Source organism: Cololabis saira, chromosome 22 (genome assembly GCF_033807715.1).
Source record: "Cololabis saira isolate AMF1-May2022 chromosome 22, fColSai1.1, whole genome shotgun sequence".
Classification (NCBI taxonomy): domain Eukaryota; kingdom Metazoa; phylum Chordata; class Actinopteri; order Beloniformes; family Belonidae; genus Cololabis; species Cololabis saira.
Genome location: NC_084608.1, coordinates 13,351,305 through 13,473,200, shown reverse-complemented (window position 1 = coordinate 13,473,200; position 121,896 = coordinate 13,351,305). Strand labels below are relative to the sequence as shown.

At 42.2% G+C, this 121,896-nt stretch overlaps 3 protein-coding genes across 5 annotated transcripts; 2 read left to right on the top strand and 1 right to left on the bottom strand.

Moving 5' to 3' along the window:
• Window positions 1-315: 315 nt before the first annotated feature.
• Window positions 316-7,664, top strand: LOC133423308 (endogenous retrovirus group 3 member 1 Env polyprotein-like). The gene is made up of 2 exons (XM_061713495.1): window positions 316-394; window positions 5,938-7,664. Exon 2 carries the CDS (start codon window positions 6,138-6,140, stop codon window positions 7,662-7,664), a length of 1,527 nt encoding a protein of 508 aa, XP_061569479.1. The 5' UTR covers window positions 316-394; window positions 5,938-6,137.
• Window positions 7,665-10,627: 2,963 nt separating this feature from the next.
• pex2 (peroxisomal biogenesis factor 2) lies at window positions 10,628-19,506 on the top strand. Its single transcript, XM_061713162.1, has 2 exons — window positions 10,628-10,694; window positions 16,686-19,506. Exons 1-2 carry the CDS (start codon window positions 10,691-10,693, stop codon window positions 17,672-17,674), a joined length of 993 nt encoding a protein of 330 aa, XP_061569146.1. The 5' UTR covers window positions 10,628-10,690; the 3' UTR covers window positions 17,675-19,506.
• A 15,240-nt stretch (window positions 19,507-34,746) lies between these two features.
• zfhx4 (zinc finger homeobox 4) lies at window positions 34,747-119,720 on the bottom strand. 3 transcript variants are annotated; one of them, XM_061713653.1, is made up of 13 exons: window positions 119,601-119,720; window positions 92,463-94,995; window positions 91,752-91,964; window positions 91,015-91,309; window positions 88,800-89,341; window positions 72,239-72,473; window positions 53,224-53,310; window positions 52,863-52,961; window positions 46,811-46,944; window positions 45,580-45,780; window positions 45,144-45,264; window positions 39,651-45,035; window positions 34,747-39,123 (listed from the first exon to the last, which is right to left on the bottom strand). In XM_061713653.1, the coding sequence occupies exons 2-13, from the start codon at window positions 94,947-94,949 to the stop codon at window positions 37,532-37,534; spliced, it is 11,391 nt and encodes a 3,796-aa protein (XP_061569637.1). In that variant the 5' UTR covers window positions 94,950-94,995; window positions 119,601-119,720; the 3' UTR covers window positions 34,747-37,531. The 3 variants fall into 3 exon arrangements, with proteins under 3 accessions (XP_061569637.1, XP_061569636.1, XP_061569638.1); XM_061713652.1 differs by lacking the exon at window positions 119,601-119,720 and adding an exon at window positions 115,618-116,001; XM_061713654.1 differs by lacking the exons at window positions 53,224-53,310; window positions 119,601-119,720 and adding an exon at window positions 115,618-116,001.
• Window positions 119,721-121,896: the final 2,176 nt, after the last annotated feature.

Sequence of the window (121,896 nt, the reverse complement as noted above, 5' to 3'; positions counted from 1 at the left end):
AATTACTTTTTGTCTCTTTCCTGATTGGTGTATTCTTGCTTTAACTTCTTGTATAAGAAGCTTGTTCCAATTTCACTCGGTGTCAGCCACCGAACCAGACACTGTCTGTATCTGTCAGCTGAACGCCGGCTAGAATAAAATCTCTCAATACCACAGCGGACTCTTGAACTGGACTTTGTAATATTCTTCAACAATTTGGCGCTGTGACCCGGATGACAATAGACCTTCGATGGAAACTCCTGTTCCAGAACAACGGCGCAATCAGCGACTCTATCTAAAATTTTAGAGGTTAGGGGATCCACTTACAAAATCCCAAATTATTGTTGCTGAGTTGTTGTCGAAAGTCTGTGAATTGGAGTGCCGGAGAATGGTTGACGTCATCCTGAGATTTTAGGTAAGTCCGCTGTGTGGTTGTGAAGGTTATATTTTTTGTTATTATTTTGTGTTATTGGGAAGGTTATTGTAGAGATGTTTTTAGGAACGCTGACAATTTCATAACACTTGAATCTGATTGTGTTGTGAGAATGTTCTGCTTCTCCTGCCTTAGAATTGACTAGCTCTTCTAAAAGGTTTAATATCTCGGGTAACATTAAAAAGAAAGAAATGGCCAGAACGAAACGGTTGGTCTGAGTACCAAAACTAAGTCCAGTGGGACTTGCATATGCAGGACGTGAGGTCCATAAAAGTGTTGGAACACTGAGTTATTTGTGGAAAACGGATATATATGTAGAAGAACTGGTTTTATTTTATAAATGGGGATGACTAGCTCTCCCAAATACTTGAGATATATTTCATTTCAGTAAGAATCGACTTGCTCTCCTTACATTAAGCCGAATGATTTGTAGGCTCAAGTAGACTGATGGTTGGAAGAATCAGAAAGTGATTTGTGGGTAAAAGTAAGTGTAATTGAAGTTTTTTTTCTCTGGGAGGGATCTTACAGAAGGAAAAATGGGAAGTTTTCTCAGTAAAGAGTCAGAGGAAGAGTTGACTGGTCCTTCTAAATACATGTACGATAACTACGGTACCAATAGCACTAAGTTTGTTAAAACATGGGTTAAGATAACTAAAGACGACGGTCTCTTAAAATTTCCCCCAAGTGGGACCTTTGACCGGACTAGATTAGAAAATTTAAAGGAAAAATTAAATTCTCAAACAAATGGACAAAAGCACTTCAACTCCTTCAGATTTTGGAGGGATGAAAGCAGACGCCGTAATGCAGAATCCCAAATAGCTTAGCTTACGGATCAGAACAAAAAGCTGATGGCTCAATTAGAAGAGTGTAAAAACGCAACGCAGACAAAGAAGGAATTAGACCCATTAACCGGGTCCTCCACAAACATTAAAATAAACAAAAACAATCATGCCACAACTATGTACCCTGTGAAAGAATTGGAAGAACTTAAAAACACAACGCAGACAAAAATGAAAGTGGAAAACCATTTAAATGATCAAATCAAAAACCTTTATCCGGTAAAACAGATTAAAGAATCAAGTGACGATGACACTTCTGATGATGACTGGATTTTACAACATCCCAAGTCTGAAGACAATAGCCAAAACAGTGAAGAGGAGTGGGTTGTGAAAAGAGGCAGAAAACCAAAGAAAACACAATCAGTAAAATTAGCTCCACTGATCACAATGGGAAAAGATGTTATCTACAAACCTTGGAGCCGAAGAGAACTAAAAGCGATAGTAGGAGATTTTCCCAAGGATGTCAGAAAAAATAAACAAAAATGGCTAGATGAATGGGAATCAGTATGCACAATATACACACCTCACATGCCTGACATAATGCAACTGTTAAAGCTAACTTTGCCACCTGATTTGAAAAGCAGAGTACTTGATGCATGTAGAATTTCCTCTGATCCTACAGCTGTTGCCAAAATCACACCAGAAGAAGCTCAGACCCTTTACAGCTTCATCACTTTAGCAGTTCAAAAGGAAGTAGTACAAAAAGTGGATTATACTCCTCTCACAAAACTTAAACAAGGAAAAGATGAGAATCCCAGGGAACTCTATGCTACAATGATGTTGACAGCAAAAGAAAATTGTGGTTTGTCACAAGATCAGATTAATGGACTTCCTCCAGGTTACTTGCAAGATATATTTGTTAGCTGCCTTCAACCAAAGGTTAAGGCTAAAGTAGTACTGACAGTTGGGTGGGCGGGGAAAGCAATGACTGAACTAGTGGAAATAGCTCAACACCACTGGGACAACACAGAACAAAAGGAATCTAAAATGTATGAAACGCTAATGCTTGCCCAAGTGTCTCACTACACAGGCGGAGTACCGAGAGGAGGACGCAGCGGCAGAGGGATCAACCAAAGATGTGGACCAATGAATCACTCACACCACAACAAAGGTCACACGTCGCACTTCCCAAACAAAAACAATAGGAACTGCTTCTGTTGTGGTGAACCAGATCATTGGATAAAAGATTGCCCCTATAGAACATCCCAACCTAATTTTACCCTGCCTATGGTAACTCCATCAAGTGATCACATGGAGGTCCAACAAACCCCACAGCACAATCCATAGAGCTGTCAGGACAGTGCCCAAATTGAAACAGAAATAACTTTAACAGTAGCTCCACTGATAAAACTAGCAAAAACAAATGAAGAGCCTAACTTAACAATAGATGTAAATGGAAAATCTACATCATTTCTGGTAGATACAGGAGCTTCTCTTTCAACTTTAAGACCAATCACTTCTACAAATTTGAAATCATCTAAAGAAACTGTCAGAGCTGTGGGGGTTGGAGGGATTCCCATGTGTTTACCTGTCTCTGAGCCTACTACAGTATCTATAGGCCCGTTTACTGAAAGCATGTCAAACTTCACAACTTCTCACTCCTTTCTGCTGTCAGATACCACACCTGTAAATCTATTAGGGAGAGACTTGTTGTGCAAACTAAATTGTACCATTTACTGCACACCAGACGGTATCTTTTTAGAGACTAACCAAGATAACACAACCGCTGTACTAGCAGCTCTGATAGATCAGAACCAGCTGATGGATGCGGAAAAAGGGAAAACACAGGATAGAATAGTGTCCAGCGTGCCCCCATCAGTATGGTCTTCTTCTTCTAATGACATTGGTTTGATCAAATCTACTGAACCAGTACAGATATTGCTGAAACAGAATGTCTCTTTGCCAAAGATTTCACAGTATCCTCTTTCTCAGGAAAAGAGAGAGGGCATCCGCCCTATAGTTCAATCTCTGTTAAGCCAGGGAATAATAGTGCCGTGTGATAGTCCATGCAACACGCCTATACTTCCTGTTAAAAAACCAGGTAAACCAGAATATAGATTTGTACAGGACCTACGAGCTATAAATGAAGTGGTACTCCCACGTTTCCCTTTAGTTCCAAATCCTACTACAGTTTTGTCGTCAATACCTGCCAATTCCACCCACTATACTGTGTTGGACCTTTGCAGTGCATTCTTTTCTGTCCCTCTACATAAGGATAGCCAATATTTATTTGCATTTACATATGATGGACAACAATACACATTCACCAGATTACCCCAAGGGTATACTGAGTCACCTACAATTTTTTCTCGTGCTCTAAATAATGACCTCAAAGACGTGTCATTTCCTGGAGGCTCCACTCTGATTCAATATGTTGACGATTTACTTTTAGCCAGTCCCTCTGCCCCTGCATGCGAAATGGACACAGTTACCCTTCTCAACGCTTTAGCTGTCAAAGGCCACAAAACCTCACTTAAGAAAGCTCAACTGTGTCAGAATGAAGTCCAGTATTTGGGACATACACTATCTGGCTCCACAAGGGTCCTTACTCCCTCCAGAATAAAATCTATAATAGAAATGCCCAAACCCACAACTATGTCACAGATGAAGACATTTTTAGGTATGACGGGCTATTGCAGACAATGGATAATGGATTATGCATCACTTGCAATGCCACTCCAAGACATATGCAAACCCTCAGACTGCACTCAGCCCTTAACCTGGTCACAACAAGCTGACGATGCTTTTAACAAGTTAAAACAGGCATTACTATCTGCCCCTGCGCTCGGCCTTCCCGACTACAATCAACCATTCACTCTTTTTGTACATGAAAAATGTGGATTTGCCCAATCTGTTCTCACTCAACGTCATAACTCTGCTTACAGACCTGTGGCGTACTTTTCCTCTAAACTGGATCCCGTCGAGAGAGGGCTTCCACCTTGTCTCAAAGCCGTAGCCGCAGCAGCACTTGCTATCAACAAATCTGCTGATATTGTTTTAGGGTCACCACTAACAGTCATGGTCCCACACGATGCACTCACCCTGATTACCAGAGAGGCACATAGACATGTGACAGGGACAAGAGAAGCAAAATACGTACTAACTCTCACTGCTCCACACATTACACTAAAAAGATGTTCTATCCTTAACCCTGCTACATTACTTCCAACCGAAGATGATGGTGAACCCCATAATTGTATGGATGTCACCTCATGTTCATCTAAACCTCGTCCCGACCTTTCTGAAACTCCACTCTCTAACTCTGATCTTGTTTTCTTCACTGACGGCTCTGCTTATAGAGAAAATGGAATACCATATGCAGGTTATGCAATTTGTGATAATTTCTCAACTGTTGAAAGTGCCGCCCTGCCCTCCTCCAACTCCGCCCAAGTAGCTGAACTATATGCACTGATGAGAGCCTGTCAACTAGCAAAAGGTAAAACTGTTACGATCTATACAGATTCCAGATATGCTTTTGGTTGTGTACATGATTTTGGTATATTGTGGGCGAACCGAGGATTTATCACATCTTCGGGGACACCCGTTAAACATGGTCAATTGATTGGTGAACTGTTAGAAGCGTGTCAACTACCTTCATCTATTGCTGTTGTTAAATGTGAAGCCCACACCAAATTCAAGGACCCTGTTTCACTAGGCAATGCTTCGGCTGACCATGCAGCAAAAGAAGCCGCCAAATTTGGCTTACCTGTCCATGTAAAGCTCTGCCCTTCTATACCCGCTAACGATCTGGCTTCTCCTAATGATGTAGCCCTCTTACAAGAGACTGCTGATGCGAAGGAGCACAGATTGTGGCTTTCCCATGGTTGTAAAAATGTAAATAATTTGTGGGTCAGCAACGACGGCCGCGTTGTTGCACCCACATCTTTGTACCCGTGGCTAGCACGCATGTCACATAGTTTGTCACATGTAAGCAAAGGGGGAATGTGTCAGATAGTGTTGAAAGACTGGTATGCTCCAGGATTCACATCCTATGCAAGAAAATATTGTGAACAATGCCTAATCTGTCAACAACATAACCCAGGGAAAACAGTACAAACAACATTGTCAACACACCCCCCCCCACGGGGACCCTTTGAAGCTCTGCAAATAGACTTTATTCATATGCCAAAATGTGAGGGATATGAAAATGTTCTTGTATGCGTGGATATGTTTTCAAACTGGCCTGAAGCCTGGGCTTGCAGGAAGGCGGACTCTACTGCTGTAGTGAAATGCCTATTAAAAGACATTGTTCCACGGTTCGGCATTCCACACAGCATCAACTCAGACCGAGGTACTCATTTCACTGGACAAATAATGACTGAACTCTGTAAATCACTGGGTATTAAACAGAGACTGCATTGCCCATACCACCCGCAGTCTGCAGGGCTAGTTGAAAGACAAAATGGCATCTTGAAAAACAAACTAGCCAAACTGTGTGCTGAAACTGGGCTAAAATGGACAATGTTGTTGCCTTTGGCCCTAATGTCGATGAGGTCAACACCCGTTAGGAAGCATAAACTCACACCTCATGAAATTATTACGGGTAGACCTATGACTATACCAAGTAATTCAGTTCTATGTATGAAAAAGATGGACCTCCATGCCATGGATGAATCCATGATATCATTCTGTTCTGCTCTAACATTTGCTGTCCAGTCAATCCACAGACAAGTAAAAGCTGTCCAGTCTCCTCCTAGTGACAAACCGTGCCATAACCTCCAACCCGGCGACTGGGTCTGTGTCAGGGAGTTCCGACGGAAAAACGCCCTGAAACCTCGCTGGTCTAAACCTCAACACGTCCTGCTCACCACCAACACCGCCGTCAAGTGTGAGGGGCGTCTAATCTGGATCCACGCATCCCACTGCAAGAAAACAACTCCTCCGCCATGCACCGGAAACCAGCTGGTACCATCTTCTTCCTGGGGGTCTTCGTCCTCACCACCGTCGGAGCCAGTGAAAGAAACCACGCAGGCTCGGACAGCCCAGAAGTAGATGAACTTCAACACCCCAGACTTCGACGACTGGCAGAGGAGCAGGGGAGCAGCGCAGGCCACAGAGGCCCAGAAGCAGATGCATTATACACGCCAAAACACTCACATCTGTCGCAGGAACAAAACAGACACCCTTGCAAACACCACAAACGAGACCTAACCGTTTACCAGGAGAAAATAACTCCTAAAATATATGAAACACAACCCTCAACAAACACATACCTCCAACTGGCAAAAATGGTTGCTGAAAATAGCCCACACCCTGATAACTGTTATGTGTGTGGGTTCATTCCACACAGCACAAAAGAAGGACTCCCATTAATGACTCTGCCCATTACTTCATGTGACACCTGTTACATTTTGAACCTCAATTCCTCTTATGGGCATTGCAAATGTCACAAACCCCCCCAAATGAGACAAATGTATTGTGATAAAATTCACACTAGCTGTTATTCCTGCAGCACACCGATTCCTCTCACCCTCACCATGATCCCAAAGACATTAAAGTGGTGTGTTGAAGGCAAAGGAACTATCCACCTAGGAATATCAAACTGTGACTCCACATACTCTCCTTCTGAAGAACCGCTTGTTAAGCCTAAAACAAGCCAAAATCCACTGCCCGATTCCATTAAAGATTATAACTACCTTGCTACAATGGTTAATCGCTGTTCCATACCTCTACCAAAAGGTGTTTACTGGATTTGTGGCATGAAGGCTTACGAATATCTTCCAAACGATTGGTCTGGTATATGTGGTCTGGGCCATGTGGTACCAGCCATGAGAATCGTCGCTGTACCACCGAAAGTTCGCATTGTTAAAAGAGAATTGTACACTCACACCCAAACACCATGGACAAGATTTTTTGGTGCCCTCGTTCCAAATTACGGAGTCATGGCAGCTTTGGATCAGATAAGGGACCTATCTCATGCAGTTGAAGACTTAGCAAATACCACAGCAAAGGGCATGTCTATGCTTTCACAAGAGATGACTGCTGTAAGGATGATGGCCTTGCAAAATCGTGCTGCATTGGACTACTTATTAGCTTCTCAAGGGGGAACTTGTGCTGTGATTAAAACTGAATGCTGTACCTTTATACCTAACCACAATGCCACCATCCAAGAAATAACAGATCACTTGAAAAACATTGCTAACACATTACATACACCTGTCACGACTAGTTTGTTTGGTTGGTTTAGAGAACAGTTAGGACACGTTGGTTACTTGATATTTGAATTTGCTTTATTGGGGTTTGTACTCCTAATTGTTATTTGGCTTCTGATTACATGTCTAAGGTTCACTTGCAAAATATGTATGGCTCAAACTACTACTACAATCATGTACTCCACTGTAATTCCACCTCTACCGTCAGTGGAGGAGGAAAATTCAGACTTTCTGTTCAAAATTGGGATTGACTGTACTTAAGTGAAAAAAAAAAAAAAAAAAAAAAAAAAAAAAAAAAAAAATTGTGAATTGTCGAGCCACATTGTCATGGGAAGCTCCAGCCCCTACCCCCTACAGGGCTTTGAACTGGACTCAAGAACTTTTGTTGAGACTCCAATTTCCTACCCCATGTGAAGGTCCCGACACCTCGGAAGTTGGCTCAAACAGACAACTGGACTCAACAACTTTTGTTGAGACTCCAATTTCCTACCCCATGTGAAGGTCCCGACACCTCAGAAGTTGGTTCAAACAGATTTGAATCAACGAGAGCACCCTATGGGGTGATTTGGAGGTCTGTGACAGTCATGACAAATGTCTGATAATGACATTTGGCCCGAGTCACATCCGACTGTAAATTACTTTTTGTCTCTTTCCTGATTGGTGTATTCTTGCTTTAACTTCTTGTATAAGAAGCTTGTTCCAATTTCACTCGGTGTCAGCCACCGAACCAGACACTGTCTGTATCTGTCAGCTGAACGCCGGCTAGAATAAAATCTCTCAATACCACAGCGGACTCTTGAACTGGACTTTGTAATATTCTTCAACACTGTGGAGGCCGTTCGAGTCCAGTGTTATGTTCAAGAAACCAGTCTGAGATGATTCACGCTTTATGACATGGTGCATTATCCTGCTGGAAGTAGCATCAGAAGATGGTACACTGTGGTCATAAAGGGATGGACATGGTCAGCAACAATACTCAGGTCGGCTGTGGCGTTGACACGATGCTCTATTGGTACTAATGGGCCCAAAGTGTGCCAGGAAAATGTCCCCCACACCATTACACCACCACCACCAGCCTGAACTGTTGATACAAGGCAGGATGGATCCATGCTTTCATGTTGTTGATGCCAAATTCTGACCCTGCCATCCGAATGTCGCAGCAGAAATCGAGACTCAGAAGACCAGCGAACGTTTTTCCTTCTTCTGTTGTCCAGTTTTGCTGAGCCTGGGCGAACTATAGCCTCAGTTTCCTGTTCTTAGCTGACGGGAGTAGCACTTGGTTGGTGTGGTTTTCTGCTGCTGTAGCCCATCCGCCTCAAGGTTCAACGTGTTGTGCGTTCAGAGATGCTCTTCTGCAAACCTCGGTTGTAACGAGTGGTTATTTGAGTTACTGTTGCCTTTCTATCAGCTCGGACCAGTCTGGCCATTCTCCTCTGACATCAACAAGACATTTGCGCCCACAGATATTTTCTCTTTTTTTGGACCCCAGAGATGGTTGTGGGTGAAAATCCCAGTAGATCAGCAGTTTCTAAAGTACTCAGACATGCCTAAATGCACTGAGCTGCTGCCATATGATTGGCTGATTAGAAATTAGCCTTAACGAGCAGTTGGACAGGTGTACCTAATAAAGTGGCTGGTGAGTGTATATAGGGTTGGGAGGGTTACTTTAAAAATGTAACCGGGTACAATGACAAGTTACCTGTTAACATTTTTTAATTTAAAGCAACTGACAATAGAAATGACAAGTTAAAGGTAAATATGTGCATAGATGTCAAATAAAAGAGAAATCAAATTTTCCGATACTTCAGAAGTACCGGTATGTTTTTTTGACTATGTTCCAAATCGAGTGCTTGTAGCCTTAGTCTTTATACTGTATTTTGATGACATAAGCACATGCACACTGATGGACTTCTTGTTGCTCAGTACACTACAAGTACACAAATGAAGGACTCTTAGTGGTCAGAAAATTGAGTACAAAACAACAGACACTTTGTTTTATAGTCGCCATCTTGTCCACACAAATGATGACATCCACATTTGCGATGATTTTGGTCAAAGAAATAACAGCGGTCCAAATTTCAACCTGAAAATAGCAAAACTTTAATCTCTCATTAAAAGGGGAGGGATTAAAAACATAACATATTAAAAACAACAAGTAAAAGTCTGCCTATTGTTCAATAGATATCTGATGAGTGCTTGTTTTATTGATGATTCTGTAAAGTTTTTTTTTCCTTTTCTAAAAAAAACATCTTTCTTGACTTCATCTTAAGAGAAATTGTTATTCATTTCAGTTTGATTCAGTCTTGTTAATTTGTTGTTATTTTATACAAGCGTGCTCTTTAAAAAATAAACATCTAAATAATAAACTTTGTAATATCTTTTGTTCTTAAAGAAAAAAGAAAGGAATATCTTACCTATTGTAATCCAGAAGGACTGACTCAATATTGTTTGCTATAAATTATGAAAATACACTGATACGGCTAGGAGTTTAATCAATTTGGAATAATGGTTGTCTTCTGCTTTTCTACAGTTTTAAGAATTGTATAATGGCAGTGCTTTGAACCTGCGCCTCCAGAGAAACTGGAGCCTAAACTCTCCACCTCACCTGAGAGATATCAAATAAATCCATGAAACATATTCACCTGCCTGGGTTCTTATATCGTTGTCGGCGTAAACATCCAGAGGTCTCAGCCTTTGCTCTTCATCTTTTGAACTGATATTTTTGATGCTGGTAAACTCAGTACCAGGACTTCATGTGGTTGTTTTCAGTTCTTTTGCTCTTGACTTATTAAAACAGGTGCATCACCATCCTTTCTGATATCTTCGAAATTTCTCTCAAACTTTGGTGTAAGAACTACCCTCTGAAAAAGGCAATTCTCAAAGTAATGAATTATCAATGTGATCAAAGTTTTTAACAACTTGATATTCTATCTTTTAGCCCCATACAGTTAAAAAGGAATAGCAAATAGACTCCCTAATGCAGTAAATATGCTATTCTGTGTGAAGCATTGCTGTGTTTGCACCAATGTTGTCCTTAGGAGCGGTTGCTACAACGGATTTGTGAAAGTATTGTTATTTCCAGACATACAGACGCTTCCTTCCTCTCACGCGTTACCGCTGCCTCTGCGCTGCTTGATGTGATAGGCTAATCGTGGTCACGTGGTTCAGTTCCTGTACGCCATTGGCTGGTTTTCTTTAAGAGGCGGGATAAACATGGTGAACCCGGAAAAAACAGATTGCCTTCACATCGACGGAGAGGAGGTTCACGTTGATTCCGCCGAATAAAAATGGGTAAATGTTCATTTATTGTGTAGTTTAGAAAACAAAGCCTGGCTTACTGCTCACACCATGCAGTGTCTACAGGGAACCAGGGGTCGACACGTGTTTGTGTTGTTCAACACAGGTCTACCATGTCACATTTTGTTGTGTTGCATGTCTTTTTCTCCCATTTGTTGCATGTTTGGATCGATTCTTAACGCCCGTGGGTGTATTTAATGCATACTGCTTTCTGTTCAAGCATTCACGTCTACTGAATTATTAGTTTTAATTTTGAGTTGGTGTAGACTGACTGAAAGTTAGTTTAGTAACCTTGTGAGAGTGTGTGCTCCTTCAAGAATCCCCCGCACTTAATTCCATTATTCCCAGAAATAATCAGTGGTAGAGATCAAAACCTTCCGTATTGATATTCAAGGCATAGTTGATCTTATTGATTTTTTTTTTTTTTCAGGAGAGTTCTCACTTCATTTCTCTCATCCCAATCATCACTCTCCCACTCTTATCTGTCTCCAGCTTATATCTCTCTTTTATAATAGTTTTGACTGTACTGCTCTCTCACACACACGCTGCCAAAATCAAATCCCCACTGTGATTATCACCTAATGCTCCTGCCTTATTATCAAAATGGAACAGATTTGGGTTTTGTTGTTGTTAAAGACTGATTGGCACAAGCTAATAAAATATCTAGAAAAATAAGTAGGTTGTGCCATCAGAAGGAAAATGTGGTGCACCTGATTGTATGACATTGAGGTTGCTTCTGGACTGCAACACTTTGCTTGATGAGTGTGTTTATTTTAAAGGAGGTAAACTAGGCTGTGCTCTCATTCTGGGGTCATGGGGTTATTTTATAGTGTTTAGATGAAGGGAAGTATTTAACCAACATTTTACTCATAAATTAACTATCAGTTTATAATGAACATACATTTTCATTTTAGTAAGTTTCTGCACTCCAAGATTGCGAGATATATTTAGACAAAGGAGACATAAAAGACATAACAGGCATACACCTAGTGCTTATTTTACATAGGCCATGCTGGATATTTTGCCCGTTGTACTGCATATTAAATTAAATGTGTATTAGTTATATCAGATTGAGATGTGTACTTTGTGCAAGAACGTATGGTATTTTTTAAAGGAAAGAATGCCATTAAACATCCAGTTGGAGATAAATGAATAACTATAAAATGTATCAGTCTTCATAATATCTGCCTTGGAGTTTGAATGACAAGGTCTCCCATCTCTTATCTTCCTATAGCCTTCATATTTTCTATAATTTTGCAGAGAAAAACAAGAAGTAGTTACCTTTTAGTTTAAAACTTTGTATCCCACACACATTTAGTCTTTGAAAAAGATTTGAACAAGAAAAAGCAGACACAATGCATGGAAAATGCTTTTCCATGCTTGGAGAGAGGGAAAGAAATGTTTTGATCAAATATTCCATGTAATAACACATTTTATTTGCCTGAGTTGCTCTCTCATTGACTCCTAAGAAAGAAACTAATTCAGTTCTCATTTATTAGCTGTTCTGCCTTTTCCTTCGCATTCATTGTGCCTTCTTGCCCTCTAAATGATTCATGACTTTTTAAGTTGTTTTTCGCAAACCCTTGTACTTATTACTCATACAGCCTTAGCATACTCAACCTTCATACTCATGAAATCAATTAATTCTTTTAAATAATTCACCTTCCGAGCAAACCAGATTAAGCAGAGCACATTTTTGTGTGTCAGATGTGTTCTTCTAAATGATGCGTGTGGTTTTTTTTTTTTTGGTTCTTTTTTTTGTGCTCAGGCATTAACTTGGCTCTCACCCCACAGCTCGGAGGAGTCTTGGATGATTAGAGAAAGAGGGGAGCCTTGATAAAGCATTAGCGTGTGATGCACATGCACACACGGCCTGAAGACCCTCTGTGCATCTGCACACATTCATTTTTCATGGAACAGACTCATAACAATTAGTCTCCTTACTGCCTGGGTAATCTTAGTGTCCCCGTAATGCCCGTGCTTTGCCATATGACATCACTCTCTTAAAAGTTTTAAATCTGACATTGTCATCCGTTTTTATATTGAGGACATTAGCAAGCCTTGGCTAATAGACCTGCACTCGTTTGTGGCAAAAGAAGAGCAATAATGGGAGGTGCCGGGAAGAAAAAAAATACAAGACTGGACTGCTTAAGTGTTATCTACCAAAGCTTTTACACAAATTAATTTACATGAATGAGAGAAGAAATGTAAAGTTGCGATCCAGCATCCTTTGCCAAGGAAAGCCTGTTTCTCCCTCCAATAATCGTAGAAAGTCAAGAGAACATTTGTGCATTATTTCAGCGGATACATTATGTTAACGGGTTTAGCTAAGTGCCTAGGAATTTGGGCGCTATAAACACAAGGATCCAAATTGGGATTTTTTTTTTTGACCACGCAGTTTGTAACTGGTGTGGGGTGATAGCCTTTCAAGTGGCCACGTGGTATTTCCGCTGCAGAAAAGGCAAAGCGCATTTCCCCAGAGACCCTCCATCTTCCCAGTATCTCCCAAGCTTCAGTCCCCTGCCCTAAACACTCCCTCTTTCCCCCCAGACACCAAAGCCAAGGTCATGAAAAATAAAAAAAAAGAGCCGTCTCCGTCTGTCTATGGGCTATTCCCTGGTCGCCCGCACTGGAATATGGCTTGGCCCTGCATGCTTTAGGAATGTTCCCTCCTCCTTTGTTGTGACTGTCATTGTCAAGGTCAGCTCCCACAGAAAGGTTTGAGCTTATCTGTTTTTCCCTCTCCCTTATTTTTTTTCACCTTAGTTATCTTTTCACTCAATTTTTTTTTTATTTGCCTCACTATCAGTGGACTGTAGCTCACAGCTCCCGGCCAGTGGTTTCATGACGTGTTGTCTGACTTGTCTGTCTGTCCATGGTAGCTGTCATTACAGTCTGTTGTCAAGCTTTCAGAGGTCCCATTGCACCTGCAGGGCTTCGGGGTAATGCACTGTATGCTTTTGTTGCCTCATTTTCCCTTCCTCGCGCTGATCACGGTCCCTTTTTTTTTCTTTCTTTCTTTTTTTGCCTGGAAGCGGTGTCGGAGTGTGTTCCCTGTTAGATTGGTTATTGCTGTTGTCTGTTAGCTGTGGAAGTCGGTCTTGAGTCAGTGCGCTGTATTTATCTGAACAAGACACACAAGTTAAGGAAACAAGAAAAGCATGAATTATTACCCAACCTGAATCAAAATTCCTAAGAATATATTTCAGAAGTATTTTAACAGCTGTGAAGAACAGCGAGACACTCATGAGTTACTCATGATTTTTCAGTGAAGTCTCCTGACCTGCTTTGTCTCCAAATCTGTTGCTTTACTAACCAACAAGTCACCAGGAGAGTCTCTATGTTTGCAAATACTTCAAAATAGTATTTTATTTACTTGGATTTCTGTCTATTTTTTTGTGTGCAAATGCCACACAATTTGCACACAAATTGCTAATACACACTCTGTTCTTATAGCATAAAAAAAAGAGTCACTCTTACTGTGACTTCTGATTATTACATAAGGAACATGGATTTCCAGCTGTCCGCGATAAAAGCTGTGTAAATTCAAATGCTTAATTTTTATAGGCAGCGCAGCATTGACTCGAGTGTCTGCTTGTTATATATTTGGCAAGTGCTGCAAGTCTGAAGGGAAACTGTCAATAGTAATCCCGACTATTGATATGGCAGTGGGCAGAAGATGTTACTTGGCCCTCGACTGCAGCATCCCTCTGATCCTTCTACATCATAATTACATTAATATTGACAGACTCTTGACAATAGTCACATTACTATTGATAGGTGGTTGTCAATACCGTGTTTCCCCAAATAAAACATATTCATTCATAACTTGTAAACTGCTCAATAAAAGGCTTTGAAAAGACCGTTGGACCTGGCCGGGTTTACTCTCCTGAGAGGGCTACTGCTGTGACGGGGATTTCCACCACCTGGCTGTGTGTGTGTGTGTGTTTGTGTGCACACGTTTGTGTGTGTGCGCTTGTCAGTATGTTCGTGTAAAGCTATGGGCTGATAGATTAACTTAGCGCTGCATTAGCGCTCTGCATAGATCAAGGCTATCCTTGACATACATACATAGTCATTCAGACACACATACACACAGGCAGCACATAATCTCCATATTTTCTCCCATCAAGGGGAAAAAAAAAAACTTTCAGATTAAGCTAAACAAACAGAGCCCGTTTATTTGTTAGCAATGCACATTCAGACTACCTCTCGTTATGTTTTTTTTTAAATCCAAACCCCACTCACGTCACAGGCGAGGTTCTAGCCACGAAACATGACAGCATTTCAAATGCAGCTCAATGAATTTGTCATACCTGCTTACTTCAGCGTGAATTCACTCTTTTTCATTCATTTGCTAATGCGAACTTATTTGGAGGGTGTATCCTGGCTCCATTTAAACATCTTGAATACAGAGATGATCCTGTGCACCACAATAAAACCCAAGCATTGCCACTTCGTGTTAGATGTTTTTTAACCTTCTCGAGAAACGTCTGAAGTGACCATCATCTCTCTCTCTCTCCCTTTCTGTCACAACTGCCATATTTACCCAACTGAAATCTCTTTTAAAGGCTTGTGACAAATCCCGTTTGGTGAGACACAAAAGCGACTGTCAAAAAAAGGGCCTCTCTGTCTCTCTCGCTCTATCTGTGGCCTTCTTGGTCTGTCTCTCCTTGTGTTAGTTAGTCTCCCACTTAAGCATTTCAGTCAAGGAAAGAGCAGATAAAACCAGAGAAGTGTGTGCAGTCTGGGGACCTATGTGCCACAAAATAGCCCAGGCGTCACAATGGTGAGATCCCACATGGAGGGGAATCTAAGGGAGAAGAAAATTGTTCCACATCTTGCAGATGTTTATGGTGTACCAGAGACTGTGCCTTTAGCCTAATCCCGAGTGATGTGATTTGTACACACACCCCTATCTCCAGAGGGAGCAGGCACTGAGAGACCCCGGGCTTTGCTTCCTAAGTTAAGGATGTGTGTGTGGCTGTGTGGGAGTGTGTGTGTTTATACAGTGGAGAAAGCAGTCTAAGACCCCCTGCTCCTCTGCATGGCACATCTCAAAGCTTGCATTAAGGACGGGTTTTACATGTGAAAAATGATTTCCGTTTCTATGTAGAAAGAAAAATACCATTCCTAACGGGATGGGCTCACCTTCGGGGCCTCATTTCTTCCAATGACAGAGCTGTCCTTTAATAGCTTCTGTGGATATTTTATTCCTGGCTTTAATAGATTACATTTCCTGTTGTCCTTTTAAGTTATTTAACAATCATTAGTTACAGAGAACTCCTGTTCTTAATTATAGCCATTTTTCGTCAATCACTGGAGCAGGAACTCCAGTTTTTTTTTTTTTTTTTTTTTTTTTCTTGTAAACTTTGTCATAATGAGTTTCATTGCACTTTATGTTTTGCTTCATAAAGTTTGTCAGCAGTAATTTGCTTAATCCACTATTGAGGAAAATTACATATGGTGAAGTGAAAAAAAGTATACCATCTGCTTTAAAACAGGGTTTCCGCGGGGTTTTAAAAAGTGATAAATGAAAATTGCCAAATTTAAGGCCATTAAAAGTGTTAAATTCACTGTCAGAGGTATTTTTTTTTTAAATTGGTATTATTTTTTACCTTTTACATTTTAAGCAGTCAATTTTTTTGTTATTCACAAAGTGAAATAAATGTGAAACATCTGGTCAACATCAATGAGTCTATAAATCTGTTCTGTATAGTGTTCTATAGTTCAAAATCGGTATTAATGTTAAAAGGTTCGTGATTAACACTTAAAGTTGTGACAGTTTTTAAAAAAAATCTGAAGGTAGTGAAAAAGGTATTTAATTGGTATTAAATTTAACATAAGGATTGCTGTATAAACCCTGTAAAAGCAGCTCAGTCACTCTCTGTGTTTGTGATGTACATGCTGCACGCTTCAAAATGCTTGAAAAACACTATAAATACAGCTGTTGTTTTTGTTTGTTTCTTTGTTTTTTTCTTTCAGTGGGTTTGGGACATGAGAGCAACCAGAAGAAAACATCTGGGACTGGTGGTTCAGGTCATGGCGTTGACCCTCACACCGCCGTGTTGCGCATCAGTCAGCTGGATGCCCTTGAGCTGGACTCGGCCCTGGAGCAGCTGCTGTGGACCCAGTTTTCTCAATGCTTCCAGAACTGCTACCCGGGAATTCTCACTCCCCTGGAGCCCGAACTGAGGGCTTTGCTGCATCTCCTCGTGTGGAGGTTCACGCTGTATTCCAGCAGCGCTACTGTAGGCCAGTCCTTGCTGAGCCTGCGCTACCACAGCAAGTCTTCCTTGTCCTCCAGGTACAGGCCTCTCTCCCCCAGGCAGAAGTTGGCTCTGGCCTTGCTCACTGCAGGTCCTGGCTGGCTCCAGGAGCGTTCGCACCGCCTGCTGCCTTACTTGGGCTTGGGTCCAAGAGGACCCGAGTCTGATAGAGACTCTGGCTTCCTCCAGCAAAGTCTCCGAAATGCACTGATGCTTTTTTCTGCCATTGCAAAGTTTGCAACCCTGATTAATTTTCTCATTTTTCTGAGGAACGGCCGGCATCCCGTCCTAGCGGAAAGAATCACGGGAGCTCAAGCCGTCTTCAGCAAACCCAATGCAGTCAGGGACATAACTTACCAGAACGTGAATCGGGAAATGCTGTGGCACGGCTTTGCCGATTTCCTCATCTTCCTGATACCGCTGATCAACACGAGGAGACTGAAAGCAAACTTGTCTTCACTTTTGTTTGGGGGAGAAAGTTCTGAAGGAGAAGGAGTCGGAGAAGCACAAGAAGTGTGGAAAGAGTGTGGACTCTGTGGAGAGTGGCCGACCATGCCTCACACGGTGGGATGCCAGCACATTTTCTGCTACTATTGCATTAAAAGCCACAGCATCGCCGACCCTGACTTCACCTGTCCCAAATGTGGTGCTGATGCACGGCAGCCCGAGCTAGTCAAGACGGAGATAAAGGTGGTTGGAAGGTGATGGTCCAAGCCTACCAACTCTGAAATTGCTAAATGGATATAAAGAAACGTATCAATATGTTTGTGGGTCAAAGACGTATAAGGCCTTTGAGTAGCCCATTTTTAAAATACTTAAAATAAAGATATTTTTGGCCATTTCCCAAACATTTGAAATGTAGTGTACACATACATGTATGTGAAAACTTCAAACAAAGGTATTTTAGTGTTTTTAAACCTTTAAACCGTCATTTGGGGCGACCATTTATCTCAAAATTAATAATTTCCATAAAAAAAATAATATTTTAATAAGTATCAGTAATTAAATTAACTGTTCAAGAAAGATAGACACATTTTTCCTTTCATTTTTTGAAAACAATTTTTAAATACATTCTATCCATAATGGCAGTGTCACCCTCTTACTTACTCTAAAATTCATAAAACTGATTTAAAATGTGTACAAGGTGTATCCACTTATGCATGCTATACCAATAATTTATATTTGAACCAAAACTGATAGACATTCAATTTTGAATTTGATACAGAATTGCCATTTGTTGGTTACCCCACATGATGCTTTCAAGTTTAATCAAATATAACAGGCTACCAGTTAGCTATATGATCTAAGCTAGCTACTTCTCACCACATATCACTAACAAATTTACCTTCAAAATATAGATTTTCAAATAAAACGAATTATTTACAGTTTTAGGGTGGTCACCCCACATGATATCAAAATGTGACGTATACACTGCAGCAGTTAGAAAGAGGATTTATTTGTAAAGGAGAGAGAGACTACTGACCTGCAGGTTGTCTCTCTGGGACCCTCATGGAGTAACTGGCTGATGCAACATCCTCTTTGAGATGATTGTCAATATAAAAGTCCCTCAATTGTATTTTTTTCATGGTCACCCCAGATGATAATTCAGACAATGAACATATTCGGACAAGATTCGTTTGTGTATTATGATTGAAATGTGTGTACAAATGTTCCATAACTTTGTCAATAAATCTAAAACAAGTTTGAAAGTATGCCCAATAGGGCAAGCATTATTTTTAAATTGTTTTAATGTGATTTAAAACCAGTTGTCCAAACAGAAGTCAAGGCCGGACGGTCACCCCACATGATGTTTTCACACTTCAGATGGCAGAAAATGACCAATAACCAACACGTTTAAATAAAATAAGAGTGGGCACATGTAGAAGGAACGTATTAGACATACATGTTATATTTTTTATTCATTTTTATGTTTATTATTAGGTAAAAAGTTCCATCGGACAGAAAAAGTAAGCGTCACGTCTTTGACCCTTGTATGTATATCAAAGATGTAGTTCCAGTAAAACTTCAAGAAGTGTGTTCAACATCCCCTTTAGCTGCCTTTTTTCTTTCTTCTCTTTTTTTTTTTCCAAAACATTTACCCAAATATGAAAATATGACTGGACTTTTCTTTATTTTGTCCTCTCTGAGCAAACACCGCTCTGCTATGTTTAATGTGTGTGCATGTATTGATGGTCCTCTGTGCCCTCCGTTTCTCCGGCCAGACTTTTGGGTCGAGCTATTTGTCTTTGGTGCACTGGACAGATTAGAGAGAAACACACAAAGCATATATTTGATGAGCGAGTGTTTTGATTTATGCTCCAAATTGGCTCCGTGATTGTGTGTGCGTGCGTGTGTGTGTGTTTGTTGAAATGGGAATATTTGTTCTGATGAAAAATGCAGAAAGTCAGCTGAATAAATAATGGGAGGAATTTCTGATGCCTCTCATCATGGCCAAATTAGCATTTGTTGTGTATTTTGTGCCTAAATTGTATTTCAACATCATTAAAATTGATAGAGTGTTACCTCTTGGGTGTTTATTTAGTTAAGTGGAGGAGAGAGAAATGAGTGAAAGTTATAACAATCAGCACACTTCTCTCTAGACAGGCTCGGTCGTTCTAACTCCCATTATCCGTTTTCACAGCACCCCAACATGCTAAAGATCAAGGGGGCAGCCGGGGGCTTGGATTGACTCGCAACACACTTGACAGCCATCCGCTCTTTTCCCTTGGCCTTTCTCTCTTTTGCTGCCTTTCCATCTCTCTCCCTCTGTAATCTCAAGGGCCCTCGCCCCTATAAGACTGTAGTAAACTGTACCAAAACCCTGGCAGTCGTCTCCTTCCTCGCAGGCGAATTACTCTCTAATCCCTGTAATGAGTCCAAAGATGCTTATTTATGCTGGAGTTAACCTCCACCAGTGAGCCCAGCCTGGGGCCAAACTCACCCCAGCTGAGTGAAGCCTTTCCTGGGCTGACGAGAGGAGTGGGATACGAGGAGAGGAGGGTGGGGGCTTCCCACCCCCCCCCCTTCTCCACTCCTCTGTTCTGATCACGATTACTTAATTGCTGATTGCCAAGACAATCAATCGGAACTGCGGTTTTGTTCGAGAGCCAACTGCTGGGGAGCTGTTCTCAGATCCGTTGACAGAGACCATTGTACGCACATTTGCACTCAGGTTAATGTTTTTGTTGGGTAGGAGAGGATAATGCATGAAGTTTTTTTGTTCTTGTGAGTGCCCTGAAGAAGACTGTGTGTTGAACAGGCAGAGCTGATCTTAAATTATTTATGTTACTGACCATTTATCCTAGAACTTCAGTAGATCTCAATAGTTTATGCCCTTAGTGCTAGTGCAAGGCTAAAAATAATCAATTGTATGGTTTAAAGCACCTATAGAAGTACTGAAGAAGCTCCTCAATGGATTAAAAGAAAACATACACCTTGAGGTGGGGGCCATAATATTGGATGTTGACATTGAAAAAAAAAATGGAGCTCATCACGTGGAAACTTGGAGGGCTTCTTTCACATCAAGGACACTCGGACTAATGAATCCAACACTAATGCATAAAGCCAACGACAGGAAAGACTGGTTGTCAATATTTTATGCACTACATTACATTAATGTGAGGCAAGCCCCATAAAGTGAGATTAAGGAGATGTTTGAGATTAAGGATGCATATATGATCAACCTTAATGCCGCTGGGACATGTCATTGTCTTTACATTCAGACAGAGTTACAATCCAGGCCTTTTTGCAGATATTACTCTGCAACTCTAATTGAAGTCCCCAATCCCCAGGAAAGAGAAGAGATAAAGAAGAAACAGTGCATTAAAGTCTATTAATTGAGTTAGGCCATGGATTGAATTAGTTGGGAGTTGGAACGGGGCTCTGGACTTAAGGAAGGTAGCTAGGGCTCAGTTAAGCCTATCTGTCTTTGGATCTTTTCTAATTCACAGACTCCGTGTGGAGAAGAAAAAGAGGAAGAAGCGTACATTCCCAGCGGCTATGCAAAGCAATCTGCACATTCACACGCAGCCATTTAGGGAGCAAATTGGCCCTGTGCCCCCTCTGACGATGGTTTTAAGAGAAAGGGAATTAGGGCGTTGAATCCCTAACTAGATCTCCTTCTTTGATGAGCTCTTTATCCGCCTGTCCCTCATCTCCATTTCTTTGATGTGAGGCGTTGATTTTCCTGATTAAATAGTTTTTAAAGTAAAAAGCTCTTCTCTGGGCTGCCTAATACCGGGTACTTTACTGTACCTATTGTAGGTTCGTTTGTGTGCATGCTTGTTGAAAGGTCCATCTGTGGTAATCTTTAATTGGAACAGAGCCCTTGGCTTGCAGATAATAGTAAGGATAGTACATGCATATTTTTCTCTGAGAAAGAATGTTATCATTAAACCTGGTGCCTGGCTTTTACCTCTTCATTTGAAATGGCTAGAAGGACACAGAGCGCCCCGCGATTCACTAATGAAATTAGGGAGGAAAAAAAAAACACCTGCGCCTTTCCACTTCAACAAAATTCCTTCTCTGATCCTCCCGCTGATGGTCGGAGCTTTTACCCACCGTTCAACAGGTAAGGGAAGTACGATCCTTTTGTATTGCAGAGATATTTCCAACAACTGACATCGCTTTCAAAAAGAGAATGACATTTTTCTCATGCCAAGGAAAGATGAAACAAAAAATGCTCCATCTATTTGCTGACACCTGTGCATGTGTTGTGTGTGTGTGTATATATATATATATATATATATATATATATATATATATATATATATATATATATATATATATACATATATTTTTTTTTTCTTTGTGGCATGTCCAGTACGTCAATAAGAGTTACAAGTATCTCATATTTCATCTATTCAATAAAAGGCATGCCAACATTCCTCCAAGCTAGTGAAATCCTAGGTGTGCTGAAGTTCAGGGCTGAACCCGCTGCAGGTACCTGTAATATGAGACTTGTTTCAACACCTGCCGGGCTTTCGATACCACCGGGCCCAATTACCTTAGTCTGCCTCTTCTTCTTAACCACCAGTTCAGTCTAACAGGTCAGGGGGACAATCAATCACACCTAAAATAAGGAAGTAATTTCCTGAGCTTTTATCATGGTGTTGAGGTTTTGTCTAGTTGCATTTCACACAAAGATGGAGCCTCACTCGTTGGGGAATACGTGACGTTTGGCCTTTTTCTTTTTTGTTTTTAAGACCAAGGATAATTTGGGATTTTGATATTATCTGTATGTTCACCTCAATATGTGTAGCCCCGCATGAGCAAATACGTACGAGACCATGAAAATGCGCTGAAGAGTGTTGTATCTTATGATATGGTTCAATAAACGTTGATCTTCTCCATAAGTTTAAAAAGCTGAATCCTCCCCCACCACAGCAGAAAGCAACACTGCTGCTGACAGCACCTATGTGTGCAGCCAGAACTGTGATGAGTGGATTCTTATAAACTCTCTATTATATACAATGATATATTGCATATCATTTTACTTATATTGATACTAAGTTATAGTTATGAGCTGCTATTAACAATATAAACCAAATTTTGAAATGTTCCACATGTTGATTGTCTTCTGTGGCTTAAATATCCTATTATATAGAAATATTGACTGAACATTAAATGCAATTTTTCTTATACAAATGGAAAACATATTTAACACCCTCTAACTCAGGGCTGGAGAGATGGAAGCACATCGTACCTGACCCGTCCTCTGACTGGATGAGCTAGGACGGAGGGGATAGGCCAAACACCCAGAGGGCATCATGGGGGATTACAGACAGGTGTGTTGTGTACGCCTGTGGTAACCTCTGCCAGAGCGGAGCCTGTGCATGTGTGTGTGTGCCAGGGCATCCTCCGGTCTGTGCGTGTGATTAGCCATCTCAGTCTTCTTCCTACTGATGTCTCGAACAGAGTAAATGAGCAATAATCTGCACACATCCCTCCAGATGGCCCAGTGAATTTCCTGTGGCTTAAGGCGCCAGCTGAGCTCTTTGAAAGTTTTGATAACTTCTGCAAATGTGATTGAAGCTCTGCTTGTTCAGGAATGTGGTGCAGGACACAATGTGCTTATTTCTATTTCCGCTAAAAGAGATGAAAAAGGGAGCATGCACTTTGCTCCAGCACAAGGGCAACTACTGGCCCTGCAAGAGTTATGTCCCTCTTTAAGAAAGAAGAAGAAGAAGAAGAAAGTTGCCCCAGTCCATTGTTTGTTGACTGCGATACTTCACTTTATAAAAAAAAAAAATCATTTTTACTGCATGTTAGCTTTTGGTTTATCTTGACTCGTACAACAAATAGACGTGGTTTTAGAGGGCAAGAAGCATCCAGATTATTGTGCAATCAAGCAAGAGTTGTCAGAAAATCCAGAGGAAGAGAATGGAAAACAGCAGAGCTTTGTTCCCCATCATCTGTCAGCCGGTGCGGTTCCCAGGCTCTTAATACACACAAGCAACAAAATACAAATAAGAATCCACGTAAAGTGTCATGAATATTTAATAGAGTCCTGCCAATCTGATCAGCATTACTTCAGTTCATTGACAAACTCCAGTATTTCACATCTCAGAGTCAGGATGAAACAGAAAACATGTAGAGAAACACAGTAGTGAACATGATGGGAGGAATTTCAGGAGGCAAGCTTCATGTGTGCGAAGAGAGATAGCGTGTAGATAATGTGGAGTTTCTATCTGGGAAAGATAACATGGGGAATTTCTAAATTACATGTGTAGCCAACACTGAACAATGAGATCAGCAAACAGAAAACCTAACCTAACCTTATTAAGTATGAGGCATCCAGGTAATGACAGTATATTTGTGCATTTCCTGGAATCTCTATCTTTTTTTTTTTGTTGCTTTTTTTTGTTGGTTACCATGGATACTTGTATGCTGCAAATCACGACTCCTCCAGGAGATCACTGAACCACGTTTGTCATCCAGCATTAACCTCCTCAGTCCAACAAATGCACAGAGACACACACATACACACAAACGAGAGAAAATGATAAACACATTAGAAAAATTCACATTTCTTTTTCCCTCCCAGCATAAAGTACAGAACAAACGGAGACGCACCCTCCAAACACACAAACGCACAGATGTGTGCAGAGCTGCACGTTGTCAGGGCTGATAGACTCTTGAATGAACGCAGAGCAGTAACCTGAAGAAAAACAGCTATAATGTTGTAGTGGCGCACTGCATGAGGCGTAAATCTACGCTGAAGACTCGGTGCTTTTGTGTTTATGTGCTGTTATGTGACGTTTGGGATAATTATTATCTATCATGTCTTAATTTAATGCAGTTCACGTGCGTTGCTTTAGTTAACACGCAGTGCATTAAATGTGATTGAGATGATTGTTCCAATTGGGACCATATGGGCTAAATAATGCATTTAAACGATCTCATTCCTTTAACGCCCTTCAGAATTTTAGACACAAAGAGGAAGTACAGGAGCGTGGCTCTGATACACCTGCAGCACACGGACCCTTAATTAATATTATAAACATCTGTATGGGAGCATCTCCTTTAAAAGACTTAAATACTAAATACTAACTTTTACTTGTCCTGAACATATTATCTTAAGATGACAGGTTTTTTAGTTGATGGTGATTAATAGAAAGTGGTCAATCATTGAGAAAAGTTGAGAATAATATTGGATGATGTAAACAATACAACCAGTTTTACCATTTGATCTGTGCTTCATTAAGTGTCCTTTATTTATTTATTTTTATCTTTTCAGCAAAATGAGACATTTTTCTTTAAATTTTAAACTGCTTCGTCAACACTTTTCAGTCTGACGTGATGGCAGTTCCCTCCTGTGTTCAGTAATGCCACACTACGTAATAGCCTGACCCAATTAAAAGGATATTTCTTTTTTCCCCGTTTCAGCTGAGGTTGTGTGAAGTACTTTGGAGTTGCTAGTGTCTTTACTGCGGTAGACAGAAGAACCAGAGGGGGATTCCTACAGGAACCCAGGCTAAAACCTACACAGAAAGGCTTTAGAGGAAACAATCTTCACCAGCTAGTTCAAATTTCACAAAATGAATACCGGTTAGATTACATGTTGTGTCAGATATGTGAACACTACCTCATTTTTGCACCAGACAGATTGCTTTGCCAACACATTGTCGTTACGGCTAAATGTCTAATTTTCAACACAAGTGATGCTGTAAGCGCTGTGCTGCAAAACTGTCTGTGTTGTGCAGACGCATGCGCATGTCACTATCTGGTGAAAAAGTGGCGCATGAACATTTCTAAACCAATATCTTTTATAATGTTTGAGATGTTTTGGATCGCTGCTCTACAGCCCTCTCAGCCTCGCTCCCCACCAGAATTCCTCTCTAAACTGAGAGCGACGTGACCATTGTCTGCTGCAGGTAAGATGCCAACTTCTCATAACTACTTCATAAAATAACACTTCCAAAAACAAAGAAGAAACAAAGAAAAGAAATATTCCACTAAGAATAAGAGGCATGAATAGATATTGAATATTACCTGAAACTCCAACTAAGACGTAGCTCTCGTGCATTTTCCTAGTCTCTGTTTTCATCATTCACAAACACGGCAGAATTTTCTCTGCAGGGCCCCTAACTGACACTCTGGGCTCGTTGTCAAGTATTATGTTCTCAAGTGTTTGTGCTTGTCTTCTGAGCCAAGCTGCTGGAGTCCTCTCTGCCCTATCCGCAAAGACTTACACAACATTCAGCAGTCATATCTCTGCTTGTCTATCTAGGAGCCCGGCGTGTTTTCCCTTAAAGTCAAATTAAAAAGGTATGCCAGAAAAGAGAGCGTATCTGCAATTCAGAACACATTTTTCTATCAGACAGGAGATATATTGCCGACTAAGTATTGTCAGATGTTGGCAAATTCCACATATTTTTCATATCCGGCCCCTGAAACTCGGGGCCGCTTCAAGACTCAAGGCACATCATCGACAAAGACTCTGTTTGACCTCAGGAGCGCAGGCAGAAATGAACCAAATATTCATTCTGTTTAGTACAAAAACATTTTCTTTGCTCTAAATGTAATATCAGCGGCCATAAATCATTTAACAATTCATTTGGAAATCATTTGAAAAACACATTTATTTGTCGTGGGTGCTCCTCAATAAAAATGGCTCTTGTGGAAAGTTTTGTTTATATATTCATGCATTCAGGAGATTCAGTTATTCATGTATTCACTCATTCACAAGGCCCAGTCAGTGGCAATGCATCTGGCCCTTTGTGTGTGTGTGTGTGTGTGTGTGTGTGTGTGTGTGTGTGTGTGTGTGTGTGTGTGTGTGTGTGTGTGTGTGTGTGTGTGTGTGTGTGTGTGTGTGTGTGTGTGTGTGTGTGTGTGTGTGTGTGTGTGTGTGTGTGTGTGTGACCCGCGGCGTAGCCCTGCTATGCTGCGGGCTAGTGCTGTTCCCCAGGGGGCTCTCATCTTTTACTGAGCCCTGACAGAGGATGGAGGCTGGGAGAGGGGGTCCGCTGCATTAAAAAGCCTTTACCTAGCTCTGATTTATCACCCCTGCCTTACACGCACACACACACACACACACACACACACACACACACACACACCGCTTACCAACCAACACCATCTCACCGCTCCTAGATGTAGCTCAACTCTACACTTTATCAAGCACATGGACATGTGGATGCATGCACACGCGCAATCACATGCACGCCGACGCCACATTCACACACCATCAAACACATGCTCATTCCATCATAAGATGGCTGCCTTGGAGAAAAAGTGAGGGTGCAAGGCGCCGCACTGCACCGCAGTGGCGATTTTGCATTTTAATGGAGCCCCGCCTCTCCCAGTCCTCGCTCAGTTGGTAATTCTGGTGAGTTGCAGGCTGGTAGGCAGTGAGCCATCAGCTACCTCACCGCAGGAAGACGGAGTGATGCAATTACAGGACAGCATTTCCTGGGTACATCACCTGCACACGCCTGCATTTGCATGTGACTGCCAATGAGGAGGCAAAGACAGGGAATGGGGAGAGATGGGAATGTGTTGTCATTACGCCACAAAAAAAATCGGCATGGACCCCAAGAGGAGGGACTTGGGTAACGTGTACATACACATAGGTAACGCTGCACATGGAGACACAAACACAGGAATGTTTTTGATCAGAAGGTCCAATCATACACCAAAAACTGGACAAAGGTGAATGCTGGTTTTAAATGCATTACAACAAACAAAAAGACACACATACATTATTGCACATGTGAGGATAACATCAGATTTTAAAAATGAAAAAAAACAAAACAGCAGAAAACAAACAGCGTCCTTGAGAGCCAAGCCTTGGTAATCATATTCATTCATTCATTCATTCATACATACGGGTGGAATACATTTCCTCCATCTCTCCGCTTGAGTTATTGCATGAGTGCTGATAAAAACAAAAAAAAAGACACAATGAATAAAATTTAATTCAATCGCTGAAGAAAAAAATGTTTTTTAGCACACATTAACAAGAAAGCGCTTCCCAAGAAGTTTTATGTTTAATATTACTATTTTATGTTTAATATTACCATTTACAATTGTGATTTTGTTTCTCTTTTCTTTGCTCAGCTATGATAGACCAGGTGACGGTTTGGATCTATTGTTTTTCCGCCAGAAGACAGAAGTGTCATATTTGCTTATGAATTACCGGCTAGCTTTCCCAACGTCAGACCCATAAAGTGCTTCTTTAAAGAAAGATCAATTATATTTTCAAGTACAGAATGGCCTTCCTCAAAATGCCCTGACTTGGCCAGGATATATTTGAACTTGCATTTAAACTTCTTCTTTATACACCTATACAGTATAAATATCACCATTGAAGTCATACAGTATGTGCATCATTACTGGAAAACACAATGTCTCTAACAAGGTCGACAGGCAGAGCCGTGTGAATACGGAGGAACTGCAAAGCTGTGAAGAGGCCAGTTATGAGAGCTGATAATAACTGTGAAAGTAAAGTTTCTTATTCTATATCCATTCTTTTTCCTTTTTCTCTAACGGATATTATGTAGCATCTGTGTGTGTCTGCTTCCTGAAGTTAGGTACGTGATGCTCAGCAATTTAACCTTTTGTATGTATGTGAGATTCTGAAATAATACAAGCGTCTTCATCATAGACAGTGTTCTTATAATTAAAAAAAGCATAATTGTTGAGGAAGAGATAATAAAAAGAGCTGAAAACAGAATAATGTCTTTTAAACTATAATAATAACATGGTTAAGCCTGAAAACTGTGCTGATAAATTCTTGTCTTACATGAATTTGTAAGAACATGGATCAGGGGATTGGTTACTGTTTGAGTTTTATTCTTACATTTGAAAGAAAATGTCTTATTTCTTTTGTAAATGAGTTGCTTGTCACCATTCTTAGGTGTCAGTGAGATGTTCCCCATCTGTGCATGTGCGCACGGATGCACCAGATTTACGGTGAAAATGACACAGTTTGTGTTTTAGAAGTAGTAACATTTTGCTGCTGGTCTGCGTGCTTCTGTGTTTTTGTGTGTTCTGAGGAAATGGTGGGTGAGAGGAAGACTGCTGCAGCTGTTGCCTTCAAAACCATAATTCATTGTCGGTCATGCTACAATCTAGATTACATCTCTCGCAGCTTAAAAGTGTATTTTCCCATAAACAGCAATCTGCAGCTCATAAAAATTCATTCTGCCTCAGCATAAACAATCCCCTGGTCCTCTCACCCTTGCATATGTGTGTGTCCGTACATTTATTTGTCCATATGGCATAAACAATCCCCTATACTCCCGTCAGGAACACAGAGTGATCCATCAGTTTCTCCACAGAAAACCAATTTCACTGGAGATGTTCAGTTTTTCTCAGACACACAGAACCTATCGTTGAGTGAGAGAAAAAGAGGGAAAAGAGGGAATGACACACACAAATGCAGGGAGGTACAAAAAAGAGAAAAGAAATGGAAAGGAAATGGAAAGATGGAAGCATGCAAAATTGAGAGAAGTGTGTGTGAGGGAAAAAAATAAAATAAAATGACCCGTCTTGCAGTGTTTAATACGACATACCTTTATTTGCCATCTCATCAGTTCAATGCAGACTGTAAAAACCACTCAACTGTTGCCCTGCGCTCACATGCACAGGAAAGTGACACATAGGGCCTGTCGCATGCATGTAGGATTTATATGACTGCTGCAAAAAGAAAATGACGTTCTTTCGGCCCCTAAAAAGTCGTGCTATAACAGTAGAATAGTGAATAAAGACAAAAGACAGAAACAAGATAGAATTTCTCGCTTTTGACCGCTAAACCTTGAAGTATGGCAATATGAGCGAGGGGCATGCGCGCTGCTGCGGCAGCAGCCCTGTTTTGCGTTTGCAGAAGCGGACGGATGACAACATAATTACAGAGTCGTCACATAAGACGTGATTAAACAAACAATGCATGTCATCCCCTCCTAAGGTCCCTCTTTCTAGTGTCTTTTGTTTTCATGCTTCCACAGAAGCAGTGCTGCATGTGTTCACTCTCGCAGCGCGGATTAACAGTCTCTCAATGCGGACACACAAAAACGTAGTCAGACAGAGGTATTGCATGTAGGAGAACCAGAAATGGACAACAGGCTAATACATCTTTGTGGTAATGGGCCTAAGTTGAAACAAAATGAGAAAAGCCTTCATTTTAGAGAAGCGGCATGGCCACTAATGACTAGAGGGCCTCCAACTGCCATCTCAGTCTATTATAACTTGGAGATGGCTCCTCTATGTTTTTAAAGATAAATGCAAATTAAAAAGCATTAGGCTACATTCATTTGAGGTCTTCGGCATATAGGCCACTCTTGGTCCGAGGGCCACTTAGGGATGCTGTATTTCTTCAAATGACCTTGAAATCAAAGAAAGAGCAAGTTTTAATGATTTAGAGAGCTCTTAAAGAAAGACTCGAAAGGGGAAAGTAACACAGGGTCTCATTAAAATTTTCATTTAGACATTAAAAAAGCTTTTTGTTACAAATGTTCCTGCCAGAAAGCTGAGTTGATATACAAAGAGGACCTTGATAATGGCTAGCATCTGAGCCAATTTTGTGTAAACGCATTTCCCTTTATATTCAGCAGTGAATCTATAAATTGCGAGGCTTGCCTATTTAGCGGTTTTAGAATCGTCTCTGTGAGACTCGTGCCTGCACGTATGATGAACAGCGAGCTGAGGAGTGTTGTGATTCAGAGTGGGGGCCTGTGAATGACCTGGGGAATGCACGGTGTCACTTCGTATTTGACTTCTATTTCCTCACCTCCAGCTCTTCCACTGCTCATGGTATGATTTCACTTTGTGAGCGTGTTCATGTGTGTATGTTTGTGAACAAAAAGTGAGACGTATCCCATCACCCCATGAAATTCCTTCGTTCCCTCCTCCGCTGCTCCCTTATTTCCCCATCGATTCAGCGTGGCTTGTTAAATCTTTAGCGCGGCTGCTCAGCGGCCTTTAAAGTAAAACACAGCATCACAAAGTTGGACACAGCCATCCCTGTTAGTATGTGGTTTCAGGGCTCCGTTGAGCGTAAAGAAAACGGCCGTCTGGAATTAATTTGCTAAGTGTCATTCAGATCGTGAACTTATTTCACTTCTTAGGAAAGTGTAAGGAGGTGATGAGACGACTGCAACTCTGTTTATTTGTAACAGGTGCAAATCAGAGGAGCAAACAGTAAAAAAAAAAGGTGGGGGTGGGGGTGTCACGCATTTTTCAGTGTTTGCCATGTTGATCCAGCCCCCTCTATAACTTCACCCCTCTTGTGTTTAGTTATTTACAGCCCCGACAACAAAAAGCCTTGAACTGTTCAGCAAACTACACAGCACCCTTTGTGTCACAGGCATAACAGGAAATCAGGCTTTTGTCCGCTCGAGATGGCATCAAAAACACCTTGTTTCATCTGTCTTAAGCAATCCCAACTTGGTGCCTTCACACGTCCCCATGTGGGGCTGTGCTGCTCCTCAGAACAGATTGGGAAACAGCACGATCTGCCGGGGAAGTCCCAGCGGGCTTCCATAACATGCTCGTTTGCCGACGCACCACAGTTGCACTGAGCCCATGTTTGATTTCTCTCAGGTCGCCCCTCCTTCTCGTTTTCTCCTGCTCTCGCTCCATCGCTACTCGTGTCAATCGTTCATTTTGCTGTCTATACCATCCGCTTTCTGTCTTCCAGTCACTCTTCCCCTTTTTCCCTGTCCCCGACCCTCGGTCTCCGTCAACCCGTTGGCCTGTCTGTATGTGTGTCTTTTTTCTTTTTCTCTCGGGTGTACCTCCCTTTTTCTTTTCACACGTCCCCCCTTCTCCCCTTTCACTTTAAAATATGTGTTCGTTGGCCGTGTGTCTGTGTGTGGAAATGCCAGCAGTTATTGTATCCTTCATCTACAAGGCAGTAATAAGGCAGGTGTACTCCTTCCCCCCTCAGTTTTCCTCACCTTCTTTCTTTTCTTTTGTACTTCGGAAATGAGGTATTGCAACAGAACACGCTAAAGGCAGGAAGGCCAACGGTAAGATAGAAAGAACAGATTAGAGGGACTCTTTCATATGTTAGTTTGTGTGGGGCTTTTGTTGACATCTGGCTAAAACCAGAGAAAAGGCAGCTAACATTTATTTTGCATTTTAAAGACTGCATCACTGCAACAATTGTGTCCTTTGTTGCCTGTTTCTATATCTCCAAACCTCTGATGCGCCGCTGCTAACCGCACAAACAACATGCATACCCTAATTTACCAGAAAGAATCACATTGAATTCCCTCTCGTCTGCAAAACATTGTAAAGTTCTGGAGCATCAGAAAAGATAAGTTAAAAAGTTGCATTACACCTGTTTACCAGAGAAAAAAAGACTTTGTTTTGGTGCATACTGTGAAATACAGCGAGCAATAAATAATAAGATTTCATGTTGAGTATTTGTGCACATGGGACAATGGTTTCCTGATTTCTCAGGTGGAATACTTTGGTGGATGAATCGCAGGTGTGGAAGATATTATGTGGCGGATGGAACCCAGGTGCAGGAGTTATTTCCAGTCAATGCCGTTAATCACCAACCCGACGCTGAAATATCACTTGCATTTTAGTGGTTTTAAAATAAAGCTCCCTTGGCTGCATATACTTATGTAGGAAAATAACAATAATAAGGGCAAGATAAAGTCCACTGGCAATGAGAATGCACCATATGAATTTGTTCCCTATTTAATCAGCAAATCTGAGCACAAAGTTAGAACAAAGGATTTAAAAGGATCTCATGCTGTGTTTCTTTATAATAATGTGACATTTTCAGTTCTTATTTGTTAATTAGGGCTCTGATAAAATGAGCTGATTATTGACCAAGCACACAGATTGCTGTCGATATATTTTTTTCTATTCCATGTTAAGTCAAAATACAGTATAGATACATGGACTACGCATTTATTTGCATGTGCAAATGAATGAACTCCATAGATAGTGGACATGATAATAATTAATATGTTGAAACACAGAATTAAAACATTAAAACGTGCTCCAACTTCCTGTTATACTCCCTTGAAGACTAAGAATGTCAAAAAGGTGAACAGCAAAAACAGACTGTTTAAATATCTGATTATGAGCTGTTTATCCTTGTTAAATGATGACAACATAGTTATGCCAATACACAAGTGGCCTCAGATGTGATGTTGGTCAATATCTATTGACAGACAAATCATTGTTGTTGTTCTTTCGTTTCGTCATTGTCCGGACCAAATGCATGAGGGGCTAAACTGGGAGTGAATGTGATTGGATTTTCAGTCTCCATCATTAAATTCCCATGCGGGGAATACTAATTCCAGTATTTAGTGCGGTGATGCCAGGGCTTGCTTTCATCTTAAACTGATTCCAGTCTAATTAGATTGGGCATGTGGGGGGTGGTGGATGTATCCGTCTGGACTAATCCATGCCTCTCAGTCCCAAACATTGTATTATCCAGAGAAAATCCATTGGCTGCAGGCTATTCAAAGCCAGATCTGCCTCCGCTGCAGCCTCTGTACTGTATCATCTGGAAAGCTGTGGCTAGGAGGGTGCACTGTGCTGTGAGGGTGGAACCTAATGGTCATGAGTGATGTATGGGTAGCAGAAAATGCCATTTAGAATTTACAGTAAACCTTTTATCGTGTATTCAGGGCAAGAGCGCTCACTGCTGCGGCCTCTTTAGAAAAGCTGGGTCTAAACTATGAACTACTCTTCTATTCAGCGGGCCTTTTTTTCGTTCTAGGACAAATCAGATGGCCCCAAAATGAAGTTACATCTTATGTTTTAAGTTTATGTATTTTGTTCTGACTAAATACAAACAATTATGCATTTTTGTGTGCCCTCAGAAAACAGAAAAACACATAAACGCACACACACACACAGCTGTGGTAAGATCACCCTGTCATCCAGACCACACTGAAAATACAGTGTAAAGAGGTCCTTCTTTTAAGCGCTGGAGAAGGCCAGAAAAATGAAAAGCCTTCAGCCATTGTTCTCTAGAAAGGTCAAGCGCAATTCAATTCCATAATATGGAGGGGTGGGGGGGGTTCCTAGCCCAGCAACTGCCTGCATTTTAAGGGTAAGCAACAGCAAAGGGACATTCAGCAGAACAGTTGCCCCCTGTGAGCCGAGCACATTTGTCAAGGACGAAGGGTGAATTCAGACGAAAGGAAAAAAAATAAGAAAGAAAGCAGGCAAGAAAGAAAAACCCTATATTTGAAGCTTTTACATGTTGCGACTGTTCCACCGCTCCACCCTAAAGTGTTTGACGCCAATCCTTAAAGGCCACAACCGATTCTGAGTGAAGAAAAAATCCTCATCCTCCCCCTTTATTTTTGTTGCCCTTGTGAAATTTCATTAGGTGGATTTAACAACTTGTGAATGTCGGCTTTTTCTGTGACCCTGACACCGGCGGCGGACACATCTCGCTGGCAGGATGTGATATATTGTGTTAAGCTGTTCCTGAGGTTCGATTTTTAATGTGACAGCCTCTGGTGACCTCAAATCTAAAAAAGTCGCTCCTTTGACTGACACTAGCATCTGTTTTACTTTTAATAGAATTCTAAAAGCGATATAAGATTAGGGCATAAAAAACAATTTTTCATCCATCTGTCTGTCCATCTATGAAGAGGGAAATTTTGAGTAAAAAAAAAAAAAAAATGTATATTGGTTTATGACCTATTTTAGTTCGTGAGAAATGCTCTCTGTTCTGTCTGTACGTCTATTTATTTATGGTTGTGATTTATTGTCATGGACTTTTCTCATACACTGTGAGGTTTCCAGAGCAGCACCTGATCAGATCCAGATTAGCGGATACATCCAAACGTAATCCTTTACATCTGCTTACAATCAGATTAACACAAATAGCGTTATGACAGGAAGTCCCCTTTATATGATTTTGAATTTTGGTCCATCAGTGACAGGAATGATATGTTCCAGTGGGATGGTGACACAACACACTATTTGAGTACTATAGCTGATGTTTATGGTACATTACACATCTTCAATATGTGTGTGATAAATTATCAGTTTCAGCCTACAATGCCAGACTTATCCAGATCCCTGAAGTATACCTTTACTTTTAAAGATCCCATCATATTATCAGAGGAATTCCTTATTGAACCACAGAAGGACAATCTACAAATCACCTTACATGAGATAAAGAGATCATGTGTAAATGTGAGAATTATCAAAGATGCATTTGTGTTTGTATTCTGTATCAGACTTAATTCCAAAATTCTAGTCAATGTGTTAAATGCAGTGTTACATCAGCAGGGGCATGAAACTCTTTTAAGACAAAATGAAATAAACAATATTTGAAGAGACCAAACTGGTTTGCAGATACAGTTTTTAATGTATCACAACAATGAGCAACAAACATACTTGATGAACTATTTCCAGAAGTTGTTCAAATACCATCTACAATAAACGTCATTTCAACTATGACAACAGGTCTGTGACAAAATAAAAAAAAGGTTTCAAAACCATGTTATTACCGTGATACGGTACAGTTGAGACCTCAAACAGTACAGTAACAAAAACTAATGCGACTACTCTCTATATATAAAACATCAATAACATTTTTGGTTTAGTTTATTTAAAGTTTTAGCCATAGGGGCTTCTTCTTATTAAAACCTCAGGGTGCATTTCCTATGTAACCCAGATGTTGTAGAGTACATATTGTGTAGGATATGATTGCGCCATGAAAATCCCTTTGACATCCAGAAGAACAATTCCAATTCCAGCCTTTTGAAGGCTGTCCCCATAAACATGACACAATCCATCCATTGTTTTTTAAAAAGTTCTTTTTTTTTTCTTTTTGGCTGCTGTGCAGTTGCAATATCTATGTACAGTTATATTGTTGGACCATCCTTTTTGTTGGTTTGTTAGCTTTTACCAGTTCTTGGTGTGGAAAGCATCCTGTCTGATGCTAACATCTTAGCACATGATGTTAGCTGACAGTTCAGTCTTATAATGCTGAGCCACAAAGTGGGGAAAGGCAAAAAGCCAAAGTTGTGAAAGCCTTTGGAATCAGGACAGTCGCTTATGTTTGTACAATGGCAGAATTGCACCTTGGGAGGCCAGGATGTCTCTTATGAAACACAATCGAAAAGTGTCTTCAGGAATAAAGTAAATGTAAAATACTAAAAATCCAAATAATGACATTTAAAAAGCCCACGCAGAAAAATAAAAACTGACATTTTGCTTTAAAACGTTGAAAAACAAAACAAACAAAAAAACACTTTTACATTAATAAAACATAGGAGGAAATGTTACTTGATTTCATTGTTTGAAACAATAACTAAGCATGATTTGATTTAACCTGTCAAACAGTTGCATTACATGCTACTTGCTCATTTCAGAATAGGAAATACCAAAAGCAATACATTTTTGCATTTCTTCATATTAATAAATTTGTACCATGCACAGCCAACTACGAATATGTACAACAGCTTAGCTTTCTTTGTTCACAAGCCTTTTTCTTTCATACAAATAGCCTTCTGTTACTTTGGAATGAATCACACTGGATACCAAACTAGAAAGTGATTCGTAAAAAATTGAACACCCTTTGACAGCTTTCACATTCTTAGTTCCACAGCAAAGGAAAAAAAAAAGAAAAAAAAAAGCTAAGCAAAGCAATTAAGGAGTCAGTATTTTGTCTGGTTGAAACTTGAGAGAATTTATGGCAAGCAAATTAAAATTACACAGTAGCAGCAAATGTTGTATGGTAATACTTTGCACTGTTGAAATAACTAAATGTGGAAAAATTCAAATGTGGACTTCAACTGTAGATGATTAGAAGTGCCCGGAAAATGTATGGGAGGACATTAACCTATGCACTAAATGGCTGCGTACAGGTGTAACACTGTTTTAAATCCTACAAGTACATGAAAAGGTTTTTAATATACAACACAAATGCTGTTGTCCCCCCTCTTAAAGCAGCATATTTGCAAACGTGTAGCAAATGATCATACCATTTTTAACATTGTGACCAACTTGTACCTTAACAGTTTCAAGTATACAGTACTGCTTTCTTTGATGCACCAATTGTTAAATAGGTCTCTAGATTGTTAGGCATCAATCCTGTAACAAATATGGACCAATATGCTGCTGCAATAGACACAAATAATAATTAAAACACATACATACGTACATACATACAAACAGAAAAACTCTATTAAATTAACAAATGGCCTACTCAAAAAATAAAAAGACAAATAAAAACAAAGTAAGTGCACTATAGTCCAGACACAAGCAGGTACCGTAACAGTACAGCAATTCACAAATGAAAAATGTTATATTCACATAATTTGAGTCTATCAAAACTAGAGTTATTACCTCTTCAGAAAAGGGTGTGAGCAGAGGTAAAAGTGAGAAGGTAAGAGTTGGCACAGATTAGTATATACTACAAGAAAAAAAGGGGTGGGAAATAGATACAGCTTGTTGTAATACAAACTGGCAAACACAGGGGCATCATACACATTTACTTCACCATTCTAAATTCCCTCAGTGGCAAAACCATACTGTCTTTGTAGGGCAAAACTAAAAGGATATGCACATCGTCCATTGTAACAGTAATATTGTCTCTTGGTACTCTATACACATCAAGGAAATGCGTCCAATAAAGCTTGACATGTTTTGGTTATAAGCCAAGTGTACCCAGGCTTGTTGCTGCTTTAACAAATGAGAAATGTTATGTTCTGACCTGAGAATTTAAAGCTACTGAATTACACCTATCTAAACTAAGAGAGATTCTCTTTGAGGGTTCTGGATCGTCATCCCATACAGTACATGCTAGCATTTGGAAAACAATCCAGCTGAGGTGCAATTTGCTATCGTGAGAGTTTTTGGCTTGAAACAAGCTCCCCAAGGGAGCCTGTGGGATTTTTTTCCTACTCCATGTTTTTGTATACAATATAAGCTCAGTCAAGCATCTGCAACAGTTCTGTCCATAACAAAAATCAATCGATATCTTGCCAGCATATCAATATGGGAAAAACAATCCTGAGTCAATCATTTGGTACTGTAATTTTTTGGGTTAAGAGAAACTTTGGAACTGCAGTTTAAAAAGTCTTATTTTTTTTTTTCTTTAAGCAAGGGATCCTTTTGTCACTCCTACACACTGAACATATCCATTCTGATACTACTGAAGCTTGCGTCTAGGCCAGAGGCCGGCTTAGCCTTGACTTCCAACGCATTATCTAAGTCATCCAGCTTCTGGCTTAGCTCATTGTCAGACTCATCTGAACAACTCTCGGTGGGTAGTGAGGTTGGAACCCCTGAGGTGCTGCAGGAAGTTGAGGTAACCGTTGACGGTGAGGAGAGGGGGGGAGGGGGAGAGGCAGACGGGGAGGAGGAAGCAGCTTTCCGGGCTGTGGTGGCCTGGAACAGGACATTTGGCCAGGACTTCATGGGCAAGCGAGAGAGATGAGGAAAGGTGTTATTAGAAGAAGCTGCAGACTGCGAGGTAGATGTGGTGTTAGGAGTAGGGGAGCAGACAGAGTGAGGTAATAATCTAGTATGCTCTTTGGCATTTCTCATTGCTTGTTTGATTGTTTTCTCTTTGTGCAAGCTCGACTGAAGGTGTTGGCCAAGTGCTTCATTTCCATTAACAACCACATTGCAGGCAACACAAGTGTAGTTGCTCACTGCCTTTCGAAGCACTGTGTCTTGCGGGTCAGTAAAAGCATGTCCGAAGTAACAGAAGGACTTCTGATGACGCAACACTGAATCTTCGTCAGCAAAAATCATCTGGCACTTCCTGCATATAAACTCATGCTTGACGGACGGTACAATAAAAGCATCTGGAAAATCCATGGTACTTTTGGTATCTGTTTTCGGTTCTTCTTTTGTGCTTTCTGTTGAAGAGCCTTTGTTGTTGTTATCCTTAGCATCTATAGCTTCTTTTTGTTTGAAGGAGTTGGTTGTGGTGCTATGTACGCTATTAGGTGTTTTCACAGGGGCTGGCTTTTGTTGCTGCTGCTGCTTCTGCTGCTGCTGTTGTTGTAGTTTCTGCTGCTGCTCAAGTTGTTTCTGCTGCTGTTGTTGTTGCTTCTGCAGTGAATCCTGAAGGGACTGCTGGTACTGCTGATACTGCTGCAGGAGAGCAGTTGAGGAGAGACCTGCGGCCATGGCAGCTTGTGGAACTGCTGCTGGGCCGTATGGAAACAGGCTCTCCATTCCGCACAGTGGTGGAAAGTAGCCCCCTGTCTGGACCCCTCTGGGAAGCTGGGGAGAGAAGCAATTGGGAAATCCAGGAAGAAAGTAGGGCAGAAACTGCCCTCCCAATAAAGAGCTGGGATCACCTGTAGCAAGAGCATTCTGAAGCGCTTGAAGCTGTGTGGCATCTAGTGAAGCCTCACTTCCTGGTTTCCCCGGAGCTGGACCTGGTTTCTCCCTTTTTTTGGCCAAACTGGGGGTGTCCGGGCGTGAGCAGCTCTCGTTCTCTCTGTCCTTCATCTTCATTTGAGGTGGCTTGTCTCCATGTTTCTTGCTGCTGTCTCTCTCTGAGTCTTTGCCTTGCTGCTCTGTCTGGTTTACTGCTGCCAAAGATGTGGAGGGAACAGGAGGAGGAGGAGGAGGTGGAGGAGGAGGAGGAGGAGGAGTCTGCAGAAGAGTCTTGGTTGGGGTAGTGCTGAGAGACATGGCAGGAGAGGGGGTGGCTGGTGTAGGGAACCCAAGCATGCCAGCACCGGGAGACGCTAAAGCTGAAATACAGTGGTATATAAATATGGAAATATTCAATATTTGAATATTCAACCCCAAATAACTGTGGAAATTTGTTTGTACGAGATAAAAATTTCAAAATTTTCACTGGCTGAGTCTTTATCTCTTCTTAAAATTTTGTTATGGATCAAAACTGTCACATGCGCTTTATGATAATTTAAATTTTCCATTATATCATTATATAAATATACCAAACCTAAGATGGGGGAAAAGGATAGACAAAGAAAAATCATGATATAAATACTTTGCTGTAAAAAGAAAAAGAAAAAAAAAGAAATCTACATAATTGCAATTAGCAGTTCAACTTTGATGCTGACAATATGCATGCACTTACTTCCACCATTCTTGATTTTAAAATAGTAAAAAATAAGACTTCTGACAAACACCACTGTGGTACAGAATAACCAGTAGTATAATAGAATAAAATAGTGCATGATAAAGCTCAGTTTATAAAGCTTCTAGTCAGTTCATTTATTCATTTTTTTCATTGTTTGTCATACTAACTCACCAGGTGTGTTGGGTGGAAAAACAGGAAGTGATGATGGCCCGTTAACCCCAGGAAGTAGAACTGGTGGAAGGCCAGATAACCCTGGGTAGCCTGAGGGTAGGCTAAGGCCATGAAGTGCATTATTGTTATCCACTGAAGTCTGTTGCTGCTGGCCAGGCAGGCTGAGTCCCTCACCAGCTTTCTTCATCCGGTCCAGTTCTTGCTGGGCCATCAGCTGACGGACAGTGGTTGGTGCTAGGTAGTCCTTTTCTCTATCCACCTGGTTTCCCAGGGTCTCTTGCACTTTGGCGATGTGCTGCCTGGAGAAGATGTGGTCTCTGACAGACATCCGGGCAGTATACTTTACACCACACAGTGTACACTCAGGTCTGGGTCCCTCTGGTGAACCTTGGCTGATCATGAATGGCTTTCCAATGTTGATCTTGAATTTCTTTTCTTTAGCACGAGCATTCTGGAACCACACCTGGACAACACGCTTGGGAAGTCCAATCTCATTGCCCAGCATCTCACACTCTTGCATTGTAGGAGTGCGATAGTCACTAAAACAGGCTTTAAGTACTTTCAGTTGAAGATTGCTCATCTGGGTCCTGAATCGTTTGTGGCCTGGTCGATCCCCGGCATTGCTGCCTTTCCCAGATTTATTGAAGGGATTGCCTGCCCCAAAAGGACTAGGGGAACTGGGATCAGTTAGGCTTGATGATTCACTTATGTCATTGAATTCATCCATGTCATCATCTCTGGAGCCGTAGTAAGAGTCATTTCCAGAAAAGCTGAGAGCAGGGCTCACCATGCTGAATTGGAACCTTTCACTGCCACTATCAGAATTTGGAACATGGCCACTTTTGCTGTCACCCATTTTGTCCCCTCCATTGGCGGTCAGGCTCTCAACCTCATTGTTATTACACTCATCTCCGGTTGTAGCATCACTAATGGCTGTGTTAATTGACGACGTCTCATCGAAGTCCATCTTACTGAGATCATAGGATGACGCTTCGGCTGAATTATAATTAGGCCCTTCAGTTTCATCACAGTTTTCAGCTTTTAAGGATGAAGGGCTTAAGAAGTTTTTTACCTGCGACTCAGTTGGTCTGACTGGAGTTGAGGATGCAGCAGGCAGCTCATACTCATTTGGCTCAGTCTTAGTAGGCAGCTGTGGGTGGTCAAAGAAGCTATACTTATTTGGGCTTTCCCCTCTCTCATGGTCTTGATTCATCATGGGGCTTGGAGGTAAGCTAAAGCCTGCTTGCTTGGCCTCATGCCAATGTCTTGATCGTATGTGGCTGTCTAGAGCAGATTTTGCCTTGAACAGTGCTCTACAAAAGGGGCATTTCTTGTGGGACTGGGAGGGCCCTATAGCCCGAAACTGCCCCTTTCTTTCTCTTGCACGAGTGTTTTGGAACCAAACTTGAACAACTCTCTTTTTCAAGCCAACTTCTCGTGCAATGTGATCCAGCATCTTCCTTGTTGGGTTTGAGTCAAGTAGATATTTGTCATACAAAATCTCTAACTGTTCCGGTGTTATGGTGGTTCTCAAACGTTTATCTCTGTGTTGCTCTTCACTACTGTTTCCACCATCTTTATCATTAGGATTTTCTTCCTTGTCATCCAGTTTTCTTTTCATTGCCCCAGAGCCCACAGTGGAGGCCATACTGGAACTACCCTGAGAGGGAATTTGGGACAACCCTCCAGATAACAACTGGTTTGCCATTAGCGGGTTGTTGGGGTCAAATATCATATATGGCATATCTATGGGTCTTTCAAGGAACTGAGAGTGAAGAAATTGGTTCTGGGCAGCCAAAAAATGCATGTGCTGGTGCTCCTGCCATAGTTCCACAGTGGGGAATGCAATCTTACACTGGTCACATTGGTACTGAAGCAGCTGGTGGGGCAGACTGTTCGTGAGTGAGGAAAGAGCGAGGGAAAGTGGGCTTGAGGGCACTGCAGCTGCTTGAGGTTGGGAATGGGGTCTTGACAATTGTTGCTGAGGAGCTTTCTGAGGAGGTGGCTGAGGTGTGCAAGCCTTAGATGGTCTGGGTTCTGGTAGGGACTTAATCACTGGTGAGGGTGCAGTCTCAGTTTGTTTTACCTCAGTTTCAGGGGCAATGTCTGGTTTCGGGGAAGATTTCCCCATGGTCATATGAGGAGAGGCCATCACAGGGGAACTTGAGCCAGAACTGTTGGCAGTTCCCGGCTGGAATTGTTTGTGTGGCTCTAAAGAATAATGGGTCATTTTGCTTTGCTCAGGATTATCTAGGTATTCCTCACAGGGGATTTCATCAATACCCTCCTCATCTTCATCCTTGTAACACAGCTTTTTCTGGTGAGTGATCAGGTCAAAGATACGTGGGAACACAATGTTGCACTTTTTACACTGATACTGCATGTTACTGGTTCTGATGTATCGCTCATTGGTTAGCTCTTTTTTCTCACTGTCCTTACAATCTGCCTGGTTCTCATAGGTCTTACGGGCTTTCTGACGGGCATTCTGGAACCACACCACGATGACTCGAGTTGGTAAGTTGAGTACAGTGGAGAGCTGCTCAATCTCATCATCCTTTGGATAAGCATTAGTGTCAAAGAAATCTTGAAGTACCCTCAACTGGTAATCAGTAAATCTGGTTCTGGAGGACCTCTTGTTGATGGTTGCGTCAGTTCTATAGTACTCATGTGCACTGATCTGCGGCTCCATTCGAATATCTTCCAACGTTGTAATAGGAGGAATGTTAAAATTGTAGGGAGAGTCTTTACTCCGCTGCCTTTCTTTGAAGAGGGTGTTACGGAACCAGTGTTTTATGACTTTCTGGGGCAGGCCAGACTTTTCTGACATCTCCTGAATTTGCTCTTCATTGGGGGAATTATTAATATCAAAGTTTGCACGGAGAATCTTGAGCTGTTCATCAGTGATACGGGTGCGTGGCCGCTTAAACTGAGACTGGCGGAGGAAGTTTGGATCTAGTCCCAACTGCTGCTGACAAAGCTGTGTAAGGTCTGAGGAGAGAGAGTCCATAGTGGGCAGCTGAAGGGCCAGTTGAGGGGGAAGGCCTGGGTGCTGGACAGACTGCATCATTAGAGGTGGGAAAAGGGGCAGATCTAAGGGAACAGGAAGCTGCACTTGGGATGGAGCAGGTGGGGCAGAAGGTGGTGGAGGAGGGGGTGGTGGCTGCGGTGTCTGTGTCTGGTGAGAGGGCTGGTGCGCAGTTTGATGGGAAACAGGAACTGGTGATGGTACTGGTGTTTGTGGCTTTGAGACTGATGAGGAAGAGGGCTGGGGTGTTGTCACTGGAGCTGGGGCTGTGGGAGGAGGTGGAGGAGGCGGTGGTGGCGGAGGCGGGGGAGTCTCAGGTGAAGCGGGATTTATTGGATACAGTTTGTCGTACGCCTCTCTGTACTGCTGTGCAAACTTTTCAAGCTCCACATATGGGAAAAACTGACTGTGCACATGTTCCTGGTGGCTTTTAAGAATCAGCATATTAGAGAAAAGCTTTCCACACATCCCACACTCGAGCTTATCAGTATTCATTTCCACTTGTTCAACTCCATCTCTGTTTTTCTTTTGGTTTCTTTGTCTGTTTTCATTGTACTGGATGACCAGCTCAAAACCAAAGTTCTCTAATAAAGCTTTGGCTGCATTGCCTCTTGCTCCCGACACAATACGTGGAGGGGGAATTAATGGTTCTGAAAATGTTGACTTTTTGGGGTCTCTGTTGTCCTTCCCTCCATCACTTATTGCATCTCCTGCATTTTCCATCTTTGCTCTGTTTTCTTGTTTTTCTAGGTGGTCTTCTGCCTCTCTTGACATCTGTATTTCTGACACAGCATTAGACTCCATTTTAGGTTTGGGGTTCTGCAGTTGGTGGTTTTTCTGTTGGTGCATTTGCGTCTGAGATGCCTGCTGCTGCTGCTGCTGCTGCTGCTGCTGCTGTTGTTGCTGCTGGGCCTGTGCCTGCTGTAACTGGTGTTGTTGTTGCATCTGCTGCTTCAGGTCTTCTAGGAACGATCCTGTAAGGCCAGGCATTCCAAAAGCTGCTGCGGAGTGAAGAGCAAGTTCTGGATTTAGGTTGAACTCTGCTCCTGGTATGTAAAAGGGGAAAAGGAATTGTGGCTGCTGAAACTGCAGCAGTGCCTCTGGGGTCATGGGAAAATGAGGGAAGAAAGCTGGATTGAGGAACTGGGGCTGAAAGAAGGCAGCTTGTTGTTGGAGTTCATGCTGAAGTTGCAGCTGCAGTTGGGCAGACTGCATTGACTGATGGCTGTTTGCCTGTGCTGAAACATGGTCAGTAGTTGCTGTTTGCTTTGTGTTGTTGCTGTTGCTTTGTTCTTTGGGTTCCACAGTGTTTTCTTTGTTAGAAGAGGGTGTGCCACTTCTAGCAGTGTCTGAGGTGCTAGCATTAACTGGTGCACTTGGACTGGGACTTTTTGCAGGTGCTGGAACACTGCTGCCAGAGTTACAGGTGCTGCTCATATCAGCTTTGGCCGTCCTGGCTTTGGTCTGGTGGAGTACTGACCTCATGTGAATTTCAAGTGTCGAGCTTTGGCTGTAGGCAACATTGCAGACATTGCATTTGAATGGTTTGTTGTCAATGCTGTTAGCCGTCTCTTGTGGTACTGGGCTTGATGCCTCTTGAAGGACCTTCTTCAATTTATGCAGGTGGGAAACTGAATTATAGTGAACCAGTAGGATGTTCTTCTGGGTGAAGGACTCCTTGCATACTGTGCATTTATAAGGTCGAGAGGGGTCCAAGAATTTCTCCATTGTGAAGTTGGGCCCTTTTCTAAATGGTAGGGTCCGCTTTGGCTCTGCCCCCATGTCATCAAGCACGGAGCTACTGTCACTTCCTGTTGGACTGGGCTTCTCTTCCTGGTCCATTTCATCATCTTTGTCCAAGTCATGTTCAAAAGCATGAGCTTCCTCCAAGGCCCTGGCTTCACTTTCAGTGATATCGCCATTTAGTGGCAGATTCCCTATGAGCTGCTGCACCTCAGCCTCGCTAAGCTCTGGGTGTCCATTTTCCAGATGCTTCCTGAGGGCCAGGAATGTCCTGAAGCTACGCTGGCAAAGACTGCACATAGTGGCTGCTCTGATGGCATGGTACTGAGAATGTATCTGAAGCTTCTGCATCGTCTTGAAGGCCAGGCTGCAGTGGTTGCAACGATATTTGTAGACATGACGATCAGATACGGAGAGCTGCTGCTGTTGTTGCTGGAGTCTTTGGAGCTCACTGAGATGGTCTTGTAGGTTATCAGGAGATTTGCTATCATGTCCTAACGCAGTCGTTCTCTTCCAGTCTGGGGCTTCTGAGGCCTCCTTTGGGGGCTTGAGTTCCTCAGCTTGCAGCTCTAATTCGTTCTTTTCTGGATTGGTCCGTTCATCCTTTGAGATACTTCCTACAATAAAAAAAATACCAATTTGAAGTAATATGCACAGCACATTTCATTCTTATTTTATCGCATAAATAAGTCAATATAATAATTCAAGTGCTGCAGTATTTTCACCTTGAGACTTGCCTGACCCATCAGACAGAGAAGTAGAAGAATCCATAAAAGACAGACTTTTCTCTTGTTCAGTCTGGGGATGCATTACATTGTTGGGTGTCGTCGTATCAGGTCCAACAACCTATTAAGACCAAAAAATGTCTTTATTAGTATATTCATTTAAAATAAATGACTCATGAAAATAAAATCATCTAAGAAACAGTAAATGTTGAGTAATAAGGCTTGTTTATAACATGAAATGTTCTCCTCTTGCCAAGGGGCTCGCCATAAACTACACACAAGATCGGGGGGCAACTAAACATTTCAAGCAAAAGGCTACATCAAAAGTCATGCTTCTTGTCTGACAAATGCATTTACTTTTAAAACAATAAGCCAATTTGTAAAAAGCAAATTTTAGTAGCACACATCATAAACAGACATGATAACTTATACATACGGTCAGAATGAGCTTTTCCACACAGTCAGGAGCCACACTGTGAAGGTGTGTCAGATGCAGCTGCAAGTGAATCTTGTTGCTTAGGACATCCTGGCATAGTGGACAGCGGATCACTGGCTGCATGGAATGCTGGGACATCACGTGGAGCTGCATACGGTTGGCGTCTTTACTGCTATAGTTGCAATATGGACATTGTTGAACCTGGAAAGAAAAACAGTATATTCATTATTATTAATCATCACTGGTCAGTTATGACTCTTTCAAAGCTAGACTAATGTATGACGCACCATTATGATCTAAAACTTAGTCCAGCTCTTCAAAGATTTCAAAGTATTTCTTTTAATATGTCACAGGCATCCTATCCGAACACACTCACCTCTCCCAACCAACCCCAAAGCCAAACTCAACACACAAAAATGTGGATAAACCCTGTTTCATGTAATTCACTTAAGTCTCTTAACTCATGAAATTTTATTAGAGCAAAACATGATTGGCCAGAATTTCTAATCAGTAGATTACAGATGACAAAGGTGTGTACTCTCCAAAGCTATGTCTTGCCCTCATTACAGGGAGTACTCTGAGCAGAGTCGCCTCCCTACCACCTGTTTTAATAGAATCCATTTCTGAAATGACTAAGTCCTCCCTCCTTACAGGTCCCAGAACCAGACGAGCTAATACTTCATAATCTAATTTAAAAACACATATAATTTAAAGAGATGCAAACGGAGGAAGAGAAGCAGAGTGGGCGGCCTAAGGCTTGTACTGGTATTCCACTTAAGAACACAAAGGATGGCCTATTGTGCTTGATGCTGAAAAGCTCTGTCAGGGAGGGAATGGTAGGATGCATTTAACCCTTTGAATGCAAACTGGCGCCAGAAACTGGTAAATGCTTGGCTATGCATTTCTGCTTCTTACAGTTAAGCATCTTCCCATTAGCTCTTTCCACAATGACAGGAAAGGTTAGATTTCATTAGTGATTTTGAATCTGCTTCATTAGTTGTTAGCGTTCTGTACATTTGATGACAACTTCTACAAAGTGTTTATTGTGTTAAGCTAGAGTTCAATCTCAAATAGATCCATAACAGACTTTATTTGACAAGGTGAAAACAATTATAAGTTCACCGCAAATCTGTTCCCACAACTAACACTTAGAGGAGCAGCTAGAGCGGACCGTTTTCAAGTTGCTAGGGAACAGCTGCTGGTTTCCTTTTGATTTTCTACAAGCCTTTACCTGGTCATTAGCTGAAGTCTTGCCCTCAGCAGACTTTGGCCTTTTGGGTGGACTTTCAATTTGTCGATCTGGCAGGAGGGAATGTTTAACCACTGCATTCAGGCTGGTAACCTCTTTGGATATGGCATTCACTCCTGAGGAACAAAGCAAATGAAACATGAAAGTTAATATTTTTCATCAAATAATCAATAAGTATTTGAATCCACCAGTTATTTGTCTGTGTTAAAGTAATTTTCTAGGCTTAAACTGCAATGTGGTGATATGACTTTTAAACTTTTCCTTTTAGAATGTGAACTGGATCAGAACCACCTACTGAGAACAGGATACCACGAGTTACATGTCCTGTATGAGGGAATATTAAACCAACGTACAAAATATACCTTAATTTGAGTGAACAAACTGAATCTGTGCAATTACAAGGTTGAAATTGACTCAGAAATTGATCAAATTGTTACTGATATACAAACAATGATGTGAGCAACATAAACAAGTCTAATAAACTAATGTTCAATGGGGCATAGGTGATGATTTAAAAAAAAAAAAAGATTTGACACCAAGATTTTAGCATGAAAACAAGTATGAAGTGGATAATTCACATACACTGATGTGGATCTGCCCTGAGGACATGTAAAATGGGAAAAACTCAGGCGGCTCATTATCACAGCACGACATACATTAAATGTTATGGTAATATTATACACTTCATTAGTTCATATACATTTCTCCAGCTGCTTTAACAACTCTTGTGTCTGTATAAGATGCTAAATTTTCGGGGCTTTGGTCACGGCTGGTGGTACAGTACTAGCACTCCTCGTGTCTGCCTATTTGTATGTGTACGTGTAAGCGTGTGTGTGAGACGTTAACAGCAGGGCTCAGTGTGGAGAGATCCGCCTCTGGTTGTATTTAGTAAATGCTGCAGCTACTGATAAATCTTTCATTAGCCTCATCCGAAGATACAAGCCGTGCAGGACCTGCTGTACTCTGCCACTGCAATTTACCCACTCTGCACAGCACAAAGACACAGCAAAAAGCAACTCTCCCTCCCTCTTCCTTACTCTCTTCCTCCCTCTCTCCCAAAGCCATCACCCCCTTTTTCATGTCCCCTCCCTCATCTGGTCACTCAAGGCAATATGTGAGCCTCACTCTTGCGAATCAACGCTTCACGCCAGATGCACAAATGGAAAAAAAGGGAAATCAAAGCAGTGATACATGGAGAGGGGGGTTGGAAAAAAAAAAACAACATTTTTTATTTCATATTATTCTGTGGCTCATGTTTGTATTGGGCGCATATCAATTGCTCTGGCCCGTTCATGCATTTTAATTCTGTTGCATTAAGTAGGCGTTCCACTTATTTTATTTGTAATCCCCTATATCTGGAGTCTGAAATATTGGCCTGTCAAGGAAAGTGACAAGAAGAGGGAGGAAGGGGGGAAAGAAAGAAAGAAAGAGAGAGAGAGAGCGAGAGATGGGGGAGCAAAAAAAAAAAAAAAAACACAAGGGCACAATGTGAATTTCCAAGAACATCCGAGAATTGCTCTGCAGCTCAGAAGAGCGAGGTAATCTCATCTTCCACTGCTTGTGATGGCCCCTAAAGGGCTTGTATGTGTGTGTACGTATGTGTCTCTGTGCATAAATGTGTCTATATATGCGTCTTGTGTCAGGCCTCTGACACTCCATTGGTCAGATTTGTCCAAGCTGGAAGCACCCGTCACATCACCTGACCTTTCCATAGCTCGCATCCCGCCTCCCATATTTATTATAACCATTTCTAATTTCAACTTTCAATTTTTGCCTCAATCTTTCAGTCAATTTGCAACTAAATTACATCCCTGAGAAAGGAGATGAGGTGATTGCCGGACAAGAGCCTGCAAACACATTTACAATGCGGCAGGGGAAAGGGCCCACACATCACCACTGATTACTGTCATGCTCAATGTAAATGTTTGTGTACTTTGTGTGTGCGTGTGTGTGTGTGTGTGTGTGTGAGAGAGAGAGAGAGAGAGAGTGAGTGTCTGCATGTGCAACGCAAAGATCTGTCCTTCTGGTTTAGATTTGTCTTTGACCTAGTGCTTTCGTCAACACTTATAAAACACAAATGAAGAAAAACAGTTGGTTAACCCTGAATGTAGAGAGCAGCTTTATCTAGAACCACTTAAAAGCTTTGAATGGCATGCCTTAACTGTGAATATTAAAGTTGTTTTGAGGCCAACACTGTAGTACTGGGTCTTTCAAGTACATAATCACCTTTAAAACAAACCAATACAATGGCTGGCACTGCTTGTTAATTATAGAGAGGGAATTGATGAACCCTTCTTACTGCTTTTAACCAGCTTCATATTTTTGCCTCCCAAAGTTCACGGCTAGCCAAAATAATTCTTGGCAATCTGCAGGAGCACGGGACTCTCCTCACATTTTTCCTTCAGTCTGAAGTCTAGACTAAACAACGGTACTCCCCCTCCACCTCCTCTATCTACCCTGCTGCCCCCACCTTTCCTGCATCGTCTCACCCAAGAAAGTGGAGGAGGTGACTAAACCTGAAACGGGACCCCCCCCCCCGCCCAATGCCACCAATGACAAATGTCTGCACAGAGCAGGACCTTGCTTGATTAGATAAATCAAAAGGTGATTTATGACACTCAAACCCTTTTGCATCGCAGGGGCAGAGAGTGGTACACACACCACCCATCTTTATTTGCAACTGTCAATGGTGTTTATGGAGCCTCGTATACGCACACTTGTATAGATGCACGTGGCTATGTAACGGGAAAGCAGCACAGAGCAGTGGAAGAAAAAACTGAAATGTGTTGAAAATACAGAGTGAAGAACAAAAAAAAATCAAAATGGATCGAGAAGCACAAAGAAAAGCCTCAGTGTATTTCTTCTTAAATGGATCTCCAAAAAGCAGGGGAGACAATACCAGAACGCTATTTTAGAATATGCCCTTTTGTGTTAGAAAGGGTCAGATTTTGTGCAAACTAAACTTATATAATCAGCTTCTATGCAAACAAGACTGTCATTTAATAACCACATCCCTGTAACTATGCCTTTGTATAAAATCAACATCATTCAGTTATGAAGTCTTGCAGAAAGGTTTCACAGCAATTAATCTGTACATGTTCCAATCTTTTTTTCTTTTATCTTCAAATAAATAAATGAATAAAAACAATCTCACTATTGTTTCGTTTTTTTTTTTTTTTCATCCCGTCATGAAAACAGAAAAAAGGGCCACAAACATAGATGGGAGGGGGCTGGGTGGCTTGGATTTAGTATTCAATTTAGCTTTCCTGAGCCCTGGCAGACTGGCTAGTGTTACGGAGCAGTAAATCTGGGAAGGAGAGCTGGCCAAAGCAGGCCAGGGAGGACCGACCACCGTGATTTACTGGCCTACTGCTCTGGGGTTACGCATTAGGCTGACCTCCGGTCACCTGATAACATTACAGCAACACACTCTGAACCTAAAACTCCCACTGAAGCACTCAGCAGGCCCACATCTAACCAGAGGGAAGTACACAAAGAGATAGAGCAGGAGAGTGTAAAACCGCGCGAGGAAGAGACATGGTCAGATGGAGAAAGACGAAGAAAAAAAGAAAGGCTAATATACTTCAGCTGCCTCCTATACTTTGCATTTTTTTAATGGCCAGCCTTCTTTACCCCTCCGTCTCCACCTTGTGCTCTAATGAGAGACAACTGTGAGCATAGCTTTGTCACATTTGACAAATCGTCTGAGACATTCAACAAGCTGTCATTACACAGAAAACAGTGATGCACAAAGGAACTGCTGCAGGCTTGTAATTAAACATGCTAATAACTTTAATATATTTTACCCTCATTTTAGAGAGATGGAAAAGAAGCACATCACTGCTCTCAAGTTGGGCAAACTTTCAAGATGCATGCACATATAAAACACTGCAAACACACTGAATATGAATGAGCTAATATGGAATATTAAGAACCGGATTTTGTTTACATGCAATTGCATTCTGTTTGCCCTTATCTTCACAATTCAAAATTGTACCCGAAATTAATACATAACATTTGACTGCGGGAACGATGAGTAATTTCTTTGCTAATTTGAAGCAGGTAGAGATCTCTAATTTCCTTAGGCAGCCTGACAGGCTCATTTCTATGCTGGGGCCTTTGTTTAGTTGGTTATTTATAAGAAGTGGGCCCCTGAGCTATGGCGGCGACATGTGCCATCTACACACACAACACAAAGCTATCTGGAAGTAATCCACATCAAGGACATTTGCATGAAAAATGTAACATGGATTATAATTAATCTAAAGTGACATCAGATTAAAAAAGACAATGTAAATGAAGCAAGGAAAACAGATCTTTCTGTCTGTCCCCCCTCCCCCGCTCCAACTCTCCCATTCTCTCCATCTATCCCTTCCTCACTCTACAGTATTTTGCTGGCCGTCTTTGTTCAAGGAATCTTGGTCTTTGAGATGAAGTGCACAAGCGCATTGCTCACTTGGTCGCACTGTAATCCCTTCCCTAGAGATCTCCATATGGACACACGCGCGCACACACACACAAAGATCCCAACATTTCAAGCTTGTCAAGGATGCAGGACTGATGGAGAAGATGCCTGCTTTAAAAAGAAGGGTGCAAATGTAAAGTACCCGCATACAAAAATGCTGACACGCCAGAATCTTTCTTTTCTTTTTGCATTTTTTTGGGATCTCACTTTTGAAACCATCTTCAACCAAACTTCCCACTAGTGCTGTCATATTTGGACTTTTAGGCAAGTGACGCCAGGGGAAAAGATCCCTACTATTCCCAAAGAATGTAAAAAAGGCAAATATCCCTACTTGTAAACTAGATTTCATCCCGTACAAGAGCATGCTTTAAGGTACGAGGGCCCTGGACATTCTGTGGCTTTGCCTTTTTGCATGTGTGCGGTGGTGTTAAATGATGCTGGTGGTAATATGCTGCCGTAAATGCATGGATGGTGGTTCCCCGCCAGTCCGTCAGATGGACCTGTCAGGGAGATAGAGCTGAAAGATAGATGACTGGCTAAACTAATAGGCCCCAGCCTCACTCAGCTCTCCTTCTGCCTCATTGAGCGTCACATTATGGAGCTAGGTATGGCATGCTATGAAGAGGAGGTGGGGAGGGAGCTTCAGATGGATAGACGGTGTGGAGGGTGGGTAGAGACCCCATGCAATATTCATTCCTAGCCATGGATTTCCATCTCATACATAAGAAGACCATATGAATTCTTATTTGGGCAAATCAAATCTAACAAAGCCGGGGCTATCCCAACCACAGCAGCACAGCGGAGGCATTATACCTCAGCCCAAATAATAAAAACACCAAGCAGCCTTTTATACAGTCTTACCTCTCTTGCTGAAAATGTTGTCATTTGTACAATTGAATGAAAAGTTTTTTTCCTTCCTTTCACCTTTTTTATCTAATGCCTTTTTTTTCCAAGGTAATGCCTGTGATGGTGCCACAGATTATACAACAATTAGGGGATGGATTGAATCAGGAAAAAATGGGAGAACACGAATAATGCAGGGAGGGTGGTGAAGAAAAAAAAACTAATTTAAGGGTTGCAGGGATGCAGAGCAATATTAGAAAAACATGTACACAACCCCCCCCCCATCTAATCCTGCGCTTATGAAAAATTAATATGTCATCGGAGAGGGCACAAGAACGAGAAAAGATTAATGCAAGGCGCTTATAAATTACAAGCACGCAAACTGATTTGATTAAAAAATAATCTGGGGCCTGGACATTGCCTGGTAATATCCACAACACTCAACTTATCCCTCTCTCTTTCCCTCTATTTTTCTCTTTCCTTATTTCACTCTCTTCATCTCTCTCTTTTTCTCTTTCTGTCAGATGGAAACGATTAAAGCAGGTCACATGGAGGCTAGTAAGCAGCATTCACATGTCACACATACACACACGTTTGAATCTTATCTACGGGAGAAACACAGATGAATGATAACTTGGGAAAAAAGATGGCTTTTGGTTTATGTGTGTTATTGTGTGTTGCCATGTGCACTTTTACAGCGTTGCGTATGTGTGAGTGCGGACTCACGGTCGGTTCTCCTGCTGTCAGTCAGGTCTCGGTCGGCCAGGTTGAGCGCAGACCTGGAGGAGGAGCGGGGAGGTTTCTCGCTGTCCTCAGCAGTCTCTTCTGAGAATACACAAAAAGCACACAAAAAGACTTCATTACCCATGATGCTCTCAAATGTCAGTACTTCATCTCTGCGGATCAGGGAATATTTCACGGTGTTAGACTTAACACACAGTGAAAATATATCCATTGATATTGCTATACCACATTAGAGTCATTTTTGGATACATAACTACTAGTACATGCACCCTTAATCCCAATAAATGCCCTTTTTTTCTCCAACACAAGGGTCAAATTTACTCTAGCGGGCAGTATATCTCACCAGCGAATATAGCTGGTGTACTGAGCACATGCTTCGCCATCTGTAGTGGGTGAAACATAAATCGACCATGGCTTGAAAGGAGGGATACTGTGTGACAAAAAAAAATGAAAAAAACAAAAAAAAAACATGTTATTCTACAGGCGAATGATTTCATTTACAACAGCTGCCTTTCTTCTGAAGGCTGGTTTCAAAAAGAGAATTATTCAGTCATGAAATAACAATGCTTCTTGTCCATGGAAAGTATTCTTTAACTTATACATTAACCCATATAAAATAACACAACAGAAACACTTAAATGAATAAAAAAAATAGGAAGATAAATGACAAAAATATTGTGTTCATGCTCTTTACTGTACACAGATAATACATCAATGTTTTTCTGTGTAGTTCAGTAAAAACAAAAACAAAAAAAGAAAGAATTGTGCAAACACACACACACATGCACAAACCAACACACACGTGCAGCGCTGCACTATTAGCAGATTAGCCAGCCCATCTCTGAGAGTTCAGCCCCTTGTTTGATAATTCTGTGTATCTGCAGTGTTCTGCCAGTGGATTAAAGTGTGTGTATGTGTCTGTGTATGCATGTGTATGTGTGTATATGTGTCGCCAGCACAAGCTAACACTAATCCTAGCCGAGCCCCAGCGCTCACTTTCATCCAGCCATCATTTGTCTCCGGCTGGGCTGATGTCACTTTGTAATGAATTTTGAGCAGTCTGAGAGAGGCCAGATAACCAGACATGCATGTGAATACACACAACCCCCCCTCACACGCACACACTAATAAATATATATAAGTATATATAAATGTATATATATATATATATATATATATATATATATATATATATACACACACATATATTTGGTGTGGAAGTGGGGATGTGGGAGGCCTCCCACTTTATAAACCCAGCAGAGAATGAAACTGGTATGTGTCTACGTGCAGGTGTGTGTCGGAAAGAGCTGTGCTCATCAATCCCGCACAGCCTTAATAACCATATTTTACCACACATACACACACACCCACACACACCCACACACACACACACACACACACACACACACACACACACACACACACACACACACACACACACACACACACACACACACACACACACACACACACACACACACACAGAGTCATATTCACAGAAATAAGCCAAAGGGTGCACTGAGGTCAGTCTGCATTTGCATACAATCACTCTGGCCATTGTATGATGTGCAAAACAGGTCTCAGAAGTCCCCCCCCCCCCATAGAAACATGATATGATTAACCCTTTCACATGCCACATGGTGCGAACACATACATATACACACAGACAGGCGTGCAGACTAAGCACTGGCGCCATTGCTCTAAGCAGCAACACATTAAGTGGACATTATACACAGCATGAAATTTTCATGGCAGATTCTAGCATGTGATTCTGGCCCAAAACTGCTGTTGTGTTTTGGTGTATGTTGCATTTGTGGGTATTGTTCTTTTTTTATATGTGTACATGGGTGTGTTTTTTGCACAAGTGTATACACAAGCTGTGCGTGCATACGAGCGTGTGTGTGTGTGTGCGCGTTTGTGTGTGAAGGAGACTGGGACTGCACTATGCTCCTGATGTTTTATTAATACATCGGTGACAACGGAGATGAAAAATCTCCTGTCAGTGGAGAGAGCCCGGGCTGCAGGAATTGCAATTTTCACTGCTGGTTCTGCAGCGTCCATCTTCGTATTTTAATTCACCTCACCTACGTAGTGAGAACAGAAATAGGAATGCCGCATGTGTGTGTGTGTGTGAGTGAGTCTGTGTGTGTGGAGGGCTTGTAAGTCCTTCATCGCTGGTTTATCTTTTCTCTATACTTGACTTTTGTTCCAAGCCAGGGAAAAGCAAATGGTTCAAAATCGAACAGCATGTTTCACAGAAGCGTGACAAAAGGAGGAGAGGAAGCAGGGTGAAAATAGAAATACACGAAAAAGGGAGTTCTTGCTGATTCCATATACTGTAAATATATATATATGTATAAAAGTATATATATACATATACATATACATATACATATACATACTTATTTATTTATATTTACATAATTTTGATCAGAAAACGTCATCAATTCAATTCAATTCAATTCAATTTTATTTATATAGCGTCTAATACAACAGAGTTGTCTCTAGACGCTTTACAGAGACCCATACCCATCACTATAATAACATACTGTGGCTCATCATTCGCTTTTATAAGACACACTATTACACTGTATCTACAGACCTAATATTAAGTAGGTCCTCTTCATGCTGCTGAAACTGCTCTGATCAGTCACGAACTGTCTGATTTTTCCATTAAATCTTTCGGACCCTGTGAATTGTGGTTTGGGGAGTTTGTGGCTCAGTTTTGCTGCCCAGATATAATCAGAGATCAGATCCTATCAGACTGCTATCTGATCAAAACTGTCTAGCTGGTCCATTTAAGAGGTGTCATAAAGTTTTTTTCATAATATCGATCAGTAAAAGTGTTTGAAAGTGCGGCGAGTGCGAGATCACAACAATAGTAAAACATCATTCTGAGTAACCTCTAGGGGGCAGCCTACCTGTAGCTAGAGGGAAAATGAAGGGTGAAGAGTGGGTGAAGAAAGATAAAAAGAAAGAAAAGGAGGGGTGATCATCTGGGCCTCATCAGGATTTTTTTCACTCCTTTCTCCTCATACTCAGTTACATCTGTGGAGTGTGTGTGTGTGTGTGTGTGTGTGTGTGTGTGTGTGTGTGTGTGTGTGCAGTGTTGCCACACGGAGGACATTCCCAGACTCGCGCTCTCCATACATCAGCTCAGCGTCTGCCCTCTGACTGACCCTGATGGTTACACATCGCACTTGTGTGTATGCGAGCGCATGCTACACCGTGCATGTACGCATGTTTCACTTTGAGTGGATGTGTACCATTGATCAACTGAGCGAGACAGTGACACACAGCGTGTGTTTGCATGAGAGATGTCATGTACAAGTGTGTGTGTGTGTGTGTGTTTGTGTGTGTGAAAGAGACACAGGGTTCTGCTGGAGGGACTCTTAACCATCAACTTAATCACAACCAGAGGACACCCAGAGCAAAACTTTCACAGTCACCTTCCTTTGGATCCGTGCATTAGCGGGCGCGCACACACACACACACACACACACACACACACACACACACACACACACACACACACACACACACTCTCACACAGAGAGAGAGAGAGAGAGAGAGAGTGGTCCAAGCTGTGGAGGGTGTGTGATTTTGGCAGCCTGGTGGGACTCTCTTTGATGTGGGTCAGTCGGAACATTAAAGCCGGCCGGTGGGCTCGAGCTAACCACAGACCCTGGGTTTGATTATCCTGCAACCGATACGGGCCTATATTTAACTGTTACAGAGGGAAGAATAATTAAGTGATTCTTGATCAGAGTTACAGGGAAATCATTTGGGTTTTAGATTTAACTATTAATTGGAAGTCGGGGGGACCAATTAGGATCCTGGAAAAATATCTTTTTTTGCCTGCCACAAAAAGAAAAAAAGAAAGAAAAACCCTCTCAAAATATCCAAACACCATGTGTTTATATAATGTTTACAAAAAAATATGATAAATTATGAACCATTTTATTTATTTATTTTTTTAAATTGTACAAATGAATTGCTTTTATTCAACAAAAAGAAAAAGAAAGAAGTAATTTTTATAGTGTGGATGCAGGCGTGTACAGTGAGAGAAATATAGAAAAAGATGTTAAAAACAAGTAAAATGGAGCAATAGACGTATGGGAGATGGAGGCAATGAAGACTGTATTGGAAGTGTCAGCATAGTGTGTTTGTGTGTGTGTGTGTGTGCCCTCTAGCTGTATAATGACCTGCTCTGAGACCACTCACTCCCCCTCCCGTCTCCCCCTAAGGGCCCATAACCGCCATGTCGGGTCATTATGTGCCCGGTGGAGGACTCAGTCATACAGCACACGACTGCAGAGCAATGCCACGCCAGGAAACTGGACGCAGAGGCTCCAAAAATGGCTGAATTCATTAGTTGGGCTGAGCCACCTCTAATTTGCTTCCTTAGGGCTAGGATGGTGCTCATTAAAGGGGTTAAAAAAAAAAAATAGTCTTCAACATTTTGTTTATCTGAAATCACAGGCGCCGTGAAAGTTGAGCATCAACTGAAATTTTAATTGCTGCCAAAGAGAATATAATAAGAAATATAGGGGGAAATTCTCTAACAAATACACTGAGAAACTATTATTGTAGAGTACGGCTCATACTACACTATTAGATGTGTGTTATCTGTCTAAAAATAATAATACGGACTAGAAGCTCTGTGTCCAGTGTATCTGTAGCAGTAATGCAGCCGTAATGTTTGGCGCAACACCCCTGACTGCAATGTCTCCCTAAGTTAAGCATGATGTTGATGCTGATTTCTTCTTACAACTCTGGCCATGTCTCCTGTGACACCGTGTGTGTGTGTGCATACGTGTGTGTGCGCAGGAACAGCAGGGGCCCTGTGATGTCACATTCCTACGCCGCGCGCGTGGCTCTAGTTTGGCCTCTAGGTTTTAAAGGGAGAGCTTTGAAACATTACACCATCCCGCACAGTTACAGCCACGCACACACGCACACACACACACACACACACACACACACACACACACACACACACACACACACACACACACACACACACACACACACACACACACACACACACACACACACACACACACACACACACACACACACACACACACACAGTCAAGGGCCAGTGGTAATACTGCAAGAGTAATAACCTTACAGACTTACTGATCTCCTTCCCTCTCGTTCTCTCACCCTCAAATCTTTATTTACCCTACTCTCCATCTTTATCCCCCCACTTTCCCCTCGTTCTCCCTGTACCTTTCCCCCCGAATTTCAGCGCGTTTAACAAGCATTTAGATCTTAACCAGATGTTGTTAATGTAGCATGTCTAAAATACTAAACATCAACCCAGCGGAGAGGGTCTACAGCTCCTGCACAGGGCCTGGGAATAACTCACTCACTCACACACACACACACACACACACACGGACTCACAGTCCTGAACATGCACACACACACACATACACACACACACACACACGCACACACACACACCTATCGATGAAACCTTCTGCACATAACACATTTACTCCCACACAGCTTTCACTGTATTTCATGCGCTAAAGTCCACAGCCCACATGCTAACATGGTAAACACACCGGCGCATGCAAACACACGTGTTTCCCTCCACACTCTCAAATCCACCCACAGGCACATATTTATTGTTTAAAACATAAGATTTTGTTACACTAGCAAAAAAAAAAAAAAAAAAAGAATCTATTGTCTCAGGTTTACTATGAAAGGCAGACAAAAGGGTTGCCTAATTTAATTTGCTGCTGGTGTGAATGTCAATAAGTTGAAATGACGGAATAAGCTAAAAAAATTACTTTTGTGTTAAAAAAAAAACTAAAAAAAACACTTGTATCAGCAGGTCTCAATTTGCTTTGTTGTTGTCAATTACAACTTTCTGAGACAACCTATTGTATTTTCTTTTGGTTAAATTGCCCACTCTGCTGTCTTGCAGGCGACTAACAAAACACTTACTTCTCTTTTTGGAAAAAAAAAAAAAAAATGGGGGGGGCGATCATATGAATAAACATAGCCAAGATTAAAGGCTTGCATGTCTTGCTTGCTGTGCAGAAAGAAACTGTTGTTCTGTGTTAAGAGGGGTTTCATTTTCAGTGCTGTGGGCACTAGTGTGTGTGTGGTGTGTGTGTGTGTGTGTGTGTGTGTGTGTTGGTGCTGTGATGTTAATGATTCTTTAATGGCAAATACAAAAGGTTTTCAGATGACAAAAATATGCCTCTGAAAGGTTCAGTAGAAAAAAAAAAAAGCAGCAACACCTGGCTTTATACAATGGGTTAGCACAACTACTGTGCACCTTAACACGTGTGCACACACACACATGGACACCTGCATCTTACACAACAGCCATATTGCATTTCGTGTTTGAATCACCTGAGGCTGAGTAGGTGAATAGAGGAGGCAGCACGGCAAGCTTACTGAGGGATTTAAGAATAATTTGAAAAGAAGATTCCTCTCCTCTGGTTCATCTCCTCCCATCTATTTCTCCATTCTTTGTTTTTCTTCTGGTCTTTCATGATTCCTCGGCCCAATATTTATCTAGCCCCTGATTATAAACATCTGGCCGATGGGGCAGTCTGCACAGCGGCAGCCGAAAAATACACATACACACACGCAATTTGAGAGTCACACACATAGTGGAAATATCACACACGCACGGCAACGTGACCCTGTCAGGTCCAGACCGGGGGATGGAGGGAGGGAGGGAAGAACAGAGAGAGAAAGGAAGCCGGACCAGACAGTGACACGGAGAGAGAAAGAGAGAGAGAACTAGGAGCTGAGGGTTAATGGCCTTCCCATCTCTGTGATAAGAATTCATTCTGTTCTATTACCAGCACTTATCTACAGGGGCTCTTGTCTTTCTCCTCTCTTCCTCCCTCTTTCTCTCTCTCTCTCTCTCACACACACACACACACACACACACACACACACACACACACACACACACACAACACAGGTCCATACACGCACAACAAGGGTCCGAGATCAATAGATGAACCTAATGAAGAAAGCAGCTGTTTCTCGGCATACCTGCTCAACTCTATCAGCCCAACCAGATCTCCCCGCGTCATTCATCTGCCTATCTATCCATCTATCTATCCATCTATCTATCCATCTATCTGCCCATCTGTTTTGCTAACTTTTCTCACAGCAATCCATCCTTATACCGACCCCATCTGTTCCCCTGTGCCTTCATTTATCCCTCTATCCGTCCATCCATCAGTACACCGGTAAGCAAGCAAAGACACGAGCAGGATAGATATAGTTTCGGATTGACCAGACTGGTCCTTGTCATGCATTCGAGGTTTATTTATTTTCCGGGAACTAATACGAGGCCTGAAAACGGGGAATCTAATAAAATGGCTGCCATGGTTTGAGAGAATGGTTTTGTGTGTGTGTGTGTGTGTGTGTGTGTGTGTGTGTGTGTGTGTGTCTGTATGTATGTGTGTGTGTGTGTGTGTGTGCTTAAAATAGGCCTGTGACGGGCAGTGGCCAAATGGACAATGCTTAAACAGATCTTTATCCTATTGGGCTACTGTCCCGTTTTTAGCTGCATAAAACCATCTGCTTTCAGAGCCATCAAAAACAAAACTGTAATCCTTGATGGAAAACAACAAAAAGATCCGTTGAGAAGATAGAAAGGGCGGATAAAATGCAGTTATACAATCGTTGTATATACTAGCACTGTGGCCTGTTTCAACTAATCTAAGATGAATGATATTTAGACAACAAGAGGTCAAAAATCCTCACTTTAAAAAAATCCACATGTGGGCTATTGCATTTTAATGTTGCCAGTATATTATAGTGAATTACACGTAAAGAAACACGACGGAAAAAGAAAGCCGTCATTTTATACATTTTCAGCGCTTCTTCACTGACAACAATCCAAACTGATTGGGCGTTCAGCTGAACCCTGAGCATCACAGAGCTTCCATTAGCACTTGTGTGACACAGAAGGATGCAACAATGTGTGCATCGTCATGCTTTTCGATGTGTTGAGATTAGGGATTGAGCAAACTCCTCAAACTGTATCAGTGGAAAAAGTAAATACTTTCAAGCCAAATTATTCTTAGGTTTCTCATCATGTTACAAATAATCCCAAGGAACACGTATTGCATGGACACACGTGTTCACACTTTAAACGCACACACAAAATGCACAGAACTAACTCCTGGAGATGGTATTGACTCCCCTGGAGATGGTATTTGCAGACAGTTACAAATAAGGAGTGTTGGCTTTCCTCTGACTTTCTCAAAAACATGCAAAAAATGTCCATTTCATTACTGGCTAAACAATGTCATATGGGCCCCCACTGGCCCTAATAGAAGCAGACAAAGACAGAGCAGCACACATATGCTTCGAATAAATCAGATTACCGAGTGAGAGTGGGGGAGAAAAAGAGTGAGAGGAAGAATGAAAGAAAGAGAGACAGTGCTAGACACTTAGAGGATTGACAATATTCCCCCTCCTTCTTTCCTTCACTTTCTTAACTCTCCCAACCCCCCCGAGCGGGATCTGTTTTAGATTTGAGCCAGTGCTACAGCCATATCTCTACCTTATCTTTGCTTGCCGTCAGAAAACAGAAAGCTCCATGTTTCCATGCATTAGACTCCCGGCCCCTGACACGCCACTTGAAAATCTCACAGCCCCTCAAAATGGCTGAGCAGGAAAATAAAACAGCAAAGATATCATTTAATCAAATGAAATGCAGTTTACGGGGGCTGCATTGATATCATTTTTAGAGTGCAGCCTGATACGGGTGTCATATCAAAGAAAATGTCAGCCGTGAAAGTTATGGAAATGAATTTTGGCATTGGGACAACAAATGCCACCCAAAATCCCCCAAAATGAGATCACTGTCTGAAAGCTACAAAGTGTCATTAGCTGTCTTTAAAAAGCTGTCAAAACTTCAAGCGGCTGGGACGTTTTTCATCCCCTCACCACATCTGGGTATCAAATCCCACCGAGAAACCCCATTGTGTTTTTGGTCACTTATTGGATAACTGTAAAGGAAGGTATTGATTGCCCTTGAAGTTGTAACTAACTAAGAAAAAAAAAAAAAAAAAAAAAAGAGCATAGACAAGGCGTGTACCATGTTAACAATTTGAGAAAAAAGAAAAATCTATATTTAAATGACCTCATATATTGATTTATAATTAAGTCTTAATTGCGGCTTGGCTCGGACTTTCAAACTGCCCTGTGACAATAGCTGGGAGAGGAGATAGAAGAACATTATTGATACACTTTAACGGTGGTGGTCGCCCAGACATTGATTCGACCCCTCCGCGTTGCCTTTGGCATGCACATGAGATCTGAATGCACATACTCGAGGAGAGGCGGAAGCACACACGTGTGCATCTGAGCAGAAATGCACTCACACCTGCATGGACAAACAAATACACACACCTAAGTGGACTAACAGAGCATAATTAACCTTCATCCAGGAAAAGTCAGAGCTGACTTTATCTGCAGATATCAGCAATCACACGTATGTGTGTGTACATGTGCGCGTGAGTATTGTAATTACACCGTTTAGTGTGGAACTGATTGACTTCAGATGGGGCTGTTGGAGGTGTTATCCTGGACAAAATGAGCGGGTAAAAAAAAATGTGTGTGTCCATGTGAGGTGAATGCTTATTGTGGGTGCATACAGATATTTAAATAACACATCTGTTAGTGATCCGATCGTCTGTGCCCCATCAGAGCATGGTTCAATCCATGTGGCACCGTTGCAGCAGGTGCACATGCTTGAATCTGGGTATGTATGTGTGTGTCCCCCTGGGCCTAATCAGGGATCAGGTACGTTTGGTTTTGGGAGCTCATTGATGGATGAAATCTTTATCTGTCCTATTGATCAGGAGGGTGCTGGTCCTAAACTGTCTGTCGAGCTGCCTGCCTGCTCCAGCTCTAACAAGATTGCCAGGGCCGAGTATATCAGTTAACATTTAATCAATGGCAGCTTAAGACACTGGGGCTAAGGGAAAGAAGCCCACCGCTTCAGCCCCATGCCCCTAACCATTACTCTGGATTGAAGCGGAGCAATGCGTGAGTGTGTGTGGGAGCTCCAGATGATTACAAGGGATTGGACCTGCTTGATCACATGTCTTCGGGGGACAGAGGTGTGTACATGTGTGTGTGTGTTTGTGCCTCAGTGTTTACAGGCATGCAAGTGCTGGGTTGTCGATACATGTTAATATGTCAAAAAATGCCACAGGGGGTGGTATGTCTTAGACTGCTGGTGCTGCTCAGAAGAAAATGGGGAAAGTGAATGAAGTGACTGATGTATTAGAAAAATTGCCGTGCAAATCAAGCGATGGCTTCAATTTGAACACTCCTGTGCAAAAAAAAAAAAAAAAATGCCCTCACGCACACACTGAAGAAGAAAGATATGACATATCAGGCAATGCATGATATTTTTCTGCCTTGCTTGCAAAAAGCCCCCTGATGGTAAAATGCAAAATAGGAGAGTCAGCAAAAAGAAATATGATCAGTTAGACTTTTTTCTTGCTTTTTTTTTTTTAACCATCAGCTCATCTCACAGTAAATGAAACCACATCAGATCTAAGAGGCCGATCCTCCGTATCCCATCTTCAACTTTTTCTTTCATTTTCTTATTAATGCTAGTCCCAGACATCATCATTATCATTAAATCTCATACCGAGAGAATTGAATGTCCTCGCAGCATTTGCCTGTGCCCTACGTGTATTTCAGAAGGAGAGACTGCAGCGATATGTGTGTGTGAGTGTGTGTGTGTGCGTTTTTCAGGGGGTTGCTCTGACAGGGGAAGCCCCTCTTACGTCCCTGTCTTTTTCCAAAGCCTAGGAGATTCCCACCACCAAAAATCAATGTGTGTGAGAGCATATGTGCGCCTGTGTGTGTGTGTCAAGGTTTTGTAAGACAAATCTCTCCAGCGCGTGCCGCTTTAGTGCTATTGAACCGGGCTTCGATCACTCGGCCACTGTGAATAATGCAAGAGAGGCTACTGCTCACTTACTGCACAGGATGCTTGCGCACGTGTGTGACAGGATGGTCCTTTTTCCTTCTTGCAAATGCAAGGGGGCAGCTCTTCGACGTTCCTCCACTTGGCCCTCTTAATCTCATGTCAGATACAGGAACTCTCACATTGATACTGTGTCTCAGACTCTGTGTGCTGGAGGCTTCCACAGTGGACAGGAAGAGCTTAACTCAAGTGGACAGCTCAGGCCTGCACTTTGACACACCCTGACTCATTACATACAGCCTGCACACAGCAGAATATTGTCATTAAAAAGACAATTAAATATGAAGTCAAGGGAGCATCACTCACACACATAAACACATACGCCTTTAAGCCCACACGGCACAGGAAACCCGAGGTGTACACACTCGTCTTCATATCCCCGGGTATATAAGGCAGAGATATTCATAATCAGCATGTAACGGAGTAATTAGAATGATTCCGAGTGATGAGTGTGTGTGTGTGTGTGTGTGTGTGTGTGTGTGTGTGTGTGTGTGTGTGTGTGTGTGTGTGTGTGTGTGTTTGAACGTGAGTTTTTCTGTTAATTAAGCTGAATGATTTGATGTGACACAAACCGTATGTAAGCTTTAATGGTGTCCTATACTGGATGTGGCTGGAGGGGACAATAGTTGATGTGGCTATAGGGAGAGACAGCCTGGCACACACACACACACAAACAAACAAACAAAACAGCTTCTTCATTGGCCCTGCCTAAGAAGAACATCTCTTTTTTCGACATAATTATTTTTGTCATCATTTATGAGGCAATTAAACAAACATCAGTTCTTATCTGCCCCCCACCTCCAGCTCTGCTCTCTTCTCATTTCGCATCTCTGCTCTCTCACGCCATCTGTTTTTCGATCTCTGCTCCTCCAGTTTATGCATTTCATCCTCTCTTCTCCTTTCCTCTCCTCTCCTCTCCTCTCCTCTCCTGTCCTCGCCTCTCTTCTCCTCGGCAACTCCAGACTAGGTTTCAATTTCAGCATGCTGATTGTCTCATTGCCGACTCTATGCATGTCTAACACTTACTGGCACTCTGGGGACTGGCAATACACGGGATAGAAAGCCTGTTTCTCTCCCCACGTTTTCTGGCGAGTATGTTTGTGTTCGTGTGTAAGGGGTGATGAGGGTGTAAAATGCCTATTACGCCGAGAGTCTGGTCTCTCTTACACTGAAGAGAATTCTCTGGTGCCTAAAGAGCAGAAAATTGCAATGCTCCTCTTCCTCACTCCCCATTAACCTGCTTTTGAAACAAAGGCCCAGCTAAGGTGTGCGTGTGTGTGTGTTTGTGTGTATCCCCGTTGCCCATTAGCCCCATGCACCATCTCGGGTAAAGCACCTTGTAAGCCTAACCAAGCAGACAAGCCATCATCTTTTCTCCATATACTGTGCGTTCATTTTCATTTTCTCAATCTCTACCTGTATTCCACAACTTCTCTTCAGCGTCTTATTGTCTCTCTGTTCAGCCACCTAAATTTGGCAAAGATGCATCATTTTATGCCTGTAAATGAACTTGTCATTCATTCTCTTCCTCCATTCCTTCTATCCTTTAAAAAAAAAGGCAGAGGGAGACAGCACCTTTGGAGGAGCTTTGAGATGACTAAAGCAGCAGGCATATTTGTCTAATTTGCACAAAGACATCCACATCAAAGCGCAAATCAAGATCCATGCTCATTCAATGGATTTTTATCAGTCTATCTATTTCTTTTTTCCCTCAGCATCCTTTTTCTCTCTTCAACACATTCCTCTTTCTTTCTCTCCATTTCCAGAGCGTCATTAGGACATGATAAAAGCAAAAGGGATGTCATGACACAGGACCCCCTGTTAGTATTAGGAGGAAGGAGGAAAAAAACCGAACGGGAGAACGTGGGGGGGGGGAGAAAAAAAGATGAAAGAGATTTGTCTGGAAATGATTGCTCACAAGGCATTGATTCTGTGCTTTAATCTCACACAGTGTGCTCAAATTTCCTATTAGGGAGATGAAGAAAAGGAGCGAGCGGGAGATGGGCCTTGCTTACATAGGTAGGGAGGTAAAACTTGGCATGTCTTTCAGTGTTCCTTCGGGCAGACAAAACATACATTCCCCCTTTTTCTGGAAAGAGAAGCCATGTTCTCTTCTGTTTATTTTTTTTTAACATGTGCTGCCTTGCTCTTAGGCCATTAGTCTGCTGTAAGTAAACAATAGAGAGGAACAGCTATTGCTACTGAAACCCCTGAGGGTCACATGGAGACACACACACACGCACACACACACACAGACGTACACACACACGACAAGCCTCTGACAGCTGCTGTTACTGCAAAGCTTCCTTCGGTTAGCGACGATTAGCCTCAGCCTATAGGTAATCAATAGCTCCTATCAATTCCATACCTCCTATTGATGGATGAGGTTAAGGAATCAGAGTGGAGAGTGACGAAGAAGGGAGTATTTAGAGGGAGGCAATTTTTAGCTTTTTCCAAGGACCGGCGTGACAATGCTACTTCATAATTCTCCTGCTTTTTCTCTTTGCACGCGGTTGAGAGCGTGTGCACATTTAGGGCTGCTTTCAGTGTCCATCTGTGAGTTGTATCATTGCTGTCTGAGATTAGTGGCTGCTTGGACCCAGCGAGCGTATTGCCTGGTTACCGCGGCTCCGGCTCCACACAACCCTCCTCCCATCACTGGATTGTTTGTCTTAATGCTGTGTGACATGGCCCATTGTTTTGTCCATCTGTGGTTAAGAGTCAATGAACAGGGGACGTATGAAGGGATCGAGGAGGGAAAAGAATGGAGGTGACGGAGAAGAAAATAAAGGGGTGAAAGGGTGGTGGTTGAAGGGGGGGGGGGGGGGGGGGGGTGGCTGCAGTGGAGAAAAAAAAAAGGAAAGAAAAACAAGATGAGGACATGAGCTACGAGGTGAAGAAATATGGAAAGAGAAAGGTCAGAGAGAATCTGCAAATGGGGAAAAACATGTGATGACCCTGTGATCTCTCATTATGGTTGTCAAGACTTTACCTTCAAAACTTCCTTCCAGGGGCCTGCGAGTTCATAAGGAACCGGGCCCTCAGCTCTTTGTGATACCACCGGTGTGGAAGACATTCTGGCCCTGGGATGCCGGCCCCTTCTTCAAAGGGTTAAGTCATATTTAGTATGCGTCCTCAGAGCCCCACAGCTTTGTATTGTAAATAAGACTAATGTGGCATTGGTCAGGTATGCTAATTCAGATAATCAGTGCAATTTTTGCAAATTATAACTGTCAGTGTGGTGGGCACAGAACTTTGGCGGAAAACATCAGGGAACAATTTAGCCCGGGTAATACCCCTCCACCAAAGAGCTGCTCAACTCGAAAAGAAAAACAATCGGCCGGAGCCCATACCGCCCCGACACACCATTTCAAAAATAGTTTATGGTGAACGAAGCTCTTTCTGAGGCACAAGTGAGGCTGCTGCTGCCCTTTTTTTTTCTCTCTCTATGTGCACACACAGACCGCAAAGTAATTATAATTTGCTTGGATGGAATTATTCAAAAAATGACCACATCTTTTGCTCCCTCAGCCATAGAGAATATGGTTTTGGGAAATTTGGGGCAAATTGCTACTTGCTGAAAATATAATAATATACATATATGAATGTATCTTATTTTGATTTGACAAATGATTTAAAATGCAGAGCATTGTCTCCAACTAATTGCACAGTGATAAAAAGGCTTTACAAACTTTAGAAAAATCCTCCGGGGTAGAATCACTTCACTCTCATCAGAACAGTTCTCAGCAGGAACGGCATTTTCACTCATGTTGGGAACATAAAATAACATTCCAAGTTTTATTATGCGAGGAATGGATCCCATCTGACTGAAGTCTTGGGACTTTTACAGTATGTAAATAATGTCATAACGCACACTGAATGTAACAGAAAGGTCACAAATAAATAACTATTTAATCATCTGCGTGCAAGCAAATCAATTTTGCATTGTAGTTGCCTGCGTCAATCTATTAGAGCCAGCTCTAAACACAAATGTCCAAGGTATGAATGCACGAGAGACGCAGCCAGTCAGCTGGTCTCATCCTCGCGAGTCCAACTTGAAAGACAAAATGGCCACCTCAGTGCTTACTCTGGTGGTTAGCTAGTTCTGGGTGTGTGTTGTATTCTTTCTCTCACTCCTCTGGGCATCCGTGAATGTTTGTATAATGGCCACAAATTACTGAGACAAACCCTGGAAATAGACTTCTGTCTGAGGAAAGACTTTGCTCAACAGAAAAAAACAAAAAAACAACAAGAAACAAAAAACATGGGAGCCACTGGAATGGTGAAACTACCTCTACCACCCAGAGGGGAAAAAGGAATAAAATGAGGCTCTGAAAAAAAAAGAAAAGGGAGAAAGGAAAACCCAATACCTAATGTGCTGCTCTGGTCTCATCACGTGGAAATGTTCTTCAGGAGAACAGCAAACATCAAAAAAAGTGAAGTGTTTTCTGTGTCAGCGGTGCTCTGACTCGGTTCAAACAGAGGTTGATCTGAGTAGGAGGATCGTCGTTGCACTTGGTAGCGAACAATATGGGACGCTTCGTCCATGCCCGTGTCCCATCACTTCCTACTGGATGCACACAAACACATCCGTATCCTCGCACAGGCATGGGGATAATAAGAGTGCATTAGGCTCAGTTTTTAGCCTTCAGCTGCTATGTAAATGGTTAGCACGGCAACACTAATTTAACAAGGACCAAAAATGTCCCAAGGCCTTATCACTCAGAGAAAACAAAAGGCTCTGTACACATGCACACATGCACACACTCGCACACACACACACACACCGGCGCGCACATGATAAAAGTGTTGTTGGTCTCTCTAAGTCAGAAGAGGTCTTTTGTTTAAAAGGGGGATTCAGACAAAGAGGGTCCTCTCCCTCCCTCTTTAATGCATGTGGGGCGGGGTGGAGGGGTGGAGGGGGGTGGAAGGATGGATGACAGGCTAGGCTCTCTAAAATAATTACCTCCATAAGATTCCATCTCGCTTTCCTTTTTGTGAGGGACAGAGGGAACACTAAAGGGGGGAAAAAAAAAAATAACAGAAAGTAAAGTATGCAAAAAAGGCCCCATGTTTCTGCTTGGTCTGGCTTATGAGGAGCTTTACACATGATGGAGCACAGGGCTAATGGGCGAAGATACACATAGTAAAACACACTCACGCACACACGCACACTTCATCACAATGTGCTCTGTGGCTAAACAAATGGTCAAATGGTTGAGACTGAACCGACAACGGGGGAAAAAAAAGAAGAAAAATCGCTGTAACAACTAAACTTCAGAGACTCTTAATGTCTCTGAAAAATCCAGCTATACAAATTGTTCAAATTATGAAACCGATGATGGAATACCCATGACTCGCAATCTGTCATAGTTTTCTTTCTTTCTTTCTTGTTTTTCCTTTTTTTTCCTTTTGCCTGGGCTTTACCAAACAGCTCCATTCAGGGTTAAACTTCATTAGCGAGCAGAGAAGAGCATTAAAAAAGAAGAAAAAAAAATCTAATTTTTTCTAATAACTTTTGGACAACCCTCAAAGCAAAATGGCCTCCGAGTCCTCCATGTTGAGAGGCAATTCACTCATGCTCGCTCTTCTGATGCAAACTGGCATTTTTTATAAACTCAATTTTCTTTATCACTTATAATTGCACACAGAGAGGGACAGTTTATCTCATAAATGTGGACACAGAAGGCTTTTTGTTTCCGAGGGACACAGATGAAAGCTCACGGTGAAAAGTTTTTTGCTCTTTTTCTTTTGGCTGTTAACTCCTGCACTTGTAAGCGTAGAAGTTCACAAGCGCAACACACAGTTCCCTCACATCGTGTTAAGTCTTTGGAGGTGCTTCTAAGAATCAGGATAAAAAAAGAATATCCCAAATATTCCTCCTCCTCCCAAAAAGAAAGAACAACATTCACACCGTACAACGCAAGTGTAGCTTGTACACCTCAGTCTTTGTTCCAAACACCTATATCCATGCCGTGTCTGTCTACGCAATACTGTAGTCTTAACTGCGCCATAAAATCAGCATCAAAATTGTTTAATGAAAGCCATTCACATGTACATAAAGTCCAGAGCATTAGAACCCTTATTCCCAAATGAGCCTATAATTATCTGGCTTGGTTTCAAGTCCTGGGTTTAAGAGAAAGATACCGGTCAGCACTTAAATTAATCTTTTTCATACCAGTCTCTAATGAACAGAAAGTGCTCGAGTCAGGAGTTGTAGCCCCAGAAAACTAACAGCCCTCATACACATGCACATAAACATAAGGATAGGCTCCTTTAAATCAACACTAGCTGAAAATGTTGCCTACTATAGAGCCTTTCCCAACTGTTAAAACATTCACATAATCAATCACTACAGGGGCCTAAAGCGGTTATAACATGCCTTTTATTTCCCATAACATCACATAAGGATGTGTTACTGTGTAATCTGTATACGCTTAGAAAAGGCTTAGGCAAGAGAGAATGAACGGCATAGTACACTACACGAGGAAAGCACTTATAGATGTCAAGGAAATGCCAGTGAAATATATTGCTCAAGTTACTTGGGGAGGAATTCTGTTGTTCACTAAAAATACCTCTAGAGTGGGCAAAAGGAGGGCATCCAAGAAAGAGGCTTAGCATTTTAGATGCTGCCAGCATCCGCTTAAGCTTTGGACTAGCTTCCTATAAGAAATTCACCAGGTAGCATCAAAGCCAAGGTATAAAACTAGGCCCCAAGAAACAAATATGGCGTATTTTAATACTAGAGCATTGGAAATCGGTGTGGTGGGCTAACGTTGCTCCGGACAAGTTTAAAACCTGGCTCTTCTTGCTGGTTTGAGATGTAAAAAAAAAAAAAAGAAACAACCCTCTGTCCTGGATGAAAATGAGCTGGAGGAAGAGGGACAAAGAAAAGGACGGGGAGAGTGATACAGAAAGGGATGGGGGCAATGTTAAAATGTAAGGTAATGATTTATCTAGGCATGCTTTTCTGCTGTGGCCCAAATCTCACCGAAACTTTGATCCATGTGTAATTAAAAGCAAACGTTCAACGGCAACAGTCTCCATTTCAGGACTGGGAGCTCTTCTCCCGATCGTGTGTGTGTGTGTGTGTGTGTGTCTGTGTTGGAATCGCATATGTTGTTAAGATCTCAGTCTCCATCTGTTTTGGGAGTACATGCACAGTATAAACTGGACACTTTGGAGAACACAGATTTGTGGTGAAACAACACACATGCAAAGACACAAATGGAAGTCGGGAGTAATACTGGAGCACAATTCAAAAAGCCCCCCCCCCCCCCTCCCCGTCTCACCATCACCACACCCCACTCCACCAGCTCAGGTCAAGCAAAGCAAAAACAAGTTAAGCACTCATTTTCTCCCAGCAGCATTAACATAGGGATGACTAAATAATGGACCCTGACTCTCCGTCTTCTGGTTTAAATTACAGCACAGCCCCCTCCCCTTACACCCTGCAACCCCTCACCAACCATCCAACCCCCACTCAAAGAAAAACGATTAATCTTTTTCCCTTTTTTTCTTTTTTTTCTTTTTCTTTTTTGTCTCTCTCCGAATGTTTTACAGTTCTGTTACACTTATTAGCTGCTGGCAGGACGGAGACTCTTAAATGAAAGCCAAATTGCTTTGGTCATGAGAAAGGAAATGAAAGCTCACTCCAGGGAGAGACTGTGAAGCTATAGTATACATAAGCGTGTGTGCGTATATGTGCAAGTAACGCATCTGTGTGACTAACGTATGTGTGTACAGGCCGTTCGCTGCGAGATCCTCCCAAGGTGAAATTTCATAAGTTGACTGCTCGCCTGCCTGGGATGTCCCTGTGCACGAGACGGTATGTGAGTGTGTGCGGGTGTGTGTGTGTGTTTCAGATAAAAGTGCGGCAGCCTAATAGGAACAGTATGCTCATTTTGGGGAGATTAGGAGGAATGGACGGGTCTGTATCGAGAGACGTGATCTGGATATGAAGGCCAAAGGAAGGCGGGGAAGAGGCAGGGAGTAAGAAAGAACTGACAGAAGAAAGCAGGAGTGGAGCAATAAAAATTGGGTGGAAGGAATTAAACGAGTAGAGAATGATGGATCGGACTTCAAACAAAAAAAAATTGACCGCCATGACTAACATCAACATTTAAGCTACAATCGAAAATCTAGAACAACAAAAAACACAAACAACCAGACAGAGAAAAAGTATGTGAGTGGACTGTAAAATAAAATTAAGAAAGTTTAAAAGAAAAACAGTGGAAAAAAATGAGATATGAGCCATGACACATAAAAAGAAGAAGAAGAAGAAAAAAAACCCCAATAAACTCAAGTCATAACACCAAAAGAAAAAAGGGAAAAGGTGTGTTGAAAAAGCTCAGACCTTGGCTGGTGGGACACTCCTTGACCTGGAAGAGCTCGTAGAAGCTCAGCCCATCGTCGTCGCCTGCCAGGCCTTGCTGGTGCAGCTGGAGTTTCCTCAGCCCTTCGTTCTGCTGGTGGCGAGCTGAGCGGGCGTGCTGGACCAGGTTGAGGCGGGCCTTGGTGGAGTAGTCGCACAGCGTGCAGTAGTAGACGCACGACTCCGGGCTGTACGCACCGTCCTGCTTCTGCAAGTGCTGCGGAGCAGACGAGAGCTCGTATTAGATACAGCCACGCTTCAAAGTCACTCCGTCATATCAAACCAAGAACAACAACATTCATTTCAACCAACAGTTTCTCGATTCAGGCTTCATTTAGTTTATATATTCTGCCTTTGAAATGACAGCTTTTCGTTCTGTTTTGTGGTTGAATTGTAAAATCTTTACACCCAGAATTCCTGCTTCTCTGGTTTCAAACAAGCCAACAGGACATCAGCCATCCACATGTAAATCACTCATGTTTTCTTCATTACTTATTTCAAAAGAAACAAAATGAAGGAGGATGGTTGCTGAAAATGTTCTTTTCATGTTAGAAGTTTTCAGTACAAGCAAAATCCTCAACTATCTCATGTGCTTAAACTGTAGAGGAAATCTGAAATCAAAGAAAATAAACGTTACAGACTAAAATGTGCAAGTTTATTTTAAACGGATGTCAAAAATGTAGTTCTACGTTATTGTCTTTAGTTCAGCCTCTGAATGTTAAATTACCTGACTATATTCTAGGTGACGTAAAGTTGAAAAAATAAATATACAAAAAGTCAAACAAGAATGCCAAACAGTTTTTTTTAGCCTTCAACACGCACAATGTCCAGCTCTCCTCATTGTTAGCAGCTGCAGGGGTTGTTCATTCAACGCGTGCTGTCTGTTACAAGGCCTTAATTTCCAGTTGCCTTTTTAATAGCATTGCAGCCATGCAAAGCTACCCCCTACCTCTCGCCCTGCCCTCGGTGTGTGTAGGTGAACAAACCCACAAGCCTGCACGCACAGCCCCCATCCCACCTTGCCCTGCTCCCATACACCCAGTCAAGCCAAGCATATCAAGTGTGCTTCTGTTGTTGCTGCCGGGCTAATGAACAATGCACAAAAACAAAAGACCAGGCCAAGCTTTTATTATCTGATCGTCTGCAGTGGGAGGGGACACAGACAGGAGGAGAGAGAGCAAAGCACAGAGACGGCTACACAGAGGTGGCTCACAAAGGTTGGCTTTTGCTTTGTTAACATTTATTCACACTGCTATGTGGGAAACAGGTGCAGGCTTCCATGCATTAATTAATACACATAATGTTGTGTGTGCATGTGTGTGTGTGTGTGTGTGTGCTAAGTCTACTCTGTCTCTCACTTCCTCCCATAGGAAGTTGTTTCTTTCATGAGGCAATTACAAATTAGACAGGTAATATTTTCTCCTTCTTGCGTCATGTTATACGGAGGAGGACGAGAACCTGGAAAGATGTATGTGTGGGAGGAGTGTGCATGTGTGTGTTGTGGGAGGAGTGGGACGCAGGTGTGTGAGTTTTAAACCCCCCACCCTCTTCCTCCTTTGACAAACAGGGATTAGCAACATAGCTACAGCCGCTAACACATCTTTTCTCTCTGTCTCTCCCTCTTTCTTTCTTTTGTAGGAAATCTTGCAAGGTTTTTCTCACGAGACGGTGGGACGTCCCCCTCGCAGTCAGAGGCCCTTTCAGAAGTCTTAAGTTTTAATTAAGTTGGAGTTGTCAGAAGAAAGCTCCCCTAGTCCAGAGCTCAGGGCCATTAATTACAGCTATCTTTGTTTCACTGTGAAAGGAGGCCTCCCTTGCTCTTTCGCTCTTTCTTAGCTTCTTTTCTTCTCTGCCCTCCCTCCCTCGCAGGAGAGCAGGACTGCTGAGCCTTTCTGTGGAAACCACACACGTGTGCTACAGAAACAAACATATATTTATGACTTGCATAAACGGAACGGTTTAAATTTGTCTTTTTATTCCAAATCCAAACTTTCCAATTTTTCCCAACAGCATATGTTAAGATATCTACCAATCATCTTGCCCCTGAAAATAGCCATACATAATCCGGTGATTCATAACACACCGCACACAAAATCCCCTATTCTAGTCTCCTGTCATTCATTCATTTATTCATTCATTCATTCATTTATTCCTTCATTCATTCATTCATTCTTAATATACATCATAAGAACAAGTAGGCCTTCATCTGTCATGTGGTTTCAAAATTCAATCATGTTTGCTCACCCTGACATGCCACTTTTTATGACCTTTCAGATACAAATTGGGACTCTTAGAATTTAATAGAAGACTTCTAATCAAACTAGGCCTTTTTATTTTCCAGCGATAACCTTCAGAATTATATTAAAACATGGCAAAGATGAATAGTGCATTCATTTGTATTACGTGTGTGTGCAAATGTCCATTTTTTTTTCGAGCGGAGAAGATTGCATGAAAGTAAGTGGTTCATCTTATCTAAATTGTACAAAGCACATTCACAAAAAAATGCATACAGTGCTTCTTATTATATATATATTCAAATGTACATTCAAATACTCATTGATAGTTTACAATGGTTCCCGAAGGCATGCCCACAGGGGGAAAAAAAAATAAAAAAATTGTACAGCCTCTGAATTAACATTTTAATATAAATCAGTTGTGGCTTGAAATACCTCACATCCCTCAATTCCTTAACTTGCGTTGTAATGTTTTTAGGATGTGAGGCGTCAGCTGGGACCAGCTCAATGATATACTTTGGGTCAAACTGGGCTGCCAGATAGGTTTAGGCCTAATATTAATTCTCTCCCCATCAGCACATTCCAGGGGGTTTGTTTAAAACCAAAACTAGAGGCTGTCTGTCGCTCTCTGGCACTCTGCAGGCCTGAAATGCAGGCGGTTTGGTGATCACAGGCCAGAACATCCATGATTTATGAACTTTTAAAGGAGCACTTTGACTCCTGCCAGGCGTGGGCTGTGTAATGCATATTCAAACACGCAAACACACTGTTCCTGCTCCCGGGTTTGCGCCCTTGAGTGTCTGCTTGCAATGTGTATGTAATTTATGCCGCAGCTGAATTGTCTGCGTGGATGTGTGCTGTACATGTGCGGGTATCATATTGCATGTGTGGCAGAGTGGCAAAAAGGGCCATCCTTGTCAATATGGCACCTCTCCAGAGTGCCTGGCGGTTAATTGTTGGGGATTAGTGTTTGGCAAACAACCAAATAAGCTAACACTCCCTGTGGGCCAATGAAAATCAGCTAACCAGCACTCCCTGGGTGGACCTAAACATGTCAGAGACGGCTCTAGATGGTGGAGGAGGTGGATACACACCCCCTTTTACATGCGATGCAAATTGCATCTCTTAAGCCTTCCTGTTTACCTGTCAAAAGCACAATACTGTCACCCCCGTCACTGACACACACACACACACACTAAGGGACTTGCGTGAGGAGAGGGGAGGGACGTCACTGTGACAGGTAAAGGAAGCTCCCCTGTGTAGCTCTCTGCTGCTGCTGCTGCTGCTGCTGCTGCTGCTGCTCTGTGCGCCAATGTGTGTGTTGATGACAGAGGACTGCATTCATTATGCAGAATGAAATGTTTACAAAACACCTTTCTCACACACACATAAACAAAAGTGCACGCAAACCTCCCCTCCGCTCGTTCCCAGGGTTGGCGGAGAGGATTGCCGCACTGCCGTCTCATATCCATTTGTTCTATCTGGGGTGACAAAGCTGCCTCATTAACTGAATTCTTAATAAGGCAAGCCAAAAGACATCTTTTCACAACTTCTTTTATCTCCCTGTGCATCTACACAAACGTGAGTGTGTGGTTATGATTTCAATCCATCTTTGCTTCAGAAAAGATGCATTTTCTTTCTTCTGGAAAGATGCGTGCTTGGTTTTTATGTGTCAGTAATTTCAAATCTCCAATTTACCTCATAAGTATATTTTTGTGTCTGTAATTTCAATCCCGTGTTTTTCTGTCTCTGCTTGTGCTTGTGATTTGTTCACTAGTATCATAAAAATATTATGAAAGCAGCGCAGAGCAGTGGGGCGACATTTTCTTCCATAAACCAAATGACAAATTAGGGTATTCAGTACAAACATGACTCTTTCCTGTCATTAAGTGCAGAACCAGGCAGCTAATGAATACATACTGAAAACAAGGACCCTCTGCAACAGCAGCTTTGTCTTAATAACCAGTGTGCGTGTCTGTGTCAGAGCGTGTGTGTACACATTTACGCATAGAGAACCAGTCATACAGGCCGGTCTGCAGTCTGCTAAGAGTATGCATGTGCATGTAAACGGACATACATTATACAAATAAAAACCTCTTTATCTCCTTTCATCCATGTTTTTTCAGAGAGGCAGGAGGCTTCTAGTTGAGTATACCTTCTTTCAAGAACATCACCAGCTTCCGGTGCTATCCCCTGGGCCCCCGGGGGTCATCAGAGACAAAAACAGCCCCACTTGGCCCAGCAAACCACAAAAGCATGTATTGTTCCTTGAAAGTATTTTAAACACATACCAGTGCTGCCTGGAAGGCTGCCAAGAGTAGAATTCCATCAGTGCTACCGCCTCCCTAACACATGTTACTGCTAACCGCCACTCAGCCCCCAAGACACAGATGTAACGCAAGATCACTACCGACGGATTCGCTGGCAGACGGCACTGCTGAAAGAGGCGCTGAGGGCCCAGGTATGTTCTCCCTTGCTTCTGCATATAAAGAGAGCACTTTGTTGTTATCGTAAGGAGGCATTTTTCATTGCTGCACAGGCACACAAATAAATAATCATACAGGAACCACAAACAAAAACCGCACACACGAGTCTTTCCTTTTCGATCCGTCTCGTCCACAAGGCCACTACGTATGATCTAAGGATGGAGACAATGCAAAACAATCCCAGCACCCCGGTACTAATCATCCAAAGTTACCATCTCTTGTTTCCTGATCATTTTCATAAATGCAGACAAAAAAATTTCTCCTAGAGCTAAATTGCCTCTTCTGTTTCTCTCAGCTCTGCCTGCTGGCAATCAGCATGTGATCAAAGCTCTGGAGCCTGTCCATGAGGTGCAGGGCTTGTGGGCGAGCAAAGCTTAGGTCACCCAATAATAATAAGCATACATTGGATAATCACTGCCAAGCCAAATGAATGATCCCAAACAGTCTTTCATACTAAATTCTGCTGGTCGTCTCCACTTCTTTGTTATCTACCCAGTTCTTTTCTCAGACAGCTTATCCTTTCACCCTTTCTCCAGTCCACTTTGTTGTTATTCCGCTTTTTTTTTGGCAATTTGCTCCCAGAGAAGAAAATAGTCATAGTGCTTTGTACATGAGAAACAATGTCTAGTGTCTTAAGTCCAGTTAATGGTTTTGGCCTGTATTTTTTTTTTCCTGACTCCTACACATGGAAGCACAGGCAGTCACACACTCATTCACTGTAGTGACGTAAGTGTGTCTGGCGTACGGGGTAAAGGCCAACTTAGACTGCATAACTTAGTGACCTCTAGCCCCTCTTTTGGATGAATTACTGTCTCCCTCTTTCAGCCCTGTACCGTCTACCGTTAGACACAACTGAACACGTCGTTGTCATGTCTCAATGAGTACCCCGGTGCTTCTCTATAACATTTTGCGACAGTGTGCTGACCAGGTCAGACATCGTAGTCACACGAACTTCCAGCAAGTGACAAGTCTGAACTGCAGCTGCCTTTGAGCTGCACATGAAGGTTTTACACGGATAACACTGTGCTGGTCAACTGGTTCAATAAGCTGAAACAAAAGTTGAAGGAAAGTGATATTTTTGGCTGCTTCCATACCCTGCCATTATGTTTAACATAATCACTGCGTGTTTGGCACACTGCAATGATTTCGTATGGTGATACAACATCATGAGAAAGTTGTTACAGTGAGAGGACTTTGCTATCGTTACCTCACTTTATTTGCTCTCCAGTCTCGCTCTCTTCCTCCATCACCTTCACAAGGACGCCTCAATCAATCCGTAAAAAGATGATTAACAGGTAAATAGCCGATAAAGAAATATATTTTAAAATGTATGTCTCATGTCTGAAAAGGGGTTTACTTCCATTTACCCAGAAAAAATATTCTCACAAAAAAAAAGAGCACAAAAAAACATGTAAAGAAACCAATCTATTGATTTACAGTATAAAAATATGTCTACTTTCTTCTGGTCCTGAGCAATGAATGTTTCAGGAATATATTCTCCTGGTGCCACATCATTTTTATTTCCCTGACCAAGCAGTTGGGAATAACAGTTTCTTGGAGACAGACACCAGAGCAAATCTTCCTTAGTCACTGGCGCATGTGTACTAGGAATCTCAAAAGAGCCCTCACCTCCACCATTAAGAAAAGATCAGTATTTACATTAGCATTACATTTAGACGTGGCTCCATCACTCATTCCCTTTTAGTCATCCCGACCTGGGCCCATTTGGGTGTAAGAGCCCCAACTTGTCTCCGATACTGCCAGGTGATACTAACCAGGCCTTCCCATTTCCCTTCCCCATCCTGCCACTGAGATTATCTCATTCGTCATCCCACAATGGGACAGGGATCCTAAAAAACTGAGATCAAAATTACTGAAATGCTAACACACTTGTGGGGTTATTTTTCCAACACTTAGCAAGGGGTGGGATATTGTCGAAATGTTAACATACTTTTGGATAAGATTCATAATTGTTCCCATCATGCTGGTGCTGGAAGCACTCCCTGATGCTTCGGGAAATCAAAGCAAGCTCTAATTGACAGGGTCCATAAAAAACAGTAAGAAAACAAGAGGAAAGAAACTGAAAGTCTTGGGTTTCACATTATTGGCTGGTACCATCAAAAACCTCTGCACTGCACTGCACTCGTGTTATTGTATTTAACTAAAACTAAAAAGGAATAAGAGAAAACAACTTTGGTTTCAAGAGGAGCAGCCATTTTTGCCAAGTTTGTAAAGAAAACTTGCGGAAGACTATTACAGAGAGTTCAGCTAATGCAATACAATGGAAGATAGAAAGATACAGTGAAAGAAACTAACTGATAGATACAAAGATATGAGAGGCGAAGAAAATCTATGACAGAGAGAACAAAAGAACAAGAGATGGAGTAGGGAGAGAATGATAGGGAAGAATCTAGACAAGCAGAGTAGGGTTCAAATCACTAATTACACATTCCTGAGCCTGTGAAGGGGAGTATTGTTTTCCAGTTAGCCCCAACCCTGTCGCATGGTTTTACTTAGCACAAAACAAAAGGTACGGGGAACAAAACATGAGCCTAATACCAGGCCCTGCTAATGACAGAGAAATGGGAGAAATTATCCCAGGGGTGGATCCTCGTGAGAAAATGGATGGTGATGACTGGACAAAGGGAGTTCATTTTGAAACTGTCACAAAATGGCAGTCTGTGTACTTCTATCTGTTCAGAGTTGCATTCAAATAATCGCTCCAATATTTCTCGAAATGACTAACTGCACACAATAACATGCCTGACCTAACTTTCAGCAGAGGTTCCACTACATGTCAGATATAGCGTTACAGTCCACTTCTGAAAACAAAAATAGTATATTTTAACACACTTAATCAAACAAAAGTTTCAGGGCGAGATTTTGCAGATACGGTGTCACAAGGTGGCTTGTTGCATGATAATGATATGTGTAAATGGATGCACTGTATACGTGTGCGTATGTTGGAGTGGGACCTCTGCCAGGAGACCACAATGAAGCACCTCTTCAGCAGAGCTGTTTTACATATTGCCACAAGAAATCAAATGCCTCACTGTTGACCTACAGGATGGCACACTTGATCCCTCGCTTTACAAAAGCTAATCATTTTTGTCTACTCTGTGTGCTTTAAACAACGTCAAAACTTAAATGTTGAAATAAGGACGGCGGGGCACAAACAGAGACATGTTGCATCAGAAAACCAAACATTCAACACGACCTAGGATGTTCAGTCTGGCGCCATGAAGCCAAGGTGGTGGTGATAGTTATATTGAGCTTCTCTGGTGATATGAAAGACTGGAGCATTTTTTTTTGAGAGGGAATAAGCCGTTAGCAATGGCAGCACTAGGCAGAGTCGCCTGGCTGGTAGTGTTTGCCTAGGCCGCAGCCATCTAAAGGAAGGATATTGTTTTCCCTTGAAAAAGCCTCAGCCGCGGTCCACATACCAGCGTCCACTCAACATACCAATGGGCTCTTTGAAGATTACTCAAATGTTTGCCTTTGTCCCCCCCCCCCCCTACCTCCCCCATCTGCCCCTATCCCTAGTCCTAACCTACACTCCTGCCAGTATGAGGAAAAGATGAAAAAGGACAGAAAAGAAAAAAAACAACAAAATCAGACTTTTGTCTTCAGAAAAGCAAAACCGTTCTCAGATTCAGAATGAATCGGTAAGAGATGGGCAACTGCTGAAAAATTTCCGGGCAACCGAGCCACCGATGCACTTAATCTAAACACAAACAACAAACAAATGTGACAAATGCAGCAACACCTGTCAAAATACCAATGTAGGTGTTCCCTCCATTTACTGATACAAGCACAACATGGTTTTTAACAGTCAGCTCTTCAAGCCTAACTCCACAGTTAGAGTCGAATATGATAATTTCAATGGGTTAATTCAACTAAATGTGCTGAAAACTCAGGACCTGCTCACCCCCACGCAAACCACATTAATCCTGAACAAGTAAGTGGGCTTTCTATCAGGTCTATTTCAAAGCATTAGGGATTACCTCGCAGAAACTAAGCTGCTTGAACTCACAGGAGGTCAGCGGTATTGTGCCGCTGCAAAGATGGAAGACCAGTAGTAGAGACTCACAGACAGCAGGACAGGTCAGTTCCCTTTTCTGCAGCTCTCTGGCAACATCCCTAAATCCTTCTCGCTCCTTCTTTTTTCTCTTTTTTCATTCCCGTCCCTCTCTCTCTTTCACCATATAATCGAATATCTCCCTCTCTACTTATCTATTCACTGAGCAACTAATGGTTAAAATCAATTACAGCTGGAATGCTGAAATGCCAAATACTGGCCCACACGCTGATAATGACATAGAGAGTGTGAGACGAAGAGAGAACGCCAGAAAGAGAGAGTGACTTGGGACCGTTCCAAGGGAGTAGCACAATTACCTCCAATCGATTGATTATTGATTTGGAAGGGTGTTGAGAAGTATTTCAGTGCAACTTTGTCCATATCAATATCCTGATAGCTTCATGAGTGTGGAAAGCATAATACTGCTCAGGGCTCTAGACTAAGAGAGCTGTAGCCATGAATTACATTTTTTTTCGGTTGCACATCCACAAAATTGATCAACGCGCCTTCATTTTTTCCCCTAAAACTCAGTTATGCGCATTTTTCTTCATTGTAACTGTAATCCTGACAAATGTTGTGATAATACACAATATTTTTAGTCAGTTTAACGCCATTTCTTTTTTAAAAGTTTTATATGTCCCAACTTTTGTAAGAAAATAGAAGTAAGAAAGTGAATGTTACTATCATTTGACCATCCTTTGAGGTCTGAATGGTAGCTTGCTCAGGGGAAAGGCGTAGCTATTTGTCCTAAAATCATTTTCGTGTGAAGCTTTTTTTTAATGTTTGACCACAGTATTGTGTTCTGATTAGGAACAATCACTTTCCACAGCCAACTTGGTTTTTCCTGTGTATTCAATTCTAATGGTTGTATTATGCGCAGTATGCAGTATGTGGTTTCTCAAGCAGCCTGTGCGGTGGCAAGTCTGCGGGCTACTTGAATAATGTCCTCCTGGTCCTGTCAGAGCAGGATAGTTATTTTTCTGCGTTTTGTCTGGGACAGAGTATAACACCAGGCCCTGTGTACTCCTCGTCACTGGTCTGTTTTTATCAAGTAACTGAGAAAACGCCTCAGCTTTTTCATCGCACACCGTGCTCTAGCTGGATTTCAACTTGGCCAGCGTGGAAACAACAAGGAGGAATTCATATAGCGGAGGAATTGTGGGAATTGGTGCTGAATGTGTGGACTCTAGACAGGTCGGGAATCAGATGAGCGACTCCAGCTGCCACATATGTTAGCATCGTGCTATGTGTGGATGTTTACACACGCATCTTTCTCAAAAGACATATGCGGCTGGCTGAAAGTAGTTTGGTCCTTACATGTGCCACGTTGCAAAGTACAGGGCAAAAACTTGATTATAAAGTGGATAACTAGATATACTAAACACAGCACAGTGTTCAGTTTTAACATAAAAGTCTGGAAAGTTGCAGGTTGCACTTGTCAAGCACCTATAAAACAGTACTTGAACTGGCTCAGTTCGAAGCTCTTGCTGCTATCTAGATGCAATTCTCCAGCTGATGTAACATTTCAAACGGGTGAAGTGAATGTTTTGATGACAACTGTCATACAAATTAAATATGCATTTTTACGTCAGGTGATCTCAAAAGTAAATCTAATGAACTTGTAAAAAAAAAAAGAAAAAAAAGAATTTATCTGATCTCCCTGCCATGTGATTTGTGTGAAGCTGCTCTGATCAAATCAATGCATAAAAAGTGGAGACAACAAGTCCCGAGAGATCACGTTTGAGCACAAAGCAACTTCTTTGATTATTACTTTAAAAAAAAAAATAACAATCTTGTTATCTTTAGCCTAACAAGATGATCAAGACCCAGCAGAAAAAGAATGGAGAGGAAGTGTTGGCAATATCAAAAAAGTCAGAAGGAGACAGGTTTGTGAGCACAGGGCAAAAGATTGGAAGGAGTTGGAGAGAAGTGCGTATTTGCATGATGGGGATATAGTGAGGGTGGGAGGGTTAAGATGAAGGGAGGGGGGGGCAAAAAAAAGAAAGACAAACTCCTGCCAGCTCCTTTGTTCCTGCATCCCTGCAATGTTCCCTTCCTTCTGGTGGTCTGGAAGACCCCCCCCCCACCCACACACACACACACACACAGACTTAGCAGCCCCTTTCTGCTATCGTTCCCATACCTGTCAGCCTAGATCTGCTTCACAGTCCCTTGCACATGGACACGGCCCATATGACCCACAGAGAGGGGTGGGAATAATTATGAATAGGATCACATCTGGCTATTGATATGAAAAAAACAGCAGTGTCTCTTATCCTGTCTCTCACACACACACACACACACACACACACACACACACACACACACACGTACACGTACACCTTTCCAAAGAAAAAACAAAGGTAGTTTGGGGGCCTTCACTAGTTTATCGGCCAAAGGAGTAAAGAGGATGTCAGGGAGAAGCTGGTTAGGGTAATCAAACATTGCATATGTTAGCCAAAAGCTGGACCAAAGCTGGACATTGCGCACACACACATGCAAACACTCACAAATGTTCTGGTGACCATCTGGTAAAGGCGTTGGCGAATGGGTGAAACTCTTATTAATATCTATGAGGATTAATAGGAAGGAGGGGGAGGGTGGAGATGTCTGTCCATTCAAACCTCTCCCTCAAGCACAAAGCTACAGCCACGGCATACACACGCAAACACACACATGTACGCACACCTGCTTTTATGCTTTAATTAGCCCTCCCCCCCCAACCAAATCCCCCGCCCCCAGACCTCTGAAAGATTTCCATTGTAATCTCCACGCAGGTGAAATAGGAGACGATTTGAATAATCTACTAACCGGCGTCCCTTTGCCTTGCAGACAGAGGGAAAGAGAGAAAGTAGGACGAACAAACAGAAAATCAACTTTCCTTCCAACAAAACTGCACTGAATTAATTCGTCTGATCAGGTTTACAACACTAAACTCTTGGCAGCGTCATCCATCTCCATGACGGTACATGAAAATCTATATCCTGCAGTCAAGTAGCATCTAGTGTGAAGTGGCCTAGATGATTCCTTTTTGAGGAGAAAAGCAACTCTTTAAGTCTGTCTGTAAGTGCGAGACAAGGACACCGTGATCAACAGCCTGTGTCTAGAACAAGACTACAAAGAGTCAAGTGGAAAATGGTAACTTGATAACCACAATTGTGTGCGTGCGTGTGTGTGTCTATGAATGCATGTAGTGCTATATCTCTCTATGTACCCATGCATTTATGTGTGCACGTGTGAGTGCGAGTGTCATATGGTGCCATGCATTTGAAATAGATCCAGACGCCTTTCTATTCCGGGGACCAGCACAATGACTTTTTATGCAAATCTATGGGAGTCAATCTCCTGTCCATTTCCAAGTCCAAATGACAGTCCAATAATTTGGGCTGCATATATATAGGGCCATTTGATTTTCAAATGAGAGAGAGCATAGTTGACCCTTTCTAATAGCCAAGGCGCAGTGGTAGACTTAATATCACAGATGCACAGGCACAGCTACCTCTATTTGAGAGAGATGGAGAATTAAATTTGCGGGAGGGGGTCAGAGATTGAAGAGTTAAAGAAAAAAAAAGTCCCTCGTTTAATGAAAAAAGGCAAAAGAGACAGAGAGGGAAACATAAAGGAGGAGATGAAAAAAAGGAAGAAAAAAAATATGCATCTATAAATCCATCCTCATTCCTTCTTCTTTTCCTTCCATCTCTCCCTCCTCCCATCACTCGACTTGTTTAATTCCCCCACCCCATGATTCCAAGCCACGGTGTTGCCAAGAGGATCCCGGGTAATGAGATGGCCTATCTCTTGCTCCCCAGGGGTGAGACAGAAAGAAGGAGAATGAAAGAAAGAAAGAGAATCAGAGACTAAACAAAGAGCGGATAGGACAGAGGTGGTGAAAGAGTGCAAGATGGCGAGAAAACAAACACCTGCAATACATGTTCTTCTCCTCTGTATTTTCCACTCCATCGAAATGTCCTCTCTTCTCAATTTCAGTCATAAAAAGTGAAAAGCATTTTACGAGCTAAATGTTCTTAGTTCGAAAAAGACTTTGGGAAAAGAAAATTAAGGAAAAAAATGGATGAAAAGGAAAAGAGAAAGGGAAAATTGCAGTGTACCTCGAACGTCGGTTTCCGCTTGAATTATGATGGAAAGTTGGACAGACTGGCACTGGTTGAGGACAGAAAGAGATTTATTCAGACAGCCATCTGAGAAACAGGTGCCACGGCCTCTGAGACACAGAGTGCGTATAAATCGTGCGTTTGTGTGTGTGTGTGTGTGTGTGGTCTTCAACTATGCCACATTGGCCATGAACATTCTCAACTCCTAATGACCCAGGGGCAAGCGCAACCCAGAGCCCTACCTCAAAGCTCTGCGGGGACACATGCACACAAACACACATGTTCCCTGCAAACTCAAACCCCTGCTCAGCTAGGCGGCACTTGTGAATGGCACTGACAGATTTACTCCTGACACCATGTGTATCAAGACCAGTGTTTGTTATTAAAAATCATAATGAAGCCATACATCATCATATCGAATTCTAAAGCTAAACACGGACCAGGCCAGCTGTGGACGTACAGCAGCATTTAGACTATGGCGCACTTCATGAGCTGCATGGACACAAACCCCTCATCAAAACACATTCCATGCTGTCATTATCACCTTGTATAGCGGGGATAAAGGTTTGCACTTGGTAGTTATGATAGTACAACGTGTTCCTAATAAAAATCTGAATCACACGAGTTATTGTTTAAAAATACACAGACAGGAAGTGTTAAAAATAAACAAGGGCCAATCAGATTTCATACATTTAATCTCCAGTTGACAGCAAGCTCCAGATCGCCCCCTTTCCCATGTAAGTCCTTCAACTTCCTGTGCCACCTGCTGTGCCCTGGACACCAGATGATGTGATGTTCATGAGCTGCTAATGTCATTTCCCTTTTGCTGTTTCAAAGTTTGGGGGAAAAAAGCACTTTCAAACTCTCAAATCCCTTTAGAAGTACTCCACTGCAGCTACAAAGCAGCCATAAAATCTCCTGAATATGCTTTTTGTTTGTATCTTCAAATGGTTTCCCATGCCATAAAGATATTCTCTGTTTCCAAAAAAGCCAGATGGTAAAGTCGTCAACACTTGGATCTTTTATGCGCCCGGCCAAGCTACCTCTATCCCCAAGTGCTTTTCACCTCTGCCAATACATGAAAGGAGAGGTGTTTTTCTGGTCAAATAAAGAAATGATTTTTTTCCCTCTGCAGCCCTCTGTGCTCCAGCTATGCTTTCTACCTCTCTTGCTCTGCTTTACCAAATGTCCAAGGGTAAAATCATGGACTTTCTGCCAAAAGCATTAAAAGCGTCATCTGTGGAACAGATTTGTTGAGGCCTGTGGAGAAGGTGGGTGGGTAGATGAGGTATAGGGGTGTTTGGGTGCACAGACGGGGCACTGGGATGACCCTCAGTTGCCTTGGCTAAACTGGTGTTTGTGTGAATAAAGAGATCCATCGTTACTTAGCTGATTTTTCTTGGAAACAAAATAGCTAGTTTGTACAGACAAGCCTCCCGGTTACATCTCTGTCCAGTAGCCGGTGCTTCTTCGGTTTGCCGTTTTCACAACAGACACAAATACCTTTTTTGTGGTTTCAAATGTTTACTGTAATCTTGGTAACCTATCTGATGTTTGTCTCAAACTAAATGAACAAAAAAAATGTTTTGGTTCCCTCTAAAGCATGCACAGCTGTGGACAAAAACCTGCACAGGCCTAGGCTAAAATATTCTTCTGAGGAGATCCTGATTTGAGTCAGCTAATCATACTGATCCAATATGCAAGGGCGCCAGGTAATGTAGTCTAATGCGCCTGCAGCACATTTGCTACTTGCACACTGTTCTACAGAATTTATAAATTTCCCTCAAGCAGAGACATGTCCAATTAATCTCATGCCAAGTTCAGCCTCTGCTTGACTGTTTGACAATACTGTGTTAATATGAACATCCTGTTGAAGCCAGCTGAGACAGTTTTAGATAACCCGAAGAATACTAATTAGATTAATCCAATTAAGACTTGAAAAGATTTTCAAATCAATGCAAACCAAGAAGATGAAAATTTTATATATATAACATTTATATTTATATATATATATATATATATATATATATATATATATATATATATATATATATTTATATATATATATATATATATATATATATATATATATATATATATATATATATATACATTTTATATATATAAAATATATAAAAATATATATATATAATTTTTATACATACATACATACATACATACATACATACATACATACATACATACATACATACATACATACATACATACATACATACATACATACATACATACATACATACATACAATGACTACCATATCCTCACACACGTGCTCATTCACTTCCTAGTCCTACTTCCTAATGCCAAATGTTGCATATAGTTGTAAAGAGATCCTCATTAATGTAATGCACTTGATCCTATTCTGTAGGTCAAGGCTTTGGAAATGTAACAGCATCCTATTAAAATGAAGGGGATATCTGAAAACCTATATCACCCTAAATTTCTTTCAACATTGAAACGGAAGGAGATGCCAAATATTCGGCAAGTTGTACTTTCTCTACAAGAACTATTTATTACTCCAAGCGCTAAGACTTTAATTAGTTAAGTACCTCAGTCCCTGTGTTAGCATACATCTCTGATGGGTAACTAATGCAGTTACACTATTGCATAACATAATTTAACATTCACAAGCAAAAAAGGATTGTCCCATACTACCCAAGAGGAGAGAGTGTCTGTCAAGAAAACCAGGCTTATGTACATATACAATATTGTGTTTTACACAAGATACATGCAAATAAAAATATAGAATTTGTCTAGAAACATAAATGACAGAGTTAGAACCACTTCACCCATCCATTATTTCTATTTAGGTTTATGGGGATCTGCTGGAGCCTATCCCAGTTCTCTTCAGGAGAGAGGCACAGGGGTACGAGGTGCCAGGATTATAGTACCCAGAGAAATCACACACAAACACAGGGAGAACATGCAAACTCCACACAGAGACTCCTGCAGGGATTTGAACTGGAAACCTCCTTGCTGCGAGGGTTAGGGTTAGTGCATACACTCAACACAGATGAATGATTTCAAAAGCCACTCCACTTAAGTTGACATGTCAATACAAGCATTGCATTGACAATGTTCATTGTAGTTCTTTATGTGTGTATTTGTACTGTGCATCAAGAAGACAATATATGTTTAGTATTACTCCACTTTGTTTTTATCTCAAACATTAACATAATTTGTACTGGACATGGAAAAGGATTTTTTTTTAAATAATCCCAGAGATATCAACAGCTGCAAAAATTAGGTGAAAATACTGAATTCCAAACTCATTTGCAGTGTATGACTTGTGTCTCTTAAGAGAGTAGTGCCAGCTGGTCACAAGCAGGAAATGTAACCGTATCAAATGGAAATCTTCCGTGGTACTCTCACAGTGACCTTTTCTGTGTTTATCATTCCAATCTCATGGGAAATTTTTATCAGTGCGACACTGCACTTATAAAAAAAACAGGGATTTTTTTTATTTTATAGGAATCTTTCATAGGAATGTTTTTTGCGTGTGTGTGTGTAGTTTAATAGCCGTTTTCTTTCTCTCTCACTCTGACGGGGACAACATCCTGTGACCAGAGAAATGGTTTTTGCAGAATACATCATGAATAAACAGTGGTTTTACCTTGTAGAGGCGGATGGAAGACTCATGCCTCTGGTTGGTGGCATGTAGTCTCAGTTTATCCACGCTGTTGCTGTAGTAGTCACAGGCGTTGCACTTGAGGTGCACAGGGTTGCCAATGGCCACGCACTTTAATCTCCACTGGTTGGCTTTACCTCCCTCCTTGATGTGGGCCACCAGCTGGTGTTTCTGCATGTGCTTGTCCGTCTTGCAGTGCAGCTGAAAGTTGGCCTTGAGCTGAGTGTTGTAGCTGCAGAGCTTGCACTGGTAGACGTCACCCACCACGCAGCGCCACTCTTCTTCGGGCAGGGAGCGCTCAGCATTGACGTGGGCATTGAGGGCCTCCAGGCTGTCCGTGGAGTAGCAGTTGCACACAGCACACTGATACAGGCGTAACGAGGGGTCATTGATAGGTGGCGACAAGGAGGAGAGGGACGGGTCTGCTGAGGACATGCCCCCCATTCCACCTGAGGAGACCAGGGATAGGTCGTCTGCCATCAGTTGACTGCTGGCAAGACGCAACTCTGCCGTAATGTCGCTATTCACTATAGAGAAAATGAATGAAAACCACATGTCAAAACATTTTTAAATGAAATTGTAAAAAGTAAAACCCTTGAAAAGCATTACGTATTGTACACAGTAGCACGGGAATGTCAGACTGCAGCTGGGCAGCACGGACAGTGTGAAGAATGGTCAAGAAAAACAAAGAAATATGGCAGGAATGCGCTGAAATGAAGGATTGCATATAGAGGGACATGGGATCGAGAAAAAAGAGAAAAGACTCTTTTTTTTTTTATTCAATGAAATTAGTGTGGGCTTCCAAGCAGGCCTCTCATACAAAAGGATTTGATAAAATAAAGGCTCACAGAGGACTAGCGCTCCTTACAAAGTCTTGTCTATAAAAAACCTTAATAGGATTGAATCAGGATCAATTACAATCATCCTTTTCAACTTGCTAACTCGCTCATCAGGTAGCTTTAATTACTGCTCTCGGCAATGGTGGGACAGCAGTTTTAAGGCTCTGGGCTTTTCTCACATCCACACAAGGATTTGAAAAGCTGGTCGATGCATTACATGTGCTTTCTTTTTCTTCTGCCCACCCACTCTAGGACAAAAACCAGATCTGTCATTCATGCAAATATAATTAACTCTTTTGTTTGATCACATTATTGTCCTTCTGTGAATGTTACCAAAGCTTACAATATATTTTTCAAATATTACAACTCAGTGTGCACCAAGGCTTAAGCATCCTCTAAATCACTGTGTTATATGACAATTTTCCCAATTAGGTTAGAGCTAAATGTGTTTATATCTACGTGTTTTTTTGAGGGTGGATGATCACAAATCAATACATGTTTAAAAAACTATTTGCAATTTGTAAATCAACATGCAAGGGTGTATAAGCTTATTCGTTGATAATCTATGCATGCATGTGTGGCTGTTTGTAGTTAAATATAAATTAATTTCCCATTCACTCTATTTAAACCTATGTACAGCTGCGCTCACTATGGGGAGCTGAGTGTTATCAGTGTAATTCACTGAGAGTACATCTGCTAGCTGGGCTGCGACCTCCACACGAGAGGAGGGAGTGGGTGTGCAGCACTGCAGGGTCATTGTTAAATCTCTCTCACTCCTACGGGAATCTGCTTCCTGCTGTTTGAGAGAGTGTGTACGTGTGTTTATATGTGTGTATTCTCTCCAGGGCGAGCAAAGGTTGGCTGATGTGTGTATGGTGGGGGATTAAGCTGATTGAAGAAAATTACAAATGAAAGATTAAGAATAATTCTCATGTGGCATCTCATAATCATTTTTTAATCAGTGAGAGGGGTCAAAGAAAGGAGACAATGACAGAGGGACCATATGAGAGTAAAGATAAGAGTGAAATATAAGGAGGGGAGAGCTAGGCAAGGGGGCCAGGGCAAAAAAAAAAGAAACAGACAAAAAGAAGGTGAGAGGGCATGAAGAGAAAGAGAAAGATGAACAAAAAACAAAGGAAACCCATGATTAAAAAAAGAACACATACATCTCATCAGATATATGAGATAAAACAGATTAAACCAGCCATGTTGTTAAATGAGCACAAGGAAACTGTAAAACAGCAAAAATAAAATAATAAAATTACCGCCTTTTCTTTTTTGCTGCATTTTAATTGACTTAGGTGTAAAACTTATCAGGCATGCTTCTTTTTGTGGTTTGTAGAAAATCCTGCCTCACTCACCTAGACCCGATCCAAGTGCAGCAGCAGTTGCAGGATCTAGCTGGAACGGGTTGATCATCATTTGCGCTTCTGGGCCACTGCTGCCGGCTGGGTTCTCCAGTTTTACTCCCGTGAGACCCATGTTCTGAGCCAGGTAGTACTGATAAAGCTCTGCTTCTGCTGGCGCCAGACCCAGATGGAGGCTATGTTGGATCTGCTTCATGTTCTGCTGCAGCAGCATCATGTTGTGCATGTGCTTCTCGCTGGTCATATGGATTCGTAAGTTCCGCGCCACATTTGTCTCGTAGTCGCACACCTGATGGAAGCAATGTGGAAAATGTATAAAGTTGCTGCTAGTTTAAAATAAGGCTTCGATGATGATCAAACTTCAATTTAAATTAGAAAAAAGGTTTACAATAATATTCATTTATTAATTATTAATACATAAGCCTGGAATGTGCCCTGACAGTGACAGTAGCCACAACAATAAAATATGAATACGTAAAAATAATTGATTATTCATATAGTAATTGTTTTGATGCTATACAAAAGTAGTAAGGGATTTTAAAATGCATGGAGACACTTCTAGGATGTAAAAGACATTTTGTTTTATAACAGAGGTCAGATGATGTGGCTAAGAAAAATAATAGACACAGTGACGCACAGGGAAATAACTGGCTCATTGTGTTGACAGTGCAACAAGCTAATTGGTATGCTGCTACTACTATGCTACAATGATGCTCTGTTTCTTTCATTACCTCACAGCGCCAAGTGGGCTTCTGTTTGGGCTTGGACGGTGAGGGTGCACCACAGCCTACACTTAGGCTGGCACTGGACACCGGGTTGGCATGGTTGTGGTTGTATTGTGCTTCACTGCCACCATTCTGGAGTGTTTGCACGTTGTTCAGATGCTTGTCCGACTGCATGTGGATGCTAAGGTTTCCTTTGGTGGTAGTTGAGTAATTGCATACCTAAAATGGAAATAGTATAACTAAAATTAATAAAAAAAATGTATTACAAAAAAAAAAGTTTTTTAAATGGCTAGGACAAATCCTAGCCAATATATGTGACCTATGGTGTAACATTTTTCAAGTTTCCTTGTGTTTAACAGGAATGTTTTGTTGAGACAAGCACAATTAACTGCCTATTTCCCCCCTTCTGAAACAGAATTTTCAATAAGTCAAGCTGTCCTGGTATAAAAGGTGCATTAGATGTACTGATAAGTGTGTTTTAAAAATGGCAGCAAAAGCAAATTTCCATATGTTCTGCAGATTATGCAATATCATTTCTATCGGCTGCTGTCATATGGGGAGATACAATAAAGTATGGCTTAATGCCCAGAATAATAACTAAAATAAAAAGAAAATCAAGCACACAAAGCAAAGGAAATATTTTGATTGTCAATTTTACACAGATACAAAGACAAGGTCAATAAAAATCCATAAACAGAGAAAAAAAGGTGGTCAGACCTCACAGCGGAAAGGCTTGTATCCACAGGTATAGCTTTCGCCTCTGGCTAAACGAGGGTGAGGCTGTCCTGTTCGGCAGTATACACATGATCCACCAGATTCTGGATGTTTTTCCTTCATGTGAGCGTCGAGTGTCTGCTGGTACTTATAGTGCCAGTTACACTTCGGACATTTCAGTGTCTTGCAGGAGTTACGTGAATGCATCATCGTCATGTGTCCTCCCAAGGACCGCGAGGATCCAAGGACTGTGTCACACTTGGGGCATTCCACACCGCTACCTGGGGACCCTTCACCTGGACCAGGAGTCCCAGGAGTCCCTGGAGTTCCAGGAGTACTAGGATTTCCTGTGTGTTGATGTAGGGGACCAGGACTCTCATCATCTCTGCGCAACATCATCATGTCAAGGGGGTTGGAGGATGGTGACAGACCATCCCGTCCTGTCAGGCCTTCACTTGTAGAGTCGTTACTGCTCTCACGCTCTCTGGCAGATGCCAGGGCAGTGGAAAAACGGCTCTTATCCATCTCCTGCTTCTCAAATACAGGCAGGGAGGAAGAGGAGGTGGACGCAGAATCTTTGCAGTCACTGTTCAACTTACGCACACTGTTGGAAAGGGGGGGAATACTTTGGTTTAAGAGAGGGAAATCGTTGCTACTGGTGCTGTCGATCCGCTGGCCTGTCATCGCCAAGGCCTGTTCCTCCTCCTCATCTGCCTCCATCTCTGCTCCACCACCAATTGAGTAAGCATCCTCATCCTGTTCTGGGCTTTCTTCACCTAATGTGCCAGGTTCCCGTTTGATGGGATGGTACTGGCTCATGTCTGGCCCATTGGATTGCAAAGTGCATGTGTCCGTAATGAGAACTTTGCAGTCACTATCAGAGTTCCGACGTTCATGGCTGCCACCAGTGGCAGCAGCAGAACTCCCGCTTGGGGTTCTTTGGGCACCAGCCCCTCCCCCGAGGTTTGGGTTGGTCTCAGCCTTTGGCATGGTTTGGGTTCTGGGGGTTTGGTCAGTTGAGGAACTGCTGGCACTGCCCTTCAGGAAGGCAAATCCTGCCTGAAGAGAATCTGCATTCTCCCCACTACTGTGGAAAGCATTCCACAAGCCACGGAGCCCCGTATCTGGCCCAAGGAAATTGGCAGGTGAGGGAAAGTGGGGTAGCACAGAGTTTGGGGGTTTTTTTGGTTCCAGAAAGCTTATAAGAGGTTCTTTGTCCTTCCCGATGCCCTGGATGATAGCAGAGACATGCTTATTGCTCAGCAGCTTCTGCTCCTGCTCATTCAGGGTCATACGGTGGTCATGGACAGCATGTGTCACGAAAGAACGGCTGTAGCCAAAAGACAGCTTGCACAGGAAACACATCAGCACAGGCTTCCGCCGCCCATCGGCTACACAGCCCTCAAACTTGGACAAGTCCACATTGTTGGGGACATCTTTGGACACACAGGAGTTTTTGGCTGCACCATCCGCCTTCAGATAGTCTTTGTCGGTCTTGTGGCGGAGGTCATAGACTCGGAAACTGTGCAACACAGGACCAACGCCGCCCAACCCTCCAGGTGAGGTATTTGGAAAGGAGGGGTGGTCGGACGCTAGGGATTTATTCCCAAGGGATGAGGCGATGTGGAAGGTGTTGATGATCTGGGGGTAGAAGGACATGGGTGCAGTGGGCTGCTCTAACCGCTCCCTTCCTGGGCTCAGGCCTCTCTGACCACTGTTGGCCTGAGCACTGGAGAAGGTTTGGGGGGGCAGCAGGCTCCTGAATTGAAGAGCCCCAGGGAGCCCCCCCTGGTTGCCACACTGCTCTTTGGAGTCCTCCAAGATGAAGGCAGAGCCATCGGGCTGGTAGATGATCTCGCTGCACAGATTCTCCACATCACTGTCCTCTTCCATCTCCATCTCACTGTTCATCTCCCCCATTTCTGCAGCACCCACCTCTTGGTCTCCTTCATCTTCACTCTCCTCCCCTATAATGCCTTCAACCTCCTCATCCTCCAAGTGACCTCCACCTGTAGGCAGACGGGCATTGGGGCAGTGGTGCTCCATGTATTTTTGTAAACTGGAGAAGGAATTAGAACATTCGTTGCAGGGGATCTCTTTTGCCGGTGCCACAGGGGATGTGGCAGGGGCAGAACAGTCTGAACCCAAAGCTGCTCCTCCTCCACCTCCTGGTAAAGTTCCAGTAACACTCCCTTTGTTACTGGTATTAAAGCTTTCTCTCCGACTCTGCTCAGTTGCAGGGTCGATGGTTGAACTGACAGTGGTGGGAGTAGAAGTGGACCTAAGCGGGCTCACAACAGGCCCTCCAAGGCTATTTTCTGGCTCTCCAATGGTGGCAGGTGATGAGTGGTTGTTGTTGGCATTGTTGCTGTTTGCGACACTGGTCTCCATGGAGACGACTGTGTTGTCCTCCGCAGCAGCATCCAACCTCTGGCCACCATGTTCCTGCTGCCGTGACGACACCATAGGGGGAGAGTCACAAGTTGCCATGACGACCACTACATAGGGATCTCATCTCATCCAGCCCAAAAGGGACCTGAGTTAGGGAAAAAAGAGAGAGAAACAAAAAATTACAAATTATATTTTGTGTAATAACACATCTAGGTTCATTTTGAAATAATCTGAACCTTTATACAACCTTGGCACTAATTTGAAATAGAGTTCCCCCAAATGAGCATTTTTAGTATTTTGAACACAGGTTCTGAGTCTATGACCTCTGCCATATTGCAACATAATCCACAGAGCATGTGTCTTTTTTACTTTTCTGCCTTAAGACAAATAGAAATGTAAGATTCATAAAAGCTAAATATTACAGTTCCCATAAAATGCTTCTTAATTCTGTCCTAAATAATGAGCTAAATCATCAAACACAGGGCATTTCTTTTAACATTACTGCTGTACAACTCTTCTACACTGAATGGTGCTTTATGTAGAAATGCGATACTAACTTTTCCTGCTTGGTTTATAGTGCATCCTTGAACAAAATCTTTGACTCTCATTGGCGCCAGTAACAAGACATTACGTAAAAGAGAAAATTAAGCCTCCTTTAACAACTCCTTTTGCATCGGCAAGTAAGGAAAATGACAGGACAAGTTATACACACATATTAAAATGCTATGGTTTTATTTTGGCTAAAACGAACCTTGCATATTTATTTTAGTGAAGATGTGAACAAAGCAATTATCCATAAAGTTAATCAAATGGCTGTATGAAGAAAGGATAGAACTGTCCACAAGTGGGTTGGAGGAGTCTTCAGTTATTATGTATTTCATCCTTGACATGTTGTTAGCAGGCATTTCTTACTAATTGGGCAGCTGATACTAACTTATTAATGGCCTGAATGTATGGCTTAAACCTTCCATCATGTAGACATATAGAAGGTAAATTCTTGTTGTGAGTCATGCAAAGGAATAAATGAGAAGTTAAAAGATTATATTTACAGCCATAGTATTCAATTTTTGTTTTATGCAATGCTGTAAAGAAAGAACGGACGCAGAGAAAGATCAAGACAGAAAGAAACCAACTTCTATGAGGAATGATGCTTGGAATACCAGTGAGATGTTATCGATACTGGATGTCTGCCCATCTTTCATCCCCTCACTGATTCACTCTCTTGGCATTTTACAACAAGGCACAAATGCAAAGGCACCCAAAAACACGCAATGCAGAAAAATCTTTTTATGTTCACTCAAATTGCATTCATTTATTGTTGTGATCATACGCATAATTTCCTCTAAAAGCATAAGAATCAAAGCTCCATTGCCACATTAACGAATAAACATTCTTGTTCCGCTAAATGTAACAAATGAGAATGACTTCTGTATGCCAGTGTCTTTTCACTTAATACAGTATCAGCTCCTTTCAGAAGCGCCTGTGTAAATGAGCTAGCATTAAGAGAACACTTTAAAGAGTCATGTTAACCTTTAACCCAATCCACCTGCTGCTTAATTCCCTCTCTCTTTTTCTAAACTGCCTCTCCCTCACAACAAAGCTACAAAGCAATTAGAGGATTAATCCGCAACAATCCAGGGCTAAACAAAGCCAGTGGGAGGGACAGTAAAAGCGTGAGGAATGAAATCAAACATGAGTATGAGTGTGTTTTGAGGGTGCATGTGTATGCACGCGCTCAATCAGGCATAATCTGACATATCCAAGGGATGATTCCATGGGACTAGTGATAGATTAAAAGAGGAAAAATTAAGTTTTCCGTTTTTGTGTCTCACTTTGTCTCTCTATTGATCAGATTAAGGAAAAATTCAGGCAACAGAAAATGAATTTTAGTGCTTATCAGATCAGCATGGATGTGGCAAGGGGCAGGAAGTAAATGTACGATATTTACATGACAGTAATGTTGCCCAAGCACAAGCTGTTACTTTTAGTTTCTGCATGACGCTATTTTTTTTCCCCAAAAGTAATTGTAAAAGGGAAAAAAATAATTTCACTCAAATTCTGTAAACTGTGCATTTCTGTTTAGAAACTTTAGAAACAGTGAACGGTTATATCAGTAACATCAGGAAGATAACCCACCCTTGTGCAACACTCTTGTTTCCATGTTAAATTAAAAAACATCATTATAAAATAATTGCAAACACATTATTTTCAACTCCCTCAAGAATGCACTAATAAGACAAAGCAGGAATGATAAAAAAAAAAGTAAATTAAAAAACAAAACAAAAAAAAAACTAGAATCCAGTAATCCTTACATTTACCGTGACGTTTATTTCAATGCTGGCATACATTATGTGGATCCCAAAATATTTCTATTTTTCAGATTCGTTTAATTTGTTAATACACATCTTGTCCTGCATTGCAGGTCGTCAACACATTCTCACTCCTAAATTACAGTACGACGTCAAGGATTCAAAGTGATGAAGCATCTTAAGTGTCCATTTGTTCCGATTTTTCTACATTGTCTCTACTGGGAGAAAAGTAAGGACTGCAGGGAAAGCACAGTACACTCGGGCTCTTAATGCTCAGCTATAACCATATAACGTGTGCAGAATGTGGCTTTTATATTGTCCTGTCGAGAAATCCATGGGCGACCCTGAAAAGGTGTGGTCTTGAAGGTAGTATATGTTGCTCTAAAATCTAAACATACTTCTCTGTAAACGGAGCCATCACAGATATCTAAATTACATTTGCCACAAATATGACGCAACACCATACCATCACAGACCCTGTTCTTGTGGACCTTTGGCTGATAGCAGTCAGGATGGTTCTTTTTGTCCTTGGTCCTAAGCACGCTACCCATTACTTCCCACAAAAATCAAATCTGACCACATAACACCTTTCCACTGTGTAAGAGTCCAAACAAGCCTTCTCCAGACCAAGGGGAGGCAATGCTCCCCTAAAAGAAACTAGAACAGTATTCCTTTTTGTTGCACAATTGACATTACTTGTTTTATTAAACATTGGCTCTTACTCGGCCTAAATTGGCTGTCTCAACTTTCTGTCAAAATATGGTACAAGCTTCAATGCAAGAAGGAATGTGTGTGAATAAATGAAATGAAGGTGAAGGGAGATGAAATATGAAATGCATTGTGTTCATACTGTCTGAAAAAAATATGTTAGGGGCACTGGTAGGTCAAATAAAGACTCAAAAAAAGTTTGGTCAGTGTTTTTCTTTTTTCGCCATAAATCATTCACTACTTTCATGTACCACAAGATAATACTGTGCTTCCTCCTACACTTAAACATATACATCCTTCATATTTCCCCCCAGTATCTGTTTTCCAAAGGCTTGTATTAAATGTGATTGTGGGTAAAGCTGCACAGAAGCAGTGGGTTTGAGGACTAATGCGACACATACGACAGGATTTACTACTTGTCAGTGTTGTCATTTCATTGCTTATTTCATTGGGGAGCAACTCCTTTGAATTGTAGCTCGGACATAAAACACTGTGGCTTATGAATTATGCATCTCTTTAAGAATTGAATAATGTCTTATGGTTAAGCCAATGTGTTAAGTACTTGGCACTGACATATCAACCCCCTTATGCTAACAGGTTAGCAACTGTTTATGTGTGCTGCGTGCCAACAATAACATAACTGTCCATTATATTGTTACCTCTGATTCTAATTGGAGCCGTTACTTTTGCCACGACCAGAACACTGACGGAGAAACATGTTACGCTGCATGCAGGCAAACTTTTTTGTTTACAGTTGGATGCTGCTTCTCAGCTGGCATATAACACTTGCAGTTTTGAAAGAATCTTTTAAATCAGATAAATACAAAATGTTGATTCAGTACATTCAAGTGTCCATAAGCGCAAACTACAAAGCATCATAGGTAAAAATTAAAGCCTCCATTCTGTATGTAATGGGATCAACTCCTGCATACATCTGCATCATTCAGTGTTTTAGCATTACGTGAGGCCCTGATAGAAGACGCTGTAGTGCAGTGGAACCTGGTAGTATTGAAGTCATCATGTCCTAATCAACCAGCACCAATTTAGCAGTTTGTCAGAAAAGAACTGATGTCTCATATTTTCTCCTGAGTTCAAAGTAACATTTTAGATACCAAAACTCTCACAGATCACTGATCTATATAAAAATAACTTGTAATCACTTCAGTCCTAGCTCCTTTTTGATTTGCTCCATTCCCATTGTTTCACACCTTTCACAGTAGTGCCAACTTTTGCTTCTTTGAAGGCAGATCATATTACTACCAGCTAAGAAACATTCCTCTTTCTCTCCCCCACTGGCTTCCTTCGCTCTGCTAACCAACCAGACGACTTTCATTTGTGAGAGTGCGATAGATGGACAGATACATAGAGAGAAACTTACAATGAGGCTTAGGCTTTTCCACACTGCAGAAACAGTTCCCTTCTTAACAGGAGAACAAAAGAGAAGGCCTGAGCTGCTTTTACCTCTGTTTTTTAATTAAGCATGTCCCTTTTCTTTCACACATATGCTAACACACACACACACACACACACACACACACACACACACACACACACACACACACACACACACACACACACACACACACACACACACACACACACACACACACACACACACACACACACACACACACACACACACATTAAGGTAATTAAAGTGGCAGATCAGATCCAGTAAGAGACAAATAATAGCTCAGGAATGCATGCTTTGGACACTGCTGGATCTGATGGGTGAAAGGGGCTAAAAGACTCCTTATTCTTTTGTTTTTCTCCCCCCCCCTTTCCCCTTTGCTCTTTTTCCCCTGTCCTTTCTGCTTTTCAGTAGCTCCCTGAGAGACAGAGGCAATCTGTAGGAGGGGATTTCTCTCCTTCTTCACTCCTTTTCAACTTTTCTGCTTTCTGCTTTCTATCACAGTCGAATTAATCATCGCATAGTTCCATTTCAACATTGAAGTTGAATTATGTACCTTTCAGAGGTGAGGAAGAGAACAAAATCATTAACAGAGGAGGCAACAAAAACAAATGGGATGCATGAATGCTAGGCTAAAATTACATTTACTCGGGTCCTTGTCAGATTCTTTTTATCTTTAGCTCATTCAGCTGTAAAATACGTGCTGAAGTGTGACAAAAACACGTAAACAATTCAGACCTGAGCCACTGCGCAGGTGGTCATGCCAGAGTCTCCTCCTATTTTTGTCCTTTTGTCAGACTATCACGCATTAGCCGCAGTTGCAGCCTATTATACGACAAACCTGTAATTGCAGTGTCGCCACACTGGCGTCTTTGTTTACACGGGGATCTGTGGGGTTCAAATTCTTCCTCACCGACTGTCTGATATTTTAATACAAAGGCAGTAAGTGTGATGGACTGCACTGAGTATTTGCAGTATGTGAGTATTTAAAGATGCCTTGAGTGGGTCGATCTGTGTTGCGATGTGGTCGTCTGTTGTCCACGTCTTATGACCGGGGAGACTACATCTCCACTGAATGTTTAAGGTGACCCGTGAGAGCAAAAAGAGTCAAACAAAGTCAGGGGACAGTGTGAAACTACAGCTGTGTGTCCACTCTTTGAGGTCTCCTAGAAGGTCGGCTTTCTCACGGCATGTGGCCCCTCAGTCCAACACCAAACCTTCTATCAAAATGTCACCAAGTGTTAGCCAAAGACAAAGGTGAAGGACGGTGTAAAAGAGCCTGCATCCATCTCCCACTGTCAGCGCCGTGAATAGGCCTACTCCGGTCTAATTAGACCTGTTTATTTGTTGCCATGCAGAAACGGAGAGGTGAAAAAAGCAAAGTGGACGAAGGAGGAGGGGAATTATCTCTTTCCTCACAATATGGGGGGAGAGTCGGATGCCTTCAAAGCCTGCTGATGTCCGCATGTACAAACACATGTGCACACAATTGTAGAGGAGGGCCTAATACTCTCTGTTTAAAGCCTAAAAGAAAGGACGAAGGGAGAAAATTGCAAAAGGATGAGAGGGGGAGGGTTACATGACCAACTGTTTCTTTTTTACTTCGTAACCTGACAAAGGGTTTTAATGCCACCCCTGTTTGTTGCCTGGAGGTGCAATATTAGACACAAGATTCAGTAGATCCCAATACTGCCCCCAACACCCATTTCTGTCTGCTTCCTTGTGAGCAAAAGCCTTCATTACCAAAAGGCACCTTATCATTATAGCAGTGTCTCAGCCCAGACACCAAAAGCAGCACTTCATTTAACTCAGGAATCTTGTTCGACAAATTACCTACACTGCTAAAATGCCTTTTAGCAAATCAAAATCCAAATGAAACCTAACATGATAAATTATCCTGGATTGTAAAAGAAGGCAAAAGAAGGTAGACGAGGTTTGGAAGAGATGGGGGGGGGGGTGACCAGGACAAATATAGAGGACAGAAGAGGCCTTTTTTTCCTACAACAGGTATGCAGGTTTTATCCCTCAGGTTGATGACAAGTAAATTGGTCTCATTGGTTGCCCTGGTAACATAACACCCAGGTCGCCTCAGGCTTGTACCTGATATTTCATTGTTCAAAAGATGGGGGGGGGGGGGGGGGGGGGGGGTAAGAAAGAAACAAGTGACACTAGGAGAGGGGGGGGGGGCAAAAAAGGAGATTAGAGAGTTGTGGGAAACAAAAGCTGTGAATGGTAGTATGCAAAAGTACAGAACTTGTTGATTAGATGAGAATAAATGTTTGAATTTTACTCCTCTTTCTTACAAGGGGTCCTAAAATGTGCTTTGGGGTCAGATTTCATCGGCTTATGTCCTAACTTCAACCAGAAGGAGGTGAAAGGAACATGTCAACCACACTAAAGAGTTCCCATTTAGTTTAGAGCCCAGTTGAATGTTTTTTTCCCTAGGTTTTTTATAATGGTAATTATGTAGTATTTGTGTATTTGTAACAATTTTACAAATAGACTTTAAGCTGACGCAGTCCAGTCTGAAGCTTCACGCCTTTGAAAAGGCAATATTTCAAACTAAACTGGAATTGAAACATAAAAATAAACAGTCAGACACTGCTGGGTCGCAGTCACCACTTACTACTCTGGCTAAAGATTTTTCCAGCATCAAAGGCAAAGCCAATCTACATAGCTAATGCCTCCACTTTTTTTCCCCCTCTCCCCACTCAGACTCCAAACAGCAAAGACCGAGGTGAGTGAAAAAAAAAGTGGGGATTTTTCTTTCGCCGACAATCTGGAAACACTCTCTAGTTAATTAGGGCTGATTGGAAATGAACCACACAAACAAAGGGCAGCCTATGTCCCAACTATTATGACCGTGCACACATGCACACGTGCGCAGAGGGTTACTGAAGCCACTCTGGGAGTGCATGCTGCTGGAAGCCCTGCACGCTAAACCCTTCCACTCATTTTTTTGTTGTTTTTTTTTTTTTTTTTTACTCTCATCCTCCCCGAACTCAGCACACACAATTACCCCAAAACTCCATCCCTCCACCTTCAACACCCCCAGCCCAAGATTAAGGGAATGCTCTGCCGAAGAATGTGTGACGACCTCCTCTGCCAAGGAGCAAAACTTCCAGCCCCTGACGCCACAAAAGGCAAGAAGGTAATTAAGTCTGAAAGAATAGAAGCACTGCCGCAAACAATGCACCAGTGTCCATGGGGAGGGATATATGTGTGCACATGTAGGGGTGTGTGCGTGTGTGTGTGTGTGTGTTTGGGGGGGGGGGGGGGGCAGAAAAGCCATTAACATTCAGGCCGGGTGAAAGAGAGGAAGGAGGGCAAAGGGGAACTGAGGATGGCATTCTCTCTCTCTCTCTGTGCTTCTCCCTGTCTTTCTCTATCACAGCACGACTTGTCTGTTCATTCTCTTTATTTATCTCTCCTTTTTATTTTCTCTCAATCACCCTAACATCTGCTTTGGACCCCCCACCCTTCCGTTATCACCCTCCCTGCACACTGCAGCAGCTCTGAGAGACTCATTTTGGCTGCTTCGTTGTTCCTTGTTGGGTTTCCCTGTGTGATCGGTGCCCCCCTATAGACAACGCAGGCCAGCGCAATCATACACACCCTGTTTTGTTTTTGTCTTTCTCTTTTTTATCCCGGCTCTTGTTTATGTGCATTGCAAAGCAAAGTTGGAGATTGCATAAAACTTATGCTTGAGGACAGAACTTGCAGATCCTAACAGGTACACAGCCTCTGTGTTGGTTAGTGCCTGAGAGTGCTAATAACAAACATGATTACCACCTTTCACACACATGCACACACCAACATTTGCACATATGAAGACTTGTAACATGCCCCCCCCCACCCCACAAGAAAAAAAACACAGGGAGCTTTCATCTTTTTGCCACATCTCTAGAACAGCAGTTTAATGCAATTAGCAAAGAATGTAATTTTATTTACAGACTTCCAAGTAATTTGTAACATACACACGTACACACACGCTCACGTACACAGACTCACACAGTTTAAGCAAACTGTCCTGCGTGTCCCACGTGGTTGGGACTAAGAAAGAAGTATTCATTGCTCATGCATGTGTGTCAGTTAATGTGTGTGTGAGATTCTGAGTGCAAGTTTGTGCACGAGTGTTCGGACAGTGGAAAGATCATGAGACACATTTACGTCAGATGAGTGAATCAGACAAACCACCACTAATTTCAATGAGAGCTTCTTCTGAGGGGTGACGGGGGGGCGGGGGTAAGAATTAAAAGTTACGAGCCAGGAAGAGCTAAATGAATATTGACAACAATTGAATAAAAAGAACAAAAGACGAGTGAACAACATGCAACTCGTGTGTGTGTTGTGTTCCAACATCTACCGTCCAGCTTCTTTCTGAAAAGTTGAAGAGAGCATGTGGCCAACTAATTGTTGTGTTACGGCGTGACGTGTGTGTAGTAATCTGCCTCTCTTTGTCTCTGCATCTCACCAGAGACATGGATTAGTGCTAAAATGATGACTGCTTAATCCTTGATTTGCCTGTGCTAAATAAATATTAATCTAGCCTGCTCATCGTGCTCTTGTAAGGTACAACATACACAATATGAGAGGGCTTAGTTGTTACATAAATCACAGCCTTATCTTTTAGGATGAAGCAAAAGCATGAGACTCCCCACCCCCACGCACATCCTCCATGCAATAACAGACCAAGTCCAAGAGGGTGGCGGGGTGGGATTATTCCACAAGTGAAATTAATAATCCTGCTACAATCAAAGCCGGAAAAAAAAAGAAAAAAAATCTCTAAAGTACATGTTTTCTCTTGGGGTGTGTAGATACACAGAAATATATGCCATCCCAGGAAAAATTACAAATATCACTCATTGGTGTTGATTCAGACCCCTCTCTATCTTTCACTCTGCCTCTCAGCAGGTTTGTTTAGAAAAAACACTGTTGGGAACATGAAAAATGAAAGCTGCCATTGGTGAACTCTGTCTCTCAGTCTCTCTCACACACACACACACACACACACACACACACACACACACACACACACACACACACACACACACACACACACACACACACACACACACACTTAAATTGACAAGACCGCGGTGGTGCAGCGCAGAAGAGGTTAAGCAAATACTGTCCACGTCAGTCAAGGATAGTGTGCACACACTAACAGACAGACACAGAGAGCAGTCTCTGACGCAGGCATTTCATATCCATCTGGCAAATATAAATGACTGGTTATACTGCATCAACTACCGTGAGCCTCAGATTCTTTGCTTATTTTATGCTATGATAAGTGCGACGCTTGTTAAACAACTTGTGTGTGTAACTTACTTTAAGACCCAAAATAGCTTATATATGAGTTATTCTTTAAATACTTGGCACCTCAGGCTGAAATTAAAAAAGATGAAGTAATTTTCCAGCCCCCAAAACTGTTTTGCAAGAGCAGCGGGCCCCGCTGATATTCTGAAGGCTATTATTAAGCATTACGAACTAATGTAGCAACTCCTGCAGAATGCTGCCAAATTCCTTTTAAGGAAAAATCAAATGTCACAAATGTTGCCCTATTTTGGTGAAAGATGTCAGTCAGTATCAAGGGACTAAAACGCGTTGGTTTTTGAAGTTGCTCATAACAACAGCTGTGTGTTTGGTGGCTGGCTGAAATGGTTGTTATTACTTAATTATTGGCCTGAAAAGGTGGGGACACCTTGTCTCTCTAGTGTGTCAAAGTCAGCAGATTTACGTTTCCTAAACCTGTGCTTATCGAAGAGAAGAGAAGAGAAGAGAAGAGAAGAGAAGAGAAGAGAAGAGAAGAGAAGAGAAGAGAAGAGAAGAGAAGAGAAGAGAAGAGAAGAGAAGAGAAGAGAAGAGAAGAGAAGAGAAGAGAAGAGAAGAGAAGAGAAGAGAAGAGAAGAGAAGACACTTTGCTAATTGTACGGACATTTCTCAGACATGCCGGCCGAATCTTACAGTTCTTTTAGTTCTTTTTCAGGGGTAACAATAAAGTTTAAAGTTCAATCCCCTGCTGTTTTCTAAAGACGGCACTCGGTGGGACCCTGGCTCTGTCATTATCTTCATAAAGATAATCATAGGGCAGGTATCCTGACTGACGCCACAAGCTATGTGCCCCTGACTTAAACATCTCCTGAGCACTTCTCTGACACGCCATGAATAAGACTATTAATGTCTTGAGCAGTTCAACAGGAAAAACGTGCTTACTTTGCTCTAGAAACAGCACAAACACACATTTAGGAAACATCGAGATGGGAGTAAGTCATAAAAACGCATAATACCTTTTGCCTTTCCAAGAGCTTGAATACTCGTGACAGGTCTAATTTCTGGACCCAGGGAATTACTAATTAACTTAAACTTTCAGCTCTCTATTTAATTAGAGAGGTCTCCAAATGAACTTTAGACCAAAGCCATTTGCTTTTTAAACAAACCCCCTTTTTTCTGACAGCTGTTGTGAGTTTGCCCTCTTCTCACAAAAACCACAAGGAAAGCACAGTTGTTATTTATGCCCTCATAGGCTCTTTTTCTGGTTACAGTAGGAGGGTAGAAAGAGAATGGGAGGAGGAGAGGCAGCAACAAAAAGAGAGAGAGAGAGAAATGAGTTGAAAAGTGAACATTTTAATTGGATTTCACTACAAACAAACAACTGTCAGATGTAATTAGCATGGTTTTAGATTAACGCTACAATATTCCTTTATCAAATAAACACCATGTCACACAGATTTAGCGCCAGCCTGCTGAGAGGAACTGAGATAAAGTGGACCCATTACCTTACTGCTCACAGTGGGAAATAACCACTATTAGATAGAAGCATGATAGTAACATATTTAAATCAAAGATTCAACATGAAAGCTGAACATTTGTTTTGTAATTATGTGTGCTGCATTGCCCATTATGTGACAACCACAGAGCCATGGAGGCCCAAACACAGGGGCTGAAAGTTGGGAATATCTCTTTACTACACTGTATTAAATACATGTGAACATTCAGATTGTGCTACAAAGCCACTTTCAAACAGATGTGTTACTCAAGAAAGAGGAAAAAAAAATCACCTAAGGCTAAGGGATTCAAAAAACATTTCTGCATTTCATTTAAAAATAGTCCTAAAGGATAAGAGTGTCCATCAGGCCAAACAGACACACACCATCCATCACCACATCGTGACACTTGTTTAGGTATTGTGTTAAGGAAGAGGTTCATTCTTCAATATACTTTGCTTTTTTAACAGTAAGCCCTCCTATATCTGCTCATCTTCCCTGGGATGAAACAAAGCAAGACTCCCCTGTTTATTTAGTCTATGTGCAGGGAGCTGATACATCAGTGAAACCGCTGACAAAACTCGCCCTGTTAATACCTACAATTTCATATACAAGAACATTCCAGCGCCTGCTCTGCTCTTCTTCTTTACTGTCACAGAAAAAGGGCAGTCCTGTTTTTTTTCCCCACTCTTTTTTAAAAGCAAATAATTAAAGATTATTCCACAGCTGGTGCCAAGCCAGAAAGAAAAAGAGGTATGGTTTGTGAGGGATGGTGTTGGCTGAAGTGTCCTTCGGGAGTTGTGGAGGCACATGCTTGCTTGCCTGTATTAGATTAGACCGGGATCCACAGAGGAAAGAAGGAAATATCTTCACTCTCTCTTTTTACTACTTTTTATATGATCTTGCCATGTTGCGCAGTTTGTCAAATTCGAAAAGCTATATGGCAGAGTATTTTAGCACCTGCAAATGAGTAGCGTAAACTATATTTTCATCAGAAGGGTGCCTTACAGCAACATTGCCTTCCAAGCGGAACAGTTACATTTTCTAACAAAGTTTCAACACATTTCTAAATTTGAGCATTCACGTCCACGTTGAGTCAGAAAAATCTGGGTCTTCAATATAATAAAACAGTTTCCATGCAACCCGGATCAAATTCCTTGGTATATTCATTGTATCTATCATTACACTGTTTGTTTAAGACCACAGTCATGCAAAATTAATAGGCCACTTATTCCCTGACGAACCTTGCCAATGGCCTTGATATCCACTTGCTACTGCTTACAGGGATACCACATGCCAATCATGTCACATAGCTGCAATATGCATGCATACACAGATACATGCAAAGGCTGACATGGATACAAATTTAAAACATAAACCAAGAAAAATAGCACAGTTGATGCATATATTCCATGATTTTTCTGCTGGTTCAGTAACACTTCCTCCTTTCATTAAGGTCTATTAATGTGCATGTCTTGTGACTGGGATCTCTGCCTTTTCAATCCTCGCCTTTGTCTTTGGTCAACAGGGAAGAGAATGTATCATTTGTCATGAGATGTCTTGTGCTATTGTGGGGTGTCTTTCCTCAGACCTGGAAAGATTTAGTCAGTCTTCAACTTTTTATGTTTTTTGGGTTGTTGTTTTTTTTACCTCTGATCTTGTTTAACTTCTGTTAGAAAAAGATAGCTGTGCATTTTTTTTAGCCATGGTTTTGTTTCATCTTGCCAGCTTCCATAGTTCTGAAAATACTTCTGAGAGCAATCAATAGAATGTGGCATATAACCTTTTGTACTACGTGCTGTTTTGTGGGTAAATGCAGGAGGGACAAACCTTTCTAAAATAAAAAGGCTACTGAATGCTTTGTTGAATATGTCAAATGAGGCACTTGCATGGACCTGAAGAGCAGAGCAAGTGTCCTTCACACTGAATGCATAGATATGTATGGAGGACATACAATGTCACAGGCTGAAAGGTAACTGCAGTTACTATTCAACAATGTTATGCAAAAAATAAAATGAGCAACAACAAATGTACAAAGTACATCAATACAGCGAAAGTGTACTAGCGCTTTATCTGAAAGGAGGGATTTGGAATTAAATTCCCCAATAACTTTTTTGGAAATTAACTCCCTATACCTGATTACCACCTGTATTACCTTAAAAAGCAACTGAAAATATGAGACGGACACATCACCAGACATGGAGAGAATCAGTGGTACAAGAGAGAGACTTAGTTTTTATATTTTTTCCCTGAGCCCATTTTATTCTATGTGACCTAAACCTGAGAACATCAGTCACCCCCAAAGGCCCACAGGACCTCAGATCAAACAGAAACAGTACTCCAACACACGGCCCTGATTGTTCTTTCCCCACCCTGTGAAATTCCCCCACTTCCACTTTGAAATGAAAAGAATAAACATATTATTCTAAATGAAATACCCAGACCCATGTTTTTCCACAGCTAATATCCTGTACGGGATGGCTGATGCAAAATAGGCAGGAGAGCCTGAGAAAAGGACGGCGCACGGAGGGTAGAGAAAAATCCCCCGTCTTTCTTTTTTCCCTTAAGAGACTGATGAAGGCTTGCTGAGATGAGAGAGAGAGAAAGAAGGAAAGAGGCAGACATACAGACATGAGAGAGAGAGGGTAACGCAATCCTTACTGGCACTGGCCCAACAGCAACAAAAACATTTAGATAACCGCGCTCAATAATGAACGATTTCAATGAGGACAAAAATTACATTTCCTACAGATAACATGCCCCTTCCCATAACAGAACCAAAAGAGCCTTGAAACCACGTCATGCTCAAGAGTGGAGTATTATGTTAGGGGAGGGTTGTAGTAACTATATTAGTATACATTTACCCCACCAGAGACAGTACTTTCACTAGTTGTAAGAAGATAGAGTTAGCAGAGCCGAGAGAGACGGGGAGAAATGTGGAGCTTGTATGACAACTCCAGTGGCTTCACTGGGAAAGCAACAAATCTCCCCTCAACTGACTCAGCCTTTGCTATAGCACTACCAGCTGCGTGGCTCAAACGATTACCGATCTTCAATACACAGTACAAGGGCCACTGAAAATAAAACTCCACATACACACAACCAAGGATCACTGCCACACACTTGATCCTCACAGGTGGTGTCACGGAGAGAATGCCGTCCCCACCTTTCCCCATCCACTAAGCACTCACTTCCTTTCATGCCAAAGTCTGTCAAGTTGCTTGAGAGGGGAAGAGGCAAGAAAAGAGGAGATATAGCGTGGAAAGGAGGCAGAGAATAAGAGAGGGAGTCTTTGTCCTCCTCCACTCAGCTTCAGCCCGTTTCCTCTTCGGGTCTGTCCAGAATTAGCATATGAAAGGCAAGCGAAGGCGTGCAAAAGGTCAAAGAAAGAAGATCCTGTCCAATGAGAGACAACAAAAACAGGCCACACCGGCCTTTGTGCAGTTCATGTTCTCCACCACCTAACCTCATGCCCCTCCCTCAACCCTGGATCATTTCCATATGCCAGATGATGACGGTTGATCATAAATTACTTGCAAAGTCGAGCTGGGTCATATGGAAGTCACGGTGGCAATTTTAAGCCGCGTCACCACCCCTCGTCTTCCCTCCTACCGCCGCAAACAGAGCATACACACACGCACGCGTTCACATAAAAACACACCTGCCTGGCAATTTCACAGTTGCCTCTGCCCAGATGATATCCGATCAAATCCTTAGCAAACATCTCAATAAAGGAAAATGTAAGACGAGTGAAGTTTGATTTGATCCACGAAAGCCGCTCCCTTCCTTCCATGTAAATGCTACCTGAGCCACAGCCATCCACTGCATAATTGTACACTTCAGTGTTTTAGGGATCTAGTTTAGTGTATGCATGGAGCGGTAGGAAGTTTACCAGTCTCCACAGCTACTCTATTATCATACATATTGCTTCACATGACAGCTTCCATCTGCTGGCAGCCGAACAAACACCCATAAACACTGGCCTGGTGTTTCCGGGGGTCTGCCCGGCACACAGTCGTGCACCGGTAGTGGCCTGACACACAGGGGCTGGAGGAGAGAGAGAGAGAGAGAGAGGCAGAGAGAGAAGAGGGGTAGAGCATTTCATCTCTCTTTCATCTCTGTCACCCAGTCAAGCGTTCAATGCCCCATTCAGCGCCTGCCCAGCATTATGCAAAATAATGCTAATCCCCTTTCCCGTGCTTTCACACTTGTATAAACCGCCGTTCCTGCCTCTGAAAAGCAATTATATCAGTTTACGTTTCTGTCAAAAAACAGGATTAGCATGCAAGTACTAGTAGAACCAACTAGGCCCAATCTCTATCCACCTTTGGCTATCAGGAAGCACAAAACATTAAATGTTTGTCCACCCTCCCCCCCAAAAAAGGAAGTGAAGAAGCTTGGCTGGGGGTGGCCATAAAAGTGTTGTAATTAGATATTTAGATGGTATAAAAAGAGGGGCTGCAAGTGTCACAGGCAGAACTCCTCGTCCTTGTTATTATGGGCCGAGCCTTCTTTTGCCAGATCTCCTTGTAGAATAAACAAAAAAATATTCTGTTACACTGCTACATGAGGTTACACCAGTCGCCCAGTTCCCGTCTCGCATCACAGACAGAGTGTGTGTCTCACATGTGACACGCAGAGACCAACACACACAGTGAAGTTGTTCCTTCCAACACATTGCTTCCACATGCATACAACCTTGTCTGTACACATACAAACACACTTACTGAGCAGACAAGGAAAGACGCCACAGCCTTTTTGAATATGCAAACACTCTCACAAGTCGGACACGTGTAAACGAACTCGCCTAATCTACGCAGCTGGACCTCTCTCTCCATATCCCTGTACTGCTCTTTTTTGTTTTGGCAGAAAAGGATACATAGCACACCCTTCCCAGCGGATGATAGGTGAGGGACAAAGGACATCAGTCAGCAAAATTAGCAAGGTCATCATGGCGACTAATAAAATTTTCCAAACTGGCCAGCAATAGTCTTGCATGAGCTAGCTGGTGAGGCGCTAGCACATAAAGGGTTTCACTGACTGCTGGCCGGTTGCCTTACACACACTCATTATTCTCTTTTCTACTGTGGTGGTACAATAGAATCACTTGTATCTCAGCCGATACCCACTGGCAGTACAAGCTCGCCGCCTGGCAATTTGCATATGTTAATATAATTAAGTGCTAATTACACTAAAAATCGCATATTCACAAGCACCCTCCCCGGGAGCTACGTACAGGCTTGATCTCGTTCCAAGTCTTTAACCCTCCTCCGCGTCTCACTCGGTGTGTGTGATAGAGAGAAATCGTGTGTTAGTGGTGGTGGTGCCCCAGGGCTGACACAGGAAGCCCCCCTCTTTGAGCCATAATGCTGAGCTAAAGCAAACTTCTTAGCTTCAACCTCATACAGGCCTCCCTGATCCAGTAGAAGCTGACACTACCCACTGTGGACTGTCAACCATCACACACACACACAGCTCTTAAATATATCTCTGCATCAACACTACAAGTTTTTAACAGTTGCATAATGCATGTTGCATAAAAGACAATTCAAGAGAAAGAGCTAAAGAAGAAGAGCCAAAAGAGGCAGTCTAAAAAAGGACAACTTAGCCCACTGGAGTCAAGTGCAATTGATCTGAGATTGCTGAGATTCTTACTCTTTTGCTTTAGCTTGGAAACCTTAAAAAAAAAAAAAAAATCTGTTTTGTTTTAAATGCAACCACGCATTGTTCACGTAAGAAAAACACCTGATACGTTTAAACCTGGACCTACAGTGAGCAGGTGACCAGAATGACAACAATTATTTGAGCCATAGATAAGTGACAATGAAAAAAAAATCTACATGATTCCCTCCAGGGAGTATGTGTGTATGGATGTGAGAGTGTGTAGGCCTGCCGTTTTGATAATGGAGGACAGGCGGTTGTGCTTTTCACATCGTAATGGCCGTGAATCGGGGAGGAAGCCAAGCGGTCGTGCTACAATTAGAGTTCTTTTGTGCCTCTTCCTCTGTCTCTTTTTCCCTCTCTTTTCCTGCTTTCAATCCCTGACACTCTACCTATCAAGGGTATGTTAAAACAGTCTACCCTGCTCTGCTGCGAAGTATGAACAGGGGCTGAATGGAGGGAAATTCACCCTGTGCGGCTGCTGGACACGCACGGACGCGTGCATGCACTACACGCACCAGATGGTACAGGAAGGAGGATTAAATAAACACACACCTATTGGCAGAGAGAGACGCCTCTGTGCGCACTGTCCTTTAATGAATGTCTATCGGGAGTCAGAGGGTCCGGGCTCATTTAGTCAGCCCTCAATGAGATGCAGCATTATGACAATGGTAATACGCTCCTCCCTTCCCCAATAATCATACGCAGGTCATTGTGTCAGAGTGATTCATTTCTATCACACACATACGCCAGATGTTATTACACATAGGCGTAAATCTCTCCAGTAGTCCGATGGGCTTCTATGCAAAAAAGCAGAGGAGATTTTTTTTCTTTTTTTCTTTATTAAATATATATGTTGTTATAGCAGTCCAGGGTGTAGTAAGCTATACTGCTCGCTGAAGCATAACGGTTGGTAATTCAGGTTTGGATGTAGCTCTGCGTGTGTCTCTTTGAGGGGGGAAGCTTTCCCTCACTAATACCTGCTTCTCGGATTACCACAGCGTCTTAAGTATTCAACCAAGTCATATTTTCCCTTTCTGCCTTTTTAGCCAAATTGGCTGTCTTTACACTGTAAAGCAGCGATATAGCCCTCCTTACTAAGGGCCTATGGGGGATCCACGCCGACGAACATTAAAATGCAGCGATAGCCTTGTTGCAAAGCTCCTCTCCATTTCTTTCTCTCTCTTTCTGCAGCAAAGGCTTCTAAATCATCCAGCCTCCTCTATTAGACGGGAGACTTATTGAGGTAGAAACCATAAAAAATGAAGAAGGGAAATTTAATCCCTGAAATATTGATTTGCACATTAATATCAGATAGGCAGAGGGCAATCTAGCCGGGTGGAAATGACACATTGTCGACCCCTAGGAGAGGCCTGAGCCAATCTTCTAGCTGCATGTGTCTTAGACCCAGGAGTTATAGGACAGACTCAGCCCCTGTCTGCCTCGCTCCCTCTCCCATCTTCTCCTCCTCCCAGTACCCTCTCATCCCTCTTGCCCCCCCTCCATCCGCACCCTTAATGAAGGCTGCAATGCTGAAAATGCAATACCTTTTAATAATCAAGAAGAATTTTCAGGCCAACAGCTTTTGTCCTTTGAGGGCTGTCTGCTCATCTTTCACACTATATGTTTTTTTTCTGTTTTTTTTTTTATCTCCCCCTTATACTGCTATGGGTAAAATGAATGTTGCAAATATCTTAACTAATAGGAAGAGACATACACACTCAGCCTTTGATTGTGCTAAGACACTCAGCGCAGAAAAACAAAAACAAGGGGCCAAAATACTACAAACACGAGGCTCCAAAATCCTCTCATTTGCAAGACATGAAGAGATTTTCTTGCTATATGGAATGAGACAATACCACCATTAACTGATGAAATGCACTGCAATTAGAAAGGATCATCTTGTTTCATAATTTCACTTTTAATTTCTTTTATCATTAGGCCTATGGTCCAGGTTGTTGTTTTTTTCTTATTTTTTTGGAAAATCTGTTAAAATACAGGCTTTTATAGACATGCAATTAAATTAAATTGTCTGACAAGACAGAGGTTCCATTAAGTCCAAAATAAAATAAAACGAAATAAATCAGAGTTTGTTTATACATCTGCAAAATTAATCTGAGATAAGTTAATATTTAGATCACAGAAAACACACATTTCTAAAATGCACTTTAGTCTCAATATATAAAAACAAATCAATATAATAATAATAACAGTAATAATAGTGATAATAATATTTGTATTAATTAAGCTTTTCAAAGAAGCAACATGGGCCCTTATGTGTCATTCTTGAAAATCCGTTATTTTGATTTTTTTTTTTCTAAAATTGCTTATATTTTCTATAAAAACCTTCAAACATTCAATAATCGATAGAGATTTAAAGAGTGTAACACACTTGGAATAACTGAACTAAAACCCTTCATTTTCGGTACATAAATACGCTCTGAGACCCGTACAAGAAAAAGCTATAAAGGGTTATAAATAGAGACAATCCTGTAAAAAGGTCGCTTATCCCACACTGACGCACCGTTCCCTTGGAGCGTATACAGTTTCCCCATACACACACACATCCAGCACACCGCTATAGTCGGGTTGGGGACTGACTGGCCCCTTGGCCCTGATGTTTTGTTTAGGTTTTTTTTCCCTCCTTCCTTCCGTGCGATCGATGTCCCCCCTGCCACTGTCGCGTCCCCATCCGAGCCAAGTCTGTCTGCCTATACCTACTATGTAAAAAATGTTTAAAAAAAAAATAAAAAACGAAATACAAATTAAAAAAAAAACTCTGACCCACTGGTCTACTCTCCGTCTTCTTTAATTTATTGGAAAACTATATTTATATATGATCTAAAGAGGTCGCAACCAGCACAGTGTATATGGGAAGAGTGACAATTACTGGAAGGAAATTATTAACGTGAATCAGCGCGGATGAGGACCGAGGATGGGGAAATGAATTTAAAAAGCTCGTGAAATGTAAGAGTGTTAATAGCAATAAGCTGGAAAAGGGAGTATGAATTGGGTGTGAAGTTGGAGATGCTTGGGAGCAGCGAGGCTCCAGCCATGAGGCGGCTGCTCTGCGGGGATCTGCGCTCTCAGCAGCCGGCGCTCGGTGCGCCTCCCGGGCCACGCACACACCCACGCCCCGCTAAACTCACACTCTCCCAGCGCGGGGTTTCAAGCTGTATGGATCTGAACAAGCAAGTGCACTTTGTTTTTCCAGCATAGATCCTTCATTAAAAGCCTTATTTTAAAGATATTCACAGTTTCCGATGAAAGGGGATGGAGCCGGGAGACTGAACACTTCGCCCGTGAATCCCTGGAAGGTGCACGACTTGTTCAAAACTGGACCTGAGCGCTGCCTTACATCCTAATTGTGAGTTCAAATGAAATCGGTGAGAAAACAACGAGTTGTTAAGTGCGAGGAAACGCAAACAAGCCGGACAGCTCGGCTGGAGAGAAGCAGGGAGCGGACATGTCCGAGAGTCCCGGAGAGACAGCCCCATATCCGCACTGCAAACCCCCGACCGCTGCTCTGCTATCACCCGATCTACCGTCCTGCGATCGTATCGGTCCACCACGCAGGATCAACAACATCCGAACCGGCTAAACTTTGCTAAAAGGCAGGTGAGAACGTGATGTGGTGCTGTAATGCCGCGGACACATGCGTAAGGACGCCTCCAATCCTGTCAGCCGCTCGTTTCACCGGAGCCAACGCGCCGGAGTTGCACTATAACATCACGATATCCGCCTTTATTCTGGACTAAAAACACTCAGCACCTGTTATCCAGGGAAGCCCAATGTCAAAGATCCACCAGCGAGATAGATAATCGATACCTGACCCCTAAATTTAACACACACACCCCAAACTACTCAATAAAAGTTAAAGGGAGAGGTGGAAAGGAAAAAAAAAAACTTACTTTCTTCCCCCTCCAAAACCGTCACCTCCGCTTCTCTCTTTGCTCTTGGGTTTATAAAACAGTCACATCCAGCGGCTTGCGTAATTAGACAACAAAAGGTGGAAAAACAGGGAAAATTACAATAATCCTCCAACTTTATAATGGGAAAATAGGGGTAAAACCACAAATGTCAAGCGCTTAGAGAGCTATCCCTTATTTTGGTTCCGGTGGCGGTGAAACGACGTTTCGACGGGCTGCCTCGCAGTTTCTCTTGTGGACGAGGGTCGGGAAACGGAGGAAAGGAAATGAAAATCCGATATGTCTTTATTCTGCTAATTATTATCGTTTTGGCCCTGTTTAAAAAAATGGCTGATTAAGTTGAGTGCGCATGTCTTTGTGTGTCTATTTCCCGATATGCACTCTGGGAATGGGTAGAGAGACAGAGAGAGAGAGAGGACGAATGAGAGAGAGAGAGAGAGAGAGAGAGAGAGAGAGAGAGAGAGAGAGAGAGAGAGAGAGAGAGAGAGAGAGAGAGAGAGAGAGGGAGGAGGGAGCTAAAGAAGGACGGAGAGGGAGGGAGAGAGAGGAGAGAAGTGTAATTAGTGAGTTGATCAACAGTCTCCACATTGCAAATGACGCGCACACGGAGCCCTGGCGGCCAAAGAGGTCTATGCGCTCAGAAAATCCTTTTGTATGCTTTCTCTCTCTGGAGCCAAATCACATGTAGAACAATAGACAACAGCTTCCTCCTCAGTAAATAGGATGCATTTAAGATTGCTGCAAGTCGTAAAAAGTACAAATGTTCTTGCATTCGAAATTTGCAAATGAACATTTCAGAGGAATGTCCGGCACAACTTTTGATTTAACAGATACATAACTGGAGTCGTCACATGCTTCTTTCCTGTGCATCATATCAGTTTGTTTTTATTGATTATGACACTACAGGTGAAGTAGTTTAAGGGAAAGAATACGCAGAATAAAACATATTTGCAGATTGCGCACACGCGTTTTTCTTTATTCACGTGCCGATTGAAGCCATTTAAAAAAGGGTGAAAGAGTTCATGTACTTAACAACTGTTAAGTCGAGTAATTATATGGAGAGAAAAAAATCAAGAATAAAAATACCAACAAGACAGAATCAAAACGACATGTCTGTCCGGTGCAACGCATCAAAACAGACCTGCATGTTGTGTAAAACACACAGCTTTAAGCCACACGCAGATGCATAGACATCATATACTCTAAAGTGAGGGTGCTTCTTGTTTTCTGAACGTGAGGATATTGTCATCGATCTGTTGATCTCTCTCTATATGCTACACATAAACATTCTAGCTTAAAAATAAAATCCACAAAGCTTCCCAGTAATCCACCACATGTTGGAAAGTCATCTCTGCCCTTTCGGGACCGCTGAGGCCCCGTGTGGGTTCAATAGAGCCAAACTGCAAAATCCAATACAGGGTCACCCAAAAATCTCCCTCTCTTCTCAGAGCACAATTCACTGGCGTTTAGTGTTCTTGCGGAGTGCCCCGGTTTTTTCGCCGTGTCCTATAGCTATATATATATATATTTTTTTTTTCTTCAATGCAAACCGTTTACTGTGTTTCCCCGGCTTTTTTCTAAAGGCTTTTGGGCCAGACTTTACACCGTCTCAATCGGGGAGAAAATCAAGAGATCTTGTTCGCCTTCATGGAAGAAAAAAAAAATCGAAGCTGGGGGTGAATTGAACTGCATGAGCCGGGGCTTGGGATGTGATGATAAGGCTGCTGCTGGCAAGTGAAGTACTAGGTCGACTTTGCAGCCGCATTGACTGCATGGACTGTGCTCATACCAACTGGATCCTTAAGAAGCCAAGAGATCCGAGCCCGACCCGACCCGAGGCTGTTTATTCTGGGTTTAGAGAGGTCTCTCACAAAGAGGTGGGTGGGTCGAGGTGATGAACAGAGGCGTCACTTTCCACCCGGATTCCAGGCTCTTCCTGCAGCCGCTGCTGCTGCAGCTGCCTGCCTGTCCTCCAGGGGGGTTTTCCAGCCTGCCTGCCCGGGGAGGCTGCGCTCCTACACGGCTGGGAGAGGCGGCTCGACCCGCTGAAAGGACCGGCGAGCAGCGCGCACCCTCCAAGCTGCGTGGGATGGACCTATTTCTCATTTCCACTTTTATACACCCGAAAGGAGGACTTTTATAAAAAAATAAACCAGGGTGAACCCCCACCCCACCCCCCTCCAATTCTTTTTACTTGCGTTTCCATTTCTATGAGAGGATACTTATTTACGACTTTCTAGTGATTAAACTGCTGCGCGCCTTGCTGACATTTTCGGCGGAGTTGCGTTTGTTATTTTATTTGTTTTCCCCGAGAAATGAGAAAGTGCAAATCGGATTTAGAGACCTGATATAGGCTGCCGCTTATCTTAACCTCCTGCGTTTTGTAAATCCCCCCGGTCCCCACCTCCCTCTCCCTGCAGACGATGCTCTTTCTCCGGAGGACCGCCCGACAATAGACCGCGTTAACTAATATTTTGCCCCATTTCCATATCAGCAGCATCCTCGATTAATTATAGATTTCTATCTACAAACTCCAGTCGAGCATCTCTCTCTGTGTGTGTGTGTGTATGTGTGTGTATGTGTGCGCGTGTGTGAGTATGCATGTGCGTGCGTGTATGTGTGTGTGTGTGTTTGAGTGAGGGCTTGTGTGTGTGTGTGTGTGTGTGTGTGTGTGTGTGTGTTCGCACATGTGCGTGTTTTTTTGCCTGTTAAAAGAAAATAAACGTAGAGACGATTCTCCTTGCGTCACCAGAAAAGTCCGACCAGAATGACTGGAAATAAACTCTTTTAATTATAAAAAATAAATTGTACTCGTTTTAGTGTGTTTCCTGATGCCTTCGTCGATACATAAAAGGTAGTCGTGAACACTTCTAGTGATCTTCTGTCACTTCAGCAGATCGATAACTTTGAATCGTCCGGACATATTACCATATTGGCTTGTGACACACAGAGGTATGCCAGGGGAAGGGACTATTGTTGATCCGTCAATATATTTCTTTGAGGACAGACTGGGGATTCTATATAATCCCCTTGATTGTTAATTGTTTTAAACAATTTAGTCGCAGTTTTTTGTCTGTCCAGTGCAAACGCGGCTGGAGCTTTCTTTGCCTGCTGGATGTGCGTCAGACTCTGGTCTTGTTTGTCAACGCTCCGGCGCCCTCGTGGGGTTACAAGGCTGACCCCCCTGCCTCATCGGGACACACACAAAAGCACGCAAAAGCCCACAGCTCTGACCCGCAACCCGCCACACTGACCCACTGGCCAAGTCTCGTGCAGCAAACACATGCAAAACAAAGCTTTGGAAAGGCCCATAAAAACAGACAATAAGGAGTCAAGTGCAACTCTTTGAACGCATGACACTAACGTGAGACTCCAGCACAGCCTGCGGGCTCTCCAGCCAAACTGAACAAAAACATTTAAATCACATTATTTCAAAATGTGTGCATTGATCCAAACTGGGCTTTGACTAAAATAATTACAAAAAAACCGACACCAAAATACATTTAAAAACGCTTAAGAGTCGTCACCTGTGTAAGGATGAAACTTTACAACCGCAAAACCGGTGAATTATGAAATAAATCTAAACAACAAAAATGTAATAAAAAAATCGAAATAAACGTGTCGGAAAAGATTATTTTAGCTTAAATACCGTCGAGACTTGTCACAGAAATAAAGGTGAAAAATGGTTCTTAAACAGTAAAAGAGGAAAATGTTGAAAAAAAAGCCAGACAGAAACAAAAAGTTTTTTTTTTTAGTTACTCACAAACGTTCAACATAAACTCTCTCGACATGTTCAGCTTGAGCCCTACAGCCATCCAGGAGCGGTCCATAAATATGCAATCGTTATAAAAACGCCAAATTTACCTTCTCTTACCTTTATTAAAATAAAAAAAAAATCCCCCAAAAGCACAAACTAGAATAAGCCAGTAAAAAGGAAGAGACAGAAAAATGTAGACGCTTGGTACCTTTGGTATAAAGCATTCCGTTTTCCTTCTTTTCTGTCTTTCTCTTGCTCAGTAGCGATCCGATAATAGCATATGGAAAGTGTTTTCAAAATGCCCAGATTTGGCACATTGTCATTGAAAAGAGAGGAGCGCAGTGATGCGGTGCTACAACAGGGGAAATGAGTTGCGGATTGGACGCAGCCCGCCTCGGTGCGGACTTATCCCACTTTAATTTAATATTCCGCAATCACACACACTAGTGATGGCATATAATTCAAGGAGAAATTCAGAGGGAAGGAAATGCTTTTGTGTGTATGTGTTTTTTTACACCACTTTATTTGATTAAGGAGAGAGGCAGCACAATATTGTCTTTTTTATCTGCTTCCCCTTCTCTTCTTCTTTACTCCCCCCTTCCCAAGTTAGATCTTTTTTTTCTTCTTTTAAACATGAACCAGTGGATTTTTTCTTTGTTTGTATTTAGGTATTTATTTACAAATCAACCAGCCCGACCTCTCTCCTCATCGGTGTCATACTGGAATCTTTCCTAACATAAAATCGAGACCCATAAACGCTTGTTTGTAAAACACTGAACCCAAAATCAATGTATTGGGTCATTTCAATCGATTATATAAACGAAAATCCATACGCAACATGAGACCGGTATCAGCCCACTCTTCCGCTCCCTTTTAAAGAGAGGGAGAGACAGAGAGGGGGAAAAAAAGAAAAGCAGAGAGGAGAAAAAATGGAAAGCTTGTAACGCCTGAGCTAAAAACAAAGACTGTCAAAGCAGCCCTTGTTTCAGTCCAAGATCATACGTTCCTCCGCATTTTCAGATCGAGGACTCAAAAACGGACACACCTTATACCAAGCAGTCTGTTTTAATTGGATTCCGTCCCTGGGATCCCCAATGTGGCTCTTTTTTGTTCTATTGATTTGGATTTTGCTGCTTTTATACTGTGCCACCGGTGATACAAGCGAAACCTTTGTGCAGACACATGTCCACTAATTGGAATAATTCTAGGTTAATTACATCAAAGTGAAATTAAACAATTCCTTATTCTGCCCGGGGGTGACCCCCGTGCGTGGCCTTTTAGGAGTCTTGAGCCCCAATTTTGAGACTTTAGATGTCAAAGTGCTTCCAGATGCGCAGTGATAGCGCAGGTCCTGATGACAACAATTAGAAGCAATGCCCTAATCAAAACGGGGGCCACACGGGATTAGACTGCATTTCAAGGGTCAAGGGGAGCCGTTTTAGCCCAGTCACCAACCCAGACCCCCTCCCACCACCCTACTCATCCAAAGATCGCATTTCAACGTCACACACAACCAAAGATCTGGAGGCAACTGTAATCACATATGCAAATTCACACCCTCCTGCAGCAGCATGCACGACAGCCGGCGTGCATGCACCGTCAAAATGAGCTGTTGCATAAACTGTGCATTAATATGCAACATGATATTGAGGTGGGGGGGATAGGAAACGGGGGAGTCGGGGTAAAAGAAGGTGGTGCCAATCATGTCACATTTACATGCGAGCACAGCTGCTGGGGTTCTCGAGCCCAGGCAGGGGAGAGCTGGGGTGCAGCAGGGCAGGGACTGGGGACTGGGGGGGTTGAGATCCTGAGGCAGCAGAGGGAGGACGGGGTGAAAGAGGCGAGGGCGCAGGGCGGTGCGCCCTGCGCCCTCGCCTCTTTCACCCCGTCCTCCCTCCCCAAGGAGGCAGGAGGAGAAGAAAAAAGACAGGGGGAGAGAGGGGTGACTTGGCAAGACTTCGTTGCGCTCATTTCGGGTCGCTCACGAGAGGAAATCAAACACTATAAGTGAACGCACCCTCTCAGAAACCCAGGCACCCCTCCCTCCCCGTGTACATCCCTCTCACGCAGCACACTCTTCCAGCTCCAGCAGCGCTGCTGTTTCTATTCAGCCTCACCTCGCCCTGCTGCCCTCCTCCTACTTGGCCCCCTTGGTCCTCCGATCCTTTTCATTGTTGGACCCTACTTAATAGACACGCGTCTAGCGAGTGTCTCCAATATATGGGCCAAAGGAAGCAGGAAAAGGAAAAAGAAAAAAAAAACAATACCTCCAAAAACGGCACCACACATCTACACGGCTAAGACCCGTTTCTGACCAAATTTCTATTGATTATTGCTCAGATCCACATGAAACGATAAAACTGTAAAGCTGCAGTGAATGGAAACAATAGTCACCATTTGTTCTGTTTAAGAATAATAATGATAATAATGTTTAATTGACTACTTTTAGACTAGAGATTGAAATGAGTGGATTGTGGACTGATTTCCAAATAAAATTTAACTGC

What these genes read in the sequence shown, in the direction of transcription:
- LOC133423308 (XM_061713495.1), top strand. Translation starts at nt 6,138, where the DNA reads ATGCACCGGAAACCAGCTGGTACCATCTTCTTCCTGGGGGTCTTCGTC.
- zfhx4 (XM_061713653.1), bottom strand. Translation starts at nt 94,949, where the DNA reads ATGGCAACTTGTGACTCTCCCCCTATGGTGTCGTCACGGCAGCAGGAA. An exon ending in AGACTTCAGCTAATGACCAG is followed by an intron (nt 45,781 to 46,810) that starts GTAAAGGCTTGT and finishes TTTTCTTTCCAG; the next exon opens with GTTCAACAATGTCCATATTG. An exon ending in TGGAAAAGCTCATTCTGACC is followed by an intron (nt 45,265 to 45,579) that starts GTATGTATAAGT and finishes TGGTCTTAATAG; the next exon opens with GTTGTTGGACCTGATACGAC.